The 144179-nt window shown below is 36.9% G+C and overlaps 2 protein-coding genes across 8 annotated transcripts; one reads left to right on the top strand and one right to left on the bottom strand.

Moving 5' to 3' along the window:
• Positions 1 to 16045: 16045 nt before the first annotated feature.
• LOC134527174 (syntaxin-18) lies at positions 16046 to 42253 on the top strand. The gene is made up of 2 exons (XM_063359579.1): positions 16046 to 16221; positions 41203 to 42253. Exon 2 carries the CDS (start codon positions 41224 to 41226, stop codon positions 42208 to 42210), a length of 987 nt encoding a protein of 328 aa, XP_063215649.1. The 5' UTR covers positions 16046 to 16221; positions 41203 to 41223; the 3' UTR covers positions 42211 to 42253.
• A 33867-nt stretch (positions 42254 to 76120) lies between these two features.
• LOC134527177 (leucine-rich repeat protein 1-like) lies at positions 76121 to 142600 on the bottom strand. Of its 7 annotated transcripts, XM_063359582.1 has the most exons (7): positions 140672 to 142520; positions 139443 to 140269; positions 137970 to 138263; positions 118289 to 118519; positions 92408 to 92520; positions 83104 to 83289; positions 76121 to 76609 (listed from the first exon to the last, which is right to left on the bottom strand). In XM_063359582.1, the coding sequence occupies exons 2-7, from the start codon at positions 139458 to 139460 to the stop codon at positions 76381 to 76383; spliced, it is 1071 nt and encodes a 356-aa protein (XP_063215652.1). In that variant the 5' UTR covers positions 139461 to 140269; positions 140672 to 142520; the 3' UTR covers positions 76121 to 76380. The 7 variants fall into 7 exon arrangements, with proteins under 7 accessions (XP_063215652.1, XP_063215651.1, XP_063215653.1 ...); XM_063359581.1 differs by lacking the exon at positions 139443 to 140269 and having other exon boundaries at positions 142125 to 142600; XM_063359583.1 differs by having other exon boundaries at positions 139443 to 142537.
• Between the last annotated feature and the right edge of the window lie 1579 nt (positions 142601 to 144179).

The raw sequence follows: 144179 nt of genomic DNA, 5'->3' as shown, positions 1-144179 counted from the left end.
TCCTTTTTACTAAATGTAATAAGTATTTTTTTAAATAAGATTTAAACGGATGTTTGAATTGTTTATGCACAGTTGGTCATTAACGGTTAATGGCGTGTTTTTGGTATGTTATTGGCGTTGTTCTGTATTCTGTGGTTCTGGACTAGTTTGGTAAGTTTAGATTTGTAACGGCTATGTACTATTTAATGCAGTTTTGTTTGTTATGTTTAGAATGATGAAGTGTATTTTATGTTGTGGATTCGCGAATCCCATGTTGTATACATAACCTCCATAGACACTTCACGTGCGGCCGTTTTCGAATATAAAATGTTGGGCTCGTGTACACAAAAGTTCCCGTCACTTTTTGTGAATAATATATTGAGGACTTATTTTGTTAGTTTTTAAAAGCATTTGCAGGTGTATTGTAGAATACGATACCAAACAAACAAAGGTTAAGTTAGGTTGGGTACGTTACGTTGCGTGTTGTTACGTAGGAAATCGGAATAATGCATGTTTATGATTCCTGTTGCAGTGGTAAATGGTTATAGGTAAAAAATAGCGGCAGTGGCTCACTTTAACCTACTGAAATGATACTTTGAAGTTCAGATGTGCTACCATTAAAAAATCCCATTGCAGTATCAATACAAGAATTGTGGGTAATATTAAGGTAAATATGTAGATTAGCTGTATTTCCTTAAAAAAAACACAACTTTACTCTCCAGTTTTACAAAAACGGCGATATCTCCTAAATATTTGGAATTTCTTATCTCCGCCGCCTTTAATGAAAAGAGGAAGTTAAGGAGCACAAAATGACACTATTTTGGGATTTTTAATATTTTTTTAACAGATATAGTTTATCTCCAGTTTTACCGTTTTTTAATGTACCTCGGTACTGTAAATTCATATAAACTATTATTCTTATGATGTCACACATTTATTTGTAATATAGGTAAAAGTTTCGTATTGCGTATCCAAGGAGATCACTTGATCCTGAGGAGACAATCCTGTAAATATTGATGCTGTGGTACATGATGCTTGCTGTTGTGATTTAGCACGTTTTGTTAGGTTAGTACAGCTGCATTAAATATACTTGAATAACATGCCATCATAATGAAGGTATCTCCTTGGATACACAATACGAAACTTTTACCGTAATATTAATATTGTGATCATGATGTACAGAATGAATTGTACGGAATTACTTTTACATGCTGACTAAAAACGGCGTATTATCGCTGAAGGTAATTGGAGGAAATCACTTACAAGGAAGTGTCACAAATTTGTTCAAAAGAATGTTGACAAATCAACTGGCTACAGAGTACAGTTGGTGGGGAGCAAAAGGGAAGAAAAATTTCAGAAAATTGGAACTTTCACATGTTGTTATGAGTGAGTAGCCAGTATTAATTAGGTTAGCCAAAAAAAAATTCAATTAGTTAAAAAATTAATAATTGCAGTGTCTTAGTCAAGTATAAACAGATGTATATTTGTGTACAGCTGAGGAACAATTTCATGTGTAGCTTGATTTTGCTGCCATGGGAATTATTGTTGTGCAGTAAATTATGAAGCAAGCGAGAGTGGGTATTATCAGAAGATTTCAATTACAGTTATCAGTCTATTTTTGCCACTCCTTTTGGATCTCTTCCTTCTCTGCCACGTCCAAGAATGGTAAATCTTTCCGAAGTTTTTAGATATGCTAAACCCCTTGTAATTTCTATTTTTTCTTTGGCCATTCACATACTGAGTAAATTTATCTGCATTTATAATTATTGTAATAGTGAGTTTAGAAAATTTGTCATAATGCATCCCGTGTGATATCAGGCCTTTAAATATAATATAAAAGCAACAAAATACCAAAATAAATGTTTGTAGTATAGGCACTGATTCCCTGTAACAAAACAATATTTATTTCATGTGGAACTCATTCACCTTCAAAAATTTGTTTCAGGGGTGGTTAGTTTCCATTATCCGTCTGCTACTGAGACTGAAGTGTCCATCATTATTTCTAATTGGTTAAAACATGCGAAGAAGAGATGTAGCTAGTGTTGTAAATGAAAAAAAAAGCATGTGTTTTTTTCCCTCAAAAATAAATGTTTTTTTTAGAAAAAAACTTTGTCCTTAGTTTTTTTCCTCCCACTTTTCAGGTTTTTTTTTTATTATTTTATGTACTGTAGCTCATACTTTACAGTTAATCTCTGTTGTGAAAAAAAACTTTTTTTGTTTTTTGTAAAATAAAACAGGTTTTTTATAGAAAAAAAAGCATTTTTTTATAAACTCTACATGTAGCACTCTTAATAAGTAAGTATATTTTTGTTTAGTGTTTATTTGTGATATGGGCCACCAGTCATCATTATAAGTTCAGGGTACCTATTAACTGGGAAACCGGTCGGTCAAATATTATTTAAAAATTATGGCTTGGGCTTGTACCCTCAAATACGTGTCGTTAGAAAAATTGTTAAATGTCAACATGCTGCCAATTTTTGATATTTTGAATTATATTAATTTGTTTTCAACTGCTTTGAATACTATGTAAATAATATCCACTTGTAATTTTTTTTCTGCCTATAAGCAGTTTTAAGTGATTTTGAGTTGTAATTTGTAAAAAAAAAAAAAAATAAAAAATAAACGTTATATTTGTGAAAATATTTAATTATCATGTTACATTCTCTTCACATTTTTTAAGGTTACTTAGCACCCAATTTTTTCAATTAATTTGTGTCATGGAGTGATCTAATAGTACTTTAAGTTTCAGTGTGAAATTTTTTTTTTGACGTTTGCCAATTTAATTGAAATGGTATTTAATAAAAAAAAACCACACATTTTGCAATTACTGATGCTTACAGCTGACTAAATATGGAAAATGTAATTAAATGCAACTGTATTGGGTATGGGGGGGGGGGGGGGGTTAAAATCAGTGTATAACTATTTTAAATGAGTATCAATTTTGAGATGTCATTCTTAGGCACTGTAAGAACACTTACAATATGTGCTTTTTAAGCAATTTTAATGCCTCAGTGTAGAGAATATCACTGGCAGGAAGAAAAATATTTTTTTCCCTGAGAAAATTGGTATGTTTGTACATACCTGTAGAATCAACCTCTACCAACTGATATTGAATCCATGTTCCCATGGCCACGTAGATTCTACGACTTCCGATAGACATAGCATCAACGTCGCCTAGCCGACGTGGTATCCACGGCCTCAACCAAACGTACAATCAACCTCCACCAACTGACATTAAATTCACGTCCACATGGCCACGTAGATTCTACGACTTCCAATAGACATAGCATCAACGTCGCCTAGCCGACGTGGTATCCACGTCCTCCGATCGACGTAGAATTAACGTCCATCTGGCGACGTCGCCTGTCTCGGACATTTCGATGTTCTTTCTACGTTGATAAAACGTTGAATATACGTGTAATAGATGATGATTTAACGTCAGCAGGTTTCCTAAACAACGTATATTTCACGTTTTTTCTACTTCACTGTGCTGTATGGGAAGATACAAAAACTACACAATTACACGCAACTAAGTCTGAAAGTCACTTAATAAACGTGGCACAGGTTTACAAAAGAAATGTCGCACGGAGGTGCGTTACGCAAGTTTATGAATGTTACGTGGAGAGACGCGTTGCACAAGTTTACAAAAGAAATGTTACACGAGGATGCGTTACACAAGTTTATGAATGTTACGTGGAGAGGCGCGTTGCACAAGTTTACAAAGAATGTTACAAAGTCACTAATTATTCCGTATTATCGTGTCCCTAGGCGTTTCTGAGCCTGGCTGCTCAACGAGGGGTGAGGGTGATTGGAGGCGGCCAATCCCGTAAATCTGCGTATCGAGGCGGTGCTCGCGTCCACGGCAGTGGAGCGCGGACCGCAGCTAAATTCGCTCAAAAGTTCCCTTACGGGGAGTGTCAGTACCGGAGCGACTGAGTTTAACCAAAGTTCTGTCCTCGGGAGATGGCCCGTACCGGATAATGAACCTACCCCGCGGACCAAGTGTGGTGCAGGGGGGGTTTTTAGATTTATGCGGCCGGATTAGGTCCTGGACCGAAAAAACTGGACCGGGTACACACGGAGAGATTATTAAAAAGGAGTTTTAAGAATGACTATATTTACCTGAAATGAACTCGGTGTGGACAAAGGATGATGTGTCTCCGTGGGACGTGCGTCCGCCCCGGTCCACAAGTCGCGTTGTACTGGCGTCATGTCATGGCGTCCGGCCGAGGCTCGGTGGCCCTCGCGCCAGGGTTGACCTCATTACGTTAGTTTCTGATATGATATGTTAATAAGAGAATTTAATGATGTTAAATTCTTACATTAATTATAAAGGCTGAATCAAGGTCATTCGTCCCATCTACGAATTGAAGTTATTATATTTAAGAATTATTATATTTAAATTTTACGTCACACCAGCGACTGTTCGTCTCTTGCCGGATTGCTCTGGTGGTGGTAATGACGCAACACAAGGTTTGAATAATTATGTCATAAGGTCTGATTGACTAATTCAGTCAGAAGGCCGCCAGGGGAACACTCACACGCGTATTGCCGTAGTTACACACGTGAGTGCCCGGGCACTCCTACGTCGCACTTCCGTTAACCAACTTCAAATAAATATACGTAACACTGATTAATAATCTATGTTTGTTTTTTAACGTGGTTGGTTGTGATGTCGGTCTGTTTATTTTGGGGGGGCCGGGTTCTACCTTGGTTGCTGGTGGCTCGCCTGACTCGGGTGGGCCATGGCTAGGGGCGCGTTCCGTTAGCAGGGTTGAATACTGACGGTTGCAGGTCGGGCTTTAGGGTGGCCTTCGGTCGGACGACGTCAAACGCCCCCCCCCCCCCCCCCCCCCCCCTTGAGAAGCCCGACCTTGCGCCGCTAGTGACCCCGCTACGTGGGGGCGCCCCTAGCTTCGGCAGCAGCTCCAGCCAGGTGGTGTTCGCGGCGGCCGCAGCTGGTAGGGCCTGCGTGCTGTGTCCAGGTCGTCCCACGTCGAACAGCCGGGTGTCGGTTCGTCGATGTTTTCCGGCAGCTGGTAGGGCCCGCGCTCTGGACCTGGGTGGTCCCGCGTCGGAGGTCCGGGGTGGGTCGGCAGCTGGTAGGGCCTGCGTACTGGTCTCAGGTTGTCCCACGTCAATCACCCGGGTGCTGGCCTGTTGGCGTTGTCCCTCGGCGTCTGCTACGGCGTGGCTGGGTACACACTCCTCTCCCGTTCCGGTACGCCGGGCGGGTTTGGAGTAGAGGCCTCCTCGTTCTCGTCGTCCAGTTCCATCACCATGGGGGTGGTGTCGGCGTGGTCGTCCTGCTGTTGTGCCCTAAGCACCTCCCCGGACTCGTTCACGGGGGGTGACAGTTGCTCCTAGTGTGGCTGCGGTGTTTCGCAGCGTGCGGTGGTGCGGTGGTGGCCAGGGTGCCGGCCTGTTGGGGCGGCGGCGACCTAGGTCAGGTGGCTCTCGGCAGGTGGGCAGAAAGCGCGGGCGGCGCTCGGCACGGCCCGGCTCAGCCTTGCCGACATGCGGGCGTTTCGTGGCCCGTCGTGCCAGACGGATGACAGGTGTCAAAGTCTGAGTGACGGTCACGTACGGTGGTGGGGCGGTCGGGTGTCCAGGTGCCGTGGCGTCGACCTGCATTGCGTCAGGCAGATGCAGGGAGCTCAGGCGACCTGGTAGCCGCGGTGACGTCACGGTGTGGTGGCGCGGTGGCTTTGAGGGCTTGAGTGCGCGTCGCCTCGGCAGCTGCTGTGGCAGGCTCTCCGAGGGGCGGCGTCGTGGCGCCTCTGGCGGCATGAGTGCGCGTCGCCTCGGCAGCTGCTGTGGCAGGCTGTCCGAGGGGCGGCGTCGTGGCGCCTCTGGCGGCTTAAGTGCGCGTCGCCTCAGCAGCTGCTGTGGCAGGCTGTCCGAGGGGCGGCGTCGTGGCGCCTCTTGAGGGCAAAGTGCGCGTCGCCTCGGCAGCTGCTGTGGCAGGCTGTCCGAGGGGCGGCGTCGTGGCGCCTCTGGCGGCTTGAGTGCGCGTCGCCTCGGCAGCTGCTGAGGCAGGCTGTCCGAGGGGCGGCGTCGTGGCGCCTCTGGCGGTTTGAGTGCGCGTCGCCTCGGCAGCTGCTGTGGCAGGCTGTCCGAGGGGCGGCGTCGTGGCGCCTCTGGCGGCTTGAGTGCGCGTCGCCTCGGCAGCTGCTGTGGCAGGCCGGCCGAGGGGCGGCGTCGTGGCGCCTCTTGAGGGCAGAGTGCGCGTCGCCTCGGTGGCTGCTGTGGCAGGCCGGCCGAGGGGCGGCGTCGTGGCGCCTCTTGAGGGCAGAGTGCGCGTCGCCTCGGTGGCTGCTGTGGCAGGCCGGCCGAGGGGTGGCGTCGTGGCGCCTCTTGAGGGCAGAGTGCGGGTCGCCTCGGTGGCTGCTGTGGCAGGCCGGCCGAGGGGCGGCGTCGTGGCGCCTCTGGCGGCTTGAGTGCGCGTCGCCTAGGAGGCCGCTGTGGCAGGCCGGCCGAGGGGTGACGTCGTGGCGCCTCTTGAGGGCAGAGTGCGCGTCGCCTCGGTGGCTGCTGTGGCAGGCCGGACGAGGGGCGGCGTTGTGGCGCCTCTTGAGGGCAGAGTGCGCGTCGCCTCAGTGGCTGCTGTGGCAGGCCGGCCGAGGGGCGGCGTCGTGGCGCCTCTTGAGTTTTTGATGTTGCTTCAGGCGGTGACGACGACGGCATCAGCGTCGTGCGCGTCTGTCTCGTTTTGGTGGGCTCAATCCACTGTGCCTCGAAACCAGGCGGGCACCGCGGGGCGAATCCCGGTGGCGGGGCTTCGCACAGGCGTCTTGGCGTCGTGGCCCTGGGCGTTTCGTTTTCCAGCGTCCCTTTTGAGACCGCGTACTCGTGTGGCAGTGACGATGGCTGCATGACGTTGAAGCCAGGCGGTGGCGACGGTGTGGCGCGACGTGTCGGTGTCGTGTCTGGTGGCGTCCCGGATGAGGCGTGTGTCGGAGACGACACGGGTTGCGTCGGAACAGTCCTTCGCGGCACTGTGAAAGTGGTCAGGTGCGGTGGCGAGGCCATCCCGGCGTCGTGAGGTGTCTCCGACACAAGGCGGGTTCGGGACGTCGTGGCAGACTGCGGTGGGACGGTCGGCGTCGTGCGTCGTTCGGTCGGCTTTGGCGGGTCAAGCGTCGTCATAGTCATGTTGAGTGGCGTCAGGTCTGTGAGGGGTGTTGAGGCTGGTGGCTTTGGGCCCGGAGGCGGAGGGAGCAGGATTGGCGGCGAGAGGGTGACGAGCGTCGGCGTCGGGACGGAAGGCATCCTTGGTGAGGCGTAGTGCGTCGGCGTGAGTGGCGTCAGATCGATGAAGCGTGGTCTCGCTGGTGACGGTGTTTCCAGACTTGGGTCGGGAGGCGTCAGGTCTACAAGGGACGCCGAGGTTGGTGGCTCCGGGACCGGAGGCGGTGGGAGCGGGGTTGCTGGCGTCAGGAAGCCGAGCGTCGGCGTCGGGACGGTGGGTGGCGGGCACATTGTACGTGACGGTGCGGATGTCGTCGGGACGTGCGTTCGTGGTACATCATGTGTCGGCGTGAGTGGTGTCTGGATGTCGTGGATCGTCACGGCGTATCGTAGGGGAGGAATCGTTAGCGTCGCTGCCGAATACTGCACCTGGGTGGCTCGTTCTGCGGTACATCGCGCACACGTGAATGTGAAGGACTCGTGCCTCAAAGTCCCTTCACTCTCGTTGGTGCAGCTACGATGCCATAGGCGGTCACATTGGTCGCAGTGGTAGCCCCCGCTACTTCCTCCGGGACACGACCGGTTCCCACACATCGTCACTCCATATAGTCGGTACTCTTGGCAATAGCCGCACTCGTACCCCGTGGCGGTCCTGCCGTACAAGTCCCAACTCGGGCAGGGGTGGTAACACCCGATGCATTTGTCCGCATACATCTCTACGCACTTGTTCCTGTCATCGTGCGTGTTTAGCGGTGTTGGTCTGTGCTTCTCGCTCGTGGCTCTGTGTGCGTGGGGCAGGTCTGTGCGCGGGGGTCGCGCTCGCCGGCTGGGCAGGTGCCCGGACAGCCGCACAAAACGGAGGCCGAGAGTGGCCGCGGCGGAGGTGGTGCGCAGATCGTTGTGCGCAGCGACGGCCGAGAGCGCCCGGACAGCCGCACAAAGCGGAGGTCGAAAACTGTCCGCGTTGGGGAGGGGGTGCGGATGAGCGTGCGAGGCAACGGGCGAGGGCGCCCGGACACTCGCACAAAGCGGAGGCCGATGATGGCCGCTGCGGAGAGGGGGGTCGGGCTGTGACGTAGGCTTCTGCGTCGCGGATGGTGCTGGAGTGCCGAGCGGGGTGGGGGGGGTGGGTTGAAGCCCCTTTGTCCGCTTGCTTCGTCGCGCCGGCCTGTCTGACCCTAATTACTTTTGCCTGTGCAAAATGGCCGTCCCGTGTCCGTGCTGTGGCTTGGCGTGGCCGGAAAAAAAAAATTATGATTTAATAATGGCTCAAATTTTCCGTGTTTCCGTGAGAGTTCTTGTAATTTTGTGTAGAGAAAATCTTGATTTTTCTATCTTCGCCCCACGCAGCGGGCGCCAAATGCCGTCGTCCGGGATCTCGGGCTCGAGTCCCGGTGCGGTTCCTAGCAGGAGTGGCTGTTGCAAATGTAATGAGTCCGGGTGTGCGCCAGACTAGCTCTGGTGCTAGTCGGTAGTTGGTTCGATTGCCCTGCGTGGCCCACTAGGACCGTCGGTGGTGTTGCGTGGGTTTAAGGAATTCCCTACTCGGCGGTGGTTGGGGATAGCAGGTTTAAAGAAGCATACGCTGAAATGAGGTAATAAATGACGTGCGTCATTTATTCAGTCGACGGTGGCTTTGGTGTAACTTTGTTGGCTACACGCCACGTCGTACAACAGGTGACGTCACAAGATACAAAAACTACACAATTACACGCAACTTAATCTGAAAGTCACTTAATAAACGTGGCACAGGTTTACAAAAGAAATGTCGCACGGAGGTGCGTTACGCAAGTTTATGAATGTTACGTGGAGAGACGCGTTGCACAAGTTTACAAAAGAAATGTTACACGAGGATGCGTTGATTGACTAATTCAGGCAGAAGGCTGCCAGGGGAACACTCACACGCGTATTGCCGTAGTTACACACGTGTGTGCCCGGGCACTCCTACGTCGCACTTCCGTTAACCAACTTCAAATAAATATACGTAACACTGATTAATAATCTATGTTTGTTTTTTAACGTGGTTGGTTGTGATGTCGGTCTGTTTATTTTGGGGGGGGGGGGGGGGGGCGTGTTCTACCTTGGTTGCTGGTGGCTCGCCTGACTCGGGTGGGCCATGGCTAGGGGCACGTTCCGTTAGCGGGGTTGAATACTGGCGGTTGCAGGTTGGGCTTTAGGGTGGCCTTCGGTCGGACGTCAGGTTGGTTAAATTAGGTTAGTAACATCCAACCGTTCAATTTATTTTACAGAATTTTTAATTGGCGCTATCCTAAGCTAACCAAATGTAAATTCCACTGTACTTAGAATCAATGTACGTATCTTGTTACTAACCTAACAAATTTCACTGTATTTTTAATCCAGGTAACCCAATCTCAATATTACAGATTTGTAATAAATAATCCTAACCTATTCACATGTTAAACATGATAAACTACTTGCAGTATCAAACAACCCTCATAGAGAATAATAATTTATACATGTTAGGAAGTAAAAAACACTTTAGGAATTTATAATTTTTCCTGCAATACCCCAACTTATATTAAGTGCACTCACCTGAATGTAATTCAGCTCTGGTAACAATTATTTCAAAATGTTTTTACTTAAATGCGGTTAACTGCTACACACCACCAGAAAACATTTATTATGATTTTATAAGTTGTGCGCTCATGAACATAACATGAAATCTCCACACGCTACCTAAAATTTAAAAAAAATAAGCCTATAGTGTACAAAATTTTTTATAAGAAATGATTACTTTCCAAGAATAAAAGCAATGTTAACTTGTAAACGGACAAAACTAATCTCTTAACAAATCAAACAGAAATAGCTCAATAACTTACCTGAAAATCTCATAATTAGTATCAAGGCAATATTAGTGTACATATGTTTCACTCTTAAAAAATATAAAATAACATTAGTCAACAATTCTTTGTCAATAATGCAATGTTTGTTTTGAACGTAAAGATAAAAAAAAAAACCGAACATTTAAGAACCAGCCCGAAGGGCATGTCGATCTAAGGGGGTGAATCTTCGGCTGTCCGTGGAAGTTGACTGAGATCGCAGGGACAGCCTAAGTTTCACCCCCATAGATCGACATGCACGAACAGTTCCGAAGTACGTCGCTCGATCGGGTAACTTCGGTAGTAGAAAAGCGCGGGCTATAGCTACAGCTTTTGAACGTGAACAATGATATCGTTTTTTGATCTAGCAAGAGATAAATTGCAAAATTGTACCAAAAGTGATAAAGATAACACTATTCCGGGATATGTAGACAGTGAAATCGGTTATAACAATTTCTTTGATGCCTTAAAAAGTGCAGGTTACTCGTTCTCAGTCAGAAGTAGTGCAGCACAGGAGCAATTCAAAATATTAGATTCAATTTTCTGTAGAAGACGAAGCAAGCAACATTAAAATGTTTATCTTGCTTGCTTCAAATCCTCAACCCTTATATCTGTCAATGAAGGAAATTAATTTAGCTTTCAGCTTGGTGACCTCTAGATCATTACAAAAAAATGAAGGGCTATAAAATGCTAATGATATGACAGAATGGGTGGGTGAAGTAACGTAAGAACTCTGAGAAAACCAACTAACCACTGCAATGTTTGCTATGTTCCCCACTATCAAAAGATCCATTAATGACCCTGCTGAGAATCAAACCCAGAGCACTTAAACACAGAGACCTAATGTTTGCCTCTAATGAACACATTTATAAGACCACAAACCTAATGCTTATTACCTTTTCCACCATTAATTTAATTACCTTACCTTTACAGATCGTGAGCAGCAGGTAATGACCAGTGTACTGAATGAAGTCTTTGAGATTAAGGGCTTCTTATGTGTAGGAATGTTTGCAATTTTTGAAACAGCCCTTTTCGGAATTTTATTATTCTACTACTGTTAAAAGTCTCTTCTCTACAAATTTGCTTTGTTCTATGTTACTAATTATTATTAATGTAGGGCATCCTCCATCCATTGCATACCTTTAGTGAACATAATAACATATTATATTTTATTATATTTTTATTCTCCTCGCTGGTTCTGTATGTTCAACTACAGCTGATTCAGTTGTGTCTTTATATTTTTAATTATTTATTTGTTTATTTATTTCCATTGTTTTCCATGGCAAACAATACAAAACTTCAATGCCGTTAATCCAAAAATTGGAAGTAAATCATATTTTAAAGGTTTGCTATCTAACAAATCATTAGGTATTTAAAAATTTATTGTAATTTTTAAATTCAAGAAAAGTTTTCTGATGTATGTTCTGAGAAAAAGAAACATTACTGTAACACCAAAAATGAAGTATATTGTTACTGATATCATTTGTGTTTGATATAATTAATTATTAGTGTTAAAAGTGCATTTGCAGTGCTAATTTCTGATCCCGTTCACATACAGGCATAAGTGTGATAACTAAAATGAAGTATGACGATTTAAGAGTTAAATGTTATGTTTAATCTCTTTCCCTAACTGTTTGATGAATATTTTAAGTGCAAATGTGCAGTTTGTAGTTCTTATGTTAGATCTAATTCATATTATACAGGCTAACGTGCATTGTTTTATGAAGAATAGTGTTGTAACAAACTGTCAGATTAAATTGTTTTGTTCCAAAATAGAGCAATGCTCTTTGGAACATTGCAGAAAATAAAATTTCAAGAATTACAAAGTCTAGCACAAATATTAATGTAAACCAGCTCCAAGACTTAAGTTGTAAATGTGAAATTAGGCCTATGTGATTACAATCTTATGGCATTAAAGGTCTAGTAAGCCTACCTACATTTGTATTTTAAATAATCCAAGTTCATAAACATTTAAAGAAATTGCTGCAAATATTTCAGTTCAATGAACTGATTCAAATAAAAAATTATAGGTTGAAAGATAATCTAGTAATGAAGCCAATAGTATTATTAATTAAAATCTTGTCTGTAATCTCAGAAGTCAGAGAAGTTGAACCTTCATGCAAAACCCAGAGCTGGTAGGCAATAATTTTTTTAATTTATTAATCATTTTCGGATTTTTTTTTTTATCAAAGATTGATTAATTTACATTGATTGATACCAAACATATACAAGAACTTCAGAATACAGATTTTCCTTCATATTGAAATATTGTTATTTAAAAAAAATTATTTTCTTTTATTGATAATACACTTATTGGAATTGGCTCTAGAATATAATAGTGAATACGTAATCTGTAGGCCTACTTGTCTATGATTTGTTTGTTTTTTATGTAAGTGTATATAGTAGTGTTTTTTTTTAATGGTTGTTGGCTAGTGTTATGTATGTATGTGCACTATATGCAAATGGTAGTTCTGATAGTATATGTTCATAATAACTAATATACTGATATCAGACTAGCTCAAAATTGGTCTGTATTGTACATATATGAATACTTTATAAGATATGTATTGAAATATTATTTGAGTTAAGGAAAATTGTTACTGTAGAGTGTAGATGTTTGATTGATTATTATATTGAAAAAAAAATTCCTTCTGACAACCATTAATTTTTACTGCTTTTTATTAATCTTCATAAAAATTCACAAGTTACCATGGTTACCATCTTCCAGCCACAAAACAAATATTATCAGTGATTTTAAAATACATCAATAAATATTATCAGTGATTTTAAAATACATCAAATAAACTCTCTCGCTGCATTCACGAAATCATTGCTTATTTACATTGGCCAGCCAAAGAGTAGATAAAAAAAAAAGCTGTTCTCCACAAGCCTGAAACAAAAAAGAAATCAAAGTTAAATGATTTATATTGTACTAAAGAGAAATGAAACTGATAAATAAATGTATCAAAGAAAAAAGTTATGCATACCAGAATGATAAATTAATTTCAAAACCATTTTAGTTAGAAATTTGATACATTAAATATTTTGGTAAATTCTCATTTATGTACTACAATTAACATTTTTCTTTGTCCTTTCAAATAGATATTTTTTCCAAATACTTTTTGACAAAAACTCATTTATGTGAAAAAAAATTATATGAAAAACATAATTCTATTGCTCTTGTGCCCATTATTGCAGAAAAACTAGGTATTTAACAATCCAAGTAACTACACAATTTTAGAAGTTTGTTTCTCAGGGCCTCAAGTGATGTAATTGCTTGTTATTAGCTTAAGCAAATCTAGGCTTTGACTCAAGCAAAATGTTTACAAGTTGAATTAATTTCACGTAATGCATGTCACATAAGCAGTTAATTTTTTTTTTTTTTTTAAGTATCTAACCAAAGTCTTCGGGGAGAGTATTTGTAGGTAGGTTACCAACATTTGTAAGATTCTATATATATCCTATATGTTCATATTTTAGTCGTATCAACAAAATGCCTACACAAGAATATATGTCAGCATGTTATTTTGCAGCAGTCGATGGCATTACTTCATAGTACAGTTGTGAAATCACTACAAAATGTGTCGGATGTATATTGCAATGATTTACAATTATTATCGGTAATCGCATAAATGCAGAGTTCAGAGGGTGTTAGAAAATTAAAATATACCACACATTGTTCTTTTTTTGTTTCTAATAATATTAGTTTATATTCCTAAAAAGATGGATTCAGAAATTTCCTAGAGTAACAACTTTTCCACACAAACCAAATTTGATAAATAGTAATTCTTAGTACTATGTACTTCGCCAAATAAATTATTTTTAAAGTCTAGGTAAACTTACCTAAAGAATAATTGCTTACACCATTTTACAGTAGTTATGAAGTTACCTTTCCCTAACCATTTTCATGATTTAACAGCACTTATGTAACTAACCTAACCAAGTATTGCAACTGTGAACTACAGTATAACCCTGTAATTGTTTTCAAGTGAGCATGCGGAAAAAAACATAAGCAGTCGATGGAAATTTAGCCATTCCAGTGTTTTAACGTTTTACCAATGGATTCATTAAGAAAATATAATGTTAAAAACCATTGATCAGTACCCTTGATGCTTGAATTTGCTTAACCAATCCAACAATTATACAACTTCGTTGTGCATCAATAAAGTAAATCAATCATCAATACAGTAAACGTCTTCGATTATACTGCGCTAATTCCCAAATATATTTTTAAAAAATTGAAATAAATTGTTTAACAGTAGTTTAATGTTAAAGTAGGTAAGTATAAACAATACAAAATTTGTAAAATCATGTGAATGGTTGGTTAGCTAAATTTAAAAAAAGTAATTTTCTTTTGCTGCTGCTTATCCATAAATTAAATTATAAAATTTTGAAAATACCGTTTCAGACACAAAAAACCTTCCTCTATTAAAACTGTAAACAGCTTTTCTTAATTCCTACTGGTTTTCAAGAAATCACATTTTGCAGGTCACGCTAGATAGCTTATGCAGTGAAGCAGCTGTTACCATTTTCCCCTCTAATTGCATAGCAGATCCTGTGGTTTTCCATATATATATATAAGAATGTATATATTTTTTATTTGAATATTATAACCTAATGAAACGTAAATAATAGTTTTAAAAAAAGTTACAAGTCTCTAATGTGTATCCAAACCAAAACGCCAACCCTTGACAGGGATTTTTTATAGCAGTATGGAGGCGCAAAGCGCAGATTAGTTACCTGCAATAGCACGTAACCTGACGTATAAAAGGAATCATTTGTTACAAAATGAAAATTTATTTTATATGTCAGGTTATGTGTTGTCTCACGTAAAAAATCAGAATTTTGCACCTATAAACTGCTAAAAAATATCGCTCTCAAGGACTGATGCTTTGGGTTTGGAATGCACAATAAGGAGTCACATAACTTTTTTAATGTGTTAATTTACATTACTGTATTGCAATATCCAAATAAAAAATAGACAATTTGTGTATGAAAAACAACAAGATCTGCAACTCAATTAAAGAACAACATGGTGACAGGCCCTTTACTGCACAGGTAATGTAATGTAACCTATAAACAGTGATTTCTCAAAAACCAGTCTGAATTTAAAAAAAACTTTTTTCAGAGTAAATACAGGTACATATTTAAAGTTTAAAAAAAAAGTGTCCAAAGTTTATTTTGCATACAAAAAGCAGCAACGTGAGATAATAACCTAAAAAATCACTGTAAAATGTATATTGGTTGGTTAGATTAGGTTAGTAACATCCAACCGTTCAATTGATTTTACAGAATTTTTAATTGGTGATATCCCAAGCTAACCAAATGTAAATTCCACTGTACTTAGAATCACTGTACGTATAATGTTACTAACCTAACAAATTTCACTGTATTTTTAATCCAGCTAACCCAAGGGCAGTATCTCAATATTACAGATTTGTAATAAATAATCCTAACCTATCCACATGTTAAACATGATAAACTACTTGCAGTATCAAACAACCCTCATAGAGAATAATAATTTTAAACATGTCAGGAAGTAAAAAACACTTTAGGAATTTATAATTTTTCCTGCAATACCCCAAATTATATTAAGTGCACTCACCTCAAAGTAATTCAGCTCTGGTAACAATTATTTTAAAATATTTTTACTTAAATGCGGTTAACTGCTACACACCACCGGAAAACATTTCTTATGATTTTATACGTTGTGCGCTCATGAACATAAGATGAAATCTCCACACGCTACCTAAAATTTAAAAAGATAAGCCTATAGTGTACAAAAATTTATATAAGAAATGATTACTTGCCAAGAATAACACAAGCAATGTTAACTTGTAAACGGACAAAACTAATCTAACAAATCAAACAGAAATAGCTCAATAACTTACCTGAAAATCTCATAATTAGTAACAAGGAAATATTTGTGTACATGTGTTTTACTCTTAAAAAAATATAAAATAACATTAGTCAACAATTTTTTGATCAATATTGCAATGTTTGTTTTGAATGTACAGATAAAAAAAAAAAAAACCGAACATGTACGAACCAGCCCGAAGGGCATGTCGATCTATGGGGGTGAAACTTAGGCTGTCCGAGATCGCAGCGGAATGAACAGCGATATTACAACATGTGTTATTAAACTGACATCGATAGTTCATTTTATATAGTCTTTGGTTCATTTACATGATTAGGTCACATATAGTAAAAGGTTAGTTATTCATTCATTTTCATTAATGATGTGTTTCACACGTAGTTAGTTTTACGTCATGAATTTCTGATTGTAATTTATTTTTTGTATATATAATTTTAACTGCAAATGTTATGTTCGAATACCGTACATCTGTAAAAAAAAAAAAAAAAAAGTGAATATATAACTAAGATCTATGAAGGGTAGACGTACAGTAGCGTTTCTGAATGTGGATTTTGTTTATTGCATACATAATATCATTTCTAAGGCCCTGCTACAATGCGACAGCCCTGAGTTATGCTGCTGGGTCATGTTCCCAGTTTTGACATACGATTGGGCAGCGTCACTAGTGACGTAACTTCGTCCTGTTGTGTTGCCGCGGTTGAAATGACCAACTTTAATTTAAGGCCTGCAGATTGTGAGACCAGCAAGGATCACTTTATTTGTCATCTTTTGTCACGTCCGCCAATAAGATTCGAATTGGTTGTGCAGAGGCGCATGGAAAGATATATTTATGAGTCATGGAGGTTAAATATTCTTAAATAAATTTCTTAAAAATAATATACTGCAAATGAATAAAGTGTAGTCTGTATATGACATGATACTGAAAGTAGAATTCAAGCAGGGCTTCCAAGTTTAATTTTAAGTTAAATATGAACTGAACAAACCATACAAAGCAGTATCATGGGAAGTGAGCAATCTGGAGGGGGGGTAAGCTGCTCCCTTCTCTTTTCAAAGTGGAAAAACAAGGAGCTAGGAGCTGTTGTTAGAAAACTTGTAAATGATCCATCACAAACTATTATTGGCAATATCTTTTTGGAAATATTTGATGTTTTATTTTGTTATTTATTATTAAAAGAGGCTGAATAAAAAAAATCCCCCCCCCCCCCAAATACCCTTATTTTTTCAACTGGATATCCCCTTGGGTCATTAGGTACGAAATACTGAGGATAAGTTAGATTCGTATCTGAAAAATTACCTGATCGTACCATAATTATCGTACACACCTTAGAAACCCAGAAATTTGTTCGTGCAACAACAGCCTAAGACAATTCCTTAAATTGATGTGTATAAAATAGGAACAAAAATTATATATGCATGTTCATGAACTTAGACGTGTTAATAAAATGTTTGCAAGTCAGATCTTTAAAATAAATAAAAATAAAAATGTTTAATTAGGATAAAAAATATTCGAAACTGAAATTCGAATTTGAAAACAAGTGTAATTTTGATACATAAATATTAAAATAGACAATGATGCAACATTCTGCATGGTGCAAACGTTTAAGGAGACCATTGGGTACACCACACAACCTTCATAACTGGGGGAAATGGCACCATTTTTTACTACGAGCTCCCCTTTGTGTTGATTGTGTTTATTTTCATCACACTTGGCAATAAAGAAAGTAATAACAATTAAACTAGACAATGGTGCAACATTTGGCTTGGTGCAAACGTTTAAGGAAAACCATGGGTACACCACACTATCTTCAGAACTGGGGGATATGACACACAAAGTTATATAACGAAAAGACTATTGAAAATGCGATTATCAAAATCAGAAAGGGCATGTCTTACAGGAAAGCCTCCCAAAAATTGGCATTCCTACCACAGTCTTACACAGAAATGTTAAATGTGAGGTAAAAAAACAGGGTGGATAATGCACTTTATCAGAAGACTTTGAAAAAAAGCTAATGTGTTGCATTATTACTTGTGCAGATTGGGGTTACCTACTAAGTGAATTTGATGTTCGCTGTTTCGTGAAACATCATCTGGACAAATGTGGAAGATCAGTGAAGAAGTTTCGAAACAATTTACCTGGCACTGATTGGACAAAACTTTTCATGAAAAGGCACAAGGATCAAATGACTCCAAGAGTTGCTCAAAATATCAAAAGGAACAGATCAGCAGTTACAAACCATTTAAATGTACCACCACACCTAATTGTGAACTATGATGAAACTAACCTTTGCGACGATCCTGGGAAGAAAAAAATTTTGTGTCGTAGAGGTTGCAAATACCCAGAAAGGGTTACGAACACCTCAAAATCGTCAACATCAGTAGTTTTTGTTGCAGCTGCAGATGGAACAGTGCTTCCACCATATGTAATTTATAAAGCACAGCATTTGTATGACACATGGACAAGTGGTGGGCCAAAAGAAACAAGATTTAACAGGACTGATTCTGGTTGGATGAATGCAGCAACCTTTCTAGACTGGATTATGACTATTTGTATTCCCTATTTCAGGCAATTTGATGGAAATAAAGTTCCAATTGGGGATAATCTTTCATCTCATTTGAGTCCTGAGGTGGTAAAACAGTGTGAAAACAACAACATTGCATTTGTTTTTCTACCACCGAATTCTACCCACCTATGCCAGCCTCTTGATGTGACTGTATACAGGCCACTAAAGCAAGCTTGGAGAAGTGTATTGGAATCGTGGAAGTTAGGAGCTGGATCCAAAAAAGCATCTGGCGACAAACAATATCTTCCCATCTTGCTACGACAGGTTTGTGTGAAACTTCATGAAAACAGGAAGTTCGGCGAAAATGTAAAATCTGGTTATCGTCAGACTGGAATTTTTACAATTAATCGAAATAAGGTTTTGTCCAAATTACCTGGGGGTTGTACTGGTAGTACAACAGATGAGGATGACAGTACAGTAGTAGCTGACAGTTTAACTGACTTTCTCCGTACAAAGTGTTATGGAAATTGTGATTCTAAGTCTACCAACAGACTCCAAAGTAAGAAGAGACTGCAAGTTGCACCTGGATGAAGCACAAAGACTGCTGATTTCCAGGTATCAAATGAAGACTGTGATGTAAGTGCGCGTGTACATGGATCTGAAAGAGTGGATCCCTCCGAGTCAGTGAACACATTTACTCAAATCACGCCAGTCATTCACTCTGTCAGAACTTCACAACACAAATCTCAAACAGGACAGCCAGTTGTTCCTAGAAGAGGCGTAAGTGCGTCGCACGTTCAAGACTCAAATGAAGATGGGGATACCTACCAGTTTATCTGCTGATTTGTCGACTAATTGTATAGCACCCCCCCGTTTTAGAAGACTCAAATTGATCAAACCTAACGACTTCAATTTAACGTGTTATGTGATGGTAAATTTTGGTCAGAAGTGTAAGAAGTCATAACTCTAGGGAAGACTTATGAAGCCACATTTATGAGGGAGTCTAGTAAAGTTAAAGAGGTCTTTCTTTTTCCTGATGTTGATGACAAAAGTGTGTTTGACATAGAACAGGTGATATGTAATCTTCCCCATCCTAAATTTTTGCGTAGGGGATGAATGCAGTTTGATGTTGATCTGTCACTCATGTAGGGCTTTGTCATGTTGATGCAAACATTACGAGCCTAATTATGTTATACTGATTTAAAATGTTGTGCTTCAAGTGTTAATATAGGATGTATGGTAGATTAATAGTTCCTCATGAAAAGTTGAATGTTCATTAGTGTTTCCAAAGACATAAACATACATTATTATTGTCATGTTCTAATGTGTATTTTTGTATTTTTGTTCTATAAAGTTCTATGGAACATTTCTTCATATTTTAAAGATTCATTTGGTGTTCTTTACTGTTCTTTTCACCCGTATGAAAGGTTTGTACACGAACACTGGTTGCATACTTGCCAACTTGTACGATAGCATTCAGAGACGTGTATATGCAAGAGTTTCCGTATATTATCAAGTCTCATAAAGGTAATACGTATGCCTTCTGTAAGGTTTGTCGTTGCGATGTAAACATTGCACACGGCCAGGGCCGGTCCTAGGTATAAGCAAGCTACGCGGCCGCGTAGGGCGCTGATCAAAGGGGGGCGCCGAGCCGCCGAAGTCAGCAAACCCCGGCCTTGTCCATGGTACACATTAGTACAGTAGAACCTCTCATATCCGACCATGACGGGACCGGGCCATGGTCGGAACGGCCAAAAGGTCGGATGTCCGTAGGAGGAAAAAAACGCCTTTCCCAGCTATACCGTATGTACAGTAATACAACTGTATTTGTAAAGATGTTGCTGTATACATTTAAAACATTTATTTTTGTTAAATTATAAATTAGAAGATGAATACAATGTAAGCATATCTTATTTAAAGAATTCAGTAATTGATTTTTTGTTTAATTTTTGTCAAACTTGATTTTGCGGAAGTGTCCCTCCACTCTTTTTGCCCACGATACATTACGTCACGTTAAAAAAAATCATAGAACAGTACAAGATTATAGTACGAGCACATTCTACGCCAACATTCACGGCTTAACTTACAAGTTTGCGACACTGAAACATGTAGATGCGTAATTTTTTTTCAAGTCTGAACAGGCTCGCCAACCACGGAGACTAGGTCGGATATCCGGAGGAGTCGGTTGTGGGAAGGCCGGATATGAGGGGTTCTACTGTACCTAGTTTACGTGACCCGGCCGGGAATTGAATCCGGATCGCCTTGGTGGAAGGCGATCGATCTAACCGCTCGGCCGCCGCGGCCCCAAATATAAAATAATAAGCACTAATATCAAAGAGAAGAGAATATTTGTTAATAAACAAGCAATTTCTTCATGGCATTACTTATTTTTTCTTGTTTAGTTTGCACATTCTCGTGACATACTGCGAAGGTGTTTATCATTAACTTATGTACCATGCCCTCTAAAGTGTGACGTTTCTTCGGAACGAATTTGATGGGCCCAACTTCACATCACGCAAGACGCATGACGCAGCAGAGCACTGTAGAGCAGACGATATCTCTGTTTCTCACACACGCCGCCAGGCGCCATACCCCTTTTCCAACGCGTCTGTTAGGTAATATGAACTCGTCCATAAATAATACCTCGGCACAGCAGGGTGGAATAGGATGATATTGACGTGAAATGGAAATGCCATTTCCGAATTAGTTGTGTCAACGGAGTTGTACGAATTGGTTGTTTGAAGGTTATATTTTATTTTGTTGCCTATAAACTAATAATGCTGTGCAGCTGTGGTTTTCGTGTTGTTGTCCTTGTAATTATTTTTAATCAACATAATGTCGAGTAGTAAAAAAACATCTGGGTCATTTAACCGCAAAAGGAAATTACAACATGCGAAAGAAGATGAGAAGCAATCGAAAGCTTTAAAGAGATTTTTTTCGGCTTCAACTTCCGTAAAGGAATTGGACAAACAAATTTTAGCATTTTTGAGCATTTTTTGTGCCATGTGGAAACCACTCCCTTAATTTAGTGGTTAACGATGCCGCTCTGTCTTGCCCTACTGCAGTTGACTGTTTTAGCATTATTCAAGAAGTTTTTAATTTCTTCTCATATTCAACTCACCGATGGAGTATTTTGATGAAACACACGCCAAATCTTACTGTAAAAGCTCTCTGCATCACTCGATGGGAGAGTAGGATTGAGGCCTTATTGCCTCTAAGATATAATATTGAGGAAATATACGATGCTGTGTATGAAGCCTCTCAAGACCAGAAACTCGATGCATTTGGCAGAAACGCTCCTTTAGGATTTGCAAGAAAACTGCAAAGTTTCAAGTTTCTGTGTTGTTTAGTAACTTGGTATGAGATTCTGTTCAAAATAAACATGGTAAGTAAGGTCTTGCAAAAGGTTATAACTGACCTGCAAAGCTCAATGGATCTCATCAAAAGTGTACGTGATATAAACGGAGTTGAACTGTTTGACGAGCTACTAATTTTTGGACTTATGCTGCCGTCTGAAAGTTCTCCAGCTAAAGCGTTGTCGTTCATAACCAAAAATGGTTATATGGACACTTTCCCAAATATTTTTGTTGCGCTGAGAATTATTCTGACTCTTCCGGTTTCAGTGGTCAGTGGTGAAAGAAGTTTTTCTAAGTTAAAACTGATAAAAACTTATTTCAGATCAACTTTGTCTCAAGAGCATTTTAGTGGGCTGGCAATAATGGCCATTGCAAATGAGTTCCTTAGTGAAATGAACACCGATTTCATACTCAATGAATACGCAAAAACGAAAGCTAGAAAAATCTCTTTTTAATGATTTTTTTTTAAAATTTGCCATACGTTCTTATAATGTGAGTGTAGTTATATTCATTTACATTCCCTATTTTATGTACAGTTATAACATAGGTGCGTTTTTTATTCTTGTAAAAATTGATGCAAGTTAGTAAATTATTTATCTAATATGATTTAATTTAATAAAGTAGTGAGTTTATAAATAATATTACAGAAAACCACGTGGTACTGCTTCGTATACCAAAATTATCAAAAGCGCTTTTAATAAAGTTATCATTTTCTATTTTTTAAAATTTTTTTTTTTGCCAAATTGTTGTTCGCTTACACTTGAAAAAAGTGTAGGGCCGGCCCTGCACACGGCGGAAAAAACGACATTATAAATCACGGCAAAACCACCAAACACAACAATAACATGAAAAGTGGCGAAGAAAATACGAAAATTCAGAATTATTTACATAGTGAAAACTGAGAGCGTGGACAATGCCGTCATTAGAAGTGAGTGTTTGTTCACACATTTCATTGTGGAACATAACCTGCCGCTTAGTGTGGCCGACCACACCGGGCCTTTATTTAGGAAAATTTTTCCTTCATCCGACGTCGCGAAGAAATATAGCTGTGGCAGAACAAAAACATCTGCTATTGTTAAAGAAATGTCTGCAAATGCTACAGAGGATATTGTGATGCATTTGCAAAATGGCCCTTTTTGTTTGTCAACCAATGGGAGTAATGATTCCGATTCCAAACTGTTTCCAGTAGGGGTCTGCGAGCAGAGGATTTTCACTTCGAGTCGAGCTTGAGCAAGTTTGCTAAAATACTCGCGAGTATCGAGTCGAGTTCGAGTTTTTTTATTTTTTAAGTTTATTGCACATAAATTTACTGTGATGGAGTAATAAAATGTGAGAACTTTTGAGAAAAATATGGAAATAAAAAAAGAAACCATTATCATTGTTAGCCTACTAAATAGCTAGGCCGACATTAGAGGTCTGCGAGCCTAAGAATTTTACTTCGAGCCGAGCTCAAGCTCAAGCTTTTGTGGTACAGTTACACTTTTGGGAAATTATTTTTACCTTAAACTTAGTATAATGTTTGAATAAAGTATTAAAATGAAGTGGGCTTATTAATTTTGGGTAACTATTTACAGAGTGCATTTACATTTTGCACTGCTAGGAAAAAAAAAATTTTTGCCATTGAATCTAACCTGCTTCCATTGGTTCATTAGTAACTGATATCATCCAACTAAAATAACTACAGTTTACAAGTACATATATGTTTGTGTAAATGTAACATATCTTTGGAATAATTTCATCCTTGTAAATTTTTCTGGAGTCCTTACTGAGCTTCAACAAACTTGGCACCAAAAATCATGTTGTTGTAAAAGTACATCTACATTGTTTCAACATTTCCACTTTTCGGCACAAAAATTCTGAGAGATTGTCATAGAGTATTAAATTCTGTTCTTTAATCTATCATGCAGAAAAATAATTTGTTCTGCACGTTCAGGAGTTAAATTAGCTCTACGATTGGAGATGGTGTTTACAGCAGAAGAGAAGCGTCTCTCGCTGGCAACCTGTGTGGCTGGAATGCTTTAGTAAAATTGCTTAACCTCAAAATTAGTGTCATAAAATCTGTAACTTGTCATTAAAGTTTAATCAATTGAAAGTAATAAAAATAGAAGCATTTTACTTACCTAATTCAAAGTCTTTTTCAATATCCTGAAGTCTGAAATATGTTTACTCATGTCATCAAATGTAGTGCTGTACCTTTGAATATATATACTGTATAGAAGTCGCGAGTGGATAGGATTTACTCTACGTTTTTCAGAAGCTTATGATGAGCAGCTTGGGAACTTCACCGCTGCAGTGCGCTGCCGTAACGCCCTGTATCGTCTTAGTTGTTATTTACACGTTAGAGCGCAGTGCTGTCGCCCGCTGTCATTCCCCGCACCCCCCATCCATCATTCACTGCAGCTCAAAGTCGTTCAACAGGAGGGGGAAGGGGTGTTTGAAGAGTTCGAGACTTGTCCGCTAGGGACCACCACAAGTCGATGCCCTAGAGATGGTGGCGATTGCGGCGGTGAATTAACCAACTACCTCAAAACCGTATTAGAAGTTTTAACCTGGGCTGGCGACTTCTATACAGTATATATATTCAAAGGCTGTACTGAAGAAGCCGATTTTGCCAACATTTAGTTGAATCGGCATTTCTGCCGACTTCCGATACGCTTGTTAATTTTCGGCCGATATTGAAAAACGAAAGAGACTGCCATAACCTAAAAATCCACGAGTACCCTTTTCACTTTTCGTAGTAGTACTGCATTCTTTCAGATCGCATTATTTCTTAGCAATATTTGCCAACCGTACATATCAAAATTTAACATCCTTTTTTCTTTCAATAATGTTCTTTAAAATTGAGGACCTGGGTGCAATAGTGGGCTAATCAACATTAAAATGAAAATGAGTAATGGATGTTTAAAGTTTAAGTTGTGTTAAAGATATAATTTATTTTACATACTAACAAAACTTTGTGAGCTTACAGGCATATGTATCCTTTAACTTGCTAAACAATGAAATCACATATTTATACAATGATAACACAAAAAAAATTATTATATCCAATAATTTAAATGTATAGACAATGAAATTCGTTGTCCATTATGAGCATCAGTGGGCTAACCCACATTTGTATTACAATAGGGTAGTGTGTTTGTAAAACAAGCATACAGTTTTTTTTTAAAAATCAAGCAATATGTGGTATTCTTAATGTGCAACAATAATAATATTACATACTTAAATGTACAACTGTAACAAGCAGTGAAATTTCAATCTCGAAACATATTTTCAATGAGTTACACAGGGGTAAAAAATAATCAGTAAACATTGCTAAGAATCATTAAGGAAAATAACTTTGTCCACAAGAGTCAAAACTAGTGTCTCTTTAAATTAAGATATTCAGTCAGTGTAGTCAATGATGTCATTTTCACTGTCTTCTTCACTAGGTAATGACATAGGCTGTGTAGACACCAGACTGTTATAGTACGCATGATGCACAGGTGGTATGTAGCAGAGTAAAGAAAGCAGATCACGATATTTGGCTGGCTTCATAGGAACATTGTGCTGGTATTTCTGGGGCAGTGTCATTCCAGCCAACACTTTATTTAAGATGCTGCTTTGGCAGGACGACCACGGGCACCTGTGGTTATATCAACATACCTTGTCGTTTCCAATTCGGAATAGCTTCGCTTTATTCCAAACTGTGTTGGATGTTTTTTGTTGAAAATCAACTGACTGAGTTGTCTTAGTTCCACTTTGTCTCCATCCACTGTTGTACGTTTTTTAAGTTTGTTTGCCAAACATTGAAATGGCAGAAAATCATTCCGCTGCATTTTATAAACTATGAAAGGATTTCTTCGTCTTGCTTTTTCAATCACATCAATCCAATCGTCCGGTGTGTAAACATATTGTCATCTTTGTTTCTCTGCTTCAATCAGACCAAAGTCCCGGTCACATGGCATGTATGTGTGTCCTGTACAAGGAAGTGATGTCGGATTGTGTCAAACGGTCATTGTGTATTAGGGACATCAGATAAGTTATGGCAGTAAAATTTTTATTCTGGCCGACACAGGAGTCAGAATATAGCACAAGATGCCGAACAGTGTTTGGAAGGCGATCTATAAATTTCTTCACACATGACATTATTTCATCTGCTCCTCTTCGTGCTTCATTTTCTGCCCAAAGAAACATGTAACTAGAGTCATTGTGCATTACATGGATTCCAAGGTTGAAACACCAAAGTTGTAGTTTGTAGAACACTACACTTGTCCGTAACAATGGGGTGGGTAAAGATTGTTGCAAATCAAAACATACTACCAATGTTGTTGCATCTTTTTTTGCATTTAATGTGTCTGCACGTAACATGTCTATAGCTTTGTTAGCTTTTGCAAGATGCAATGTTTTCTCATTTCCTGCACTTTTTTTATCTGCACCTTCTGAACTGTTAATCTTCATTTGCAATCTATCACAGACAGCACAAGTGTCTGTTTTTGGTACACCGAAAGACAGATTGAAGTAATGATTGAAAACATACCTGTAACAATATTCTGTCACAGGTTGCCTGTCTGCTTCCACCTCTTCAATCTTGTACATTTCATAGTCTTGTTATATTGAGCTCTGAAGGAAGATATTGCCGATCAGGATTTTTGTTTCGGAAATAGTGGCTTGGTTGTTTCGGAATCTTGTTAATATGTTCCTTAATAAGGTTAAGATCATCATCTGATATCTTATTTGGCCGGGTGCTATGAGCCCCTCTTCCACCAGTACCTAACATTTTATGTTTTCTTTTTCTTATCGAGAGCACGACATAGCCTAACATTAGAAATTCCATGAATGGATAGAAATGCCTTCTTTCATACAACTTTATCACACCCATGTACACTAACATGGAAAATCATTGTATTGTTTATCCAACTCACTTCTTTACGAATGTATTTACGTTTTTTGGCTAAAACAGTTACACTTGCACTAATGTGAACATTTTGCACAGAAAGGTCCCTCATATTCCAAAAAGCTGTATGTATGTCTTTACAGGTTTCTTGTCCCAAACCATGCATGCATTGTGAGATGCAAACACAAAGAGGGCCAACCTTTTTATTCCTAACAACTTTGCCTCCTTTTCCAATACACCAATCCCTCGCATAGCACGTCTTCAATTAATGCGAATTCAGTTAGCACGATGTAAATTTTACTGACCTAGTCTCGAATAGCACGTCTGTAAATTTCAGTTAGCACGAAATCGCCACAGGCTAAAAAAAATCTCGGAAACGACGCGACGTCAGGTATGGAATTTGAGGGGGGAAGAGTGGTTTGGAATGCGAGGGGAAAGAGATGCGCACGCAGATAAACAAACACCGGGCCGTACTGTTGATGCCCGGCCGCAGACCAGGCCCTACCGTTGATGCCCGGCTGCAGACCAGGCCGTACCGTACAGAAACCAAAGCAGATGAAATTGGACACGTTTTTTTAAAAAAAAGCAAGATGATAGTGTTAATTTCACCCCAGAAAATATTTAACTAACTTTTATGTTTTGTATATGTACATATTGTACATACAGTAAACTCCTGGTATATCGCGCCCCGATTGATCGCAGAATCGGGTATATCGCGGGTCAAACCATGTCCCCCAGTCAGAAATGAATAATAATAATGGAATAAATGGTTGACAGCCAATTAGGATAATTTTGCGTTGTAACTAACAAATTACGCATCGGGCAGAAAAAAGCCTAGGCGTAGAAAATGTCCGCAGTAAAATTCTAAACAAGATATCTCCGTACATTATTCCTCTATCTTGTAGGGTTTTCAAATTATGGTCCAATCCAGCCCAGTCATATTTTCTGAAACACTAGTTCTTAACGTCGCTTTATCTCACAAATGAAGCATCGGACAGGGGACCTGATAAAGCCCACCATCCAGCGACATTGTCCAGCGCTGGGTAGGGAGAGGCTAGCCGAGAACATGGAGAGAAGTAGAGATTAGAGCGGGCAGAAACACGACGAGGGGGAGTGGGGGAGGGAATGTGTTCACGCAGCACACAGGCAGAGCATGAGTCACTTGACTGAGCAGCGTCGCTGCGTACAAGGCAAAATCAGGTAGTTCGGTGTTTAAAATTCCACTCCAGAATCTTAATTGGTACTTTACTGGACATCTGTATATAAATGTTTTGTTACAACTTAAACCTACAGACGTAATATTATTGGGTAATTCATTGTATTATACAAGTTCATCTTTTTACTTTGGTATAATGTTTTAACATTAAATAGTAAAGTAAATCGGCTAGCGTATTTTTAATCTTTGCCCAGGAATTCCCAGTGGTCCAATATTTACGTGAACCATACTGTACCACTTTTGCCGTGAGGTAGTACACAAGTCCCGGTGATGTTTATGTGTAGCGGTCTCCCGACCTTTAACAGAGGCTGGGGAATATAACACTTGCCGATCCGAGCCACACACACTCAGCAACTCGACACAGCGTTTGGTGAAATAAGTAAAGACAAAGTTTAACACGGTTTTTAATACGGCGTCACTGATTGCGCTAAAATTAAATTGGCGCAATTTTTGTTTCCCACATGTGACCATTTATAATTTACTGTAAGCATGGATAATAAAGTTTAACCACTTGACACGATAGACGATTCTTTATTTTTTATTGTACGAATGCTAGAATCGTTTTTTTCCTGTATCTGCGGCCTGCTTCTACAAAAGACAAGCTATCTGTAAGTAAATCTAGAATTTTTATTTTGTCAATCAAACTCGGTACTTTGCGATTCATATTCGGTTCGAAGTATCACTACGGCCTTTCTTTTTAGAAGACTTTGACCACAGAATCGTGTGTAACCGCACACACTGCACTTACTTTGTTACGGACACTGACGAAGCAGATACTGTGGCTAACACCACGAGACTGGCAGCAGCAGCTTGTGTGCCGCACGTGTGTATGGCGGCGTGTGGCGCGCTCGTAGGCCGTGCGACAAACTGTGCGCGGCATGCGGAAAAATAAAAACAATTCAACATTTAATATTTATTATTTTTATTTTTTCACCCGTGTTTAGTGGAAACTGCGGATGCAAAGTCCGCACAAAGGCGGGCCGTCTATACTGTGCGTGCTTGCCGACCTATTAGAACACAGGCGGTGTTTTATGCCTTTTGACCTTGGTCACATCGAAACATCGCGGTTATGCAACAACGCGGGTAAAAGTTATGTCCCCCGACAACCGCGTTAAATAGGGAGTGTACCCGTATTTTAATGTTATGTTTGTGCTCTAGGGAAAATCTAAATCTGTTTATCTGTTAACTGATTTGTTTACATAGCCGCTTTTATAAGAGGTGTGCATAACAAATTAAATGTTTACATATGGCTGTGTGTTTTAAAGTTATATTAAACCGGTTCTTAATTTCATAAAAGTGTTTTAATTTTGTTAAGTTTTAAACGTAATAACAAAGGATCCAGCTGCTTGCAACAGCAGGCAGACAGACGCGCGCGCGTGTTGAAGGTCACGCCTGGGCGGGCAAGCCAACCTGCTGACTGACGGTAAATATGTTACCACTTATCTCCCGTTACACTGTGCCATGTTTTCTTTATCTAACGCATTCGGTGGTAGGCTTAAAAAGATAAATGATATGACATATGCATTTTCAAGTATTTATATTATGTAAAGATTACTTCCCTACACATCTTGGAACACATTAAATAATTTAGCCTTATATTTATGGGGACTAATGCTTCAGAATACGCGATTTCGATTAACACGAACATTTTTAGGAACGAATTAGTCGTGCTAAGTGAGGGATTGGTGTATACTCTTCTCCCTTGTTTCTTTTCTGTTTGCTAATAGAACGTTTCCAAGATGCAGGGTTCTTTTTCTTTCTTCTAGGATTGACAGTACTTTGATTACACGTATTATTAACAGACACATCATCTCCATCATTATTACTGCTACCTTCACTAATAATATAGCTTGAATCACTACCACTGTGTGGATTATATTCGCTCCCACTGTCTTGCAATAAACTTTCAGTTTCATCTTCAGAAGACATTTTGTGTAGGTTAGGTATATAAAACAACTCACAATGGTACACAACACGGAACTGAAAATAATAGCATGTTTAAGTCATAGAGTGAATATACTTAGAATTAGTATTCTTGCTAACTGCATAATAACCTTTGTTTGAGTTGCAACACTTCCCTGCTTCTCTGCCTTATTTTTTGTTGAAACTATTTAAGGAAGGTTATGTTGACTATTTTCTTTTAAAAAGTGGATATTAATAAAACATTTTTTAATGAAGTTTAAATGTAACTGCGATATAGACAAGACGGTTTTTTTGTTCACTTTGTGGTTGAAGACATATTAAAGTATGATATAATTCTTTTTTTCAAACAGTGAACTTACTCTAACCTATATTATGCGAAGCTCAATAGCCATTCAAGAGAAACTGGCCTTCTGTGTGTAGGCAATAGTGGGCTTAGCCACACGTACAGTGGGTTAGCCCACTATTCCCCAAAATCATAAGGCAGTTTCGTTTTGTGCATTATAGAACGTTAATGGTAAACTCTAGCTAGATGACTGCAGGTTAGCCCACTTTGCAGCAAAACAGAGGGCACCACAAGCATAACATTAGCTACATAAACTAAATATTTTCATTTTTGTGGGTTAGCCCACTATTGCACCCAGGTCCTCAATTGTAATATGTTATAAATAAATACATTACCATCACGGTAAATATACATCTCGTTTGTTACGGTAACTATAGTGCACATGTGGTAGCTATCATGCTTCTGTAGTAATTATGGTATCTACAAAGAATCTATAGTTCTTTTTATGGTAATTATCTTAAGATAACTATTGGGTTTGTACTGCACTTATGGTACATCATTCATATTTCTTCGTAAGTTGTTGCACATTTGTCTTTTCTTCATATTTGCGTGTGCCATTACTATTTATATTTTAGACAGGAACTTTCAGAAAAATTTTAAACGGGACTTTATATTACACATTTAATGGCGTAAATACTGAGAACCCGGACAATTTAAACGCTTTATACGGAAAAACCTACCATGCGGGACCTTGTAAGCGAGTTTTACTGTATTTTTTCTCCGTAAATAGTAAAACACCGTCACAATGCTTTCCGGCCAAATAACATGCTGCTGTTGAAGCTCGAAATTTTCGAGCCTAACAATATTTTGGAGCCGAGCTCGATTTTCGAGTACTTGCAGACCTCTAGTAAATATGTTTTCTTTGCGATCTTGGTATCTTATATGTAAACAATAAACATAACCTTTGCAAGTGGAGGGGGAAAAAACTCGACTTGTTTTTTCGAGTTTTGATTTCGAGTTCGAGTTTTACACAAAAACTTGACTCGACTCGTTAAATTCGAGTACTCGCAGATGACTAGTATCCAGTGGTGGTTACGTTTTTTGACGAAAATGTGCAAAAAATGGTCTCGTGCATTCTTTCATTGCCTAATTTACAAGGCGATGCAACAGGTCGTAATATCGGCAGTTTGATCCTGGAAGAATTGGAACGTCTTAAAGTGCCCATAAAAAACATGGTATCATTTTCTGCAGACAATGCTGCAGTTATGCTTGGACATAAAAATGGTGTGGCAGCTGTTTTAAAAAATGCTCAGGAGGGACTTATTGTAATGGGATGTTTCTGCCATTTGATTAATTTGGTTGCAGAAAAGGGGTCAAGTTGCTTGCCATTAAAAATTGATGAAATTTTAATAGACATTTATTATTATCTTGAGAAAAGCAGCAAACGAAAAGAAAGTCTGGCAGAATTTCAAAATCTACACATTAAAGATGCTAAGAAGATTTTGAAACATGTTTGTACCAGGTGGTTGTCATTGGGTAGAAGTCTGGCTAGATTTGTAGATCAGTGGGAACCTTTGTTGAGTTTCTTCAAGAAAGAAGTCAGTCATCAGAAACCACAGTGTTCGTCACTGACATCTTACAGGATTCCGAAAGAGAGTAACAAATCTGGAGAGAGGGTAGGCATGATTCAGAAACCATCAGGTTCTTCACTCTTGCCCAAAGAGAACTTCACATCAGTAGGTAAGTCAGATGTTCTTTCACCATCGTGTTCTTCCTCACCTTCAAGCATGGCAACCAAACCGTCTAGAACAAAAGAATCTTTTACTTTTGAAAGAAAACAGTCAAGTAAAAGAAAAGCAGATGGTGATCCTAAGGTCTCTTACAAGAAAATGGCTGGTGCAGTCTTGTCAGTAAGTGATTCTGACCTTATTTTGAAAAGTAAAAGGCCAAATTTAAGTCGTGAAGAAAAGCTGTTTTTATTTCTCTCAATGCCACTGAATAGAGCTTTCCGCTTGTTTTTGTTGCATGTGATACCCACATTTGAAAAAGTAAACATAATGCTCCAGGCATCAGAACCGCAAATTCACATTTTGCGACACATGCTCTGTGACTTGTTGAAAGAGATATTATCTAAGTTTGTTAAGCCTGCTGCTATCAAGAATGTGGATATTCTTGAAGTTAGCTATCATGCTGTTGAAAATCAGAGGCAAGACTCTGATATGGTTATTGGCTTTCAGACTTCACAAACTGTAAGTGAATTAAAAGGATCTGACAAAAAATTGTTTTATGAATCTGTGAAAAAGTATTTCATCACTGCATGTGACTATATTGTTAACAAGTTTCCTCTGAAGAACGAAGTTTTGATGAAAGCAAGTGCTGCCAACATTGAGGTCATTGATAATGTCAGTTTCTCTGATGTTGAGTACTTCCTGAAATTGTTTCCTGTAATGTTACCACTTAAAGATAATGAAACAAGGAGCATGGCCATGGATGAACTTCACAAACAGTTCATTTACCTTCAGCTGGAAGATCTTTCTTGTTTAACACAGAGTGCCAATATTGTGGAAAAATGGGTCAATGTCTCAAATATGAAAAGCATAACTGGGGAACCGAAATTTGATAGACTATCTAGAGTAATGTTTTCCATACTCACAATCCTTCACAGTAATGCAGAGTGCGAGAGGGTGTTTAGTTTGGTCAAGAAAAACAGGACCCAGTTCAGATCCCAGTTGTCAAATAACTCTCTTGAAAGCATTTCTGTAATTAAATCCAGACAAGTGAGTTTTTGCTATGATCAGAATTTTTCTGAGAAATTTCTTCAAAAAGCTAAGAAAGCAACTGCAGCATCACTGAAGCATTTTCCTTAAGAAAAAAAAGCTAGTTCGAAAGTGTTGTAAATAAGTTTGTAGGCCTATATTTAATTACATACCTAGATAAGAACATGAATTGAGTGCAGCTGATGATGGGTGCAATATTGTGTAAACTTATATATCAGATGTGTGTGAAATATGAAATTTACAATATTACAATTCAGATTTTTAGGTAATTTAATAGCTGTATGTACTTTTTTGTTAGATAGTATAAAATATACAGTCTTTGGTTATTTGTTATGTTTAATCGTGGAGTAACCAAATTGCTGTGTTTGGTTTACGCTATAATTAATCATTTAAAATTTCTACTGGATTGGGAATTTCAAAAGTTGGCAAGTATGTAGTTGAAAATGTTTAGTTTTCCCATTCACTCCAAAATATGGGTTGACGAGGAACAGTAATAAATAATTAATTATGAAATAATTTATGAAGTGTACTGTCAATACTATTTATATTATTCAACTTAAACTAAAGACTAGTTGTTTACTATTTATTACAATCTGGTGTGATTTACAGTTTGGAAGTTATTAAAACTGAAAGTTGAAAAATCTTCCTATTCACCCCATTTTATGGTATCTATATAAAAGTCGGAATTATATAATGTTTTAGTGGGGCACTGATAAAAACTGGTACCATAATCCCCAGTTCTGAAGGTTGTGTGGTGTACCCAAGGGTCTCCTTAAACGTTTTCACCAAGCCGAATGTTGCACCATTGTCTAGTTTAATTGTTATTAATTTATTTATTGACAAGTCTGATCAAAATAAACACAATCACCACAAAGGGGGGCTAGTGGTAAAAAATGGTGCCATATCCCCCAGTTTTGTAGGTTGTGTGGTGTACCCAAGGGTCTCCTTAAAAGTTTGCACCGAGCCGAATGTTGCACTATTGTCTAGTTTATTTGTTATTAATTTTTTTATTGACAAGTCTGATCAAAATAAACACAATCACCACAAAAGGGGGTTCGCGGTAAAAAATGGTGCCATATCCCCCTGTTCTGAAGTTTGTGTGGTGTACCCAAGGGTCTTTTTAAACGTTTGCTCCAAGCAAAATGTTGCACCATTGTCTAGTTTAATTTTTATTTATTTACAAGTCTGATCAAAATAAACACAATCACCACAAAAGGGGGTTCGTGGTAATAAATGGTGCCATATCCCCCTGTTCTGAAGTTTGTGTGGTGTACCCAAGGGTCTCCTGAAACGTTTGCACCTAGCCGAATGTTGCACCATTGTCTATTTTAATTGTTATTAATTTTTTTATAGACAAGTCTGATCAAAATAAACACAATCACCACAAAGGGGGGCTCGTGGTAAAAAAATGGTGCTATATCCTTCAGTTCTGAAGGTTGTGTGGTGTACCCAAGGGTCTCCTTAAACGTTTGCTCCAAGCCGAATGTTGCATCATTGTCTATTTTAATATTAATATATCAACATTACGCTTGTTTTCAAATTCGAATTTCAGTTTCGAATATTTTTTATCCTAATTAACATTTATATTTTTATTTAATTTTGAAGATCTGACTTGCAAACATTTTATTAACACATCTAAGTTCATGAAGATGCATATATAATTTTTTTTCCTATTTTATACACATCATTTTAAGGAATTGTCTTAGGCTGTTGTTGCACGAACGAATTTCTGGGTTTAAAGGTGTGTACGATAATTATGGTACGATCCGGTAATATTCCAGATTCGAATCAAACTTATCCTCAGTGTACGAAATCAACACACTAAAAAAAAAAATGTACATGACCACCTCAGAATTTGATGAAATTTGGTATGAAGGTTGTCCTAATACAAATTAAGAAAAATATCTTTTTTTTTTTTTTTTTTTAAATATCTCAAACAATTTCAAAATTACGGCTATGTAAAGTTTCCCAAAATCCACCAAAAAAAGTAACAGACATATTTGGAAATCACCATAACTTTTCTCCTAATTGAATTAGATACATGGCAGTGGTGTCATTTTACTCAGTTTTAAATGCTCTTCTTTTGATGTACAACACAACACACTTTGTTATTAACTTCTTAACTCTATTTGTTGATGTAGAAAACTTTTCTTTGATGTTTTGTAAAACTGACTCATCTAGATTCTCATCATCACTAGATGAATCTTCAGCTGCTACTTTCTTTGTAGGATAATGTTCAGAGTGAATTTTCTTAACTTTAATAGGAGAGAGACTTTTAGTTCAACTATTAAAGTATTTAATTGTTCAATTACAATTTTTGGATCTAAAGAAAAGGATGGGTCATGTGGCTGACCTGTATTCCTCACTAGTTTTGATTGGAGAACAAGACAGGCCAGAGGGGCCAGGTGTATTAGTATTGTCAACCTTTAAATTTACAATTTCTTTCCTACAAAAATAACAAATTTTGGCTTCTTTAGGTATTTCAGGATATAAACTTAACATCCGAGATGTTACATTTCTCAGTCTGTTTTTATCCCTAATTGTATGATTAGTTATGTTTTGGCAGGGTAAAACAATGTAATTTTATGAATTCCTTTTTGCTTTCCATTATCTGTTTAAACAACTTTTTAAACTTTAGAAAAAGACCATCTCACTAACATCATTTAGGCCTAGCTTATTGTATTTTCATTGTGTTTTTCAAAGAGCTTCAATAAATGTTTATCAAGTACCTAGTACTTACAAAATAATATTCTTGTATACACTCACTAAATATAAAAATACTTTGAAGGAATTAATAGAAGTTATATTTTAACTTATTTGAGCACAAAAGATTGTTTACTCTTAAACACCTACATTATGTACTGACATCCTACTCAAACCAACTGCAGATGCAGACTAAACAATATAAGTCAGTCAGAAGATAGAACTGAGGGTGAGCCTGTCTCAACTTGATTGTGAGGCTCTTGTTAGCTCATGAAACAATCAACAGACCTACCCACTATTAGTACCTTTCATGTCACAACTTGAAGAATCATCTAGAACAGACTGCTGATAATTATTGATGAGTGTATCCTTACATTTTCAAATAAAATGCATTATAAAGTAAATTATAAAAACTATTTCCAACTTAACTAAAAAAAATATTATTTTGTAAATAACTTAATTGTTGTCCTAAGTACATAATTTATTATGATAATAATCACCATTGCAAATAAAAAAAGTGAAGTTAGGATACATAGTATTAATTTGAAACAAAAACTTATAAAACACTTTTTTTTTTAAATTATTATTTAACTATGAACCCGTTAGCCTCCCACTTTGAAATTTTAAGAATCATTTACCAAAAGTATAAACTATTTGTAGGAATTTTTTAAAAATTTTCAAAAGTGCAATTTTTGAGGAAATCAAAATTTTGAATTTAATTTCTAAAAAACACTTTTTATAACAAAGTATGTTGTGTTGTACATCAAACGAAAGAACATTTAAAGCTGAGTAAAATGATACCACTCCCATCTCTCTAGCTCAATTAGGAGAGAAGCTATGGTGATCTCAAAATATGTTGGTTATTTTTTTTTGGCTGATTTTGGGAAACTTTACATAGCAGTAATTTTGAAACCGTTTGCGATATTTGAAAAAAATTGGCATTTTTGTTAATCTCTATGAGGTCAACCTTCATACCATATTTAATCAAATTCTGAGGTGGTCAGGTTTATATCCTGTGTTGATTTGATATTTTGAATGACCCCCTTGCAACCATTTGTAGCCTACATCTTGTTTACAACTGAACACTGGAGAAGTGTAGCTCACATGAACAGCCTACTCACTCTCATGCAATGTCCAAAGGACATGAGGGCATGTCTCTTGATGTAGGTGGGGCATTTCAGATTTACATAAATAGACATTTCACACAAACCAATTTAACAAAAAAAATTCTTTTAATCTTGAAATAATTGGTTTGATGTTATTGGTAAAAGGCTTAAGAACATAGAAAAGCTGCCAGCATCACACATTTTCCCTTTAAATGTGATTTGACAACAAAAATCTGCACACATGAAACAAAAAATCTCCCCTCTCTGTTACCAATTAAAAAAATAAAACATTCCCCACAATAATAATACTACAAACAATTTACACGCATAATGTTACTTTAGTAGTTTTTTTAAACTAATGTAAACAATTTTTAATTTTTTAAAATTAAAATTTAAAGAAAAACATCGTATATACCTCTGTTGCTAAATGTAACAAAATTATCTCAAACAATTACCTTAGTCTTGTGTTTCTTAATTTTACCAAAACCCACATGATGTATAGTTACAAGATATTAAACATTAATTTAATACATTTAAATCTTAGCATTATAACATCCTTTTTTAAATAAACACAAAAACCTTTCTGGTAACAGAGTAGAACAATCGTAACACAGGGGAACACACTAAAATACTGGCTCTATTACATCATATATTGTCACTGTGCAACTTATGGCTTTTCAACAACATCGATTCGGGTTTCAAATTCATAATATATTCGTACGCCTTACAATTTTTAAACTTGATGTATTCAAAATACCCAATACCTGACTATAATTTACATATGAAACATCATTATTTTGTATTTTGAACAACTTTCCACTACCACCAACACTTTTATGTCTCCATTGTCTACACTAGTTTGAGCTACTGCAATGTACTTGTATTTTATGGGTTTTCTTTTACCACCAAGCAGCTCTACAAGCAAGTACTGACCTTTTTTAATGCTAGACAGGTGACGATTCTGAAACACTGGGGATTCCAACACAACATTTTCAAGTTGCACATCTATTTCTTCATGATCAGATTGTTCATTTGCTTCCACTTCTTCACTTGAACTATCATAAACCTCACAATATTTGAGTTTTTGTTTAGTCTTTGCTACACCTAATTCAGAACCACTGGTACGTTTCAACTTTTTGATCTGTGTTAATGAAGTGCTGTGGGTGTTCACACCAAAACATTGGCAAAATCCTTTAACTTCTCATTTATGGCAATTACAACTCACGTCTCGATAATGCAATACTCCTTTTTCTTTAGCAATCAGTTGGTACATTTTCATTGTACCTGCCATGACTGGTATGTTTGAAGGAAGTGCCACTTTGATACAATCAATATCTTCTTTCGTAACCATGAAGAGTTTTATTTGTGTCTCCTTTTGAACAAGTTCAAAGAAGTCCTGCTCATTCTGAATGTCCTGTCTGTTTGCTACAATTCTATCAGCAATACGCTTTAAAGTACCCCCGATCCCATCAGCTGCTCCCCTGCCATGACCTGACTCAAAGTAGGACCAAGTTCCCACACTAAATCCATATTCAAATATTTTATGACTGAAGAGATAAAAATTTTGCTTCTGTCTATATTGAGTACATGGTCCATCAGAAATAAATCATATGGTATTCACACCTTCAAAGTCAGTCTTGATAACTTTAACAAATGGGGATAAGTGTGCCCAAATAGCACTTGGTCCATGATTATATGGAGCAAAATGATACTGGGTTTTGTTTACTCTTGGGTCCATTACATCCAATGTACAAAACTCCTGTGTGGAGTGTAATCTGATTTCTGGAGGCACCCAAATGATGACCCTGTACTTCTTCAGCCAGTTTACGGCTATAATTTTTGCTGAAATCAATGTGAAGTGCAGCTTCGTTGGGATGAAGATTGTCTAGACATGTTCTGTAAGCATGATACTGTTGCTGGATGTTGTAAATGTGCCTTTTGAATCACACTATTTCTTCACAGAACTTTATTTCCTGAAAGGTTATATTATCCGTCTTCTTTTCTTTTATAATTTTTTTTTTTTTACTTTAGTTAGCTTTTTTGGCAGTATTGAGGAGTTGGTTTTTTTCTCATATTTGTCTTCTTTTCTGACCCATTCATTCCACTGAACTTCCACCCTATCAGTATAGGTAAATGTGATTTTTTTTGTTCTTGCAATGAGCTCATTCGTTGTACATACAGTCCTTTGATTTTGAGTTACAGACAGTAAACCAAACTACTTAGATAATTGGTACTACAAGCACCTATGGCTTTGAGGACTGAAGCTTTGTAGGTCATGTTGCTAACACACACACATATATCTTGATTGTCAACCAAAGGTGCTGTAATATAGAACGGTCTGTACTGCGTAAATTTAGTATATGATACCATTCCTATCTCTCTCAGATACTTCTTGTGCAAAGACTTCCTTGTGTTTTTTGCTTATGTTTCGTTAGGGTTTCCTTTTAGCCTGCGCTTGCTCTGCTTACATCATCCCTGTTGTAAAATTTCTGGATACGTATAATACTGTTTGCCACATGTTTCACTTTGGTTTTTGTTTTCTGGATCCTTCCCACTAACCCGAGACACTCAAACCCCACTTCTCTCATTACTTTATACTTTTCCAGCAATTTAGATGAAATTACACGTTTCAGTGTATTTTTTACACAATAACTTTTAGCTAAATTATACTTCTCTTTCATTGACTCGGATAAGCAATGGTATTTAAATAATGCTCTGGATACAAGCTTTGAGCCTGGTGAAACAACACCAGGTAAACATTTCTCCATGAATTGTTTTGTTTTAGAATTTGGTGTCAATTTACTGGTCTTACCAACTTGTGTTGGCGGAATTTTTTGCCCTGTAGCATTTCTTCCTATATTTTTCATTGCTTCTTTTTAATTTTTCAACCTCAGCTTTCAGTTTCAAATTTTCTTTGTACAATTTGCACCTAACTCGCCTCCTTTTCTTTCGTCCTCTTATTTGGTAGCTTCTTTCTGTGTTCTCTTGAACTGTTGAAATTGTAGATTCGGTTGGTGTACTGATGATTGAAGCGCGAGTCTTCCTTTCTGCTTTAGACGCTCACCATTTTTTCCGCTGTGCTCTTCTCTCACGCTCCGACATATCTTGCACCAGACATTTCTTGGCATGGTAGTGATCGCGATCTTTATGCTTGTTTTTTCTCGTTTTTTCTTTGTCTTTTTTCCTCCGCTTCCTGTAAAGTCGCTGTTTCGCTGCTGGAGTCAGTGGTATCTTCTGAAACATTTTCATATTTATAATACACATTTTAAAAGACTGGCGTTTGTTGCTTTTTTTTTTGTCATTTAACAAGTATAAAACATCATAGGCCCTATGTTTTCTCTATTAAAAATTTTGGATTTATTAAGCTGGTGTATTTTAGATTACAAAATACAATATTCCTATCATATGCCTACTTAAGAATAAATTGAATATTTTCAGTGAGTTTGTTAAGTATATGTGACTAAAGTATCCATTAAAAAAATAATTTGAAGGCAGGAATACCAGGTAATAATAAACCACAGACTTACAAATGTATAACAGATCCTTTTCGTTTTGGAATCAACACTGACAACATTATTAGTCCACTCTGTTACTATGTAGCCACTCTGTTACCTTATTAGTGGTAACAGGGGAAAAGTAACAGAAGGGAATATTCAGACTAAAAATTTGCTCACACTTTTAAGGTTAATATTACAAACATTAATATACTCTCAAAATAATTTAACCATTCTGTTTATTAAAACAATACATGAAGAAAATAAAAAAGATTGGTTATTTCACTTTATACTATGGTAACATTGTGGATATGGAAATAATGCATCTTACCTAACTTGCAGTTTGAAGTTGCCAACTCATTTTACTAAACAGTATAATAAACAAAATGGCTACCAAGACAAGCAAGATGTACCAAAAAAATAACCGTCTGATAGAGTAGCCAACCATACATATTAAATTTATGAAAAATTTGCTGCAACAGATTGGAAGTAACTGAGGGGAAATATTACAGGGACAATTTTAAATTGGTGATGATAATGTAAACAATTTAAAAAAAATTAATTCCTTTCAGAAATTATATTTTAATATCATGTTTCTACAACAAGAATATCAGATTTTATATAAAAGTTTTTGCATTGTTATAAGAAGGTTTTCATTGATGTCACCAATGTGCTGGGACATGACTTTTGTAGGGGTGGATCAGCCTTCTCAACTTCATTAAAAAAAATGTATCATATTTATATAGATAAAAAGTAGATTATGTTGTAGAGTATCTCCAAATATATCTGTAGTAATTAACATGACATTATTTAGGCAAACCTACAGATGTAAAAAAAAAATGATTTAATGGGACATGGTATGTACACTTTTATTTGAAATGACCCAGGTGTGTGGTGGCTGTCACACACAGGGACATTTAATTACAATTTTTAACATTTGTTTCCAGGAATATATTTCTTGGGTGTTTTAATAACTTACTAAACTCTCACTCCTGCAAGTTTGTTTCTTCTTGAAACATCCAGTAGGATTGTTTTTCTTGTAATTAATTTGTATTGTTGATTTATAACCTTTGTTTGTTTTCCAGATTAACAAGAATTTATTAAACATGGATATTACAACATTGTTCAGAGCGTGTGTCAAAACAATACGAACGAGAAATAAAGCTTTTGGTTTGAATGGTGAAGTGGAGAAGACCAGACTGTTCAAATCACATACAAAAAGAACAGAGTTCATGTTGAAAGCAAAAGAAGTATTAGGACAGATAACACGATTAAGGGATTTCATTTTTGAGCATAGAAAAGCTTACTTGAACTTTGCGAGTCATTTATCCGATGTACCTCAAATGTCAGATGTTGAACGTGACAAAATAGATTCTGGAGCTCAGCGAATCATGAACACTTGCTCTCACCTGATTAAAGTATTCAAGAAAGAAAGTGATAGGTTGGTTGAACCACCACAGTTAAAGGAGCATCACAAAGCTGTGATTGAGTTGGTCGAAAGTTATTTGAAGACAGTTTGTAAACTTTACTCAGAGCAAAGAGCTATTAGGGTCAAACGTGCCGTGGAAATGCAAAAACTTGCCAAACTGGAGCCGAGCGACATAAAATTAGGCAAAGATTCTTCGTCCGCAAGGATTTCAAAAACCTCAACTGAAAACAAGGAAAATGAAGATCCTGATGGAAGTGTTTTGAAAGATCCTAAAAAATTAAAAGAAAGAAATGAAGATAGTAATCTTTCTCATAACTTATCAGAGGATGAGCAGTTATCAGCTGAAGAGCTGCAGATGTTTGAGTCAGAAAATGCACAGTTGTACAATGAGCTCAATAGTTTGTCTGATGAAGTGAAACAGATTGAAAGTAAAGTGGTTCGTATAGCTGAATTACAGGAAATTTTCACTGAAAAAGTGTTGGAGCAAGAGGTAGATATAGACAGAATTTCAATGACAGTAATTGGATCTACAGAAAATGTGAAGGATGCAAATGAACAGATTAGGCAAGCAATTCAGCGAAATGCAGGGTTACGTGCTTGGGTCTTGTTCTTTCTCCTCATCATGTCCTTCACATTATTGTTTTTGGATTGGTATAATGACTGAGGCTTGTTTGTGCTGTCTTTTGAATTAAATTAAGTTACTCAAATTGTGGTTCATGTATTCTTAAATGCATTTTACATTGCTTGGTTACCAAAAATAATTTTAAAGAAGGCTTGCTATAATTGCTTTCTCTAACTGCATTCTGTACATATATTTTGCATGGCCAATGTTTGTTAATGAATTCACTGTAAACTGATACACCTGATTTGAAAAATTTTACTGCAAATAACACTCTCAGATTGCAGTTGGCAGTGTAATAGGGTTTTATGTGCTCTTTTGCCTTTACATTATTTATGCTGCAGCATTTTACTAGTTACAGCAAGCACTATTTCAAAAAATACCCAAAAAATGTAAAACAAATAATTATATTATTAATGTAAAAGTACCCTGCATCTGATGCTATCTTCAAATCTTTAAAACTCTTTTTACTATATATGTATTAACTCGCTTTCTTGTATGTCTGTTAAGGCCTTATTTGTGTAAAAACTTTTAAGTGGTTTTGATATTTCTATTAAGTTGGATAGCTGTGGATATACAAATTTGTTCCCAAGGACCCACTATAGTCTAGAAGGCCTTATCACCTAAAGCCTCTGTGCATTATTGTTTACTCTAAGCTCTTAAGCTAACATTAAAAGATACTGCAATTTTTTAAAAATTAAATATATATTTTAGAATAAAACTAAGATACATATGTGCATAAAAGAATGTCCCAGTTTTCATTGCTTATTACAACAGTTTAATATTTAGACTATTTACAACAAATCATACCAAATTTAAGATAAATTAACCTAGTTTTTATGACAAATGTTCAATATGTGCACCTTTACTTATACAGCACACATTCAACCTAAAGTCCAATTCTTTCCACATTTCGTTAACAAGTCCAAAGTAATGGAAACAATAGCCTCTTCATTTCTGTCTGTGAACTCGAAAATCATTGGGTAACGGCGGAAAGTAGACATGATTTTTTATAAAATCCCAAAGGAAAAAAAAAATCACGTGGCCTTATGTCAGGTGAACGTGGAAGCCAGTGAAAAAGAGCTCTGTTGTCTCTACCATTACGACCAATCCAACGGTCAGGGACTTTGACATTCAACCACATTTGTATAAAGAGATTCCAATGAGAAGGGGCTTCATCCTGTTGTCAAATAAAGTTTACAAGTTCACCCTCTACCAATTGGGGAGAAAGCCATTCTTTCAACATAGGTGGCGCTGCAAGCGACAAAATAACAAAGCAGTTCTCGCCCATGCGCATATCTAAAACTGTTTGAGTTACTCTTTAATTGTTGACCTTGAACCAACACTACAATGCTTACAGTTGATAATATTAAAATTTATAACCGGAACATTCTTTTATGGACATGTTGTACTTCTCTCAATTTTCTATTTTTTTTTCAGTGAGATAAATATGTTTATAAACTTACACCATAAAAAGTCAACCATATCAATTTTGTTTACTTTTTAAAGTTAGAATTTGTGATTAAAGTGAGACAGATATTCAAGAGGCTGGGTGTGGATTAGCATTATCAGGAATGGATTTTAGGCCATCAGGACACAAGTGTTTTTAAAACATGTTCTTTACCAATCATCCGATTGTGTCTTAACTCCATTGTGTAAGGATATGTTAGATGTATTGCTAATTGTAATTACAATGTAATGTACTGTGATATGGGAAGCATGCAAAAGATACTGTGGGTATTGGTAAGCTATATAAAAGGAAAAACAAATATTCTAAAACAAGCTACAGTAAAAGCCTCAATGGTAAGCCATTACCCTTGCAGCGAGAAGTAACAGCGATGGTGTTTGTTGACTTGCATATGAGATGCAAGTTAAACGATTTTAAGGTTAGGAACAGTTCCATTAAAGCATATTTAGTTGTGACTTTATTACATTGCTGTATCATTATTCAGTCACAGAGTCTAACTAAGCAATGGTTTTTTGAAATGTGTAAATTTTTTAACTTATCATTAAAGTTATAATTACTGCACTAATTTTTGCAATACCTGGGGAGGGCATGGGTTCAATGCCGGCTCCGGAGGTGTTTTCCAGAACTTGGTTTTCTATCCCCACTTTAAATGGATGAATTAAGACACTCAACTACACTCAACTGTTTTGAATTTATTGTAACTAAAATTAAATTAAATAAATACCCAGTGTTCAATATTGATATAAAGATCGGTATAAAATTAATTATTTCTTTCTTATAAATTTTACAATCATAATTCACTGTCATATCACAGGTGTTTGTTTATAATGTCTAGGATTCTTCAATGTATTAAATTAAAACAGCAAGCATCATTTACCACAGGATCATTGTATACAGGATCAAGATACATTATGTAACATAAACATATAATTGTGACCTAACATTCTACTATGTTTTACATTACTACACAGCTATGCAGAAACCTACCAAATTTCTCAGGTTAATAAATATTGTAGAAAAAACCAATCTTCAATATTCAGCATGAAATTTTACATATAATTTTATAAAAAACACTCCTGAAACAAATGAAGTAAGATCATTATTTAATCTCCAACCTAGTTCCTCGCTAATAATAGCTTTAAAGAATCGTGGCCGCAAGCCCATAGCCAGGATTGTGTGAAGACTGAGTCCAGAATCACCATACATAATTTTTATGATCAAGTTTGCTTTATAATTGAATTTTAAAATAAATATTGATTGTCACACTTAAATCTCAGGAAATAGACTTTTAGAACTCCAACGTACACACATAGAAATTTAAGTAATAACTTTACTTGATAAAAGGAAACTGAACATTTATATATTTTGGTGTTTATTTGTCTAACATACTTCGTTATTATTGGTTATTTGATGATTAGGCTAAAAAAAGTCAAAGTATGTATGCAAAGCAGCATTAAATATAGATTACTTGGAAAAACAATTCCTGCTGCTTCTGTGTATAAGGATTATTGGGCTGTAATGGTAAGGAAATACATTATTGCAGCCCACTAAGGATTACAATAATCTTTCTGTAAACTTATGTATCTATGTTGTCTTTGCTTGTGTTTCTTTTGTTTTAAATCCTAGAAGTGAGGGGTCCGAACCCCTCGGGCCTCCCCCGTGGCTGCCACAAGTCACCAGGTCGTCGGCACGCAAAACAATATGTCAACATTGCAACGAAAACGTATGCGAATAGACATTTGTGCCTTCTCTGGTTTGAAATAGTTTAAAACTTGGCCCCTCGACACGAAATTTAACATAGAATATTCATTAATAATAATGCCCAGCATGATAAATTAATGAAAATGCATTTTAAAATACATTTTGTGGACACAATAACACTAGTTTCTACACTCGGTGCTAGAATACACTGGCGGCGGGTTAAAGTTGTTTTCCAACACTACTCACAGAGCACACTCTTTTTATCTTGTGAAAATATCATTGCGTGTGCATGCATGTCGTAAAAATTCACTCATTTTTTCATGATGTGCGCCTAAAGAAGTATAACTTCTATTATAACAAAGTACTAAAATATAGTTTTACTATTATAAAGTTTTATTTTTTAATACCTATGCGAATACTAGGGTTCTGCGAATATTTGTAATTTCCGAATTCAAGTTCGAATTTTTTAATATTTGATTTGTCAATTCGAATCGAATTCATTTTACAATTATTCGATGTGACAAATCTGGCCCGGATACACACTAATATAAAACATCCCCCCCCCCCCCCCCCATGTTTAAAAGAAATGAAAATGGATGATTACATCTTCCACTTACAAAAATTATACAGCGAAACCCCTTATTTACGTTACCGTTATTTAAGTTTTCCCATTATTTGAATCATTATATTTCTGTCCCGTTTTAACCTCATTTGATGTAATGCAATAAATTCCCGTCGTTTACAACGCGCCTATTGCTAGATGCAGTTTACGCCATTCGTTCTGATAAAACTGCTTACTAACTTAATTAATCCTATTACAAAGTAATCTGATGTGTAAATCGTGTTTTAAAGAAGTTTTTAAAAGTTATAACCTTCATCTTTAACGTCTTGGGAGTCACTTTATATCGCTTATAAAAACGTAAGCAGTGCCAGTTTGGTTGTGTTGATTCCTGTATTCCTGTATAGAGCACGCGCACGTAGTCGAAGATTGATATTGATAGCTCGCAGACTGCATGCACGCGCGCGCTCTGTCAGGAACTGAATTAACCCGCACAATCATTATGCGTATAGTTACAAATCAAGTTCTTGTTACAGGTTTCTTTTTTTTTTACGTTGAATAAAATGGTTTTATTGCATCACTCATTATTTTAAATTATTTGGCGTGCTTTCGCAAAGTCTACTTTTTAAACAAACGTACTTTCCATGAATAGGTTTTGTTTTCATGGATTACTTTACATTTTTTTTGCATAATAGTAGCACCCACTGTCTCACTTCTAATTTTTAAACTTGATTTTAGAATAAAATGTGCAATGCTTAAGCGATAAAAATGGTAAATTTATTATTTTTCTTTTGTACAACTTCCTTATGCTGTGATATTTTTATTAATATTTTTATCCTTGAAAGTCAAACATGCTAAATAAGGTAAGCTGTGATACGTTAAGGTGGTACGGTATGTTAAAATTTTTTAATGATCTGTGTTATTTCAATAAATATTCTCAAATTCGATTCGAAAAAAATTCTAAACGCGTGAATTTTTTTGAAATTTGATTCGAACTGAAAAATCACAATTCGCAGATGTCTAGCAAATACATAGGATGTAGTCCTTCCTAGTATGAAATATTCAATCCAATGGACTGAGCTATCTATTTATAATACTATAGCAATAAGATAAACAAATAAAATGTTCATATATTTTCTTGAAATAACATTTGTATAATGAAGTAACTTTTAATTAAAAAAGTAACACAATTTTCCCCTAATGAGTTTTGAACCACATTAATTTAGGTCTTCTAGCGGCTACGCTACCAAGCTTGCTGAGATTTCATAAGGAGTGAGGGCAAATAAATTTCTGCTACAGTTCCACACAGTTAGCTACCCTCGTCCCTGTTTCCCGACTAGGCAGTTTGTACATAAATCAATGCATCTCCAACCAAATGCAGGGAGTGGGCAAAAGTAAATAGCAGACAAACTGAAATAAGGCTTTGCAATTAGCAGTGACATATGAAATCAAATTAAAAGGCAATAAATTGTTTAAATTTATGAAATTTATTTTACCAAGTGCAAATGCGTGCACAAATATATGAACATGGATAATCAATAAGAATTTGCAGGTAAAAATACAACAAAGTTTAAAAATAATACTAGCAAAATGAGAAGTGCAAAATGATTATTATTTATTTGTTTATTTGATTTGTTACATGCCACACCAACAGCACAAGGCTCCAACGGTGGGCACAACATGTAAGACATGTAAAAAAAACAAATACAGTAACAGAACAAAAATAAGAACAAAACAATAAATTATAAGAACAACAAATAGTAGGACAAAAACAAAGACAAGACAACATAACATACAAATATCCATATGAGTGCTTAACTTCTAAAAAGTACTTAAAATAACAAAAATGTTTCATGAGAGTAATAAATGTATAAGTACAGAACATATAATATTATGTGGATAAATACAGTTAGTATCCTTAGATTAATACATCTGGTATTAAATAATTTAGGTAATAACATTAGAGCATAAAGATAATTAATCTTTGGATGCCGAAAGAATAATTTTTTTAACAAGTTTTTTCTCTTTGGTAGGTTGTAAGTGATTAACATACATATTAAAATTGTTAACAAGTCTATATATAATATCATTTGTATTTAAAAGTGTGCACAAAAAAGGTGGGTTACGACTATTAAAAGAAGGAATTTTAATGCCAGTAACATCAAATATATGAGGACATATAAGATTACCATAATAACAATGGAAGACAAAAATGGCATCTAAGATCTTTCTTCTAGTTGATAATGAACCAAGGAGGGAATTTAAATCTATGTTATTGATGGTATTTAATTTTTTGTTAATATAGTCAGATACTTTAGATTGAATCCTGTCAAGCTTTTCAATATCAGTGTTATTGATGCTATTCCATATAATAGAACCATATTCAAGTTTTGATCTTATTAGAGCTGTATAGAGGGAGAGAATAGAGTCAATATTGGAGGTGTTAAAGGTGATAAATTTAATTAGACCAAGTATTTTGTTAGATACCGAGATAATGTTTTCAATGTGAAGATGAAAAAATAGTTTTTGATCCAGTAAAATTCCTAGGTCTTTGACATGTTGAGATTTTTTAATAGGTGAGTTATCAAGTTTGTATTCATATTGCAATGGGTAGGTTTTTCTAGAGAAGGTAATGATAGCAGTTTTTTACATGTTTAGATTGACCAAATTATTTGTGCACCAATTTGCAATTTCTGTAATATCACATTGTAGTAGATAGCTGTCATGATATGAAGAGATTTTTCTATATATCTTTAAGTCATCTGCAAAAAGAGTGCCAACTGAGTTCTTTAATCCAGATATTATATCATCAATGTAGATATTGAAAAGTAAAGGAGATAGTGTGCCACCTTGCGGGACGCCAGAAGGAGTTGGGTGGAGATCTGAACTTATATTCTGTACTGAAACATAAAAGTTTCTGTTATTTAAATAGCTTGTTAACCATGATAAATATTTATCACTTAGCCCAATTTTGGAACATTTGCTTAGTAGTATTTGATGATTAACAGTGTCGAAAGCTTTAGCTAAATCAAAGTAACAAACATCTACTTGACCACGTGTGATGACTTCTTAATAAATAGGATTAAGAAAGGAGACTAAGTTTGTCATGGTTGTTTTACCTGTTCTGAACCCATGCTGTGAATCAGACAATCTATTATTTACGTTAAACGCTAAGTGTTTAAATATTATTTTGGCAAATCCATTTAACAGGGATATAGGCCTATAATTTGAAACAATAGAAGTTTTGCCCTTTTTGTGTACAGGAATAACCTTGGCAATTTTCCATTTATCAGGGTAGATGCTATTTAGAATACTGAAATGATATATATGCTGTAAGAGAGGAGCAAGGATTAAGGAGCAACCTTTGATGATAAAATTTGGTATGTTATCAGGTCCTGTGGACAATGTAGATTTTATGGTTTTTATACTCCATAGGACTAAACTAATTGAGATATTAGACATTGGAATATTGTATGAACAACAAGGAGATATGTTTTGGTTATTTGTGTTATTTGTAGTAACATAGACACTTGAAAAATATTCAGCAAAGGAATTCGCAATTAAATAATTATTATCCGTAATTGAGTTATTAATTTTAATTGAGGGATGCTGACTATAACCCTTTCTCATTATTTTAACATAATTCCAAAATTTTTTAGGGTTTTGCTTAATTTTATTGTTAATATTACAAAGCCAGTTTGTTTTATCCCTACACATAAGTGATTTAGTTTCCTTACGGTAATCTGAGAATAATAAATAGTAAAAAGGATTCAGATTTCATTTATATAATTTATGATAGTGCGATTTCTTCTTAAGAGATTTTATTAGTTGGTTGGAATACCATAGGTAATATTTTTTAGCCTTCTTAATAGTAGTAGGTACAAATAAATCTATAAGATCATTCATTGTACACGTTAAGTAGTCAACCATTGTATTTATATTTTTAGAATTGTATAAAATTGACCAGTCATGGTCCCTAAGAGCAATAAAAAGGCAGAGATAGTCACCAATCTTATAGTTTTTATATGAAGACGATGTATTATCGTTTATTGACATATCAAAATGGAAGTTTATCTCTAATGCAGGATGAAAGCTATCTTCTTTAACTAGTGGTTCCAGAGCTTTGCTAACCAGACATGATTCAATATTAGTGAGACATAGGTCCAAGAGTTGGGCCGAAGGTTGAGTTTGATTAAGCTGAATTAAACCTCTTGCTGATACAAAGTTGATTAATGATCTGGCTTTCGACTTAATATTTGAATGAACTATATTTTGGGTATGCAATTGAGGCCAGTCAATGCCTGGAACATTAAAATCACCAATTATTAATAAAGAGACATCAGAATTCACAAACTTATCTTCAAGGGCTTCAAAGTATGAAGTGTAAGCTGAAGGAGTTGTTTGAGGGGGAATATAGATATTCCCAATGATTAAAGGTTTATCATGTGTTTTTATATTTATCCAGACAGCTTCTATTCCTGGATAGTCATATTCATGCGTAGATGTTACATTTTTGAATTTATGTTTATTAACAGCAGTCAGGACACCACCACCTCTACTCTTCAAAGTTAATACAGGGTCCCTATCAGATCTGTAAATAAGGTAATTATTGTTGAAATAATGAGAATTCAGACTATTATCTGTGAACCAAGTTTCATTTAGACATACTAAATCATCACTACGTGAGATGTTTTCAAAAAATTCAATTGCTTTGGTTCTCAAGCCTCTTACATTCTGATAAAATAAAATAAACTCCTCATTTTTAAGTTTCACACTGAACTAGTGAGAAGCCCCTCCAGGCGCTAAGACAGAAGTAGGAGCAGATGTAGGCTTAGAAATAGCAGTAGAATTAGTTGCGATGTTGCAGGTAGAGGTGTTTAGTTCCTCGGTAGTGGATGAGTTGCTCAAGATTTGTTCTGGGTGTAATTTACCATAGAAGGGGCTTATTAGGCAGCCGCTGGGCCAAAACACAATGTTATTAATTCGACTGAAGTCCTCTTCTAAAACCTGAACATGGAAGGAGGCATATGAATTGAATTTAGTTTTCATCTTCGTTACTTTAATATGATCTAAGTTCAGTTCACTTGAAATGTATTCTACAATTTCTTGTTCTTGTACACTTGGGTCGAAACGAGTCACAAAAAGAGCTTTCATTCTTTTGGGTGCTGGTTTGGGTAACATTTTAAGTGTAGAAATGTTACGAATCCCAATTTTCATAGGAGTTTTCTTCATTTCCGTTGAACGTTTAATGTCACTGGTATCTCTTGTGTTGGACTTGCGCCTGTGTTCGACTAACGTGAATGGTGTACTGTCGACACGTTCTTTGTCATCGTGTCTCATGACGCAGCGGGATTCCTGCTGACTGGTAAGTAGGTCACGCGGCTGGCTGCGATTTACCGTGTCCCGTTGAGAAATTACACGTTCCGCTGTCTTGTGAGTGGAAGAATTCTTTATTACTTAACTATAAGTTGCATTATGGTCTTTACCTGATGATAAATGTTCCTTTATTTGTATCATTTCTTGCTTAATTTTGACAGTTTCTTCTCTGGAATCAAGGAGTAGCATTTTTAACACGAGGTTCTCACTTTTTAGTTCATCAACTTTGACACTTAGAGAATTCACTAGATTATATAGAGCTTCCATATTTATTTGATCTGACTTTAATGGTTCGATACGCAGCTCATACTTAGGTTTATCACATGATCCCGTCGCATTAGTAGGAGTTTTTTTCTTGGGTGATCGAAACATACTCGGATGAGTTAGATCGTGATTAGAAGTACACACATCATTTAGGGTTGAGGGGAACCCCAAGAAGTCAGACTGATTAAGTAGCGAATTATTAATACTGATTTTGTCACAAAACAACAGATATACACGGAGCGCGATCGCACACACACGACCGTCCGCTTTGAACACACGGCGGCGCGTGATCCATTTTGATATAAACAAATAACTATAAATGTAAAACTTTTCAATATTTATAAATACAAATAATTTTACTATTATGTTTGTAGTAAGGGTCCTGGGGGCACAGATAAGCAAAAAGTCTATGTTTGAATTCAGTAAACGTGAGATTCATTTTTTATTAAGCTGGCCAGAAAAAGGAAATTTATAAACAGTTTCTCACAAAACATCGTGTAATCCATACACCATCCTGCATTATGCTGTAAAGTTCTAAGATTCAAGTAAAAAATGTTCAAATGCAGTGACGTCACTCTGTATGCATTTAAAAAAAGTCAAAATGGCAAACACACAGGCGAGTTGTGGCGCGAAGGGCAGGCAAGTTTTTACATGATGATCCACTTACTTGTAGTCCAGTGTCGTCAGCATGGCGTAGAGCAGAGCATACTTACGAACCGTAGCACGGCACATCTTCTTACGACCTCACACTTTACGATCCTTGATTTGCATGCGACTAGACCCATGGCAAAGTCAACCTGGCCCTCACTCAACTGCATCACAGTAGACAGGAGAAAGTACACATGCCATTCAGTGAATAGCCAATGCAGTAGCACTATAAATTCTCGTGCACTCAAGAATTCGTAAACCATTGTTCCGCTCCAAAGTCTTTATTAGATATATTGTGTGGACTAAAAAGGGCATGCCCACTCAAGTGATTCACTTGCGCCTTGGAAACTCTGTGGGCAGAGCGCGATGAGTCCAGTCTGACGCGCATGACTCGACCCACAGTTCCAGTTTCTCCAGCCTGCCACCTCCGTGCACGGGCGCTAGTGTCGCACGTCACACGAAGAACACTTGTATCAAAAGTTTCACAAGTGAAATAAATAATCAAACAGTAATTGGCACCCTACACAGATACTTAAGAAACTAAGAAGCTAATAAAAATATGAATCTTTCAGCACCTACCGATGCTGCAGCCAACCCTGGGTAAACAAAAGTGGTGAAGTAAAATACTAATGGTAAAATAAATTAAATAAAAATTGCCAACCAAAGTTTTTTTATATAAAATTAAGGTAAACTAAAATATGTTAAAATTAACACAACAGAAAAAACAATGGAGAAAAATAAGCCAGTGGCATGACAATACCACAGAAGAATTGGCAGTATAAAATTTTAATGCCAGTGTTACTGAAGTTTTTAAAAACTTCAGATTACTTTTTACTATGACTTATTTTAATTTACCATAAATATATTCCAGGGTAGTTTCACTATCAAAAAGTTTCATTTGGCACACCAATACATTTGGTATGTCTTCTGTTTATTAAAGTGACTATAGAGTTTATGATACATGTGGGTCCACCATGATCTTATGAAAATTTTGTTGCATGGTGCGTGCACATCATAAAAATTCACGCATCATTTTTTCATAATGCGCCTAAAGAAGTATAACTTCTAAAAATAGTCATATGTTAGAATAAGCTGAAAATAGCTTATCTGTTTCATAAATGCTTGCTTATTATATTAACATTTAGTCAACTGGATTGTATATAAGCTAGTGGGTCTGATATCACAAGTAAGTGGCGAGAGAGCTTTTGCATGGGAGGCTGTTGAAGGTGGTAGCTCTGAGGCCTGCCATCTAGCGGACATCGCTGGAAGATCTTACAAAACTCTCTGTCGCGCTCTCCACAGTTTTCCTTATAGGCCAGTCAAAAAGAGGCAAAGTAAACACTTTTTACCAGCAGACCTGAAAACTTGATAAAAGGGTAATTCGAGGACGCTGAATCGAATGGTGTTAATTTTTTTGAAATTGGACGTGAAGTTTTTGGAGAAAAGGGTTAAAAATTGGTTTGACTCAGTTTTTCTCAGAATCTAGGCATTTAAGCGAAAAAAGTTTCAAACAAAAGTTGTGGAGAATCAAAAAATACATTACAAAAGTTCCCAGGTCCATCTTCGTATTTGTAAACATGAGCGAGAAATATAGGGGAGAAAGTATTAAAGCGTAATTGTAAAAGTGGGGCTAGTGTGCGGGCGAGCGTACGTGTGAAATAAACACAAACTAAGGGTCTTCGGCAATTCTTGGGCCTCTATGTCATGACTAGCCAGTGCGAGTGACAGACGGAACCATTTGACCTCTCTTTTTTATTATCTCACGCGTTAGCGAGTATTTTCAGTCTTTGGCCATCAGGTGTCGAGCGTTTTATATATATATATATATATATATATATAGAGGCATATAAGCGCGCCGTTTTTAAATCGAATTTGATGCTTATGGCACGTTTTCTTATTTATTTTTAAAAATAGTTAACCATAAATATATAAAAATACAACAATATTTAATTTTAACAGAAACTAATAGTTTACGAAACCATTATTCTTCAGCCAAGAGTAAAAATAATAAAATAATTTTGTGCCTGGACATTAAATTATTTAAAAATAATTAATTGATAATAATTTATGCCTCACAAAAATTTATTTGTTCATCAAATTGAATGAGAATTATTTTTAAGATGAAATTGAAAATTTAAATATTATTTCTATTAAATTATGCATTTTATAAAATTTTATGTATAGATTTTTGCCTTATAAAATATTTATTTGTGTATCAAATTGAATACATATTTGCAAAAGAAGAATTTTATGTCCATACATAAAATTAATTCAAAACATACAGTAAAGGATACTAAAAACCTGGAATTGATTTTTTGTCTGGATATAATTTTAGTTCATTTTTATTATGGTATAAGAAAACATTAATGCCTTTTTTCAGCTTCAAAGTCGTTAAATTTGCAGGAAAAAAATTTAATGGGCCACAAAATAATTGTAATTTAAATTCGATGAATTAAAATTATACTACGACTGCGTGCTATTTCAAATTAAAATTTAAATACCACAATTATAATAATTCAACTAATTGAAATAAATTTTATATCGCACAGATTTTGTATTGGGCCCACACAAAATATTCATTGCCAATTGCATAATTAAAATATTTAAAATCAAATTAACTCACGAAATTCTGTCCAGAAATTAAAATTCTGTACAAAATTATAATTCTAATAAAATTATATACATAATTTTAATTCTCACATTACAATTCGGGGCATTCAGATGTGTTTATAACTTTAATTTGAGAATTAAAATTATTGAAAATATTTTAAATAAAAAAACGTGATAGTCCTATGAACAAGGTGACCGATCAAAAACGGGGCGCTCCAGATTTGTGTATCGAATTGTGTGCGTTTCGTGTATAAATTGTTATTACTGTTGTAATTGTTACAATTTTTTTTCTTTTTTTGTAGAATTGTCTATTGAGCGGTAGGACGATTCAGAGCAGAAAATTTGTTTCAACGTTATATATCTCGGTTTGCAAACGTCTTGTGCTGTGTGAGTTTTGTATGCTGCATCCACACACTTCTAATGTTTTTTTTTATTCCAAAAACTATATCTAGGGAAGTTCAATATACACATATATTATTTTCATATACAATTATAATTGTAATCGAAAGAACTCGGTTATATTAGATACACTTAGAATTTCTATAAATTTTCGGTTATTGATTAATTAATTATTGTTTAATAATTTATTATTATTCTTTATTAATAATTCTGTTTCAATTAGTATTTCTTTATTAATGGTTAATAAATTCAAGAAATTAATTTTTTATCATTTAATAATTGTTAATCAATTAACTATTGATTAATAATTATTGTTTAATAATATGTTGTCAGTTTATTAAATTTAAGTACTAAACATTATTATTTAATAATTGTTAATCAATTTATTATTGAATAATATATTAATGTTTAAAAATTTATTATTTTAATATAATTATAATAAATTAAAATTATATTAAAATTTTTGGTTGTAAGGAATGAATTTTTCATTGCAAATCTTGCACGAAGTTGAACGTTCTATGAGCTTTTTTTTGTTAATATTTTGGGAACGTGGATACATTTTGCTACGCTTTTATTTTACACGTGGTCGACACGTGGTTCTCAAAACAATTGCTGTATGCACATGTTTTTATATTGTAGGAGGGATCTTTATATATTCTGTTATGTCTACAATATTCTAGTTTAGACATTTTATTATTCCTTTTTCTTTTATTTTAGAAATCTTAAAGTTTCCAAAAAAAACTTTTAAAGATATGTTGAAATGTTTGGGTAAATCTTTTTTTAATGTATAAGCAAACTTATTAAGCGGACATTTAGATACAGTTGTGCTTATCTAAGCGGGTATAGTTTGAAACTCTTAAAATATTACGTCTTAATTCTATTCCGTGTAAACAGTAATAGAAAAAACATTAAAAATAATAATTAAAAATATATTAAGGAAAGACTTGCCCAAAATTAGTAAATGCTTTCAACAAAAATAAAAGTACAACGTTAATTGTTTGAACTCTAAGATAACTATAATCAAACTCTAATGAGTTATAATTAACAAAATTTTAGTAACAGTTGATGACTGACTACAAATTTTCAAATAATAAGAGATGAGATATTTAAAATTATAAATAAATAATTATTAATTATTAAACAATTTTGGTTTCAGAAACTATTAGTTTCTATTAAAATGAAATATAGTTGTATTTTATTTATTTATGGTTCACTATTTTTGAAAATAAATAAGAAAATGATGAGCCATAAGCATCACGATTCGATTTTAAAACGGCGCGCTTATATGCCGATATATATAGATACGTACTAGCTTTTACCCGTGGCTTCGCTCGCGTTATGTCCTTAAATAAGTATCAAAGATCATTGCAAAGAAAATAAAATAATATGGTAATTTTTTTTTATTGCGTGACTGGAATCATCAGTATTTTAAATTCTAACATCCGATTTAGCTTAAAAAACTGAAAACATGCTTTATTAAAATATGTTTTACTATTACAAAAAAAAAATTTTAATCCTAACATTTTAAAAAGTTCAAAGTATTAACGTAGAATAAAAAAAAATAATTAATTAATATTCTGCCCCAATTGTGTGATCCGAAGCCTCGTTCTATTACATAGTCGAGGAGCATCTAGATTTCGTATAAGCGTAACTTTTACATTTAGTTTCATTTGAAGTTTATGTGAGGGTACACCCGAAAGTTCAAGTAAATTTAAAAACTCCGCAGGATAAGGTATTCATGATTGTATCTATTGACAAATACTTCTTCATTTCCCCTTGCACCTCTTTTAAAATATAAGTGTAGATTTTATTAACAATATAAATTTTTTAGCGCCAATACATATTGCTCTTGCGTACAACCACCGATCACATTCAAATTTTGCTTCAAGTCTGGGAAAACTTGAGTAATTAGATCCACATTTTTTCCACTAAATTACAAAATTCTCTTGAAAGTAAAATATAACTTTCAGCAAAATGTCCAAACAATAATCACTGAAGAAAATAGACACCTAACCTCAAAAATTTAAAAAGTTTAAGTATTGGTTGAAAAATAAAATTAAATAGTAAATTGACCGCCAGTATTATATTAATAAATTGGCAAATTATTTAATTTACTCTTATTGAAATCCCAGATGGCGTTAAATTTCATTCAAATTACTCAAATTCGCAGTCGGACGATCATACATACAAATATCAATTTTTTTGCCCATTGGAAAAAATATTGTTTTTTTTTTTTTAATATAAAAAGTGTCTTATGTCCTTTACTATACCCTTGAAAATATGCGCAATAAATTTCATTATGATCGTTTGAGTAGTTTCTGCGTGAAAGCATAACAAACAAACAAACAAACAAACTCACATTTATTATAATAATTAGTAAAAATAAGGATATAGAACGCTCGACACTCGACGGCCAAAGACAATAAATACTCGCTAATGCGTGAGACAATAGAAAGAGAGAACAAACAGTTTCGTCTCACTCGCACTGGCTAGTCATAACGGAGAGGCCCGAGAATAGCCGAAGACCGTTTGTGTTTAGTTCTCACGTACGCTTGATAGCACACTAGCCCCACTTTTACAATTATGCTTTACTACTTTCTCTCCAATATTTCTCGCTCATGTTTACAAATACAAAGATGGACCTGGGAACCTTTTTAATGTATTTTTTGATTCTCCACAACTTTCGTTTGAAACTTTTTTCGCTTAAACGCCTAAATTCTGAGAAAAACTGAGTCAAACCAATTTTTAACCCTTTTCTCCAAAAACTTCACGTCCAATTTAAAAAAAAATAACACCATTCGATTCAGCATCCTCAAATTACCCTTATATCAAGTTTTCAGGTCTGCTGGTAAAAAGTGCTTAATTTGCCTCTTGTTGACTGGCCTATTAGGAGCGGACAGAGGGAAGCAAGCCACAAAGAGAAGCATTCTCCCCCACCCCGTCTGTAATCCTCGCAGCCTGCAGCTATAAAGCGATAACCGGCCCAAACCAGGCTTTCTTGCGTTTGGCCCCCGCAAGAAACAGTAGACCTAAAAATGCACAATTTGTGAAAAATATTATATAGGTTAATTTTTGCCCTGCGGTAGAGTCGACTATGCTTAATAACATACCAAAAGTTTACCGCTGTAGACCTTGTTATATCACTAAAAACATGCATTCAAGTCCTAGATGACAGCTACTTAGAGCAGTCGATTTAAATGCTTTCCATTTACGCTGTAGACTTTCCATAAATTTACCAAAAAAATCTAAAAATGTTATTTTAATAATTTGTGTTAAACAATCTTCCAATTATTAATACCTATTTAAAGTAAAATTTAAGTCAAATAATTTATGCAATAAGTTTTTTTTTTTCAGTCAAGGACATAAAAGCACAATTCTCATGTAAATTAAGGTTTCAATGTAATAATCCCTTCAATGAAAGTTGTGGCTTATTTATTGAACTTTAAAGTGACATATTTTTCAAGAGGCTAGCTTAATTGATTGAATTGCTAGAGCATTCCAACTGTAGCAATGTAGTATAAGTACTGCGACAGTGCTACAACCGCAAGGACTGGGGTGACTTTCGCTCCCATGAAATTGACGGTTTCTAATCTCTGGAAAATTTTTCCTGAACTGAAATTTAGTACAGTGGTAATAACATTTTCTAGTAACACGTGAAAGGTTTACCTTCGCAAACCTTGTGTGTCACACTGAAAATGTGCAGTTCAGTCCTAAATAATAGTTTCTTGCAGTACTCCACAATAATGCAATCTGCAAACATTATTATTGTAGAAATTCAGTACCTCCAACCAAAAAAATTGAAAATAATTATAGTACACGACAAAATTGAAATTGGTTTCAATATGTTTTACTAAATATGCAAAATATTCGTATTAGGAAAAAGAATTTTACTGAAATTCACAGTGAACGAAAATATAGATTACATAAACATGAAAGGCCTGATGTGAAAATCACTTAAGCAAACTTTGTTGCATATTTCTTAAGCTTTAAAATGGTGAATCTGTTAAAGAATCTACAATAATCACCAGAGCGGTCAGATCGTCGCAGAGTGTGCGTTGCTGGGGGTTATGCCAGTTGTGTGGGTTGGGGCTTTTTAATCCCAGGAAACAAAGATGTGACTGACTAGGTCAAAAATCACTAGTAAATTGCTTCAATTAAGTATTGTTAGTAGATTTAAAGAGGTTTAATTTTTATTATATTACACCATAATAACAATATTCCTTAAGGTAGGAAGTACACACGAGTCATTCCATATCAAATCAACCAATGAAAAATTAATTTAGAAACTTCATGTTTCAGATTTATATGATTTTTTGTATTTTGATAATAAGAACTTAATACATTATAAATCCATTTTTTTAAATTTATATCTTGAGTAGTTTTTTCGTATTAAATTTTTAAAAAATGCCAAACTAGCCAATTTTAGCAATGTTTTGGATCACACAAAGACCTGTATATTTCCAACGAATGGTGCTAGAAGGCTGTTAGACAGCTCATTTTAAATGTAATTGAATGGGCTTCAATTTGATATGTAACTTGACCAATGTCAAAAAAAAAATATATTTTTAATTGTTTTCAAAATTTTTAATATTGAATTTCTAAAAAACACCATTTTCAATTTTTTTTAAAAAAAAGTATGTTATTCCTACATATATCGGTTAGACTTGTGCCAAATTTCAAGGTGGAGAATCGATGGGATCATGAGTAAATAAAAATGAGACGTTTAGTAGATGCTTAAGGGGGCATGGTATATAAATAAATGTGTTAAGCGTCAGTTGGACGTTATAGGTTTTTGGAAGACAACATTGAAAAACTGCAAAACAACAATCCTACATAATGTTATTTGTTAACTTTATTAGCAGACGTCCCAAAATGACAATTCTCTAGCGTTGTTTCTTCCGCAGCAATTAAATGTTCGAAATTACCGAGGCAGAATTTTTGGCTTCAAGTAACCTTCAGTTTTTAATTAATGCATTTAGCTCTTGTTTAGATACCATGCCGCCTTAAGAAATAGTTACAGCAAGGAAGAGTACCATAATTTTACTTCAAATTTTGACTTAGTAAAGTAGGTATTCAAATTTTATTGTTATAGACTAAACATTTTTTACAAAATATAAAACACGGATAACAAATCTTACCTTACATTCATCCAGTGTTCTTTGATTAAACATTTGATCAATATGATATTACAAAGCACTTGATCTTGCTGAACAGATGTAGCCTAAATTCAAAGCACATTATCTTGCTGAAAGGATGTAGCCTAAGTTATAACTGACAAAACATATAATTGCTTATGAAAAAATCTGTTTAGTATATATTTAATTATTTACATTTTTCACTTAGGTTGTGGCATACTTTGTTCAAGCAGCATTTCTCTACAATCTCTTCTTTAGTGAGTGTATAAGTTCTCCCAGTTGCTGTACAAGGTTCAACCTTTTTAAGAAGATCTTCAGTTCTAATGTCTAGTATATCGGCTCGTGGTGCTGGATAAAACAAAAGGAAGCAGCAGGTCCTTTAGGATGTAAAAAACTGACTTTAACTTCATTATTCTCATTATTTTTTGCCAATATACATGCAAGCCACCAAAAGTTATCGTATTTCACAGTACAAACCCAGATTCTACATCTTCCAACATTGGCGACATGCCTTCTGGTGATACAGGAGCTTCTATTTTTTTCTGTGTACTTAAAGAATACAGCTTTGATTCCATTTGTGATTCAGATATAGGTATTATAGCATGGATTTTGTGTGTTCCTTTGACAGTCTTTGTGCCCTCAAAACGTTTTGACAATCTTTTTTGGTTCTCATTATGGTCATCAATGGTGCAGTACTTAAATTTTATTCCTGAAATGTTACTTCTTGCAAAAACATACAGCTGCAGTGGTGTCATGATTTGTTCATTATATGGTCTCTGTAAACTAGCTTTAGTTGCAAGTCTTTTCACAGTGCCTCCAAGACCATCGCAAGCACTTTTCCCATGTGATGTGGCAAAGAAATGCCACTCAGCTTGGATTCCAAAATCTTTTTTGTGTAGACAGAGATTTAAAAAATTTTTTCGGTTTGTGTATTGACCTGCGCACCCATCTGAGAAGTAAATAATTTTTTTCAAATCAACAATAGTTTCTTTTAACACAGCTATCTGATTTGTTTGGAAGAGGTTGAATGCTACAGTATTGTGGATTAAACATTCAGAAATGATGACATAATTTAGGTGTTTTACTGCACCACTATCTTTGTAGTAAACTACAAAGGGATGAAGTGTTGCTTGGCTGTTAGTCCAATGGTAAGACTGCACTTCATCCTGTAGTACAAAAGAATAATTTTCAGCGAAGTCACACGTAACAAGGACTTCTCCTTCTTTCAAGTTTGATTTGGTTTCATTATAAAACTGCTTCTGCACAAGAGAAAATGAATGAGTGGGTTTTCAATTTTAACAAGGCTCCAATGAACTCTTCTATAAATTCATCTTTATCTTTGATGAGTGTCTCTAATGTGGATCTGTCTACAGACAACCATTGTTTGTATGTTATATGATCAACCATTTCATCTTCAAACTTAAGGATCAGAAAATTTTTCAGTTTTTCTGTCCCAGGGCATTCTTTACAAATACTGAAATAACAATCAGGTGATGGAGGATTACACATGATTTTGTACAAGCAGTTCTGGTAATTTTGCAATGTTTCTTCATCTCCATCTAATACAAAGTTGTTCATTTTGGACGCAGTCATCATCAACTTGACATTTTGATGAATAAGGCATACACAAACTGTATGGGTTCCACTCTTCCCGGCTAAAATGCAGTTTTGTGGCCTCAACTCACAAAATTTTGAAAAGCCAATACAATTTGTTGGGTATTCCCCTTTAAACACATTATACATTTCATTAAGATTTATCAAAATCAGCTGCTTTTGCAGGTGAGTTTTTTGTTCTCCGTCCTTCCGAACTGCAACAACATCTTTCTTTCCAGGCATTATCCTGCTGATATCATCCCTATTATAAAAATTGGTGACAAGCTGAACTGTTTCTGGATTTAATGCTTTCCCTGGTTTAGGGTTGGGGCTTGAGAGACAACCTTTTTCTTTCACTAGTTTCTTCACGGCTCTAGCCACATAATCGCTAACTCCAAACTCATTTACAATTCTTTTTCGAGTCCAGCTTTGAGGCAATACTGATAGAAGCATCATTTTTTCACTTCTACTAGTGAGTTGAGGAAACTTTAGTTTTAACTGACTAATAATCTCAGATTCATCCTTTTGATTTTGTGATTTTTCAGTATAACATTCTGTTTGAGGCCCAATTAACGTCTTCTCAAATGTTGCTTTAACTTGTTCAAGTTTTTGTTTAGTGTAAGAATGACTTTTAAGTTTCTGTTTCTTGATCGGGGATTCTCCTACCAGCTCCAGTGATTTATTTAAAAACTCTAATGATGAATCAGTATCTATATAATTACTGTCTTGTTTACTACTACTATCTGACATTACAACGTCCTGATCATTACTGCTTTCATGGTTTGAGTCTTAACATTTTTTAAACTGCTTGTTCAGTTTTATTCTACACCCATCACAAATTTTCATTCCTTCCACAACATCTTCAAATCCCAAGGAACACATCCAATTAGTTACATTTCTTAGCTTACCTGACTGATTATGTCCTTTTTGTTTGAAAGGATTACAACACTTCACTGAAAACACTACCCAATTTATCTTTTCATCTTGATTAGTCATGGCGAAATAAAACACAACACAGACTGCAACCACTAAACCTAACCTAACATAACCTAAAAAGTACTTTTAGTGAAATGGACAAACTCAGCCACTCTTAGAGGAGTTTTGGAATAAAGAATAACTTTTATATCACTTTACAAGGCCAGGAATAAATTGACTCAGTATTTTAAAACTGCAAAATTGCATACCTACTCTAAAGTAAGGTAAAGTAAAACAAATATAGGCTACACAAGTCATGATTAAACAAAAGAGCCTCATTAAATATCCAGTTATATAGGTAGATAAAGAACATTGTTGTGCAGCAGCATGGAAATCAGTGCAGCCACGAATTTAAACACAAATTTCCATTGTTAGTCATTTAAAAAATGTTACTGGCCTTACCTGAGTATTTAGCAGTCTTAGCACAGTCAACATTTTTTCTAAATTTTATTTACTCATGATCCCATCGATTCTCCACCTTGAAATTTGGCACAAATTTAACCAATATATGTAGGAATAACATACTTTTTTTAAAAAAATAATCGAAAATGATGTTTTTCAGATATTCAATATTAAAATTTTTGAAAACAATTAAAAATATTTTTTTTTGAAGTTGGTCATGTTACATATCAAATTGAAGCCCATTCAATGACCTATAAAATTAGATGTCAAACAGTCTTCTAGCACCATTGGTTGGACACCTACTAGTATTTGAGTGATCCAAAACATTGCTAAAATTGGCTATTTTTGCAATTTTCAAAAATTTATACAAAAAAAAAACTACTCGAAAAAAAAAATAGATTTATAATGTATTTAGTTGATATTACTAATATTCAAAACAACATGAAAATCTAAGGTGTAGAGGTTAAGGCCTCTGGTTGATTTCATATGGAATGACCCACACACGAGAACTAAGAGTTTTTTTTGTAAGTGACCATGTGGACAGGATAAATTACAATCAACTACGTTTACAAAGTAATAGAAACATTCACTTATTTGTTTGTATTGGTTCTGATTTAAGTAGTTAGTTTTTTAAATCATGTTTTTTAATTTTGAATATAGCTATTTATTCTTGATAATGTACATACTGAAAACATATTCTAATATGATATGCTCCATTCGCAATGTGATGTCATATGTCTAATCATTAAAGAGTATGTGACTTTATATCTCATTAGTGATCCCGTTTTCCTATTCCAAACAGTTACCAGACAAATTTAAAAAAAATCCTTTATTTTGGCTTTATGAGAAGGGATGACTAATTATTGTATGTATAATTATTAAATTTTAATATTAAGGTGTTCTGTTAACCATTTCTAAGAAACAAGTTCAATGCAATTTTATGGAGCCATATCAAAAATCCTTCACAAGAGAAAAGTGATCAAAAATTATCTTACTAGTGTTAATTTAACTCAAATACAAATTTAATACATTAACTTCTGAACTTGGACATCAGGGTCACGTGTAACACATGTCGTGCAGGTTTGATGCAATCAGAGCACCGCCACAGGACCGTACACACTACAATCCAAATCACTGTGCTAGAGTCTTTACACAGAAAAAAAAATATTTTGTACTTCTAAAAACAATTCCTTTGGAAACCAATTTTCAAAACATAGTTTGTAATACTACAAGAAAAATATTGTCACGTTCCAGAATTTTTAGTATAGCCGCCTTTAAATTTCTGTCTTGGTGCAGACTGGTTGTGTGTTGCCACAGCTGAACGGTGGCACAACTCTGTGACACGAGTGCGTGGCAAGCCTGGGAAGTGGTTGTGCTGGCATCGCACATACCGATGTGTAGCGTGAGCCTGACCACTCGTCCGTTGCTGCCTCGTGCTGACGTTTCTGGGTCGCTCTATGGTGAAACAGGGGGCACTGTCCCTCTCAGCGCGAGCGACTTGGGGTCAACTCAGCTAGTTAGTACCCTGATAGCAAAATTAGGGGCCGGTTGCACCGAAACCTCTGGAAAGTAGGAGGGGTGGACGTGTTTTTTTAAGCTCGAGTTAGTGAGCTCGGTGCTCCTGGGTGAGCTGAGTGTTTAAAGGTAAAATGGCAAGTTAAATCTACAATGAGAACAGAAGCAGGGAAGCCCCAGAATGTACATGGAGATCCAGTTATTGTAAGTTTAAGTTTTTATCTAAGACTCACTTGATAGTAACTTAGTAATTAAGTATTTTGTTTTAAGAATCTTTAAGTGCCTAGTTTAGGGATGTCTACTTCATTAGAGTTCTGATACTCCCTTAATCACAACTGGTCCCGTTATTGAGAATGTAATGATTGTTGACACCTAAAGTAATTATTTCGGAAACTGAAACGTATAAGACTGTTATTGTTCATCTTTTAGTCTCGATAGAAAATGTGATTATTGGAAATAATTTAATGGATGGCTATAAGATGATTTTTATTCTCAAGTCACATAATGTCTGTCAAGTTCCACAGTTCGCACTCCTCACTGGAGCTATGCTCAAGAGTGGTTCGCCCCTTACTCGCACCTGTCCACACTCATACAGTCTCGCGCCACTCAGTTGTCGCACTCAATCTCGTCGCGCCACTCTCAATGGCTCTCACCCTCTTCTCCGATGTCGCACTTCCCTTCAATCGCGGAACTCTCCGAACTCTGGGAACTGCCACGGAACTCGTCGCAAGACTCCTGCAGAGGCCAGTGTCGCTGCTTGAGTACCTGTGGCGCCCTTCTCGAACCAACGAGAGAGGCTGTGATGAGTCGCGTCATCCTGTTCCGACGTGACCCCCAAAACATCGAGAATGGAGACGCTTATTCACACCATTCCACGCGGCGGCCTCTGTAAGCCCGAAATTCCCAGGCCGCTAAAGGTGATAATAGTCAGAGGCAGGATGATGCGCAGGGAGTGGAGGGGGAAGGGGGTAGCGAGGCCCCTAATCCAGCCAGGCAAGCATTGCATGCCTTGCGTCAATGGATGACGCGTGACGATAGTGGCATTGCGTGGCCGCCAGCCTGATCCAAACTTGGCATTACAGTCTGGCCTCTTGCCTTCGTAACAGTATGTTGTTAAGCATAGGCAACTCTTAACACTGTAGAAAATTTCAACTTCGGACAAATTTTACACAGTTTTGTGCCTCTTATGGCCTTTTGTTTCCTGGACTATTGTGTTCAGCCTGCACAGGAAAAGAAAACCTATAAATGCACAACCTATGAAAAAATGTTCACAGCTGAATTTTTTCATTGTGGTAGAGTCAACAAAGGGTTAATAGCATTCCGTAGGTTTACCATCGTACACATGGTGCATCACACAGAAAAAGTATAGTCAAGTCATAAATGATGGCATCTTACAGTGTTCCATTAAAATTATTCTTATTAATGCAGTTACTACAGTAAACTCTAGGTAAATAAAACCAAAATATTTTAACAAATGGAGTCAGGACTGCGACACGCGCCAGGTTCAGAGTTGGTTGGTGGACCTGCACAGCCACTGGCGTCAAGCGCCGTGTCACATGCTGTACACTGACGTAAGGCATGCCACGCGTGCCTGGCCGCACTTTAAGTGTCGCTACCCCCACTTTCCTCTTCTACTCCCCAAACATCGTCCTTGCCAAGCGCTATTATCTATTGCTGAGCGAACTTGGGAATTCAGTGGGTCACTGTGCAGTGGCGCAAATAAGCGCAGCCTTTCTCAATGTTTTGGGCGCTGGGATGGCCCAGAATGACGCGACTCGTCACAGCCACTCTCGTCATTTCAAGAAAAGCACCTCAAGTACTTAAACAACGATGCTGGCCTCCGCGGCAGTTCTGCGAGGAGTTCTGCAACGAGGGCCATGATACAGTCAAACCTCTCTGAAACGACCCCTCACGGTTCCCAGGAATAGGGTCGTAATAGAGGGGGGGTCGTAATAGATGTTTTCCGAAATTTTCAGTTCATTTCAACCCCCCCCCCCCCCCTTCCCGCACCCCTACTCGCCAAGAAACCAGCCATACAATGGCAGGATGCTGTCGCTCACAATGCTAGACGGCTTTGCTTTAAACCCACTTCAACCTTCATGACAAGTCCCTAGCCCTACAGGCCACCTCTAAAGAAAATATATCAAAAGACAGTTTATTTTTACTGGTTAGTTTACATGTACGTATTCTGCTTGCCGTAGTTAAATACACTAGAACCCCGATGTCACGAACCCCGGATTTAACGAAGCAGTGATTTTACGAATATATTCTTGAGAACCGTCAAAAAATTGGACATATTGACCAAAATGTTAAAATCAGAAAAGAAAAAAAAGAAAAAAACGAAATGAAAGATCATTAAAATCTGATATTTTAACACACAGCGTATTTTTGTGCCGGCTTTAATACTTCCAATAATGTTCATGTAAGAATAACAAAAGAATAATGGGACATTTTTTAAAAATATGGCAGCGGTAGGTTCTGCAACGCGAGTGGGCGCACACTAAGGTCGCCCGGCTGGCTGGCGGCAGCGGCTTCATGACGCATAAGCTCACCCCTCCCTCCCCTCGTTCACATTCTTTAAGGCTAGCTCGTCCCTCCCAGACACACAAACCATCTAGTGTCCTCCCTTGTAACACCCCAACTTCGCTTCCTTTGAAAAACCTTCAGTGAGAAAATGCTCATTTCACCCTCCCTTCTCCCGTAAAATTGGGCTATTATGAATGGTGTACTAAAGCAGTGAGGGAGGGGTCAAAATATGTCACTTTTCACACCAAGTTCGAGTTCAGTCATCTCTGGCAAGGAATTTACAAGCTTGCAAACTTAAATATAAATGTATTTTAATAGCAAGGGTCCTATGAAAAGGAATATACCGAATAAAATCAAGCTGCTGTCACCAAACAAAGCATAAAACGGCCCGATGCGTGGTCGCTTCGTTATTGCTCGCGCGAGAGGCGAGACGTGGAATGTTAGAAGAAAGATAAATGCGGGGGGAGACAGACGGCAGCCAGTGTGTTTCCTGCTTGGGAAATAAGTGGCGTAGCCTTTTTTTTTATGCTGGGTGAAGCGACCTTTTTCTATCAACCAACGGGAAAAGATAATTGCTTGAGCTGTCAAAATAAACATCGCTGCGGCAGTTAAAACAAGTCGAGGCGGGCGTGCATCCAGTCGGTCGCTGTGTATTGTCAACCGATAGTAATGAAAATCACGAGAAATCCAGCATGTAGCTTTGCCGTAACAGCGTACCACACTAGACACTCGCAAAAAGCTAAACGTAAACACGTTGCCACAAAAACCTTTATCTGCACCCTGCCGGCAAAGGGACGTGGAAGGGGGGTTGTCAAGCGCTGACAGCGGTCGACAGGAAGTAGTATCTATTTTTAGATATGCGCTGCCTACGGCAGTAGATATAGCACTCGGCAAGAGAAACGCAGTAACACGATACTCACCACAAGAAACTTATTTTCTGTCCGATTTTCTTCGGATTTTCGGCAATTTTTTCACGGTTCCTCGAAATCGGGTTGTAATAGAGAGGTGGTCGCAATAAATGGGGTCACAAAAAAAAGGTTTTACTGTAGTTTCCAGCAAGTCCTGCGACAGCTCTGGAGTTCCGAGAGTTCCGCGAGCTAACAAGAGGAAACCCCCCCCCACCCTCCTGAGTGTGGTGCGGTGCGGAGTTTGACTAGATCGTGAGAGTGCGGTGGTGCGAGACTGTGTGTGTGGACAGGCTCGAGGTAAGTGGCGAACCACTGTTGAGTCTAGCTCCAGTGAGGAGTGCAATCTGCGGAACTTGACAGACATTGAGTGTCTTGAAAATAAACATTTTTAAGTGCCAGTGATTTGTAATCAGACATTTTTAAGTACAATTATTTATTATTATTGTAAATATTAGTAATCAAAACTGTGAAAAAACCTAATTGGGCTATCCCTTACGAACCCAGATCTACCCACATAAGTCGTAACATCTTTTTTGTCAGAAGTGGGATAGTCCTAATTAAATAATTTACGAATAACTAATTGAGAATTAGAAAAAAAAAATTAGAATTGATATATTTGGTATTAAAATTAGTGTTAGCTCATAGGTCAAATAACTCTGTAGAACGTAGGACAGTAGTGATAGTGACAAAAAGTAGTGTATGTGGACAAGAAATATGGCTGCCGACAAGTTTAAGAATGTAATGGCCTTTCTAGTCGAGTTGAAAAATTATATGAGTGAAATGAAGAAGGGCCAGGAAGAAATGAAGAATGAAATGAAGAATTGCCAAGAAGAGATGAAGAATGCCATTAAGACCGAGATCGAAGACATGAAGAACCAAGAGGAGATGAAGAGGGGTCAGGAAGATATGCGTAATGAACTCGTTCCTGCTGAAAATGAATTAAAGAAGAAGATGGATGAAACCAGTATTCAGTTGGAAGGGAGTGCAGTGTTTGAAGCAACGTCCAGCAGAACAAGAAGAATTGACGGCGCAACAGCTAGCTCAACTCGAACAGGCCAATGAACAGTAAGTAGCAGATGTAACTGAAGAGTGCCTTCGAATGATAAAGAAAACCACATCTGTTACGAAACAGAGTAGTTCTTTCAGAGATGTGAAGGTGGAAGGTGCTACTGGTCATCCCAAATTCAAGCCACCCACTTTTGATGGCCAATCGTCATGGGTGGACTATAGGCGACAGTTCGAGGCAGCTGCTGAAGTGAATGGTTGGGATGAGGAAGAAAAGGCTACGACACTTGTTTTGGCCCTGCGAGGATCTCCACTAGAGCTGCTGCAGACCATACCAGTTACAGACCAGAAAGACAATGGAATATTAGTAGAGGTCCTTAAGCTGAGGTATAGCCACTGAAACATGGGCGAGATGTATAGAACAGCCCTGAAGACATGTCAACAGAGATCCTCAGAAATCCTTCAAGAATTCGAAGCCGACATTGAGTGACTTGTGAACCTTGCCTACCCAGAAGAAACAACAGCCAGCAGCTAGCCAGCTGCTTTTATAGTCGGCTGAGAGATGCGGAGGTTCAGCAAACTCTTTATTTTGCAAGACACCAGAAGAGCTGTGAGGTCTTGGTTCATGTCCTGGAAAACGAGGCAGCTCGCAGTACCTCAAGAAACACAAGATTCAGGATGAGGAGGGCTAGACTGGAGCCCTACAATGGAGCAAATGCCAGAAACACCACTAATGAAGTAGATATTCTCAGGGCATTGAAGAAGCTGCTGAATGACACTCCAGGTAACCAAATCAGAAGAGCAGGAGAAAACCCACGGTGCTTCGTCTGTAATGAACCAGGACACATCCAGTGGGACTATCCGACACGCAGGAAGACATAGCAGTAGGAAGAGAAGCAGGTAGATCAACAGGGAAACTAGCAATAGCTGGTGTGAGGGGGCGCATGCCAGCTCTACAGGGAATGGTAGCCCCTAGGGTGTTTCCTGTATCTGTATTTCATAGAAGCCATGACAATGTGTTGCTTAATGGATGGATCAATGGCAGACAGTGTTTACTTACTGTTGACACAGGGGCAGCAGCATCTAGTTCGCACAGACATTTTTAAGTAGGCAAAAGTTGAAGAGAACACCCATTCCATACAGACTCAATACAGCCAACTGAGACACTTCATCTGTGCATGGAAAGCTGGATTTGGAGGTAAGGATGGGAAATTTGACATTATAACAGACCTTTCTTGTTGCTGATATCACCGAAAAGGTAATTTTAGGAGTGGATATCATGAACTGATACAAATTCATTATTAATATGGAAGGGGCAGGTACTGCGTATTAAAGAAAAAACCTAATTGGGCTATCACTTATGACCCAGTTCTCCCCACGTAAGTCGTATCATTATTATAGAAGTGATTTTGTACACAACCATGTTAAAAATATCTCAAAGCTTTACTTAAAAAATAAAATATAAATTGATTAAGTTATTTTGCCTCAGTCATTGAAATAAAAAATATGATTTATTTAAAAACAAAGGAACAAATGTCAAAATCATCCGAATAAGTGGTTAAAGTGAAACTTCTTTGCTGAGGAGGCTACATCATTTTCGAGTGTTACATAAATTCTGATCGCATGAGGGGAATAGTTAGGTACATGGTGGGGGAACACTAGCATAATTAAACGCTTGCGTACTAGCATTTTATTTTTTTTTAATCTACGACCTATGCCAAAGAGAATTATGTTTCCTATACTTAAGAATATAATAAACAAAAAGTTTCACCTCTGCCATGCATAGACTCCACCCACACATTTTTTTCTCTATTGTTTTAGTTTTAAGACGGTATATTTACAAATAGTCTGGTGTAATTATTTGGATGCTAAAGTGGTCCAAGAATTGCCAAATGCACCATATGTAGAAAATAATAAATGACAAATGCTCTCAAAATTCCAAACTCCACACAAACATAATAAAATGATTTCTACAGGAAAATCATAGGAAACAATTTTGAAGAAGTACACATAAATTAAAAATCATTACGATAAATAAAATAAAATAGTTTCAACTTGTGATGAATATTAGAAGTTTGTTTTGCTTAGATTTGTCCATTCCATTTGTTCGTACCTACTTTGGGGTTTGGGTGGTCTGATAATTGATACACTCCATCTCTTTTTTGTTGGTAGCCCTTCATATAAAAAAGTCAGAAAACTAACAGTTTTCTGTTACTATAAAATATTTTGTTGAAATGCACTGTATTATGTTTTTTTAGTGGAAAACTAATTTTTTATTGACTATGAATACCTATCAATAATTATCTTCATTGAATTAAAGACCATCCAAACTTCAAAAATTTGTAGCTTTCTAGAATGTATAAATTGCATACAACAAAGAAACTTATATTTGTTTTAATTTTTGATGATATATTTGCTTTTAAGAAAGAAATGAGAAGGCTTAATTGCATGTTTCGTGGGAGTCCAGATGACTACCTATAGTTATCAAAGAAAATATGTTAACCAATGCAATATATCGGCCTTATTTAATTATTGTAAGCAGATGCAAAAAACAAGTGTGATTTATTTACATCACATGAGAATACCAATAATGGATATGTTTTTCGTAATTGTAATATGTACCTACACACAAGCCCTATGAAAATCGTTAGTTCTTTGTTTTTCATTTCGCATCTTAACCAGGATATAACTTATGTAGTATATTACAAAACGACCTAACATAAGGGGTAGATAGTATGAGTCTAAAACTTTTATTAAAAATGTTATCATTAAAGTTGGTATTAACACATTATGAATATGTTATTTTTTAAAATTACATTTCTTTTGGGTCATTCTTTTAAGTCTTCAAAACAAAATATGTATTATTGACAAATTTCATACTGGAAGCCTACTTTTCTCTTATAATAACATGCCTCATCTGCAATGAGAAGTGCTGTGCTCAATACTTACAGTATGTCACTTTAACCTTAACAGTGATGCTGTATTCACAATTCAGACACTTTTCTAAATAAAAATTTAAAATCCTTCTCAAGACAGCAATTAGAAGTAAAGCTGACTTGGAATAATTTGTATGTGTTTGCAATAGAAATAATTATATTTTGCATTTTCAGTGTTCCTTTTGAAAAACTTAAACAAATTGTTAAAATACCATTGATATGACTTAGTCAAAACTCCACTGGAGGAAAGGGGATTAATAAAGTCCTACTTACGTGAATATAATTAAATTTACCCAGTCAGATAAACTCTACACTTTTGCAGCAATCCCTAAACAAATAAAATCGAAATTACAGTGTTTTCTCGCATAAACGTCGCACATTTTATACTAAAATAAAATTGAAAACTAGGGGTGCTACGATTATGCGGAATTTTTTTTTTTTGTTAGGTAGAGTTATTCATAAAAACAAAACCCGTTCATGGAAAATACGTTAAATTAAAAAAAGGTGGAGTATACAAGAGCACGCCAAAGAATTTATATTAATAATTCATGCAACAAAAACCTTTCTTCAACTTTAAATAGAAAAACAAAATCTGTGACCCGAACGCAAGCCACTTGAAACTGTGATGTGAACTAACGCGTAACTATCGTCGTAGTATGTACACACCACGAAAGAGTGCGGGCTATCAAATGTAGTTAACTCGGCACTTGACAGATAGCACGCGTTGCATGAATGGGCGAGACACCGATATTCGACTACGTGCGTGGGCTCTATACGGGAAGCAACATAACCAAACATGAATGATGCCAACTAGCGCTGGCTACATTTTTATTAGCGGTACACCGCGGTGACGCAGACAAACAGATAAAGGTTATAACGTTTAAAAACACCTTTAAAAGAAAAATTACACGTCAGACAACTTCGTATTTCCATTAATTAAATAAGTAAGTGGTAATGTCTGAATAAATATAATATTTCTACTTAAAAAATACATAGTTTTATACGAAAAAGATGCCTACACAAAGAGCACGGAATCTAATAGCGTGACCAAAAACATTATACAACGTTTATGCAAGAATTTTTTTTATCCAAATTTTGATGCCCTAAACTATGGGTGCGATGATTATACGCGTGTGACGGTTATGCGATCAAACAGGGTATTAGATATTAGGTATTGAAGGTCACATGTAACCAATTTTGCACAATCTTACTGTGGTCCAAGCTCCCGCAGTACGTTTCACTTGGCAATGCCCGGGCCGCTTTAGTGATACAACTAATTAAGGTTGACTATAATTATTAAACATACCATCATAAAGCTTAAAGACTAAAGGGAAAAAAAATCATCCAGGTTATTTTGAAGTGGTTTTTTTTTTGTAAATTGTATATTTATTTCAGTGGCAGGGGCAAAACATTTTTTTCTACAACTTAATTTATTTTTAAAATAAACTTTGAAATGTTTTTAACATGGTTGTGTACATCATTTTTATAATATTTTGGATTTGTTTACCTAGAGTTTATGTAGTAACTGCATAAATAAAAGCATTTTAATGGAAAGCTATAAGATGCCGTCATCCAGAACTTAATTGTACTTTTTCTGTGTGATGCATTGAATAAACAATGGTAGAACTTCGGTATGTTGTTTAGGCACAGCCGAATCTACCGCTGTGCAAAAATTAAGTTTTAGACAAATTTTTGAACAAGTATTTGCTTTGTTTCCGGAGCCAGAGCATCACTGTTGAGTTTTCCTCTGCTAACTCGCAGACAAAAACTAGTTGAATTACTATGCTAAGTACAAGACGTGATGAATCAGTAAAGCTATTCCAAACATACTGTTTTACTTACCGAGTGTGTGTTTTTGAGCTTCAAAATATCCCCCCCCCCCCCTTTGGCGAAATATCTTTAATCTCCCGCAGGGCAGCCAAAAGAAACTAAGGCTTGAGGCCAAATAATTTTGTCAGTTCCCTTCCCCATGACTCAGCGTACAGCTTTTGAACCCCACAATAGAAAAAAAAACTGTAAACATGATATGTGTGTATCACATAACTTGTAAGGTTTCCAATGAATTATATTACAATAGACTTGTCTTTCAGATGACAGATTGTAACATATTTGATTTATAAATGAAACATGATTGCAATTAAACTTGCCAATGAATATCATGGTATTTCCTAACAGCTTATTTAATAAAATTAAAAATACATTAAATTGATGATTACAGATAATCACCCCTCTCATGTTCGAAGATTTAACTACAAAAGTTTTACCACTAAATTGTTTATAGTTTTTGAGTAATTTTGAATACTAAACATTCTAGTAAATTAACAATAACTTGAGATACAAATTTTAAAAACTAATAAATTATACACCAGAAAGGTTCAATATTCTCTATCAGCTGAATCACTAGTAAATATATTGTTTTGTTGACTATGATGCTGGTGCACGGTGCACTCTTCTCTAAGTGGCCAAGTAGAAAGAGACTTCAAGCTTTGGTCAGAAAAAAAATAATCCATTTTCTTGGTTATAGCACTATAGGAAAATATGTCTTATGCACTAAAAGTTATTTTCTAAAAAGTATCCTAAAAAGTATCCATTAAAATTTATTTAATACTATTTGATAATTAGGTTTAGTACACAATGTTAAGTACTAAAAAACAATGTGAAATAACTATAAAGGAGTGAGACCACAAAATATTGTATTATGTATTCTACAGTTATTACTGTGGAAATTAGTGATTGTAGCATTTCACAAAAAAAAAACAGGGGGGGGGGGGGGGGGGGTTGGTCTGTAAAGTCGGTTTGCGGACGATAATTTTACGTGATAACGTCATATGAAAATATTGATGAAAAGTTGCATACTTTTTAATTTTCAAATATTATTTACAGTTTTTGCAAATTTAATTTAAATACAGTAAGTCCTCTATTTACGTCGTACCGATTTACGTTCTTTTCGGATTAACGTCGCTAATGTTTGAGTACTCATGTTTCAATTTAAGTTGTCGCCGATTCACAATAACGTCGTTTACAATGACCGTAAATCTTTATTTTAACCAAAACACAGTATATAATTCTTTGTTTCCTTCAGTAGTTAATTTATGCTATGTAGCGTAAGCTACATGTTCACCGCCTTATCTTATCATACATCATGAGGGACGCTTCCTGCTCTTACTTACAGAATGTACTATATATCTGTTTTTATATTTCAATCAATAAAGGTAATAAAGCAGCTGGTTAAATAACCATTCTATAAAGCTGAGAAGTACTAGTTGGACTCGTTTCCCACGCTGTCGGTTGTCATTTGCTGATAAAATTGCCCGTTGTCATGTCTGTATGCCAGCGCTTCCGGCCGACCTTGGGCCGTGGCCGGCCGGTGGCATGAAACATGGCTCATTTTGCGTTGTTTCTATTTACGTCGCGGTTTTCAGGAACGTAACCCCGACGTAAACCGAGGACTTACTGTAATTTGTTAAATATAATCACGAACAATTAGTTATATAAATAAACTGAAATAAAATCTTATATTATAGGAGATTTTCTCGCATGGTGGTTGGCCGGTTCTTGCACGCTCGGCTCAGGCGGAACGTGACAATGAGTCAAGCTTTTTTGTGCGTGCAGCCAGCGTTCATCGATTTATAAGACGTTATCATGTCAAAAAAGTCCAAACAGGAGAATTATTATAAGCACATAACAATTCATTGGTCCCATTTTTGTTGTTTGTTTTTACTGCTATGTCACTAACTATTCAGATTCACACTTAAAGTAAATGTTGAATACTTGGGATCATTTCACAGCTACCATCCCAACTGAAAATTACAATGGTCCAACCTATAACCTATTTCCAAATAATTATTACTGATGTCTGAAAAACAAAAATTTTACAAAATTAACCACTTGGAAAAACCAGAGAACTAAAAATTGACACTTATTTGGCAAATACATGTGGGTCAAATTTTTTTATTAAACATTGTCCACTCAAAAAAAGACAATAAAAAAATTATGTTAAGTCCTGCAGCATCTTCCTTGGATCAGCCAATCTGCAAGTGTACACAAAGAACTCTACATGCCCTGCAGTAAATCCTTAATCAGCAACAGCAGTTAGTCTCATTTTGCACGCGCACCATTACATCAGCTTGCACTCCTCGTGAAGACTAGTATCTTCAGCCGACAATGTTAGTCGGAACAAATGGTCCAACGAGCGTCACTCCCCGATCTCGAAGAGTTCTTCACCTGTGTAACACTTGCTGGAGCAAGTGTGAACCTCGAGTGGTACGAGAGACTCCCCCCGCACAGTAGGTATGTGATCCAGTTTAAAGGTGAGAAAGCACCTGCAGTAGGCCCTGAAGACTGCTGTGCCGCACCAGCAGTAGCCAGCGCCATTCAGAAACCTCACTATGCTCACAGGCACGTTTGCAGCAGAGTATGGCAACCTGCAAGCATTCAAAACAATCTCACTGGCCTTTCAACCAACTCATGAATAAAAATGCATTTACGGTGAAATGTCTATGGTTCGGCACACTCTGCAATGCCTGCACCAATCGAGCCGCTCTGTTCAGGTTTTCTCTGGTGGGTTTCGACTGTTGCCCTTCACTACCAAGTCACAGAACTGCGCTGCCAGTGCCAGAGTTCATCTCTACTGTCTGTTTTCACTACAATACAGTGTTTCCTGTTTTTGTCAGGTAGCTGGTCACAGTTGGTAGCTCCGTTAAAACTATACTGATGTCCGATAATCCGGAAAAATTTGCTATTCCAGCAAGACCAATTCTGAATATGCTAAATTAATACCCTCCTACTGTATTAATGCTCATGATTTTTTTTATGGAGTTGATAGTTCAAATATTTTACATAGTGCAAACAAGTGAAAAATAATCAATTTGCAAACACACGCAAACAAAAAATGTATCTTAAATAGTTGTGTTTCAGTATTTGATAAATATTAACTATTAATATTGCCATTAAATGAAAATACATAAAGTTATTGTTGCAATGTAACATTAAAACTATCAAAAAACTTTTGCCCCTCATTATTAGAATACAATTATCATAATTGAGAATATTTTAATTTGAATTAAAACATATGTTTGGTGTTCAAAAATAGTGATGACCCAAGTTTGTGAAGATCTAAAGCATTTGATAACCTAATGCTTATAGTAAACTATTTAAAAGATTTCAAAAATAAGGCACAAAAGCCATAAATATAATACAAACTTTAACCTGACAATTAGCAAAGTTGTATTCTAGGTCCTTACGATAACTAAACTTTTACGTTCAAAAACTGTTACTTTTCTTTATCAAACCCGTAGTTCCTTATCATAAGCGTCAAAAATACTATAGTAGTTTCCGACACTTGAGAAGAAGTCAAGTTTTTCAAAATTAATAATAGAAATATAAAATACATAAATATGTTAAACCACTTGTTCTTGAGTATGGCTATATAGATAAGTCTGGCAAAATTCTATCTTTTGCCTTGGCATGACTCGTCGGCTAAATGAAGACAACGGCACTAGTAGTAGGTTATCCAAGTCTTATTATGTTAGATAAGAGATATGGATAATTGAATATTAATATTACTTGTAATTCCAACTATATTTTTCAACTGCATTTACAGATAATTAATTTACTTTTAATTGGATGCTTTGTAGGTGATAAAACCTTACCAATGCTTAATAATTTTTCAGCATTTTTTCAAATGCAGTTGTTATGGCTCAACATCTTGAAGCTTTTAATTATTATTTTTTTTTGGTTCCTATGGACACAGCTAAACAGCAAAATGGCGAGCTGTAATATCAGAACAGAATTTTATAATTTTACAGCAACCATATGTGGAAGTGGAAAATGTTTTAAAGTCTCAGTAACTAGAAGAAAAAAGGAGGAAAAAAAAAAGGGCTCTAAATTTGAACATATATTGATACGCCCCTCGTGCCCTAATATTATATAATTTTAATTTAATAAAAAAAGGCCTAGGAAACAGCTGAGCAAAATAATAAAGAAAAATACAAGTATACCAGAGGTGGCACGAGGTGGTGAACAAGACAATTTGATACTCCCTGCACACAAGCAACTTGGGAGCTAGTGAATCGTTTAAATAGATATAGGTAAATGATAAATAAATAAACACTACATAAGTAGATTGGTCTATAGGTTTCCTGGTTTATTTAAAAAGGTAAATTAAATCTGTTTTTCCTTGGTTTTGGTTTCACAATAACAGATATTAACAAGTTCCTAAAAGGAGGGCTGGCCCGATATGATTAACACACGTAATACTATACTTTTAACAACAAAAATGACATTTTATAGCAGGTTAGGTTCGTCCACTCATTACTATAACAATTTCACATATTCTTATTTAATAAGCGCTGTATGGCACTGCTCGCTGGTATTTATTTAAATAATTTCTTTTGTTGGATGTAGTAAGAAGTTATATTTTAAAATATCACCCGGGACTTCAAAGTTGGACATCTGGCCGGGAGGAAGCTCTTCTTAAAGAGACTTGAAGCTGGGGATTCTGGAGAACATTATGGGTGCAATTTCGGCGCCCAAATGTTGGACCCTGTCTGAAACACAAGCCAAATTCCAACGAATTAGACCTGCTTCCAGACAGTCAAACACAGTCGGCGCGAAAAGGCCAACAAACGGGAATTCGGGAAGGAAAAAGAGACTGGAGTACTGACCAAACCGGGTGTAGCTCCTGGATTCAGAAAATGTCTCGCGCAGACATCCGAAAGGCGCGGACCGAGAATTGCGCGGATGACGCGGCAGAAATCCTCAATTAGGAAGACAAAAACATTAATAAACTTTAAACTAAAACATGACTTGATTTCTAATTACTACGACTGACTGGCTACTACTGAATTTTTAAGCTGGGATTACATCCCTTAACACAGCTGACTTCATTCCTTATTCGAAAGAGTTAGTCGTTTCCTCAAAAAAGCCTCTTAACAGAGGGGACGCCGAGATGACGCGGTAAGTAGCCAAGTCAGAGTGCCGCGATGGCGGACAAAACTCCTAATTAAAATGGGCGGTCGGCCCTACGGAAAAAGAGGGGAAAGTCGGCTCTGGGCCGAAAACTTCCGGAGGTGACCGAGGTGGTCGTAACTACGACTTCAGTTGTTTGCGCCGAAGGGCGACCACTGCGCTCTCTACCGGCGGGCACAGAAAGCTACATAGAATTGACTTTTACAGGACGCGAGCTGAAAGCATAGGGCCCTATGGGGCAACCGGTGCTGCTCTCTTGGGGCCTCAAGGGGAAGGAAAGAAGGAGGTTAGCAAAGTCGCCACTAGGTGTCGCGGGCGTCAGCTCCACTCGCTGGTGACAAGAGCAGAAGTAACAGTTTCTGCCACTAGATGTCGTGGGTGGTCCATCTTTGCACATATTTTTTCTATGGCAAATCGTCCTTGAAGTCGGCCACCGCCTGGCGAGGTTCAAGTCAGGTCAATGATCCTGGGCTAAATTCTGAGAACTGAGGGGGGGGGGGGGGGGAGGGGGGTGGACAAAAAACGCAACGAGGCTGGGAACGAGCCTCCTAACGTGACTTTCTAGGAGTGAACCAAAGACGTATGCGTGACGGTAAGCGCTGTTCTACGCTCGTCTCTGAGAAGAGGTAACAACTCATCCAGAGCTGTTGTATGCAGTTTTAGTCATGCAGGGAAATAATGTTACAGGCTGGGAACGTGACTGTAAGCGGGAGAAATGTCAAACGGGCTGCCAACTACGTCTTAGACTTGCAAAAGATCAGATTGGTCCCTGAGAAAATGGTGCCTTGTGCTACTGGCACAAAGTTTAACTAAGTAGCGTACACCAGCCTAACAAAGTGTAAATCACCCCTTTTGTAACCAAATTATATATAAAATAAAATTTCCAAAAATAAATTAAAATTTTAACAATAAAAAAACGTGCCGAAATACATAATTTCCCGCACAATATCAAGTTATGTTTCAACTGCATTACGCCGCGGCTAGTGATGGGGCTGGTCAGCCTGCGGGAGGAACGCAATGCAGGTAGCGCCCGTCCCTTTGCGGTAATCCGATTAGCGCGTTGTCTCTCCACTTCCCTCGAGGGTTCAGCAAGTTTCCATGGCCCCGTCTGCGTAAAGTGGCATAACTAAGCACAACTGTTCTCAGAGCTTTGCGTATTAAGTCGGGGATTCTGTTAACGCGACACTTCGACAGTATAACGAAATCTTTCCAGGGCAGGACTGAAGGTATACAATCAGGGCAAATAATCCACGAGAGCAGGTGAAATAAAGAGGGAAAGCGACATCTACTGTCTGTGTGCGCAGATCGGAGCACAGAAGACTGAAGCATCCGGGACAGTGTTGTGTGTGCAGCAGACGAGTGAGAAATGAGAAGCAGTGCGTTAAAACCATGGTGCACAGTAAGATATGAGCAGTAGAGAGATCCACTGTCGAACGAAGCTCCAGTGGGAAGAGGAAAAAGTGGACTTACGAAGGTGTGATTCATTTTTGGACACATTGAGATAGTTCTAATTTAAGAGATATTGTAATTATTAGTTAATAAATATTTATTAATTGGGCTATCCTTTCTAACACACGTAATAATACATTTAAAATTCCAAAATGACATTCGGGGCTCAAAATTAAACTTGAAAATGACATAATATACAAAATAGCATTATTCAAGGAAAAAAATACATTAATTACATTGCTTAAAATATATTTTATAGATTTTAATGAAATCTCCAGAATTTAAATGTTATTATTAGTTTCACATTCTCACCCCCTTAACCTTAACAAAGGAGAATACTTGCACTACAAATATTTTAGTCATACTATACTTAGGTTTCTTAAACTTCTTAAATACAGCATGAAAATGTACACCAAATTTTAAGACTGTATTTACTTGGTATAGTTACACGTTTACCAGAAAACAAAGCAACATTCCTGACAGTGTTTCAGAATTTGCACAATGTCTGGTTTTTAAGCCTTTTGAATATGTTCTTAGTCATAGTCAGTAATAGTAGTGTGTTTACCTTTTAAATGTAGCTTCATATCTAAGTAAATCTTGCTATATATAAAAATTTATTTGTTTTTAAAAATCTTAGCTTTTTATTTACAAACTGTGGCAGTTCTTTGACTTGCTAATGTTCTCAACATTGTTCACATTAGTGTGTGGTAGACAGGACATGCTGATAATGCACCTACATCAGAACTATTCCCTTGTATTACTGAAATTTTTTAATGTAACATAGTATTTAAGTTAACTTCAATTTCATCTTTGATTTGATTCAAACTGGAAAAAAAAATGGTCTTTGCACACAACTGTTTTTCATTACTATCATAGAAAAACTCAACACTTAATTTAAAGTTAGATCCATGTACACCTACAATAAATATCAATTAATGCAATAAACTAAATAGGAGTGATACCACAATTTTTTACTCTAGATCATAGACTGTGTGTTGTGCTGATGCTGGGGAGTAGTCAAAAGGTTTTTATTCTTTTTGAATGGATTAAAATTTGTAATGCTATTGGGCTGCAACAATCAAGTGGTTGCAAAAGTTATTTACAGAAAATATAATTGTATATTCATTAATAAAACTAAAAGAAAGAAAATAGTGTGCTAAGATGTACTAAACGATAAATTCACAAATAAATGAGTATACTGAATGATATAACTTAAAGTTCAGTGACAGAAAAGAAAGTAAGACCAATCAAGAAGTATTAAACTAATTCTTAAAAAAAAAAAAAAAAAATGTCTGAGAAGCACATTTCCATGTATGCCAAATGTCAAAGGAGGCTGTTCGCTGAGTAAGAGGGCCTTTTTTTTTATAAAGTTTACCAACGGCATATGAAGGTATTATTTCTTATGGTTTGGTAATGAATTTTATTCAAAAGAATAAGTACTGAGCATCACAGTGATCTAAATACACAAACATAATGTTTTGATGAACACTTTATCTGTACCATTCATGGCCAGTTTTCTGTTAACAGTAATGTATGGTGAGAAATGATTACAGTTACTACTGGTAAACTCTTGTCTGCAGTTGCTAGACATGTACACTCCAATAAAAGTTTCAGTTAAAGATCTTTTAGAAGAAACATCATAATGTTAAAATTAAAAATTAAGTTATCAAGAGGCCTCGAAGATAACACATTAGTTACTAGAAATTTCTTGACACTTTAACTTATCCAATGCACTTACTAACAATATTTTTTCAAATAAAAAAAATTGGTTGTCTGTTATCAGATCGGTAAAATATTAACTATCGGAACCTGTAAAAGAACTGGGTTTTTCAGTATCAGGTCATCACCAGAGGAAAATTTAGAAAGTTAACACTCATATATAGGGAACAAAAATTGTAAAACCAAACTTACTAATGCAATAGCAAGATTAACTTATATTTATGAAGTAAATTTTAAATGTGGACTCATTATGACTATTGCATGTAACAGTATAATCAAGCATCCTTTTAAATATACCGAAAAAAGGCTGTTGTCCAAGTTCTAAAGCTTTACCACAAATTTTGCTTTTAAAAATTTTGTACAAAGAATATTGCTCTCTCTTTCTCCCACTTGATGTATACATAGCATAAATGAACCACAAATTTAACATTTAAATACACTTAGTAGAATCTTACTCTGATACACATAAATTGTGCAACTGCACCCTAATTTTAAAGAAACCCTTAGAAATATGACCAAAATAGTTGTAGTACAAAGATTCCCCTTTGTTAATAGTGTTCTATTTCCCTAAAAACAAGTGCCTGGTAAAGCCCTTACAACGACGTTAAATTTAGCTTTTAATGTATTCTGCTGTAAGAAACATCTTCGAACTCTTTTAATATTCCCGAAGACGAAGTCAAAGGAAATTAGTCTTCAATGGAATTCCACTTTCTGGTTTCGCATACCCTTAATAATTTGTGAACACTTCACCAAATTAGAATAAGCAATTTTCTTACATTACCTGAATTTCAGAACATTTGTTGCAGACAAGTGGATTAAAGAAGGCACCACACAGTTGTATTTTCTTTTTTTCCGCTGATGTAACTGATGAAGAAATTTGTTTTCTGATACATCAATTTCAAGAAGTTTCATATGCCTTATGGTGCAAGGCAAAGACTGCAAGTTGTTGTGGGATACATCCAAGAACCTAATGAAGAAAAAATACACACACTTCACATTTTAAACAAAAAACTACTTAACTGTTTACAAATAACAGAATCTTCCAGTTATTTAAGTTCAGATTATGAATGCATAATTGCTACACAAGATAAAAAAAAAAAAAAGTTATATCATGCACAGTGTAACATTGTCTTCTGTTATTGATTCTAAAATGTTATTTAATAAAATAAAATTTGGAAATTAAGAGGCCTTCAAATCAAAAATGTGAAATATTATTAGAAATCAAATTTATGATCTCTATTTATATATAATAAAAAAAAAAGCAAAATTAATCCTACAAAAAACATTTTGACAATTATTGTGAGCAATCTTGAACACATAATCCTTTCCTAGGCAAAATACAACGTTGCTTGAATTGTTTAATATTTAAGTGAGAAATTTGTAATCAGGCTTATAAAAGGTTTTAGGAAATATGCAGATATGTGTGCGTGTTGTCTCTCTCTCTATATATATTATAGGTGTGTGGGTGTGTGTGTGTGTGTGTATATATATAAAATAGGTATATACACACACATATACATACATACACACACATATATCTGTGTATGTGTGCAAATATTCGTAAACACAATAGTTGCAAAAGCAACTAAAATACTACTATTTGCATTAGATCAAATATGAAAAAATACAATTTGTGAATACATACAAGCACATCTGTTAGGTTTTAGTGGTTCGAAGCGATTCTTTTCCACCAAATTTAAATCTTGTCATTTCTAATCTAACAATATATTAATTTATTATAACGTGTACTACAAATCATGTAAAGAGTTTATTCTGAGAAATTGAAATTAAAATTAATCGTCTTAAATAATTCAACATGCCGCGGTAGCTTGACGGTAGTTAATACACACAATGCCAATTTCCAAATAAAACAGAACGTTAGTGGGAATGCCAACATCTACTGGTTTATTTATGAACACTGATATCATTTATAAAATGTTAAAATAAATATTCAAAGCATTTGATTGGTATAACCTTCTCTGTATTTCTTTTGACTTTAACAGTTAATAACAGAATTTTGTCTTTTACAGATTTTTGAGGTTAAAATGAAATTAATTTCCCATTTCTGCATTACATTTTTGTTTAACCATTTTGTATTTTAGTAACCAAATGGAACAACAATAACAAAGTCTTAATCTTTCATGTTATATTCATAATAAAAATTAGTACATGGTTTGCTGCATGTAAAAATTGCTATTAACTGAACCACAGCTTTTTTTATTTAGTAGTTTTGTTGAACACAGAAAAAATCTATGTAAACTCGCTACTGCAAATGGGTTGGACATAAACCATATCTGTGCTGGGTGCTGTGTAGGCCAAATCTCGGTTGTTCTCGTTAAAAACGTAAAAATTGAGATATATATAGTGTATATTTTTTAATGAAGTTTATTTTCATTAAATGGATACCGGGCAAAGTGGTGGTGAGTTCGAAATATGACAAATCAAATATATCTAAAAAATATAATAGTGGAATCTTATATTTATTAACCAGCACCAAGCAAACTACAGAATGTTAAACTTACCACTTATGTACTGACAACTCCAAAAAGTAGCCTATTTTAAATTAAACTTTACATATTTTATAATTAAAAATTATTACAAAGTTACTATTTAATTTATTTTACTTTTTCAATTCCCTATTCACTTGAAGTATCCTATCACACAGGGGGTCATTTCGGGTTAAGTTAGATTTGTTGTAATGTCTAGGGCACCACCACACGTGTTTCTGGGCATGTGGACCCGGCTACTCCTGCCTCTGGGTCGTGATGCCGCCAGTGTGTAGCGATGCTCGTACCCTGAATTTACAATAAAAAACTACATCCACTATAAGCGGTGGACATGCTATATTTATATTAAAAGGTAAATTAATTAGGCTCTTGAAGGTGGCCCACACATCTTAGTCTACCTAACTATTCCTATTTCATGAATTTATTCACGATAGATGTCTGTTCTTCCTTCACATAATTTTGCACAGTCAAAAAGTCGTAGCGGGGTTGGAGAGAGGTTATTTCCGTGATTCACTTGTCCTAGGTACTTTGGTCCATCTCGGGTTCGTCTTCATTGAGTTCCTCGACCATCATCTGAAATGTGGAGTCTGCTAGAGAGTAATGTAGAGGCCACCTCAATGGTTCGTCCTGTGGCCACTCTGAGTTGGTTCCACCATCGCCAGTTTCCCAAATAAGCGGGGTGTGTCCAGGTTCGTCTCTTGCCCAGTCTGTTCCTGTGCCGGGCTGTAACTTGCGGAAAGGAGTTGTCTCGTCTGCCCACTAGAGGAACAGTTGTTTCCGGTGGAATGTCTGTGTTGGCTCTTGAACGGGTGACATATTTTTCACGTCTGGGAACCCCCCGAAACTCGAGGTCCATGTCCCCTAACAGGGTTGATGTGGCTTGCTGCGCTCCGGGTCATACGCCTTCCCAGCACGGGGTCATGGGCTCGTGCCCGTCGTGTGACAATTGACTGTCCTCTTCCTTGGGTGCTAATCTCACCATATCCCGGTGATATTTCGTCATCCGTCCCATCAGCAGCCTGACTTCCACAGCCGTGTTCCCCAGCAACTTAATGACTGGGACTGGGCCGGCCCATTGAGGCCAATCCGGCACAGATGGCCGCCATGTTTCTGATCCGCTCCACGGGATTTATTTCCACGTGCTTTGGATCCCGACACTCGACTCTGAATTGTCAGGGTAAGGAGAGGCTATACCATTGTACTAACGAGGCTGGTGACTCGCCTGTGACTATGTTTACCCTCTAGCTTAAACAGTAAAAAATGTCGGACGTGCCTGTCCCACTGGGTGTGGTCATCCTCGAGTCACAATCTGAGCTGGATCTTAATTTTTTGATTTCGTCTCTCAGTGAGATTTGCCCTGGGATGGTATATTGGCAGGGTGTGTGGCATGACTTGCCATTTCATGCAGAATGTGGCCTACGTGTGACCCGAAAACTGGGTCGCGTTATCCAACAGTAATAATCTCGGAAATCCCCACCAGGGAAAGAACTTGGTTTCCAGTGCCTGTGCTACTGTTCTCAACCAACAGTTTGACAAGGGTTACATTTTTACCCATCAGGAAAAACAATCGGTTACCACAAGCAAAAGTCATTTTCCCTGTGACAAACACGGGTATGGTGCCATTGGGTCGAATGTGACAGTGTAAAATGTTTTGGTTGTTGGTGTGGGACCTGCTGCTCCTTTCTGTCTGGGCATGGAGTCTTGCGACGTTGACAGTGCTGTCAACCCTTGCACTACGTATGATCTCGTTTATGCATGGCCCGTGTGGTTTCATTCGTGTTGGGATGGACGGCAAGTTTGTTGACAAACATCAGCTGGAAAATCTGTTCGCACATCTGTTGTGGTGCGATTGTCAGCCTGCAAGTGTCCGTCAACAACTCTTCTGTAATCCTCGCATTCCGCATTCCACTTCTGCGCCTGCCTGTACTAACTCCCTCATGCTTGTGTCAATCCGCAGTGTGTTCCGCAAAAACTCGTCCAAGTTGACCAGGTCGTCCAGCTCTGTGCCGGGGGGAAGGGTAGATATTAACTTCCACGTTAATATTGTATAGCTCCGTTGCTACACGTGTACGTGGTCTGGTCCGCTGGTGGGGGGAAGCAACTTGTCCCAATCAGCAACGTCTCTAGCCATTAGTCGTGCCGGGGTTTCGTGACAATTCGTCAGTTTTTTCCCCGGGAACATGTTCATGTAGTAACATCACCCAAAGCGTCAGTTTTGAATGGCGCCCCTGCATCGTTGCCAGCCATTTCATGCACTGACTGTCAATTTGCAGTACAAAACGCTGTCCCTCTAGGTGTGGTAGGTATTGCTGCAATGCCCAGACCACGCCTAAACACTCACATTCATTAATGCTACAGCGCTGCTCGACATTACCAAACCTGGTGATGGCGCCGATCCCTCCCTGGCTCAAATCAGTTTGGACGATAAGTTGTCAGTTTGGGTCAAGTCGGGCTAACGTGACATTGTCGTAAACAGCTTTTTAGTTGCATGGACATATATAACGCAGAGCTGATCCATTTAAACTGTCTTTTCGACGACAACAGCTCTGTCATAGGTGCAGATACAATTGAGAATTCTGGGATAAAGGTGCAGAGCCAGCTGGCCAGTCTGAGAATGTGCTGTAGTTGTTTTCTCATGCATGGCGGTGGTTTGTGTAGGATTGTACCCAGGTGTTTCTCTGTCTGACCATTTCCCCCTGCGCTTACTACCAAACCCAAGAAGTCCAACTCAGTGGTACCAATGTGACACTTTTTGCCATTGTATATTAACCCATGGGTCCCGAGCCTCTCCAGAACTAATGCCAGGTGGTGGGCATGATCCTACCACGTTTGTGACCAGATTATATTATCTAGATAAGCCGCAGCGGAATTCCCTACATAGTCTCCTAACACGCCATGGGCATTGCACAAAATTGAAACCTGCGTCCGTCTAGTATTGTGAATGCGGTCTTAAGTCTGTCCTCTTGGCGGATAAGCACCTGCCAGTATCCTCTCAAAGTCAAGTGATAAAAAGATTTTGGCATTTTCCAGTCCGGCAAAAGTGTTGGCAATGTTCAACACAGGTGGTGGGGCGATTATAGTTAGTTTGCTTATAGGCTTTAAATTTACACAAAAATGTAAGCTACCATCTTTCTTTTCTGCAAGAACAATTTGAAAATTTTACAGGCTTACTGTGGGTTCTATTATTCCATCACATAACATTTCGCGGACTTGCGCCAAGATTGTTTGTTTACCCGCATGTCTGTAACTGCCAGGGGGGTGAATATAGGCTCGTATGGGTAAGTTGGCGTTGCATGCTCCGGCCCTTCAGGGCGTCAACTGTGGCAAACACATGGCTCTGTTGGTAGAGACAACACTGTATCGCTGCACGGTGCTCATGCGGAACAGTGGAACAGCTGGTCAAGACTAACCTTGTTTGGCAGCGGGGGTGTGGGTTGACCGATGCCATGGAGCATCCTCCGGCCCTGAGTGCTGACGTGGCGCCCCCCCCCCCCCCCGACCTCACATTGATTAGGAGTCCTGGTCATGGACTCTGATGTGCAGCACCGCGACGCCCTGTGTGTTGCAGGCGTCTCCTGCGGTGGCCAGCTGAAGTTGGCTTTCTTGAGCCACCAAGTGGTCTTTCTCGACAAGTCGTGCTGCAAGCAGTTATGGCTTGCGGCCGTGTCAACCAAGGCCTTGACCGCAAGTCTGTTTACAATCAATGACACTCAGATAAGATATCCCTATGCAGCACTCACGTTACCCAGGATGGGGCTTGTCAATGTCTGTAAGTTGTCATCGTTCGGGTTCGGTGCAGGGGAGGGTTTGTGGTCTACCGTACCGCCCCCTACGGCCCGTTTCCCGCCGATTCATCTCTGGCGCCTTCGTGGCGGAACTGGTTCCGTACCGGGCAGTGCATGTGCCAGTGATACACAGCTCCTGGGCAAGTCTAGCACCTGGGTGGTGGCCCCTCCCCAATGGCTCGATTCCTCCAGGCGGGGGTTGCTCAGCTCTCCCCCTGCAGGTTGGCGGTGTGTCAGTGGGTTATATGGCACTATCACCCCTGGACCAACAGATTTCTTGTTCTTGGCACGGCGCTTCGTCATGGGGCTCAACCGGGACGCTTACACCGTTTTTAAGTCTTGCTGGAATGCGCGTGTGCAACTATTGAAACTCTTCCTTGGTCTTTGCGTCCTATGACGTAGGTGCAGGAGCAATTCTGGCCGCATTGCTTCCACCACATGTTCAGAGATGTTCCCTGGGTCGCTAGTTGGGAACAATCACCGTTGTGGGTGCACTTTCTGTATCATAAATAGCCTCCGCTGTCCCTGTGAGCCCCAGCTCCAAACAAAAGAGTTCCGTGCGCACGTTCATCTCAGCGCAAGTGTCTGCGAAACGTTTTTAGAACTTCTGAGCGAAATCGACCCATGGCATGTCGAACTCGCCGAGAACCGTCTACCATGTCTTGGCGTCTTCCTTCAGGGAGCAGTCTATGTGCTCAGTTCACTCGGCATCCGAAACTACATAGCGCCCCAATCGCTCCTCACACTCACTCAAGAAATTCCCTGGGTCCTAACAGTTTCTTCCTACAAGCTCCGGCAACTCGATTAGTCCGATGGGGTTCGCACTGACACACTTTACAACGGCAATGTGATTTGCGGCGGCACTGCTGCTACCGCGGCACTACTGCACTAGATCTGGCTACGTGTCTCGGACGCGTACACTTAGTGCAGTCGTAGTCATTCTGGTTAAAGAGAATCTCGGCCTTAATTAAAGTTAGTTGGTGTTAGTTCCTTCGCACCCGACATGGCGGTGAATGGTGGCGGAACCGGTATCAGAATTCGGTTTCCTCACTCGCGACGCGTTATGTGGCCACACACACACTGTCTGCCTGTTGTTTACGCATCCGTATCTGTGTGCATGCTGTGTTCACGTGACCAAAACAATGGTAGGTTGCCTCACTGCTGCACTCCGATGAAAAACCACACAACTCATGCGCTAAGGAATCATGTGACAGTTTATTCGCTGCCTCATCACACGCTCTTGGGCACCATTTGCTATTGCACAGGGGGTTGTTTCGGGTTAAGTTAGATGTTTTATTATGTCTAGGGTGCCACCACATGTTTCTGGGCATGTGGACCAGGCTACTCCTGCCTTAGGGCTGTGATGCCGCCAGTGTGTAACGAAGCTCATACCCCCAATTTAGAATAAAACACTACATTCACTCTCAGTGGTGTACACGCCATATTTATATTAAAAGGTAAATTAAGCTCTTGAAGGTGGCCCACTACTCAGTCTACCAAAGTCATTGCACATGGTCACGCTCATGAAAGAAACAACTACATATTCCTATTTCATGAATTCATTCACGACATACATTCATTCTCCCTCCACATAATTTTACACAGTTAAAGAGCCGGTGGCACGAATAGTTTAAGAGTAGATCCAGGACACCGCATGTTCTGGACAGAATTAGAGTTCATAGGACATGACAAACGAATAAAAATAATGTTTACGTAAAGCAGTTTACTACTCGAGGTAAGCCCTGACGTTACGTTAATGTGATTTATATAATATAAGTGAACAGATGGACGTGGATCAGCAAATTGCAAAGTTGAAAACGACGGGTGAGTGGAGCTCCTTAGCTGGGTAGCGGCGGCAACACACTGGGCTCCTCTTAGCACGCCCTAGAGGCAGGTCACCTGCGCATTTACGGCCGATGTTCGTTCCAAACATTTGGAAAAGCAGGCCACCGGGAAAAGAAATGACTACACACAAACCTTACTTACACTTAGCCCAATGACTGCAAATAATAATAGTGATTAAGGGGGTGCCTCCCATTTCTGGCCAAAATTTTATATTTACAGTAATTACATTTAAACTTGTAGACTTTTTCAGTTGTTTAACTTGCACAAAAAAATAAAAAAATATATACAGCGCATACTTTTTGCATAATTAGCTGCCAAAGTTACATTTTTAACGTTTATGGGTTGTATAATAATGAGAATTTAATTTATTGCAGAACTGAAACTTTTTAGGTTTAACTGCAATGCCACAGGCTACTTCAAGAAGAGGTTTAAATTTCTTTGAGAAATTATTAATTAATTTTACCTGGCATTTCGAAATTCTCAAATTTGTTACGATTTTGACAGCCAAGAAACATGAAATGAGTTTTCGTGATAGAAATGCAAACCATATCATGAAGTAGCCAATGGCATTGCAGTTAAACTTAAAAACTTTCAGTTCTGCAATAAATTAAATTCTCCTTATTTGTACAACCCAAAAATGTTAATAATATAACTTTGGCAGCTAATTATGCAAAAAGTATGCGCTGTATATATTTTCAATTTCTTGAAAGTTAAACAATTGAAAAAAATCTAAAAGTTGATCAGTGATTAATATAAATATAAAATCATGACCTGAAACTATTTAAAACAAACAAAATATTAATTAATGCTCACTTTGGGACTGTTCGGCAATGTTTGGGTCCAGGAATTTTTATTACATTATAGTTAAAAGTAACCGTCTTGAAGTGATCACTCCGTTCGCTAAAACACAAAACACTAGGGAAAAATAAAACCATTAACATATCAATTTATTTACTTAATTTACGGGAACTTTTGAATACAAAATTTGTAGCGAAATATTTTTAAATTTCTGTTAAAAATATATATTTTGGACATAATTATAGAAAATAAATAGTCTTTAAAAGCATCAGAAATATGAAATGGCTACAAAATGCAGCTGTTTTGTTTACTGCAGTCAAGCCTGATTAAAATTTTATTCAATAATCACCAAAATCTCTGCTATGTTACAAAGATCAAAAACTAAGTAAATCTGAAAATTGCTGAAAAAGAACACGCAACCATTTTTCACCTTTAAAATTCAATTTTTATTGCAATACCATCACTCAGCAACCGTAGATGATAGTATTCATCCAAATACCAGCAGCAGGTTCCCCAACCTTTGAGCATGACAAAACTTACGGTATTAAGCATTGCCACGTGGTGTTGTCAAGATGTAACTAAGCTTTTTCAGCACTTATTTTAAGAAAAAACTGTGCACAAATTATTACGGTGAATACTGTATTAAGTAAAACATCATAGAGCATTCCAGCTACTGTGATCACTTTTGAATTCTTGCCAAGTGTTTTCTTCCAGTCTAGATGTTAAATTAACTTGTTCTGAAATGTTGTCAGCTGGAATACGTGCAAGACGGGATATCATCTTTTGTGTAACTGCTGACAGGAATGACTATCACATGTTGATTACAAAATCTAATTCATATAAGCTGGAATGCTATATACCTGGTAAAAATTTTCATGTAGCTACTAGCAGGGGCACAACAACAGGGGGGAGCAGGGTATTTTGCCACCCCTCTGAAACCTTGAAGTGGGGGCAAACGGGGGCAAAGAAAGTGTTGTGTAATCAATTTTTAGATAATAAAACTGCTTAAATAGCACCATTTTCCACCTTCAAATACAAATTTTCAATTGATGATTCTTTATAAAAAGGTATATTGCCGCCCCCCCCCTTTGGAAATTTAGTTGTTGCGCCCCTGGCTACTAGGATGTTTTTGAGCTTAAAGTATACAAACCTAAGCTTTGACAGTCTTGATATCAGAAATGACAAGTGAGTCAACTGGTTATCACTCACTTTCAACGTGACCAAGGAGACCAGGTTGTAGATTTCTTCTGGCAGTGCACTCAGCTACAGGTTAGACAGAAAAGCATTTTTGTAAGTCTGCGAAACTTGAATACTTACAGAAGATGGCTAAGACCGTTGAGAGGGAAAGATGGAAGAGCAGGTGAAAAAGGAAGGAGGGGGGATCCGAGCACCAGGAAAGAAAGGGGGAGAGGGCCTGGTTATGTTTTGAAATATTTTTTAATGTGTGTTTACCCTGATAGTAGGACTGTTGCTAATCAAATACCTTTGATAACCTTACAAGTTATATGAAGTGCATAGATGTCATTTGCAGTTACCATGGAAATATTTAGTCAAAATTTTTTTTTAAATTGCATGTGATGTCACCAGAGGTTGTCGGGGTGTTAGAGAGACGTTAAATAAGAAGGGCGCCACAGTGTCTAGGGGGCACGGACCCAGATGAGACTCTTAACTCTGGGTGTGATGTCGCCCGTGTGGGGACATGACTCGACCCCCTTACACTGCGTACAGCAGACCTGCCAACATTAAAATTAAAAAAATTATGAGGTCCTCGATAAAAATTTTTAGGCCCACAAATACATGTCAGATATAAAAAAATTGGTTGTCTGTAAAGTCGGTTTACGGACGATAGTTTAACGTGACGTCATGACAAAACATTGATGAAATGTTTGCATACTTTATGAATAAAATTGAATCATTTTTATTTTAATAATAAAAAAATAAATACTTGAAATTATACTAGTAATCAGATTTTTAAAATGCAAGAATATTTAACCTTTATTGCCGAAATTGTTGTTGTAATAAGCCAAGAAAACCACATTAACTTTTCACTTCACATTATAAACAGTCGAGTGGAAGAGAGATAGATGCGGCGCAAGCGTACAATGAGCGTAAAGAGACACAGCATAACGGAACAAAGTGCGTAACGGGACACAGCATAACGGAACAATGTGCGTAATGGGACACAGCATAACGGAACAATGTGCATAACGGGACACTTTTTCGTGCGTGCAGCCGGCGTTCATCGATTTATTAGACATTGTCACGTCAACAACAAATGAGAATCTTTAAATTTAAGTGACATACCTGTACATATGTTACATGGTCTCTACTTCAAAATTAATTTCAACAAATTATAGGTTGCAGATTTTGCAGCCTTCAAAAATTTTTCATTGAAGAGTTGTTCATAACACACGCCCTCTTGTGCAGATTTTACTTTTCGCAAGGTTTCAAGAGATTTTTCCGACAATGACGATCTGAATTGGATTTTTGTCTTCTTTACCTGGCTAAAGATCCTCTCACACTCGGCGTTACTATGAGGAATGGATAAAATACTGCAAAAGTTGAGCTAACTTGTCATACTTCAAACTCCCATCTGTAGTCTTCATCTGTCCAATCAATGACCACTTAGAGTCAATTCTTTGCTGCTTCAATATTTCCTCAGGAATATCTTCTATTTGAAATGAAGAAAATTGTGACTGCAAAACATCAATTGCAGCATCTATATCTTGTCCTTCCATAATAATAATATTTGGAAATTTATCAACAAAATATCTTGCACTAGAAAATGATGCATGGCTTATGGTTTCAATGCTGTGCTACTTCTGCATGAGCTAGAAATGTACTTTTTAATAAATTTGTGTACTATGTAGTTACATGCAGCCACATAATACTGCCTAATTGAACTGTAAAACAATTTGCCCTGTTCAACACTCAAGCGACCCACAATTTTGAATGCCGCACTACCAATAATCAAAACTTTATCCATTTTTTGATTATCACGAGTGTGATAGTCAATCTCCAAAGGAGAAGTAGATGATTTTACTACATCAGCACACCCAAATTTTGACATCAAGTTTCCCAACAGGTCGTAAAGTGTGGATTTCAGTTTCTGAATCTGCGGTTCTTGCGACTGTAGTGGTACATTGGTCTTGTCGAACATAGGGATTACATTTAAGAGAAACGTGCAAAATGCCATGTTTAAATCACTAGATAAAAACATGAATAGCCTCTCTTCTCTAGTAAGTTGGGATGACATAGGTCTACCTTTTTCTGCTGATACCTGAGGAACTGATGTTTTCATTTTAGGTTTATTTTCTTTGAGCTGGTCACATCCATTTTAGAACTGCGCTTCTTTGAACTGTCAGGTTTAGAAGCTATTTTACTGAAAAAAGTAAACTTTTTTTTTTTTATCATTTGAAGACACTGCATGGCTACTGTTTGTACTACTACTACTTTCTGTGTTTGTGGCACTGGACAAAACTGTGAGGTTACTTTGACTACCTTGTTGAGATGGAATTAATCATTCACCTATTTTTGAAACTAATTAGGGGTATTTGTAGCTCTGAAGTGTGCTCCTGCTTTCATCTGCAAATTCAGGCTGACATTCTACCAAAAAAAAAACTAGTTAATGGCTGCCATTTTTCTACCAACCTTGTCAAGCATTTTCCTAACGAAAGCCATCGTGTACACACATGTTTGAGGTAGGGATGGGTCGGTACCGGTTCTCGGTTCTCGGTTCCTACGGTTCTCAGCATTTTAACCGGCACCGAGAACCGCAGCTAAAATGTCGGTGCCGGTACCGGTACCGGCAGTATAGCAAAACCCTTTACGAAAATAGTCCTTCACTATAACTTAACTGCAGCATGAAATGGCTCAACTCACGTCCAATCCACATATGAATTATTTTTTTGGACTTCCGCGGAATAATATTCATCTCTAACTATAAAATAAATAACACGTGAAAATATTTAATGTTCTCGCCACATCTGTAAACAAAGTACGTTTTACAATCAAAACATAACAGTTGAAGGTGCCATAGATGTAGTTCATAGAGGTGTGCAACTCTATGACGTGCCTCAGCAGAGATGTGAGAACAGAAAGACGCCATGTTTGTTTCAATTTGTTTTTAAAAATAGGCAGTTAATTGAGTCGTTGACACGTAAGTAATGGTGACTAGTGTATTGCAAATTCCACAGAATATTTGTTTAATAGAATTAATGATTGATTAAAAATTTTCCGTAATAATTTTCGGCATTTTTTTGTGCAGTGCTTGGGAATGTAAGTTCACTGCATCTGCAGCCATCTAGTGTAATGGCTAGTAACTTTCTCTTTTAGACAAACGGGATTTTTTTGAAGGGGAATTTACAAAATGCTTGTTGACGCTTGTAAAGTATAATTATTCTGGCCAAACAGAGCAAATTGTGTAAGAAATGGCATTAGAAGTGTGGCAGTAATTTACTGTTGACTGTGCTTACAAACTGAATTTAATGTAGGCAATAAGTTTGATGGACAATTTAATATTTTAATTCCTTGAAAGTTCACCATCACTGTATTTATTTCCATTATTGTAACATTTTCTTTTTATTCCTATGTTTTAAAGGAGGGTTTAATTAATATAGTAAATTTTAGTTTTATTAAGGTTGGTGTGTTCTGTAGCTTGAAAACTATACTAAACCTTTTAATTTTCTTTGATAGCCTCTTTAAAGACTGAATCATTATGCCAATGCATTTCTTTGTAAGCATACAATAAAAAAACTTTTTGAGGACAGAACAATACAAACAAATTATTATTTTCAGTGTTATAAACAGTAAATTGTTGAAGATGTAAGTCTGGACACATGCTTTTTAGTGCTTTTTTGTAGCCAAAACAATAAATAGTTTATTACTTAAAACACCTCATAAATAATGTGTGAATAATATTTATTTTATTTTTTTAAGTCAGAACCGAGGAACCGAGAACCGAGAACCGATTTTTAAGAACCGGTACCGAACCGAGAACCAGGAAAAAACAGGAATTGACCCATCACTAGTTTGAGGACTTTCCTAGTGTCTACGTCATGCAGCATCTGAGATTCTTTTAGCTTTTCTTTCCTATTTACACTCTTTTCCAAATAGTAAAATATATCAATCAAAATGTCATTCACTTTAGATGGAAGACAAGCAGCAGCTTTTTCAGCACATAAATTTATCAAATGGCTGAACAACCAACAGCAATCAAATTTTCCATTTTACTTTTCATAACAGCAGCCACACCACTTTTATGTCCCATCATCACTGGCGCATTGTCAGCGCTTAGCGCCAAACAGTTTGAAAACGGGATGTTGTTTTCTTTTAAGGTATCAAGTAAAAGATTACCAATATTTACTCCTGTTGAGTTGCCTTTGAGAACTGGTACTGCCAAGAGCCTATTTTGAATTTCGAGCTTGTCTTTACTGTGGAAAGTAACCACAATGGGGTAAAGTTTGCAATCACTTTCATTACTACCATCGGTTGCGAAAGAAAATGGTGTATTACATAACACAGATACAAGTTTCTCATGCGAGCTTTGATCCATTTGTCCCAATATTGCTGCAGATTTGAACCTCGCACAGCAGTATTTTTTGGCAATGTTACTATTGGGAAACATCTTTCTAAAAAGTGGCCCTGCATGATCACTACACGACAGCGCTAAATTATGTTCAACTAAAAAAGATGTAAAATCACATTCTGCTCGTGTAACACTATTATCACTGTTCACAGAAAAATTTAGTTTTTTATAATACACTTCACGTGTTCATTGTGTTTTTTTGGAGCGACATGTTTCACAATGTCTCGTCTTCCACTATGCGAGATAGAAAAATCAGCACGGCACACGCTACAAAATGTGAAATTGCTTCCTTTACGTGACTCGAGTATTGATGGAAACTCGTTACTGTAAGCTTTCATAAAACTTGTTTTGTAACTTTTACAAACAGTTCTATCAGACATGTTCACGTTGCTCTAGACAAACAAACACTGCCGCCATTTGCCAAACAACAAAGGGAGCAGCGCAAGACGAAAATAAACATTCAACTTCGACACCAACTACTCACTTACTATCGACTATCGAACACGGCGAGAGCATGGTATGTGGCTTGGCTGCACCAAACAGCACGGCCCGGCTCAGCCAAAGAGCATGAGCTCGGCACGGCCCGGCCGGAGGCGAAACGTAGCCGTGGAAAATATCAGCAACAGGTTCAAATATAACAATACTGTTACAGTTAACACAAATAAATCATAGTATTTACATAGCTGAACCTCAAAATAAATGCAACCTTAAAATCTTATTCACAGTTGCATTGCCACTAATATTCCCCCTTGCTGATGCAATATAATTATGTATTTAAAAAAAACTCGGGGCCCCGAAAAATTGTGAGGAAACAATATTTTGGCGTGAGGGCGTGAGATGGACCCTAAAATCGTGAGCCTCACGCCAAAATCGTGAGAGTTGGCAGGTCTGCTACAGAATAGTTGACCTGGGCCTGCTCTCAGCGACAGGCACGCTATGTATTAACGCCGTTGGGCTCTTATGGCATCCCACACGCCAACCTGAAGTACACATGTGATCAAACGAAGAGACAGGTTCGGTAACGCTGTGATATATTGTAGACTACACGGTACAATTCCCGCTTGAGCGCGTTACATACAGAACCTTAAATATGTTAACACTGATTAAAAGCCTTGCGGCGCGATCGGTTTACGGGCTGTCCGGGGCCACCACGTGGTCTGACATTACGTTCGTGGTGATGTCTGAACTCCTTACGGATTACAATGCTATTAATGAAACAGCCGACCCCCGAGGTAGGCTCCGAGGATGGCGAAAGCGATTAATAATAATTACACAGAACAGAATTACCGGGTCAGTATAGCGAAGTGTAAGTCCTCGCAGTGTAGAGCACGTCCTACCTCAGGTGGTGATGCAAAGTGACTCTGCGAGCGATGGCCTCCAGGGTGACAGGACAATTGTGTTGCGCGCCAAGACAGATAGCATCGTTATTCCGAACCATATCGCGCCATGGCATATTTAATAAAACCAATTAAATCACCAAACACCTTTTTACATTTTACCCAGGTGGTCCATGAACCACAATCACATAATAATTAAGTTAAAAAACGAAAGAATTAAATAAAGTTACCGTAACTGGATGCGCAGACTTGCCAACTTTTGAAACCCTCAATTAGTAAAGTGCATAAAAAATAATATAACACGCGTAAACTGCTCACGGCAATTGAAAAATTAATAAACTTTCATGATATCACATTTTTTTCTAGTAATCGAAATTATGCAATCGTTTTAACATACATTAACATTGGAGACCAACAATCATGCTCATTATTTACCATTATGGAAACATTTTTGCTTAGTATCACATCAAAGAAAAAACTTTGTTCCTTGAGGTACCCTACAAATCAACTGAGTGTACCTTTGTTACAATATACACTGATATCATTTAACTTCCATGCTCCATATAAACAAAGGATTTTATTAGAACTACTTGCCAGAAAAAAATTAACTTTTTTTAATACAGTAAACAAAGTTCCTAATTTGTAATGAATTAAATATAGGATATATCTGATATGTATAAATACACTCACCAATTGAGTCAGGAATGTTTTCTTCAGATATGACTGAGTAAGTATAAGTAAGCACAAATAAACAAAAGTATAAAAAATATATACAATAGAACAAATTACGTGGTTCGCTGGCCTTCGACCAATAATATAACTCAATTACCGCACTCGCTTCCACAGAAACAACACATGGCAACAGCTTTCACAAACCATACAATAAAATATTTAAGGCGGATGGAAAATACATGTTTTAATAAACGTCACGTACTTAAAATTCGTAAAAAATGCAGACATCCTCGTACAATCGTAAAACGGACGTGATTTTCGTACATTTTACAAAAAAAATCGTAAAGGCTGGCAAGTCTGGGATGGCCTTCAGCAAGTCTGAGTCTGTAGCTGCCCTTTAGCATTTCTGCTGAAAGGAAAACAAATGAATAAAGTATTTTGCCCTGAAACTTACATACACAACACTAGGGATAATTAAAAAAATACAATAATAATAATTAAATAGAAATTAGGAGGGAATGAGGCACTGGCTCGACTCTGCCTCTTGCCGGGCGTACACACACGCACACGTCGGCCGCGGGAGATTCGAATGAACGGGGCGGAAGGAGAGGGGTAGGAGGGTGGTAACATATCGAGCTCTTGGGAGTGTAGCCCCAGTCGATGTCACATGGTTTGAAAAGTAGATAGTTAGGTGATAAGGAGAAGGCACAACAAAATTGTTTGTCCCCAGGCCCTGTGCTTTTCTCAACGGCCCTGAATATAACAGAACTTTCTATGATGTAACGTAAGCAGTGGTGGAGAGAAGGCGAATGATACCTTTCCATCTAAGATTTGGCTATTTTTTTGTTACAACTACATTGAAGCATCTCTAATACGGCATGTTTTACCATGGCCATGCTGGATAAGGAATTCAAACGTCAATGTAAGTTATTTTTAACAGGAATACCAAATGTGAAATGTTACCTGCAAAAGACAGGAAACACTATTGAAATAAAAATCTACAGTAATGATAAACTTTGAGAAAACTAAAAATGCCGGTGACCGAGTTCAACAGAAAAAAATCAGAACTGAGATGCATGCCAGATAACAGAAAGTACCGAACCATAGAATGCCGGATTAGACATTACACTGTAATAAACATCCTCATTATTGGCATATAAAGGCATTATTAATATCCTTCCAACCTTTATTAATTGTATTAATTGTTCACTTTAAGTATTAAGTTGTTCACCTACAGACCAGACCATAACACAAAGGACCTCAAAAGATGCAGTTCTCCATCCCAGCATGAGGGCACGTTTGAGAAGCAGTCCAGTTCAACTAGCATTTCGCCAGTCACTCCTACACCCGTTAGGAAGCAACACTGTGATCAAGACCCACTGTCTGTCAGCGAAAAACTGACCACACTGCTCTAGTGCCCTTTGGGTTAAACAAGCATTAACCTTTCTCACGTGCTGATCTACGCAATCAGACTATGATATCGCAGTGTAGAAGCAAAACACCTATATTATACCCTTGTCTTTCACTTATTGTTATATGACATTACATCGAATGTACAATTAAGGAAACATACTTTTGAATTTTTTTTTGTCCGCGACAAGGTAGATAGAGAAAAGGGACTGGGAAGAAATTGTCAGTGATCATTGCATCACTAATAATAAAAAATGCCGTGTAAAGATATTCAAGAGAATTGCTGAAAATATTTAATATTTTTCAAACATACAATAGCCTTTGCACTTACAATGCTTATGCAATGTTTGAAACAAGCAAGTAATTTTCGACTATGCTATTTCATAATGAGCAATAATAATAATAATTTTTAATAACTAAAAAGTATTAATAGGTGGTTCTTTTATGTAAGGATCGAAATGGAATTAATATCTCTTGCTTGTAAACTTAATGTCAAATGTTGGCTTAGTAACAGTTTTGTTGACCTTTATGGTCTGATCAAAGGTAAGTGAACTATAAAGGCAATATTTACACTTTATAGAAATTAATATTTAATTTCCTTTAATATTTATTTTGTTTAATTACATTTTCTTCCGAATGTTTATATTTGTACTCTATGATTAATTCAGAATGTAAATTTCTTCGGTTATCATTTTATCTATGTATTACTCTATGTTATTTTAATTTTAAATACTGTCAAGGCTAATATAGCAGTACTTTTTGAAACAACTAGTAATTTAAAGATGAACACGTCAGTAATGGTTAGTAATTTTACTATTTTTTGTTTTAACAACAAACTAAAGAAAATCGTTTACTAGTGACAGGGAAAATATTTTTTTAGAACGAATTGAGACTTGATTAAAGCAACAGCTAGAACACAACTATTTTGACATTGATTTATAATTGAATATTTATAGAAGATTATAAATGGTTATTAATGCCAATATTACTGAGTTTTGAAGAAAATAATAATTTTAATCGACGAAGATAATAATCAGACATCAATATTTTAAATAATTACTTAAGAAGAGAAGTCGATAAAATCCGTGTTTAAGAGATCGCCAAATGACTTTAATTTGCTTTGAAACTACGAAGATTAAATGCCGTTTATAACTCCGAAGAAAGAAGAATCCAGTTGAAGATGGAAAAGTCGCAGTGCGAGCCCGGGAAGGATGAACGTCGTGCAGTCCAGCCCAGTCGCCGCCCATAATCTGAAGGATGGAGTCGTGACAGCGCGTATTCCTGCCGCACGCTAGAGGACGGAGGAGCAACACCAATATCGCAGTCCTGGATGAGTCGAACCAAGGAGTCTCCGAGAACCTACACGTCTCGTGGGTATCCTGCAGCAAGGTTTGGTCCCTTAACCCATCACTCGAAGACTCGCTGAATATAGAAGCACCCGAGCTAATTACAATTTAAACAAGACAAACATTTTCACAGAACTAGAATCTGTTATATTATTTTTAATATTCTTTGTAAAGAACACCGATTAACTTGTTCATCTTTAGATTTACAAATCAAATTCCGGAATCGCGATCCAGAGCTAGATAGTATTAGCTAGTATAGATGGAATTTGATATTGGAATAACGTATTGCTATTTTGGTTGACTGGTACTGCAAATTACGTACCCAGTAGTCCAAGCTCTACCGGACTGAAGTTAGTTGAAATAAATAACATCCAAATAATTAACATTTTGATAGTAAAGATAATTCACTCAAGTAAAAGAATTGTTGGATGCTTTGAAGTTGAGAGTAATAACAAATTCCATCTGTAGTTTAAAATAAATTAGTTTAAGTTAAGTTTTTTCTATTAAGTGTGATTTTGTGCATGTCAAAGTGTATTGTCACCGTCGTCACAAACATTACACACAAATATAAACCGTACATTTCAATTTTTTTTTACATTTTATTCCAAGGTGTAGTCACGATATTAGTATTTAACATACTTTTGTCACACTTTACCTTGACTTTCAGACACAAGCTTCTTGATACAATTCTTAAAACTGAGAGAGGTAGGCTAGAGAAACCGAGATCATTAAAGACATTAAATCATTTCAATATTTAAACTAGATGACTCCACATTTTTTGGCGCCCAAAGTTGAAGCTCGAGTAATGGTAAACTTGCAGTTAACACTATGACAGCAGAAGAAAATAGGACAACGTACTTCCTCAGAAGAAACAAGGATAATATCGGTAGCAGTTCTAGTTCAGACGTAGCTGACGAAGTGAGGTTATTGACCGAAGAAATGGAAGCGAGCACTAGTTCATGAATTCCTAAAGAGGTGAACACATTGAATGATCATCAGCCGTGACAGGAGGAAGAAATAGCATCCGAGGTAAAAGAATCTCAAACCACTACCATAGAGCAATTGTTCAAATTCTTGCAGCAAGAGAAAATTAAGGAGAAAGAGGAACGCGTGCATAAAGAACAAGAACGCGAACGTAAAGAACAGGAACGTGAGTGTAAGGAGAAACAAGAACGCGAACATGAAACAGGAACGCGAACGTGAGAAACAGGAACGCGAACGTGAGAGTAAAGAACAAGAACGCGAGCGTAAGAAAAAACAAGAACGCGAACATGAGAAACAGGAACGCGAACGTAAAGAACAAGAACGCGAACGTAAGGAGAAACAAGAACGTGAACGTGAGAAACAGGAACGTGAACGTGAGAAACAGGAACGTAAAGAACAAGAACGTGAACGTAAGGAGAAACAAGAACGCGAACGTGAGAAACAGGAAGGTGAGCGTAAAGAACAAGAACAGAGTAATAGGTTAGATAATATTGCCAAAATTTTAAATACTGCTTTAAATAAGATTGCAGCAGAAACCGATCAAATTCGAGCAGAAGTAACACAAACACAACAACAAATGGAACAAAACTTTTCTGTAGTGGAAACACAATTAGAAACAGTAGGGACTGGGGAAGAAATTGTCAGTGATCATTGCATCACTAATAATAAAAAATGCCGTGTCAAGATATTCAAGAGAATTGCTGAAAATATTTAATATTTTTTAAACATACAATAGCCTTTGCACTTACAATGCTTATGCAATGTTTGAAACAAGCAAGTAATTTTCGACTATGCTATTTCGTAATGAGCAATAATAATAATAATTTTTAATAACTAAAAAAGTATTAATAGGTGGTTCTTTTATGTAAGGATTGAAATGGAATTAATATCTCTTGCTTGTAAACTTTATGTCAAATGTTGGTTTAAAAACAGTTTTGTTGGCCTTTACGGTCTGATCAAAGGTAAGTGAACTATAAAGGCAATATTTACACTTTATAGAAAGTAAATATTTAATTTCCTTTAATATTTATTTTGTTTAGTTACATTTTATTCTGTATGTTTATATTGCCATATTATAATGCCATACCTCGCATACAAGATAACATTAATGAAACTTTACATGAACATCAAAATAAATGTAAGGAAAATACAGTTGTAATCATTCAAAAGGAACTGGATCAGTTACAAAAGAATCTGGAAGGTAAAGTAAATAGGGTAGAACTTAGGATAAGTGACGTAAAAAAGGAAATGGGACAGCACACTAATGAACTACGTATTAGCAACAAGGAAACTGTTAGTGTAGCTAGTTCTACAGATATTAATACTGAACAAAACACCTCCAATAAAAATATTTTACCAATGACCACTTAACCAATTTTAACATTACACCACCCTGCCAGAAAATGGTTAGATAATGTGCCAACTTATACTGGAAAGAGTACAGAAAATCCAAAAAGATTTTTGAAACAATTTGAAAAATATTGTATGCTATTTAATCTTTCAGATGTAGAGAAGTTTAAATGTGTTAGTCATTGTTTAAAAAACACTGCGTATTTTTGGTTGGAATTACTCAGAGACACCGTCACCAATTTTAGTAATTTCGAGAACTTATTCTTGCAGCAATTTTGGAATACAAGGATTCAAAGTAATCTCAGGATTCAACTACACTCAGAGAAATTCGAGAACAAGAAATTTCAAAATTTAGAATCCCATATCAGTGATATTGTCGCGGGTTGAAATTTTGCAGGGTTGTTGAAATCAAATTTAGGGACTTTACTGACGGGACTCTGGGCTGGCTGCTCTGTTCACTCGTCAGCGCAAGTGGCGTGACCATGTAATTGGGGCACGGGGCCGGCGCGGCGCACTGCAGGCTTGCAGAATTTTGTTTGTTTGTTTGTTCGGCCGCGCGCTGGCGCAGCCACGGGCCGCAGTTACTGGGGCGCGCTGTCGTAACAAGCCGCGCGGTGTGGCCTGCACGTCGGGGTAGAGGGGGGTAGCCTTCCCAGATGTTCTAGTTAGTTGTTTAGTAAATTTGGCTTCAATAACGAGCGATTTGTTATGCTAGGCGCGGCAGGGCGCGCGAATTTAAGCGCAAGTGAGTGGTAACTCGGGGCTCACTCAGGCGGAGGCTATGCGTCTCCCCTGTGGCCACGAGTTGTTTAGTTAGGTCGTTCGTAATGTAGGAATTCAGGCTCACTCTGGCGGAAGCTATGGCCGACGCCAGAGGCCACGAGTAGTTTAGTTCGTAATGTAGTTTAAGTTTAGATCGTCATGTAATCGTCTTCAAGCACTCGGGTGGAGGCTATGGCCCTCGTCAGGGGTCACTAGTCAGAGTTTTTAAAAATGTAATGTTCGTTCGGGATTTCAAGGGCAGGAGAGGCCCCTACGTTTATTTTTAAAGTAATCAATCAAGAGGTGCTTATCGGAAAATGTGAGTATGGAATTATCTTTGTTTTAATTTTAAGTATTAATTATGATTTGATGTATTCGGAAGGACTAGGGAAGAGTTTAGTGAAGTTCTCTCTTTCTCTCTTGTAAGGTCGTTAAACAGTTAAGGAAGTAATGAAGAGATTATTGTTTTAAATTGTAATCCCGCTATTTAAATGTTCTTCAAGACTGATTTTACTTTATTTGACTTTAAGAATAAAATCATTTTAATTTAGTATTATGTTATTTTGCAAAATCTCCTTAGTTCAGCTCTCACCAGACATCCTGTACGGGATGACGAACCTATGATCCTAGGTACAGTAAAGTATTTTATGAAGTTAAGACTAGTTGAAGCCAGCATGCGAGTTGTTTCTATGTAAAGAGCTACGATTCTCTCCCCCCTCTGAAAGGGACACGTGACAGAAATGGTGGAGGCGCCGGGTAGTTTCTATTTCTGGAGAGAGAGAGAGATTTTTATGTTTATTATTAAGTGTAGTTTCAAATGATAGAAGGTTAATAAGAGATTACTTGAGGAGAGGATTACGGAATTTTAGTCTAAGTGGAGGAAGTCGTTGAGATATTTTTTGACGTAACAGATGTTTATTTGAGGATACTTGTAAGGATAAAGTTTATAGTGATAAGTGGTTTGAAGTCGTTGAGTTTATCGGGGATTATTACGTGAGGAGAATACATTATAATTTAAATGCTTATTAGAGATAATGCAAGTGGTTTAATTTAAGTGAAATTAATTTTAAGTTTGTAGGTTAAGAGAATTATAATTTAAAATAAAGTTTTTTTTCGTAAATAGGATTTATTTTCAAGTGAAGTTTGTTTTGTTGTCGTGCGCGTAGGAGACGAGACGTACGAATTAAATCAGCCGAGGGAAAAGATAAACGTTATTAAGGAATTAAAGAGAAAACGAGAGTTTATTTAAAAGAGAGTTAAAGAATTTATAGTGATGTTTTGTTTTAATAAGAAAAATGTTGAGTTGTTTCAGAACGACACGTCAGTGGACGTGGCAGAATGAACACGTGACGGGGAGGTGCTGAGACCTAGCGGAGAACGGAAGAACCGACAAGCAATGGTTGGCGAACCTGGCGGAATGCGGTGACGTCACGGGCTCGTACAGACACGTGGACGGCCGTGACATTGTTTTGATCAGCTGTACGGTAACTTAGCGATAAGAAAATAGACTATTATTTAATAATTTAAATTTAAGAGTGTTTAAGAGAAGAGGAACTTTCAGTATGTAAGTAATTTATTTTTAGAAGTGTATGATGTATAGGCTATAAGTGTTACGTTGTAAGTTGTTTATGTTTTTGTTAGTTAAATTCTACCTTTGTTTAAAAAATAATTTTTGGGGATTTGTAAACAGTTAGTAAGGAGGTACACTATAAAATGGATAAGCATTGAGAAAAGTGGGAAGGATAGTTTTTGTGTGTAGAGGGAATTTACTCCAAGGGAACAGAGAGACAAAATTAATGTTTTCTTTAGGGCGAGGGACCCTAAGGTGAGGTGTTGTGTCCCTGGGAAGTAGGGATTGTAGAGCAGACCCATAGGAGATGGGCTGACTACGGAATTAAGGGTCAGGAGAACCCTGAGAGTTGTGAGTAGTTTGGGGCAGGAGTTCCCCATGTTAGTACCGAAGTGGCTATCCCGTATGGGATAGGGTACCATTTCAATGAATTTTGCTGTTGTGTAGTAGGCCTATAGCAGATAGGCACTACAGTGAAATTTTTGGTTATTTTGTGAGGTAAATTCCCTAGGTTAAGTAAGATTGGATTCAGTTAGGAAGGAAGGAAATGAGAAACATTGCTGAAGAGAGTTAGTGTACTTGCCTAAGTTTCAAATTGAATTTTACTAAATTAATTCATGAGAAAGTTTTTTTATAAATAATAATGGAAGGGAGCTAATTGAATAAATTTTTTTTGAGTAAGGTGTTTTAAGTAATGAAATAAAATAATGTGAAGTAATTTGAATAATTGGGGAGGAGTTTCTTTAAGAGTTTAGATAATTGTTATTGAATTTATTGAGATATTCAGCCAGTGAAGTTTGAGTGTGAGAGATACAGTGAGATTTTAAGGAAATTGATTGTTTAATAATTAGGAAGAATGAGATTTTATAATTAAGAGTTTGTAAGCATGGTTAAATTTATGACATGATATTTGGTGACAGTTTACAGTTATTAAGGAGACAGAGTAATCTATTTTATTTTAATGGTTTGAAGATAAGATTATGAATTTTTTTTAAGTTTCTTTGGCATGTTTGAATAATTTTTTTTGATTTTAAGAAATTACAGAGAAAGTTTTAATTGATTTACATTAGTTTGGAAGTATGGAGGTTTAATGTTCGATTAGCCCTAACTTGATGGTCGGATCCCAAAAGAATGCCGTAAAACCGATAGCCAATTGAGAGGAATGCGGTAGGCGCTTGTGTAGAGAGGGGTTGTGGGAAAACTCCTTGGGACTGATGGCAGATCAGGGGCCCTAAATAGTGTGTGATGCTGTAAAACCAGTGCAGAGAAAGCCTGGTATGCTTAAATTTTATTGTTGGGCACAGGTTAGGTAAACCTGGGGTTCCATGGGATTTAGTCATGTTAGCTGCTGTGGGACATTTGAATTTCCAGGCTCCATAGTAAAATAAATGTTAATTTTTGTTTTCTTTAAAATAAATTTGTTTTTAATTTTTTGTTTGATAATTTTGATTTGGAACAGTGAATACAAACCCCGAGGAATAAGAGTTGTCATGATGAGGAGAAGGTGGTAGTCCTAAAAGGGTACAGGCACCACAGAGGTGATGTGCATTGCATAATTTAACTATGAGGAAACTTGAGAAATTTGAAATGTTGTTGTTGGGTTGGACACCCATAAGAAAGAGTATAGGCAGAATTTTTATTATGAGATGTCTAATTTAATTGAAAAGAAGAAAGTTTAAAGATGCAAATTATTATTGTAATAATTGAAAGAGATTAAGAGGTAGAGAGAAATAGGTAATAATTTGTTAGTAAGTACTAAAGTTTACATATAGAAATTTAGTAACTAAGAATTAATAATAAGTTAATTCTAGTGTAAAAGTTTTTTTTTTAAGTTTGTTAAGTTAGAAGTCATAAGTAAATTTTTTGAGAGAGAATGTCTTTGATAGGAAATAGTGGAAACTTATGGGAATTTTAGGGTAACATAAATAATGTAGGTAATGAATAATAAATAGGTGGTAGGTCTTAAGTTAAGATTAACATTTGAAGAAGAATTTAATTGAGAAGGAAAATAAGTAGGCCTAAATGAAAAAAAAAAGAGTATTTTATGGTAAATAAATTTTTTTTAAATAATAAACAATAAATAACAATGTTGTTTCAGGGTAATGTGTACTAATAATACAATTTTTTCTAGGACCAAAGAACAGGAATTATGTAATTTAAATTAACATGTATTTGAAACTGTTACAGATTCCTTAAGATGAGCTGAGCAGCAGTCCAGTTTACAAGATGGCAAGAGTTCGAGAGACAAGATGCAAGATTTCAGAAACAAGAACCAAGACTGAAGATTCAAGAGAAGAGAAAGCTGGCAGCCATGGACTTACAAGTGAAGATTTATAAGGTCATGTAAAATTCTATTTTTTTGTGGAAGACAGCCACTGTAGTTTTTTTTGTTATAAACATTCTAGGTTATAGTAATGTAATGGAACTAGTGTGTTGTGGTTGCTGTCAAAGAGAACTAATACCTTAAGTTTAATTTTAAAATTAATTTTCTTTATTAACAGAGGGATTAGGAGTTTTATTAAACCTTGTTTAGTTTGGAATTTTAACAGTTCGAGTTCACAGTTCTGATAGGTAGGTCAGATGATTTTACTGATTTTTATGATTTGTTTTTGAGTTGATTTTAAGTGTTGTGGAGTAGATTCAATGAAAGGGTTCTGAAAACTTAAATTATTTCAAGCTAAGAAATAGTAAATTTAATTGTAACTCGAAGGACACCAGAATTAAATTTTTTTTGAATTATTAATGTTTGAAAATTTTATACTCTACAAGAAAGGTTATAAACCAACTGATCGGATAGAACAAGGATGCAGTAAATCACAGTTTCAGTTAGAATTATTGATTTGCTTTTGAGGTTATGAAGGAAAAGTAGCTATAATTTAAAAGTTTGAATAAAATTTTTTTTTTTAATTTGTTTAAAATAGAAAATTTAAAAGTTAATTAGTCGTGATCTAGGTGGGTGATGGGGTGGGAATTGGCCACTCTTTTTCCCTATAACCTCCCTAACATGGCCTTCTATTACATCTAACAGAAAAAAAAGAAGAAGAAAAAGAATACTTATTATTAGTTAGAATGTTTTTTCATGAAGATACCTGATAAACTTTTTTTTTATTGTTTGGAAGAATAGAAGCAAGGTTAATCAGATATTTTTACTTGGAAGAAGAAGAAGATAAAGCTGTTTTATGGCTCGACAAGCCAGAGAGTGGTGTTTCCCCTCTGAGCTTCTATTGACTTCGTTGTTTTACTCTCATGGGATAGCTGGTTCGGCACCATGGAGAGAGATTGGTGGGCATTGTGGTTGCCCCCAGAAGAAAAGAAGAGTAGAAGAGGTTATGGGTGGGTCATGTGAAGGGACCTTCAACCCAGTTACTTTGTGGGGACTATTTGCTGTATAGAGAAGATCAAGACTCAAGAGTTAGGGAAAATCATTGGAGGTCATGTTTCCCTTCCTTAAGTTTTTCCTATCAAATTATTTTCCTGATTAGTTTATGCTAAGGGTGGGATACTTTATGTTAGCAGTTGAATTAATTAATTTTATTTATTTTTTTTTGTTTTGTGTGTATGCATCCTTGACCATCGATTGCAGTTTGGATGTTAGTTATGTAGTTGTAAGGCGTGTTGGTAATGCCTGTTGATGATGTTTCAGAATTGTAATCTGTTCGTGATGAGGATGGCACAACTCCGAAGCAGATGTGGGGAGATGATGTGAGCTGCCCTGGAAGCCAGTCCAGTAGCTGTTGGAGTTTATTGGTGTTTGCTGATGGCCAGCCCAGGGAGCTACTCTTCTCGACAACACTGACTTCGAGGAGTTGCACCAACCTTCACGAGATAAGAATTTAATTACTTTGAAACACTGATAATTTTGTAAGAACACTTAAATTTTTTAAAGAAAGAAAGAAGTATTGTGATGAATGGAAACTAGAAAAAAAAAAAATAATTATCAAGAATTTGCTCATTGTTTAAGGAATACTGAGAAACTAAGTAAATTAATTTAATTTGTAAAGAGAGCTTCACTAAAAAACAATTTTTTTTTAGTATTGAGAACTCGAGCCTCTGAAGGTTCCTGTGAGAACAAACCAGATAAAAGTTTTACAATTTTTTTTTTTATGAATACTTGATGTTTTAAATAAATCTTGTGCAGAAACTAGGTGTATGTTCAGAAATTAAGGAAATAAGACAAATTATTATTTTTGTGAAATGAGGAATTTATAGTTATGGTTTGATGGAAAAAGACAATTTGTAATTTTGAGGTAGCTCGATGGGGCTCGAGCTCTGTGAGGGGAGGGTTATGTCGCGGGTTGAAATTTTGCAGGGTTGTTGAAATCAAATTTAGGGACTTTACTGACGGGACTCTGGGCTGGCTGCTCTGTTCACTCGTCAGCGCAAGTAGCGTGACCATGCAATTGGGGCACGGGGCCGGCGCGGCACGCTGCGGGCTTGCAGAATTTTGTTTGTTTGTTTGTTCGGCCGCGCGCTGGTGCAGCCACGGGCCGCAGTTACTGGGGCGTGCTGTCGTAACAAGCCGCGCGGTGTGGCCTGCACGTCGGGGTAGAGGGGGGTAGCCTTCCCAGATGTTCTAGTTAGTTGTTTAGTAAATTTGGCTTCAATAACGAGCGATTTGTTATGCTAGGCGCGGCAGGGCGCGCGAATTTAAGCGCAAGTGAGTGGTAACTCGGGGCTCACTCAGGCGGAGACTATGCGTCTCCCCTGTGGCCACGAGTTGTTTAGTTAGGTCGTTCGTAATGTAGGAATTCAGGCTCACTCTGGCGGAAGCTATGGCCGACGCCAGAGGCCACGAGTAGTTTAGTTCGTAATGTAGTTTAAGTTTAGATCGTCATGTAATCGTCTTCAAGCACTCGGGTGGAGGCTATGGCCCTCGTCAGGGGTCACTAGTCAGAGTTTTTAAAAATGTAATGTTCGTTCGGGATTTCAAGGGCAGGAGAGGCCCCTACGTTAGTTTTTAAAGTAATCAATCAAGAGGTGCTTATCGGAAAATGTGAGTATGGAATTATCTTTGTTTTAATTTTAAGTATTAATTATGATTTGATGTATTCGGAAGGACTAGGGAAGAGTTTAGTGAAGTTCTCTCTTTCTCTCTTGTAAGGTCGTTCAACAGTTAAGGAAGTAATGAAGAGATTATTGTTTTAAATTGTAATCCCGCTATTTAAATGTTCTTCAAGACTGATTTTACTTTATTTGACTTTAAGAATAAAATCATTTTAATTTAGTACAGTACACTCCCTATTTAACGCGGTTGTCGGGGGACATAACTTTTACCCGCGTTGTTGCATAACCGCGATGTTTCGATGTGACCAAGGTCAAAAGGCATAAAACACCGCCTGTGTACTAATAGGTCGGCAAGCACGCACAGTATAGACGGCCCGCATTTGTGCGGACTTTGCATCCGCAGTTTCCACTAAACACGGGTGAAAAAATAAAAATAATAAATTTTAAAGATAAATATTAAATGTTGAATTGTTTTTATTTTTCCGCGTGCCGCGCACAGTTTGTCGCACGGCCTACGAGCGCGCCACACGCCGCCATACACACGTGCGGCACACAAGCTGCTGCTGCCAGTCTCGTGGTGTTAGCCACAGTATCTGCTTCGTCAGTGTCCGTAACAAAGTAAGTGCAGTGTGTGCGGTTACACACGATTCTGTGGTCAAAGTCTTCTAAAAAGAAAGGCCGTAGTGATACTTCGAACCGAATATGAATCGCAAAGTACCGAGTTTGATTGACAAAATAAAAATTCTAGATTTACTTACAGATAGCTTGTCTTTTGTAGAAGCAGGCCGCAGATACAGGAAAAAAACGATTCTAGCATTTGTACAATAAAAAATAAAGAATCGTCTATCGTGTCAAGCGGTTAAACTTTATTGTCCATGCTTACAGTAAATTATAAATGGTCACATGTGGGAAACAAAAATTGCGCCAATTTAATTTTAGCGCAATCAGTGACGCCGTATTAAAAACCGTGTTAAACTTTGTCTTTACTTATTTCACCAAACGCTGTGTCGAGTTGCTGAGTGTGTGTGGCTCCGATCGGCAAGTGTTATATTCCCCAGCCTCTGTTTAAAGGTCGGGAGACTGCTACACATAAACATTTCCGGGACTTGTTTACTACCTCACGGCAAAAGTGGTACAGTATGGTTCACGTAAATATTGGACCACTGGGAATTCCTGGGCAAAGATTAAAAATACGCTAGCCAATTTACTTTACTATTTAATGTTAAAACATTATACCGAAGTAAAAAGATGAACTTGTATAATACAATGAATTACCCAATAATATTACGTCTGTAGGTTTAAGTTGTAACAAAACATTTATATACAGATGTCCAGTAAAGTACCAATTAAGATTCTGGAGTGGAATTTTAAACACCGGACTACCTGATTTTGCCTTGTACGCAGGGACGCTGCTCAGTCAAGTGACTCATGCTCTGCCTGTGTGCTGCTAGAACACATTCCCTCCCCCACTCCCCCTCTAGTTTCTGCCCGCTCTAATCTCTACCTCTCTCCATGTTCTCGGCTTCTCGGCTAGCCTCTCCCTACCCAGCGCTTGCTGACAACCAAGCCTATCCAACATCAATCCCCAGCCGAGTCACGCTGGATAATGTCGCTGGAAGGTGGGCTTTATCAGGTCCCCTGTCCGATGCTTCATTTGTGAGATAAAGCGACGTTAAAAACTAGTCTTTCAGAAAATATCACTGGGCTGGATTGGACCATAATTTGAAAACCCTACAAGATAGAGGAATAATGTACGGAGATATCTTGTTTAGAATTTTACTGCGGACATTTTCTACGCCTAGGCTTTTTTCTGCCCGATGCTTAGTTTGTTAGTTACAACGCAAAATTATCCTAATCGGCTGTCAACCATTTATTCCATTATTATTATTCATATCTGACTGGGGGACATGGTTTGACCCGCGATATACCCGATTCCGCGATCAATCGGGGCGCGATATACCGGGAGTTTACTGTATTATGTTATTTTGCAAAATCTCCTTAGTTCAGCTCTCACCAGACATCCTGTACGGGATGACGAACCTATGATCCTAGGTACAGTAAAGTATTTTATGAAGTTAAGACTAGTTGAAGCCAGCAAGCGAGTTGTTTCTATGTAAAGAGCTACGATTCTCTCCCCCCTCTGAAAGGGACACGTGACAATATGTATGAACGAACCAGATATTTAGATTGTAATATGGAAGATGAGGAATTCATTGCCATGATACTATCTCAGTTACCGTTAAAATATCAGTTGCAATTGACAGGACGTCAGTATAACGGAATAGTGGACTTTAAAGAACAACTGTTAACCTACGATAGACTGGAAAACTTAGATCGCTCTCACAATCAAAAAGAATTTAGCGAACGTAAGAACGCAAGTCAGTCGACAGTTATATCAGAATTGGAGAAATAGGAAAGATGACCAGAACCACGGACCTAAACCACCGCAAGTTAATTCGTTACACGTTAAATACTCTAATGATAACTGGAACAATAAGAGTTATCAGGGTCGACGTCGTTATAACTATTACTGGAATCGACGAAGATATGAAAATCAAAACGGAAAGAGACAAGATAGCCGAGAACCGTAACGACAAGATAATCCACGTCAGGAAGGGGCAGTTTGGTTTAAATCCAAACAATTACATTCAGAACACGCAGATATCCAATTTATAAGTTCTGCGGAAACAGCACCTAATTCATATAGAGTCAATGCTAGAACTTTTATACCATCGCAGAGGGATGAGTTTGCGAGTGTAAACTATAATATTAAACAAGGAGGAAATGCACATTATTCTATTCCACCGAGGGAAGAGAGTAATAACACAAAATGGACGCAGAGACCAGCAAATGGAGGAACCGAAGTAATACAAGGAGAAACGCAGGCGTTTTCGTCACCTCAGAATAACAAAACTTTATTGACAACATGGCTACCAAATCAAAGAAAAGGTTTTGTCGGTAATGTGGAAAACTGAGTAGGAATGACGAAAAACAGCTCCGTACATCATTCCTTAATAAAGAAATGAAAGGGGCTAACACTACGTCTAATATTCATGCTAGTAGTATAACTACAAAGAGAATTAATACCATATTATTCAAAGAAAATGAAAGAGAGTTTTTACTTAGCGAACCAAGTGAAAGCACCGAACATTGCAAAGCAGCTTTATGTCTGGAAATCACACTTTCAGTGAATGGAGTTAAAACACCCATATTATTAGACAGTGGCGCGGAAATATCGTGTATCAGTGAAGATTGCGTCAATATGATAGAATCTACTGGAGTCAAATTACCACTAATGCCTGTACCCAGTTTAAAAATTTTAGGAGTAACTTCTAGGGCTAGTCCCATTATAAACAAACAAACCTTATTAGAGATAGAAGGATTGGGAAATAAAAAACATGTACCTGTATTAATTGTCAAAGGGTTAGCCAGACCTATTATTTTAGGAGTAGATTTCCATACCGCAAGTAAAGTAATACTGGATTTCAGCGGAGGAATAGTTACGGCCATGGAGGAAATAGAAAACCCAACGGCTACTGAAATTTCCAACGAAGAGCAGATGGAAGTATATGTAATAAGAAAGAATACAGATGAAATGAGTAAAGACAAACTAACATCGGCGGACAGGATTAGTAAGAACCAACAGAAAACCTCGAGAAACATGAATTTTAAATGTGGAGATCTCGTTCTCAAAGAACAAACCCTATTAGTCAGTTTTGGAGATTTGTCACAAAGAAATTATTTCTAATTTTCGAAGGACCTTATGTTGTCACGAAAATAATTAGAAACAATTGTTATGAAATCTCGGATAGAGTTACTAATCAAGTTGTAGGTTGCTACAATATCACACAGCTCAGGGAATATTACACACCCAAACCTGCCAACATTCAAATTTAAAAAATCATGAGGTCCTCGATAAAAATTTTCAGGCCCATAAATACAAGTTGGAAATAAAAAACAACAAATGAGAATGTTTAAATTTAAGTGACATACCTGTACGTATGTTACATGGTCTCTGCTTCAAAATTTATTTAAACAAATTATAGGTTGCAGATTTAATTTAGTTGAACATAATTTAGCGCTGTCGTGTAGTGATCATGCAGGGCCGCAACTAAAAAAGATGTAAAATAACATTCTGCTCGTGTAACACTATTATCACTGTTCACAGAAAAATTAATTTTTTTATTGGAAGCAATACACTTCACGTGTTAGTTGTTTTTTTTGTAGCGACATGTTTCACAATGTCTCCTCTTCCACTATGCGAGATAGAAAAATCAGCACGGCACATGCTACAAAACGCAAAATTGCTTCCTTTATGTGACTCGAGTATTGATGGAAACTCGTTGCTGTAAGCTTTCGTAAAACTTGTTTTGTAACTTTTACAAACAAAATCTTGGGGCCCCGAAAAATCGTGAGGAAACACTATTTTGGCGTGAGGGCGTGAGATGGACCTTAAAATCGTGAGCCTCACACCAAAATCGTGAGAGTTGCCAGGTCTGCACACCTGTTGTACCGTAAATTCCTGTAAATATGTTAATACATCACAGACGTTTACAATGCACTATTTGTTGATAATTATATTTTTCTTGTAAATATTAACGTATAGCTTTATCATTTGTTATGTTCAGATTATTGTTTCGTATGTGGACATGAACGAACTAATTGGTGATTAGGTTTCGACAGTATCGAACATTTGATAGCCGAAAGTGAAAGGACACTTCAAGTAAAGTCGTGAGAAATGTCATCATGTCTATATGAATAATTGCCATTATGAACATTTCTGAAAGGGGCAATTCTATAAAGGCAATATTTACACTTTATAAAAAGTAAATATTTTATTTCCTTTAATATTTATTTTGTTAATTACATTTTATTCTGTATGTTTATATTTGTACTCTATCATTAATTCAGACTGTAAAATTTCTTTGGTTACTGTTTTGTCTATGTATTACTCTATGTTATTTTAATTTTAAATACTGTCAAGGCTAATATAGCAGTACTTTTTGAAACAACTAGTAATTTAAAGATGAACACGTCAGTAATGGTTAGTAATTTTACTATTTTTTGTTTTAACAACAAACTAAAGAAAATCGTTTACTAGTGACAGGGAAAATATTTTTTTAGAACGAATTGAGACTTGATTAAAGCAACAGCTAGAACGCAACTATTTTGACATTGATTTATAATTGAATATTTATAGAAGATTATAAATGGTTATTAATGCCAATATTACTGAGTTTTGAAGAAAATAATAATTTTAATCGACGAAGATAATAATCAGACATCAATATTTTAAATAATTACTTAAGAAGAGAAGTCGATAAAATCAGTGTTTAAGAGATCGCCAAATGACTTTAATTTGCTTTGAAACTACGAACATTAAATGCCGTTTATAACTCCGAAGAAAGAAGAATCCAGTTGAAGATGGAAAAGTCGCAGTGCGAGCCCGGGAAGGATGAACGTCGTGCAGTCCAGCCCAGTCGCCGCCCATAATCTGAAGGATGGAGTCGTGACAGCGCGTATTCCTGCCGCACGCTAGAGGACGGAGGAGCAACACCAATATCGCAGTCCTGGATGAGTCGAACCAAGGAGTCTCCGAGAACCTACACGTCTCGTGGGTATCCTGCAGCAAGGTTTGGTCCCTTAACCCATCACTCGAAGACTCGCTGAATATAGAAGCACCCGAGCTAATTACAATTTAAACAAGACGAACATTTTCACAGAACTAGAATCTGTTATATTATTTTTAATATTCTTTGTAAAGAACACCGATTAACTTGTTCATCTTTAGATTTACAAATCAAATTCCGGAATCGCGATCCAGAGCTAGATAGTATTAGCTAGTATAGATGGAATTTGATATTGGAATAACGTATTGCTATTTTGGTTGACTGGTACTGCAAATTACGTACCCAGTAGTCCAAGCTCTACCGGACTGAAGTTAGTTGAAATAAATAACATCCAAATAATTAACATTTTGATAGTAAAGATAATTCACTCAAGTGAAAGAATTGTTAGATGCTTTGAAGTTGAGAGTAATAACAAATTCCATCTGTAGTTTAAAATAAATTAGTTTAAGTTAAGTTTTTTCTATTAAGTGTGATTTTGTGTATGTCAAAGTGTATTGTCACCGTCGTCACAAGCATTACACACAAATATAAACCGTACATTTGAATTTGTTTACACTTTATTGCAAGGTGTAGTCACGATATTAGTATTTAACATACTTTTGACACACTTTACCTTGACTTTCAGACACAAGCTTCTTGATACAATTCTTAAAACTGAGAGAGGTAGGCTAGAGAAACCGAAATCATTAAAGACATTAAATAATTTCAATATTTATACTAGCTGACTCCACAGAACTAATAAAATCCTGTTTAAAGAAAAGACTACTTTAAGAGAGTTTCAAATATAACATTATTATTTTCAACTTGTTTGCATAACTTGTATCTTAAATTTCAGAATATATAATTAATTTTATTATCTGAACTGCTGTTCTGTATTATCATACTTCTGTATCTAAAATCTAAAAAATTAGTCTAAATGAAAATCTAATATAGATGACATTACAAATAATAATAATATTAAAAATATTATTAAAATTGCTATACCAAAACAGTATTTCAATATTTTAAATACTGAATTGTAACACTTGAATGTTGTTTGTTTCAAAGTTCTATATCACACTATTATGCATAAAGAAACGGGTGAAAATCTGTAGGATTCCGGCTGCAAGATAATGTTTATTGTTCCCATTTTAAAGTTATGTTTATGCAAGTCCAAGCGGTCTCCGGAGCCTTCTGATTCCAGGCCGCTACACCCCCCCCCCCCCCCCCCCACGAAGCACAAAGGCTTAAAGAACGGGACCTCCAAGACAATAGTGGGCTTGAAACTAACGACTAAAGTCATGCCAAAATGATGGTATCAAACCCATGACACTTGCATAAGTGAACATGGTCACCGTGATGCAACACAGAAACACGATGAGAATGATGTGACAGTGAACCTTGTTGCTGCAGAGGTCCAGCTGGCACAGGCTCCGTGGCAGCTGGTGTCCGCGCAGCCAGGCTCCGTCGCCTGTTCCCAGGTTGTTGTGTGCCAACGCGAGTGTGTGGAGCCTGGAGAGGGGCGCGAGGGACGGCAGCGAGGTCAGTCTGTTGTCGCTCAGGTCCAGCACCTCCAGTCTCCGCAGCAGGAGGATCCTCTCGTCAAAGCGAGACTGGCTTATGCCACAGATCTGACAGCATGATGGACACAGTCGTGTTGAAGTTAAACCACTATCACGGTTATGAAAGTACATACAGTAAAAAGGTGACACAGTGGGAAGATAATGGACTCTCATTCCAATACCTGCCCAGCCATCCTAATACATATTTTACATGGTTTCTCAAAATCTCTAATAGGCAAATGCCGGGATGGCTTCCAACTATAGGCAACAACAGATTCTTCTTCCAGTTTCCTTTAACTTTGTAGTTTAATGTATCCATCTCCAATGCTGTAGAGAAGAGTTTGTCCAAACAAAATATAAAAAGGTTAATGAAAAACTAAAATTAAAACTTTGCTACTGCCGTATTTACCCACAGAAGAGTCGTTTCTGCGTATGGATCACATCTATAATTTTGGGCAATAAAATCCAACATTTTAACCGTAAGGGTCACCCTCCGTTATAGGTTGCAGCATTAATCTGTCTCCAGTAAAATGCAAGTGAAATCTTTATGGTCCGTGTCTCAGCTTATTGCCACATAAGAAACATGGCACTGGTTTTTCATCTCACCTCTTTTCATCCTTTATTGCCCAAATTTTTTTCCTTACCTTACTAAAACTAAATGTATTTGTTTGGAAGGGGTCTGGGTTAGAGAAGACAACCTCTTTATGCCTAATCATGCCCCAAGTATACTATTTTTTATACTCATGTTTCCCTTCTCATCTATTGTTTTTTTTATTATCCGTCCTTCCCCAAGAGAGAAATGACGTCCGCTGCTCAATTTTTTTAGTTAGTTCCTTCCTCTTTATATATATTACCTGAATGACTGAGCTTTGCTCGGTGATTTTTTTTTGGTAAATAGTGTTTTTTAGAAATTATATTTAAATTTGAATTACATACTGATGAAATAAGAATAATATTTTTTGATCTTACCGACATAATAATAAGCATTTTTTCAAAGATAGTTTAAAAAATTTTAAGTGAACACATGAGTTAAAAAGACAAATAATATAAGTAAACAATTGATTTTTTTGGTCTAACCTCAAACCAAACACTCATTGGCTTAGTGTTGCTTAACAACGCCATCTACTGGAGTAGCTTTAGTGTTGTTGTGTCGTTTAAGCAGTAAGTTGGTCCCAATTAAAAAATAAATAAATACTATTATTACTTGCCAATAGATGTCAGGAAGTCATTTATGTTTAATTTGATTATCGATAAAGATTATCATTGAAAACACGGATAAAACAACATTTTCTAAAAATGAATCCTAGCTAGATCAATTTATCGCCCCCGAAACCTCCTGCATACTAAATTTCATGAAAATCGTTGGAGCCGTTTCCGAGATTCAGATTATATACAGGTTAATTATAAAGTCCTTGAAACATTTCAAAAAATCGGTACAGTGAAATGGCTAAGAATTATGTAACAAATTATATACCTAGTGAAAGAAAATCTCAAATTTTTTTTCCCACTAGTTATAAATGTTCTGTGTGTCCACCTTGCGTCACATGACACACATCTAATCGATAGTCCAATTCTGCCCATACCCGACCCAGAATATCAGGAGAGATGGTAAGAGCAGCTGCTATGATGCGGTGTCTCAATTCGTCAAGGTTCTGTGGTAGAGATGGAACATAAACACTAAATCGCAAGGTGTCAAGTCCGGTGATCGTGGTGGCCACGGGAGTAGCACTTGGTCAGCGGCCGCCCCACGGCCCATCCAGCGATGTGGCAACGTCTCATTCAGATAATCTCGTACCACATTGTGGTAATGAGGTGGAGCACCATCTTGTTGGAAGATGAAGTCCCTGCTATCAGCTTCAAGTTGTGGCATAAGCCACAATTGCAGCATGTCGAGGTAGGTGATAACAGTGACAGTTCTCTCAGCAAAGAAGAAGGGGCCATAAACTGTCTTGTTGACATGGCACAGAACACTTTAACTTTTGGCGAATCTCGGACTTCGAGAATTGAAGGTGGATTCTCTGTCCCCCATATGCGTGTGTTGTGTCGGTTGACTCTTCCTGAGAGATGAAAAGTGGCTTCATCACTGAAGATTAATCTGCTTGCAAAATCATCGTCTTCAAGACAGTTCTGCATGGCAATGCAGAACTGCAGTCGGAGCAATTTGTCATAGTGGCTGATGGCTTGCAGAAGCTGCAATTTGTACGGCTTCACTCTAAATCGCTTACGAAGAATTTTCCATACTGTTGGCTGAGGGATGTTCAATTCTGCACTAGCCCGATAAGTTCACTTCTTAGGACTCCGCACCATCACGTCCCGTACACAATCCACTGTCTGTTGTAACACGCCTGGCCGACCCGAATGTTTTGCATCACAAACAGCAGTCTTCCTCGAATTTCTTGTACCACTTCATTATGCTATTGTAAACTGGTGGTGTTGTAGCGTGCACGCACGCACGCACGCACGCACGCACCCACCCACCCACCCACCCCCACACACACCCACACACACACAAGAATTGCTTGTTTAAAGATATAAGATATATATAAACCTTGTTTTGCAGTTGTCATGGAATGTTGCAGCAAAAATCGTGGGATATCTTACGCCAAAAACTATGTTTGGCTACAGTTGCATCACAAAAACCTGTCGAGATAGACATGATAGTCGTACAGTGTCAGTTAATGGACATTTATAACGATGAGAGAGGGAGGGCGTACCATAAACACTGCTGCATGGCCACATGCTCACACATGCATGCACACTCACTCACTCACACATGCATGCACACATCCCTCCTCCTTCACAGACTATGGCTTCTTCTTTAAGATTTCCCCTTCTTGCTGAGCACCAGCCAGGCGGCAAACAACCATGCACTTATCAGCTGCGGCTGTAGCCACGCTACAAGCGGCACACACATCTTAACATCATAATGTTTAATACGCACTGCTAAGCTATTTTATTTCAACAATTTATTTGGTAATTTTCTTATGTTGCAGCTTTTACGGAAATTAATAATAAAATTCAGAAAATAGTTATTTCAAAAACTAGAAACATTCCTGAATTTACCTTGAAAAGTCATTATGTTCTGAGAAGTCACTGTTTATAGCTTATATTAATACCTATTCATTGATGCAGCAGTTGCCATTTTTATTTGATATTCTTATAAATGGAGAATCACCACAGAATCAGTAAACCTAATATTGAAAACAGTCCATTCCAAGGTTGCGTTTGGGCATGTTTGGTACAAGTATTACAAATTTGTTACATAGTGAGAATGGTCGTTTCGATTAGGTTAGCTAAATTAAAAATCCTTCAATATATTGTGGATGGATAGTTAGGTTAGTATAGCTACATTAAAAATTCTGTAAAATTATTTTTAATGTTTGCTTAGGAATTACAACGTAGCGTAGCAACCAGTTCACACAAGTCCATTCAGACGCCCAAATAGTTCCCAAGTTAACAGAATATTTATGAAGTTCGCCGCTTGCACAAGCAATTCAGTAGGACATTTTTAAGGATAAATTTGCGCATGAAAGATGTCCATGTCATAGTTCATTTTTATTTGATGATTATAGAATATGATTGGATGATTGGTTTATTGGACGACAATGACTACGACGACAACGATTTAAACAACTTATTTAAACTTATTTAAAGCTACTTAAAGAATACTTTAAAAAAAGTGTGGACAGTTGATCAGGTTAGTATAGCTACATCGTAAATTGGTAATTCCTAAGCAACCAAAAAAATATTTTACAGTATTTTTAAAAAAGCTATAATAACCTAACTAACCGTTTGTAATAAACCTGTGTTCCCGTAGACTTAGTAGGTACTTAAAAAAAAAGGCTAGAACGTACGGGCTATAGCATACGTCAAGAAGACATTTGAACAGTGAACAGAGGCAGAACACAGGTAATATACAAATAATTTAGGTGTTAACACCCCAAAAGGTTGGTGGGTATTAAGGTGGTTCATAATATATAAAAATATAAATAAAACACTGAAATCGGGTTACTTCTAGATTATTTTAATAGTTAACTTATTTTATTTTGAACAAGCCAGATTTATCATAGTGTAGTAGTTAATACTTTTGGTCACCACTTTGATGACTTACGAACTAATGACAATAAAAATTTTTATAAAAATTTACAGGTTCAATAAACTCTAAATTTAGTACATTAAATTATAATTTAATTGAATTTTACTACACACAGGCCGGCCGCGGATACTTCGACAATTACTTTACAGATTACATTAATTTTAAAGCAAGTTGCACAAACAAGGTTTCAAAGTAATAAAATCAAAAATAAACAACTTTCCATTATTTTGGATTGACAAGTACTTTTCATTAGTATATTTTATACTTTTTTTCTTTAAATGGTAGTTGAATAGTTCGGAAATTGTTCGTAGATAATTTAAAACTTTAAGATTTCTTACATTGTGTCTTCCAAACATAGACTTAGCTGCATGCGAAGTGCTGACATCCGAACGGCAAAGCGTGACGGGGCGGATAGCGAACTAAAGTTGACAGCACAATGCTGGGAATTTAGATGGCCGTAATCAGGAACTCGGTGCGGGTAGATGTGGTTGTCTACCAATCACCGGGGATGGAAAACTCCACAAATTGTGGGGTAGGTGGGTGGTCTATCCATGTGATGGTAGACGACCACTAGCACTGTTGCACGCACTTAATTCACCAGAAAAACATTAACACTGACGTCGACCAGGGCTACGCCCTCCCTTATCCCGATGTGTCACGTCGCAACTGACCCCCCTCTATTCAAACCTCCCGCCCCGTGTGTGTGTGTGTGTGTGTTGGGCGCCCGGCAAGAGGCGGTGCTAGAGTCGGTGCGACGACCCCTTTCTTTTATTAAAATAAACATAATGTATAAACCTTTTTATGTAATAAAATATCCCTAATTGTCACGCCTCAAGTTTTAGTAAGTAAGGACGGCGCAGCGCCCCATGGGGGCATCCGCATAACTACCCGCCAATAGTTTTTAAACTTTAATAAGAAATAACACCATAACTAAAGGTTGTTAATTATAAATGAGTGTACTTAAATTATGTTTGTTTTTTTAAATAATATTTGTTTGATTAAGTATGTTACCGGACGGCTGCCCGGTAACAAAGCGGGAACTTAACCCTTCCCGGCGGCCATGATGCTCTGGTCTCGTCAGTCTGTTTCCGTTCGCCGCCTGGAGTAGGAGCGGCCCGCGCACCTCGTCGACTTACTTCTCTTTTGTTCAGTGATCCATTAGTTTCCGTCGCATCTTTAAATAAATCTAAAACCTTTTAACTTCTTCGAGGCCTGCTCCAGGTGGTAGACTCTTTCGCCTAAATATTTGTTTTCCGTTTACGGATATTTCGTACGCGTAATACGTGATTGACTCTCGAGGCCAGGCCACGCTGTGACCTGGTCAGCCTATAAACTGATTATCACCCGCAACGGTGTTTTTTAGTACTTTACGTAAAACTCTTTTAACATTTTTGTAACGTGCCTTGTAATAATTCGCCTGTGCAAGTTCGCTGGTAATAAAATCACTAGCTCAGAATGTGTGGTTCAGTGGTCACGTTTATAATTCCCTGAGTTCCGAGGCGTGTGGGACGCCTCAAGAGCCCATGAACACGACGCACGAGGGGGAAGATTAGCCTAGCCTCACACGGGTCACGTCACGGCCCTGAGCCGAGAGTTCGTAGCCGGGTCCACGTGTCCTTCCACGTGGTGGCGCCCAAATTACTCCTTTTCGTCCATCCGAAGACCCCACACCCGTACGACAACACTAATATGATGTAGTCTAAACTTTAAAATTGTAAGGGGGTTTTCCCCTGGTCGTCGCGACTACATCCTATAATCTTTGATGTCCGACTTCTCAGGAGGAGAGACGCGGTCGCGGTAGAAGTAGCGCGGCAGATGTAGGATGCTCTCTGTACCACAGTTGATTGACGACTCTCTCTACTTGAGAGAGTTCCTTAGTTCCTGCATGGGCTCGAAACCGAAAAGTGGGGAGGGGGGAAGAGAGAAACAGTGTGGGCGGAGCTAAGTGGGCCATGGGAGGAAAAGTGCCTTGGGATTGGTTAGGGCTCATGGGTGTCATAGTGCCACAAGAAAAAAATCTAAAACTCTCTATGGCAGCGCCATCTTTAGTTGGCACGGGCGCCAAGAGATAGCGCACCGAGCGGTGGTGTTGCTGTATGCCGTCTAAGGCAAAGGGGGATTGGAAGGTGGTGCTCACTGGCCGGAGAAACTGACATTAGCAAGCTTAGTTTCGGTTGTGCTCGAGAGATTGCGCACAAGCCTCGTGCGTGGAGCGCAAGCATAGGCGTGGCTTGTTCCTAAATGAGAGGAGGGGTTGACATGGTTCCTGGAAGCATAGCAGAAAACCTAAGAGGGTCAGGGGTGGCGGGGAAGTTCTTGTTTTATGCCGAGACCAGCACATCCGCTTTGCTCGCCATGGCCTTGAGCCTAGGAAAGCGAGCTAGGCTCGCCTGACGAGGCAGGTACCCCTGCGTGAGAAACAAGGTGGAAGGCACGTTAGGCAGGGAGAGTTATCATGCCTGTTCCTGCATGCAGACAAGATAAAATTGACTCGGCTAGCCTACGCTGCATGTAAGCGTCTGCATGTCTCTGCTGAGACGTTGTGACACGCTAAGACCCACTAGTAAAGTTTAAATATGTATAGCCCTGGGTGGTATAGCTGAGAAAACAAATTTTGATGAGGTCCTCTAGCTTATGGGAAAGCAAAAATATTTTAATAAATAAAAGTTGAAAAATTGAGCCAAGAAATTACTGATTTTCGGCTCACGTTTACAATGTTTTCAAGTATTATTAATGTAGCCAGCCTAACCTATAAGACCATAATAAACATTTGACTTATGAACTCCAAAACATTAACACATGGATCCACATGGGAAAGGGTCAATCCATAAGAAGTTGTCAAAAAAATAAAAATTATTGGTAGCTTCAATAATTTAAAAAACATTGATATATTATGCCTCGTTAACATTATGTATTGACAGTTTAAAACTGGCACAATAAAATTTTTATTCTCACTGGTTTGATTATGGCAGCTATTTTGTTGCCATGGTGCATGACCATTTTTACATTTACAATGGTTTACCTACATTGCCATATCTTAGCTTTGGTAGGTCATAGCATGATGAAACAAAATCTGAGGTGATGAGCACATTATATACTACAATTCTGATCATAAACCATCTTTCTAAAATCACTCAATCTTACCAACTTTGAAGGTTGAACTTCTGCCTCACAATTGCAAAAATTTGCATTTTCATAATATTTTTTCAGAATAAAGGCAGTATGTGTTGGGCTTCAAAATATTTTGGGAAGTACTTATGTAATAGAAGTGTAAATACAAATTATTTGGAGAGTGAGACTTTGTGACTTTTTTTACAAGCTTGTAAAAATGAGTTTTTTCATATGTTTGCTTACTTTACGGCTTAATATCTCTGGTAGGCAGTTATCTAAAAATCTGAAATTTCGCACACAATTAAGTACTCCATGGTACATAACTCCTATTAAAATTTTGACTTTGAGATTCAACTGGTTCATAAGTTACAGCCTGTTGCAAACTCGTAAAAAATTTATTTATTTGCATAAATAAAAGCAATTCTAATAAATGTATATTTTTTATTAATTAAATTTAATATAATGCTGTAAGTATTGTACTAAGTCATAAAAAGTATGATTAAATATTACATTAAAGTTTGATGTCAAAACAAATAAACACTATGTACAAAATATGAAGCACAATAGTCCATTTATATCACATTACTAGATAGACAATATGTTTGTTTGATATTACAAATGATTTACGATCTTAATTTGTTCACCATATCTTATTTTCTATGTTTGTTAAACAGCATTGAAATTTCATCACATAATGATGCTGGAATATTGTGTGAACGTCTAGTTACTGTGGATAGTTCGATGGACTGAGCTTTCTCAACAAATTCTTAAGAGGCACCCACTCTCTGTCTGCACATGACATCTTAAATGACGTTTAAGTCCAGCTGGGTTGTAAAATTTTACGTAAATGTCATTAGTAGAGACCTGAAATTGGCGGTGTTATTTTTGGCCAAAAGCGGTATTATTTTTGCCAAAAAGCGGTGTAAAAAAGCGGTGTTATTTTTTTATCTGTATAATTAAACTAAATAGTTTTAACTGTATAGGCTTAATATTTGCTACGTAATTAATTTTCTTTGGCATAGCTTATAATTATCCTAATTTAAACAACTCTTTACATTTGCTTAAACCAAAAATAAATAACAATGAAAACATTAAATTTCCAGTTGTACATAAAAATTGCTCACCACTGACTGTGAAACTTCCATACAGAAATTTTTTAGTCACTTGGTTGCTTAATGCATTGTTCAGTACATAACATAAGAAATTAAAGAACTGTTCATCATATGTAGAACCACAAAAACATTTCATTTCACTATTGAACACTATGTGTTAATAATTTCCTTGTAAAAATTTTACACACACATTAGCTTAACATAACTGTTGCATAAAATTCTTAAAAAAAAAAAAAAAATATATCAATCATCAAAGGAGAGCATTGTAAACACTTCAATATTCTCTTCTTTTAAGTTCTGCCGTCTATCTGAAACAACAATATTGTAGTGACTCAACAACCTCTCACTCTCAACATTATTTGTAGGCATCCATATTGATTTAAGCACAGCTGCTGTTGACAGTCAGTTGTCAGTGCAGTGAGAATTTTCACTACATCAACAACTTCACCAGCTCTGCACAGTGACTCTGCTGCTTCTTTTAGAGACTGGTACCCTTTAAAAAGGTCAACACTGTCTATCATCTTCAGGTCAGCAATGGATTTTAGTTGTGTAACTATGTTTTCAGTTTTGTTAAGCAGAATGTTCTTAGGGTTGAAAAGCTGGTTCAATGACCTGTAAACATGTGCACAAGGATCACTGTTCATGAGTGTCTGCAGTTTGTTCATGCACAGTGTTGTGGCTTTTTGGCAGTTGTGCTTCACATGTGCAATGTCAGTGGTGTTCAAATTTTTGAGGACACTACTGTTTTCGAACGTATTGGAAAATATACCCTTTGCTGCACAGTCCAAACCTTTTTGTATATTTTCCAGATCCCCATACAGAGTATGTGATGTAGGGTACTTAGACCCTTCAAGTTTCGTTAGCAGATCCATTATTTCAGAAGCATGCTGCTGTACAAAAATACACTGTGCTAAAATTACGGATACTTCTTTGTCTGAAAGCATGATCAGATACTTAATTCCTGCATTGTTAGTTTCCTGAAAGTCACTATTTCTGAAAAAGTTAATGATTTCCAAAAAATATTCAGCCAGGTAGAACACTGCACGAAACCATGAATTCCAACGAGTATTGACTGGCATTGGAAACAATTTATCTGGTTTCACAGTTTCTTCTCGCAAATATTGCAAATATTGGTGTTTCCTCTTGCGAGTGTTTAAAAAGGCAGACTTTACCTTCACGACATCGTTTATCTCAACAAGTTCACATGACAACACATTTCCTACTAGGGCAACTTTGTGGGCCCAGCACTGAATATGGAGTACGTGATCTCCATACACAACTTGCAAGCTGTTGACACACTTTGTCATGTAGCGAGCTGAGTCTGTAACCAAACCTCTGATGTTCTTGTATGAAATTGCATACTTATTTACACATTCTGAAATAACTTGTGCACATGTGGTCGCATCCGCTTTTGCAAGAAAATTAACTGAAGCTACTACTACCTGAGGTTCGCCTACTGGTTCTTGGAGCACTAGAAAGAGTACCACAAAAACACATCTTCCCTGACTATCTGTAGTCTCATCCGAATAGATAAAAATTAGTTTATCTTTAACAATTTCCATCACGTTTTCAAAGTGGTATTCAGCAAGTTTAGGAACATACTTTTCCCTCAGTGTTTTGACACAAGGCATGTCTCCAGAACCTGCCACAAATTCATTTAACCATGCCCTTATGTTAGGATCATCCAATTTTTGAAGAGGTATGTTAGCTTTAGCGAAGGCCTCTGTTGTCCTCAGTGCCAAATGTTCGACGTCTGCTTTTTTACGTTTAGCACTACCAAAGCACTCTGCAACAGAGCTCTGAATTTTTTTATCAGCACACCCATCATCATATTTTTTTCTTTTAGTTATGTGTTTTTCGCTCTTAGTGTGCTTTATCACGGTGTCTTTTCTCTCAAATGCGACTTTACAATTACAAAATTTGCACATTAACGTCGCCGTATCGGGTGCATATAGCCCGTCGCTTTTGAAATCGTCGGCACGTTGCCGCGCACTTGCAGCATTTTTCGGCATATTGTTCCACAAACTAAAGTTATTTTATTTTAATGTTCCCATGCAGCAATAAAATACGATACATTAAACGAAAGAAGTGGCAATGTATGGTTGTACGGTGTTTATCTTATACTTCAGCTGGAATCGCGTTAGAAACACATAGCATTGATCCTTACGGCAGACGTGCGCATGACTGCCAGTGCCGGTTGTTTGTGAAATAAAAGCTGATTCTTCCCAGCATGCAATCTTTTGTGGCGTCACAAATCGTTTATTCCATAACTGCGTTGTGTGAGAACAAGATTTTAATTCGTTTATTTCGTAATTCTATTTCATGGCAAAATTAAATCACGAAGTCATTATTGTGCAATAGTTTTATTAATATAATCGTAAAAAAAATTCATGTACGGACCTGGATCGGGAAATACGGTCAAAATGACATTTTCGTACGGACATTTCTTGCTGAAGGGTTGGCCAAGCTGGTTCCGCTTGCTCACAACTTGCCGCCTCCTTCCAGCCATTACATCAACAGTATCGCTCATGTATGACGTGGAGTTGTGGTTGCGTACATTATGTTTATTTTGTGTTGTGGTCACATCTTAGCAGCAATATATTTCGTTCTTCCATACATACATGTAAAGTATGTGATTTTCGAAACGTAAACAGTGGCAGGCTACCGCTAAGGTTGGTTAGTTTTAGTTCTGACAATGGCGATGCCGGCGAACTCAAGATGAAACCAAGTTTGTTACCGTACCTTTCTTAAAATTTCGCGTGTATACAGAAAACTAGACGAAATCGTATTATTTTGCGAAAATCAATGAAATTCGCGTTATTTTTCGCGTTATCGCGATCGCGAAAATTTCAGGTCTCTAGTCATTAGTCACAAAATTAACTTCCTCAACGACTTCTAGCCACCACTGTTCATCATACACACAGGCAACAATGTCATTGTTCCGAAGATTCAGGGGAACAGACTTGGTTGAAACTGGAAGATCCTCCTCATACTCTTCTAATTTGGATGATGCATACATCTCATTATAATCTCAGCGAGTGAAACAAAGCGGTGAAATTTCCGTGTTCCTGGGAGCCGTTGGCAGTTGTTAAACCTAGGTTTGAGCTTTTCTTGTTAAGCAGCAATTTCCTCTCCTTTAAAACAAACAAACAAACACACGTTCGCTTGCACATGCACACACACACACACACACACACACACACACACACCCACACCCCCACACACACCCCCACACACACACACCTTTAATTGTCTGTGTACAGTACATAAACATATCTTCAGGGGAAAGAATGTGAAAGACTCGCCTTTGTTACTTCCCTTTTGGTTGTTCCTCCGACAACATCACAGGCATTTTTTCTTAAGGCCGAAATCATTCTTATGGTGACAGACATTCATAAAATTCCTTTTATTTTTATACTAACTTTATGATCCATCTGAGAAGTAAATTATATAATGAACCCAAGGAACAGAATCTTTTAAGTGTTTCATAAGATGAGATTTAAATGTATGTACTGTTGTGTTATGGTCCAATGATCACTGATTACACAAACACATTGGGTTAGAAGCTTATCGTTTTCTTTGTAATAATATACAAAGGGATGAACAGTTGCTTGGCGATTTACCCAGTGGTAGCTCTGAATCTCTTCTTGGATAACGAATGTAAAGTTTTCTACGAAGCCTGCAAGAACAATGCACCCTGTTTCCATAATTTTCTCCTTCTCTCTCAGGTATCGACTTTGAATCTTTGATATAAAATGATCAGTTGTAAGTGAATCAAGTTTTTCAATAAGGGACTGAAAGAATTCTTTTTTTGGCTGAATAACAGTTATCATTTCAGCTCTATCTGTTATGGTCAATTGTTGAAAAATTATGTTGTCTGGAATAGCATCACTTTCTTCAAATTCATTAAACAGAGATACTGTCATGGGAGCAAGTGAGAACAACAATGTGCAGAGGTTGGCAATGAAAGGAAGTGGGTAATATTGGAGTGCAGGTAATGTAGTAATGGCAACGGACAGATAATAAAGGAATCTATTCTAAGTAATCCCTAGTGTTATTTAATACCATTACATGGCGCAGTCGGTAAAGTAACATCGTCATGGACACGTTGGTGAAGCCATCAAGAAGCTTCGGCGTGACGGGGATGTCGCCAGCAACTGGCTTCAATGGAAAAAAAATTCTAATACTACCACGAGGCAATTGGTGGGGAGAATATTTCACTGAACAGACAAATAGCTCTTTTGATCAATTCCATGGGCTATAATGCAGATGATATTTATGAAACTTTTCAATTTGCCGATGATGAAGTACGTAATAATTTATCTACAGTGCTCACCAAGTTTGATACTTATTTTCTACCGAGACGTAACCTCACATTTGAGCGTTATGTTTTCTTTACCTGCTCGCAACGGTAAGGCCAATCATTCAACGGTTATGTTGCGGAGTAGCGGAAGAAATCTCTAAATTGTGAGTTTGGTCTAATGCGGGATGATCTGATCTCATGAAGGATCGTATTGTGTGCGGCATTCGGGATAACAATTTGAATCAGCGTCTACTGAAAGAACACAGCCTCACACCGTTTCAAACAATTGATGTGGGTAGAACTACAAAAGTGACAACGAAACGCCTTGCAAAGTTTCAAGAGGAGTCTGCAGCAGTACAAGAAGTCAAGCTTAATCGGAAAATGTCACATACACTCCAGCGTGGTAAAAAGGATGATTCAGAAAGTCTGGCATGCCCAGCTTATGGTGTAAAGTGTGATTTATGCAGCGGAAATAATCACTTTGCTAGGATGTGCCGCTCAAAGAAAAAGGTAAGGGGTTTTGTGAAAGTTCTGCATCATACTCATCTTCATCATCGGAAGACGGTATGATTGTTGCTGAGGTTAAGTGCACAAAACCGGTACCCTCTACATCTTCAACACGTAAGTCAGTGGATTTGTGTGTTTAGTCTGTATCCCATGTCGGATCTGAATCAGAATGGACAGCACAGGTGGACCCTGGTGCCCAGACCAATTTAATTCCGCAGGACATGTTCGAAAGATTAAAAATTAGTCATAAACATTTGCTTTCCTCAAATGTGAGATTGGTTAACTATCTACGAGATAAGATATCTTTTCATGGCAGGTGTTATTTGAAGTGTACCTACAATGGGTAGGATGTGGTTGAAAAAAAAAACATACATCCGCCATTCTAGGTTTATCAGCATGTGTTGTGTTAGACTTGGTACGGAAAGTTGATTCTGTTGAAGCAAAAGCTAAGGATGCAAGGCTCACAGAACTGGTTGCTAAATATCCTCAGTGTTTTCGAGGCATAGGGGAACTACCTGGAGCTTACAAAATGGTGCTAAAAAGTGATGCAACACCTTTCATCCATGCTCCTTGTAAAGTTCCAGTTGCACTCAGAGAACCTCTAAAGAAAGAATTGGATAGATTAGTCAAGGAAAAAATTGTTTTATAAAGTAAATGGGCGCACAGAATGGGTAAATTTTCTTGTTATTATGCACAAACTTGACAATAGTTTTCAGGATTTAAATCAGGCTTTGATGAGGGAACATTTTCCTTTACTGACACTGGAGCAGGTTACATCCCAGATGACAGCGCAAAGTTTTTTTAGTGTCCTGGATGCCTCACAGGGATTTTGGCAGGTGCGGCTGAGTCAGGACAGCACAGACTACTGCACTTTTAACACACCATGGGGCAGGTACAAGTTTTTGTGCATGCCTTATGGTATATGTTCTGCTCTAGAGATCTTTCATCGCAGGTTTGGGGAAGTCTTTGAAGGGCGCCTGGGGTGCTTACATATGCTGACGATATTATATGTTGGGGCAGTACAGAACAGGAACACCATCAGAGACTTAAGGTTCTGATGGAAAGAGCAGCAAAACATGGGGTAAAGTTCAACAACAATAAATGTAAAATAGGGGTTAAACACGTTCATTACATGGGCATGTGCTTACAGAGAATGGTATTGCTTCTGATCATAACAAAATATCAGCTATTAAATACATTGATACCCCATGCTGCAGTAAAGATGTGGAGCAATTTCTAGGTATGGTAAGCTACCTTTCAAAATCTGTTCCCAATTTTTCAGACGTCACAGCTCCTTTCAGGATTCTGTTAAACAAGGACGTGCAGTAGCATAGGGAACAGGAACAGGTTGCCACTTTTGAAAAACTTAAAGAGTTGTTGCGCAACAGTCCCGTTTTAGCACATTATGATGTTAGTAAGCCTGTTATATTGTCAGCTGATGCATCTCAAAATGGGTTGGGTGCAGTTTTACTTCAGGATGGTCATCCCATTGTGTATGCATCTAAGTCTCTTACTGTCACTGAAAGACACTATGCCCAAATACAAAAAGAAATGCTCGCAATAGTTTTCAGAGCAGAGCATTTTCACCATTATATTTATAACAAGCAGGTCACGGTTGAAACAGATCATAAACCACTGGTAATCATTTTTAAGAAACATTTGGTGGACAGAGAAAATCTCAGCTATGCTTATGGTCTTGTTTTAAAGGGCAATGCTAACGTTATTCCTAGTGCATAAGAAAACAGCTCCTTCATTGCATTCATGCTGCTCATCAAGGTACAGATAAATGCATACAACGGGCACCTGGTATGGTTTTCTGGCCGGGTATGACATCTGAGATTGTCCATCTTGTGAGCAATTGTGATGTGTGTAATAAATACCAAAATTTAATTCTTCCTCACCCAGTCCCTGATCATCCATAAAAAAGGTAGGAATTGATGGTTTTTTTTACACGATAAGCCATATTTGCTGGTAGTGGATTACTATTCCAAATGGATTGAGCTGAAAAAACTGAGAAATCAAACCAGTAGCTGTTTTATCAAATATTTGAAAACCCTGTTTGCAGGTTTGGTATTACAGCAGTGCTCATATCTGATGGTGACAGTAATTTCACTTCTGAAGAATTTCAAAAGTTTGCTAGGGACTGGAACTTCTAGCATGTCACTTTTAGTCCCCATTACTCACAATCTAATGGCATGTCAGAGCACTACATCCAAAATATGAAGAAGAAAAAAAAACCTTAAGAAGAACACAGAAGTTAAGAAGGATTTAAAGTTGGTTCTTCTAGAGATTTGACACTCCAACTGATAGTGGGTTTTCTCCAGCTCAGTTGCTAATGGGGAGGAGGCTTAGGTCATTCCTTCTGGTTGTACCAGCTCTCTTGAACCCCTCACGAAAGAAATGCTACTATGATAAACAGGCAAGTAGCCGTGAAGACAAACGAATGTCAGATGCTGTTAAGAGTACAAACATCCAAAGGGTGAGTACAGGAAGCCACAATTATCAGACCAGCTGATCATCCAAGATCATACGTGATCAAAATGCAGACTGGCAAAATTGTGGAGCGGTCAGCAAATGTACTACCACTGATAAGTCCAATGGTCAGCAAGATGTGTTAAATGATGATTCAGATATAGGATATCTTGAGTAAAAACAGTTACCAGTCACTAACCCCACTAGCCATGAAAACAATGCATCTAGCGCAACTGCGAGTTTGTTAAAAGATGGTTTTCGTGGTTTTACAGAACAGGAGTGTCAGGGGAATATGAGGGCTAAAAATGCGGCTGGGAACAGTTTAGGGAGCAACATGCTTACCAGTTAAAATGAACCCACACTAAAAACCAGATATGGCAGATCCATTATACCATCCAAGTGGTATAGCAATGCTGATTTTGTACAGTCACCAGTTAAATAACGTGAATCTTGGAGCACATGTGTCAAAAATCACTTATGTTTAGACTAACATAGTATACCAACTTTTTGTGGTATTATCATAAATGTATGGGTATATCTAGATTTATTAGTATATTGTCAACTTGCAATGTTAATTGGTAATTCTGTTTGGTATTGACAGTGAAATAGGTACTGTTGTATAAACACTATTGACAATGCAACATGACAGGAACTGTAACTTGTATTTTAATTAAGTTACTGTTTTTCATTGTCAACAAGTGATGTAATGTATTTTAATGTTAATGAAAAAAGGAGATGTCATGGGAGCAAGTGGAAACTACAATGTGCAGAGGTTGGCAATTAATGGAAGTGGGTAACATTGGAGTGCAGGTAATGTAGTAATGGTGACGGACAGATAATAAAGGAATCTAAGTAATCCTTAGTGTTATTTAATTCCATTACAGATACTAGGGCTTAATTTCCTGGACATTCAACACATTTGCCCATCATACAGTTATAACTATTCATATCACAAACGAGTATGGTAAAAAGGACTTTGTAGTCTTTCATAAGCTTTGCACCATCCACCATTAGCTTAACATTCTGATGATAAGTACAAACACAAACATTGTGTATTCCCGTTGATCCAACTGTGACACACCACTTAGGTCTGAGTTCTATGAATTTTGATATTCCAATTTTACAGTTTGGAAGTTTATCTTTAAATTCCACAAACAATTCATTCAAAATGCACAGCACCAGCCTCTTCTGCTTTTGACATTTCATGTATTTTCACAGATAAACAGTCTTTTTTTCCGGGACAAAGATAACTGTATTCATCACTTTCATAGAATTCACGGACTGTAGTAACCACCTGTGATTGAATACCAATAACCCTTTTTCTTTCCCAACTCGGGTAGAATTCACTGATTTTTCACTAGGTCTCTTGTCAGTTTAACCAAACGCTCTGATACATTGAACTCTTCAGCTATTCTTTGTCGACCCCATGAATTTGGAAGCAAACTAATTATTTTCACTTGCACTTCTTTTTCTGCAACAGCACACTTTTCCTTAAGTTTCATGATTAAATCTTCAAACTCTTCTACAGGGTGATTGAATACCAATAACCCTTTTTCTTTCCCAACTCGGGTAGAATTCCCTGATCTTTCACTAGATCTCTTGTCAGTTTTACCAAACGCTCTGATACAATGAACTCTTCAGCTATTCTTTGTCGACCCCATGAATTTGGAAGCAAACTAATTATTTTCACTTGCACTTCTTTTTCTGCAACAGCACACTTTTCCTTAAGTTTCATGATTAAATCTTTAAACTCTTCTACAGGCTCTACACTTACTACTCTGTTTTCCATCACTTCATCAAAAGATTCCTCAAGATTTCTTTTCAACACATTTGAAACTTTACCAATCCTGTCAGCTATTGCTTATAGTCTTTTATGTACACCCAATTTCCTTATTTTAGATACTGGCGAAACCCCTAACTGAGTACATACATTGTCCACTTTTTACAAATTTTCACTCACAGGAATAAAGTCTTCCCATTTGTCCCCTGTTCCATCATTTGCTAAAGGTAGAAAAAAAAATTTGTAGTACGTAGGACACAAGGACTTACCAGGGACAAGCAGTAAATTGTAGTTTGTTTCTTTATGCATATGTTCAGGAAGTATTTCCCTCAGTCCTTTTCTGATTGCCTTTTTATGCATTTGTAAAGGACCACTGCAATTACGGGCAAATATATTACTTAATCTCATGATACTTACATATAGACTTAAAATCACTAGAAAAACTGATAAAATATTAGCTGTTGCTGTTCTAAACTGAACTCACTGAATTTCTTTAGTTCCTGTTTCCTTTAGTTTAGTTCCATAAACACATTTGTGGCATAGTTGATTTGTTAAATGTCCTATTGAACACACTTTCTCCATACTGAAAAACAAAAACCATGCATTGAAACACAAACCACCTTTCCTATTCCAGAGCTGCTGGCAGACTAACAAGCAAACCATACCAGAGCAAGTCCGTGCCTGTTGAGACCTGCGCACTTCAAACACTTGGCAAACATCTCAGGCATACTTTTAAATGTTCTTAGTTCAGGAACGCTTTTCAATTACATAATAAATTCCATTTTTAAGATATTTGCATTTAAAAAAATTATTTATTAATATTTTCATTGTTACAAACAAAATGCAATTTTACAACAGTTTGGCAAGCCTTTAACTATGAACAAGTTTAATCTCAGTCAAAATTTTAACAGGAGTTACGTACCATGGAGTACTTAATTGTGTGCAAATTTTAAATTTTTGTTAACTGCCCACCAGAGGTATTAAGCCATAAAGTAAGCAAACATATGAAAAAAACTCATTTTTACAAGCTTGTAAAAAAAAAGTAGCGAAGTCTCACACTCCAAATAATTTGTGTTTACACTACTATTACATAAGTACTTCCAAAAATATTTTGAGGCCCTACACATACTGCCTTCATTCTGAAAAAATATTATGAAAATGCAAATTTTTGCAATTGTGAGGCAAAAGTTTAACCTTCAAAGTTGGTAAGATTGAGTGATTTTAGAAAGATGGTTTATGATCAGAATTTTAGTATATAATGTGCTTTATCACCTCAGATTTTGTTTCATCATGCTATGACCTACCAAAGCTAAGATATGGCAATGTAGGTAAACCATTGTAAATGAAAAAAATTGTTGTGTGCCATGGCAACAAAATGGCTGCCATAATCAAACCAGTGAGAATAAACATTTTATTGTGCCAGTTTTAAACTGTCAATACATAATGTTATAAAGGCACAAATTATCAAATTTTCTTAAAATGGTCTAGCAACCAGTGCTGCACCACTTGATATGTATTGACCCAAAAGACAAAAATTGTGGCGCAAAGGTATTGTAATATAAACAATACACTGAAATTTCTCAGAAACCAGTAGGAATTCAGAAATGCTGTTTTCAGGGTAAACAGAGGAATATCTTGAGTGTTTGAAAAAAGTATTTTACGAATATCATTATTTTATTAACAGATCAGCCACGACATGAGAATATTACCCAAATTCAATTTTGTTTACCCAAGAATGAAAACAATTTGCATAAGTATTGTGGTACATGTTATTAAACAAAAAATGGTTATAAACGGTGCGAACCATACACAGGTAAAACAAGAATAGGTATAAAAATTAACTTCTAAATATGGATAATACTAGTAGCCTAAATTCAACACACCATTTTATATCTTAAGAAATACTTTCCACAGTATTTGCACAACAATACTGCTAAGACAACGATTATCAATGAATTTTTACATTAATTACTTTAATGAATCGAAACATGCACGGATTAGAAGTATACATGCAGACAGACTAGGTAGGCCAACCACGCGAGGTTTTCCATGAAACTGGCACAAAAATAGTCATAAACTCTGTTGCATAATAACATGGACACAAATAAGGAACTCAAAATGAAATCTAAAAACTCTACCTTTAGTGTCTCCAGTGTGCGTGGGAATCCTTCCAGCACGGGATAGTCTTGCTTCTGTGCCACAACCATCCTGGAAATGGGCTTCTTGACTGTCCGCGTGGAGAATGGCACACACTGTGACAGCTGGGTATTGGCGGCAGGGCTTTGCTGTTGCGCAAGCCTCACTGTCTTCACAAAGTTCTGCAGCATCAACACGTCTCCCTTGATGTACAGATCGTGGGGCGGCTCTTTGAACCTGATGGTTATGGTGCCCTGCTTTATGAACCGCATCAGGATGTCGTCTATCTGCGAAACCTGAACAAAGGAAATCAGCATAATATAAAAACAAAATTAGTACAATATCTCTGAGCAATATGTTTGATAAGGCTTATTTTAAACCTTTACAAATCTTCCCGTAATCAACAAGTTTCAACAAAAACTGTACTTAAAAAACTAACCTAATTAAAAAAAAAAAGAATTATTATAACACATCATTTCAATGCCCGAATCTACAGGATTTAATACAGAAATTTTCTCGCATCGCTACTCTTCAGTAAATAAAATAATAAAATTTGTTTTTCTAACTATAAATGGGTTCCTGGGCCATTCCATGCACACGGGTGTGACATTTGAATGATATTTTTCAAGCAAAAACAATATTTGTATGTATTATATATAACTAAATGTGTTCCAGGCATATATGCAAAAACACTGCAGTTAATAGGCTAATTGACTGCATTTTCATTTGTTAAAAAAAATTTATACAATTTTATTTATGTTACGGGTGTGACATATTTTGGACACCACAGTACAAAATTACATGTTTATGTTGAATTCTCTGTGAAATCTGAAAGGACTTTTGCCAAATCTAACCATATATAGCCAATAAAATGAACGTAGATAATTATTCCTGTGCCAATTTGTATGAAGATGTTCCTTTCTTTTTACAATAAATTATATTGTGTCGTTACAGGTTTGACATCATATGTTACGGGTGTGACATCATCTGTTACAGGTGTGAGACTGTACATCAACATGGCTGTCACTTTTGTAGACAGATTTGAATTACACTAAATCACTTACGTCATACCAACTTCTTATATTAAACATTGTACATAATACAATGTAACAAATTTACAACAATTTTTAATGCAAAACACTTCTAGCCTATTTTAGTATGGTGTAAAATGTGTACTAGAAAAAGTCTAACTTTATACAGGATTTTAAGAAACTACATTATCTCACACTAGTATAGGGTAACTCTTAAACAATTTTTTTTAAATTTCACTCCAGAATTGCATCTTAACAAACATGTTACGATTCAATTACGTCAATATCCTTTTGAAATTCATAGTACACTCTGTTACCGACTACCTTTAATACTGGTTCTGGAAGATACTTCAAAATTTGTTTAATAAAAACAAAACACTTGTCTTTTTCATTAATTTTGAATATTCTTTTATTGTCTTTATAATTAAGTTTTAAAAACAGTACCTTAATCTTCCTCACCATCAGGCTTACTTTGGCACATCCCTACAAATTTGTATGTTCTCTTCTTTCCCTCATATTCTACTAAAACACATTGTCCTGGTTTGAGATGATTTGTTGAAACTGAAAGGATGGGTTCATCGTCACTGAAATCACTTGATTCTGTTTCTGCATAAATGTCATTGTATGATACTTTTTCCTTCGTCATGCTGCATTTCTCTAACGTGGAGAAAGATGTGCGGCTCACTAAGAGACAGAACTTGTTGTTCAGTGGTTTAAAACAATGTTTTGACTGAAGTCCAGGTACAGCATGTGCATTGTTCCATCGGACCATTAACATCCCTTTGAATTTGTGAATTTCTTCCATGTTTACAAAAATGCATTTTATTCCTGAAATGATTTCCGAAGCACAATCGAAAGACTCTTTCGCATTAATAAACCATCCTACGGCGGGACTTCACCTCATTCCACACTTTATATTTGACCATTCCTCCTACACCATCCACTGCCCCTTTGCCATGAGAAGTGGCAAAAAAATGCCACTCCCCAATGAGCCCAAAATCAATTTTCTAAGAAGAAACATAAATTAAATAAATTGTGTCTTTTTTCTCTTTCAACTCCTTCCTGTGCTTCCTCTGGCGTTCCGAGTCCTTCAAACGTTTTAATTTCAATTGTCTTCTGTTATTAGGCCTACACAAGATATCCATATTTGTCTTTCGTCTTGTCTTATCTCGCTCTTGTTCTTTACTTAGGTGCTCCTTCCATTTATCTGGATTAGCTTTCAATCTCTCTCTCCACTTACGTACATGTTCTTTGCTGTCCTGTACCTTCATCTGTAAAAAGTAATAATAAATATACATGCAAACAAAAATTCACAGCTAATATACATGGCTAATAAAACAAAACTAATTGTTACCTGTAGTCCTGACACATTCCAAAATGATTTACTTTTAAAAGCATGATTTAATACCTTAAACGAAAATAAAATTTTATATTTGTGTTACGGGTGTGACACTTTTTAATATTAATCTTTACTTAGTTAATCAAAATATAGCCAGTTAAGGGATGGTCACATTAAACATTGTCATATATAACCTTTCATTCACATAATGAAAACATGTTCAATTCTTTATTTAACCAAGCATGTCAACTTTTATCAATTTTTTTGTTACGGGTGTGACAGATATGTATGTATACAGTTACTAAGTAACCAAATTCATGACAGATTAACTTACCTACAGAATGGATATGTTGATGTTTCTTTACTGCAAGGTTAGCACTGTAAACACTACCTAGTGAATGTTACAAACAGCCTTTTTGGAGGGAAGATTTAAGCATGCCAACTTAGCATATCTCTACAAAAAATTTATCTCTGTGTACATGGTTTCCTTTAACGTTTTAATATAATAACCTAAAAACAAACAATTGTTACCGTACTTCTGTACCAAAAATGTTAAATACAATAATTCAGTATCCTAAACAAACCACAAAAAGTGCTATACAATAATTTTTAATTTTTTGGATATATGTCCAGTTTCGCATGGAATGGCCCTCCTCTATTTACCGTATAAACAGCTTTTCTCAATTCCTACTTGTTTCTGAGAAATTGACGTTTGTAGGTCATGATAGACTGCCTATGCAGTGAAGCAGCCATCACCATGTTGTGCTTTAATTGAGTTGTTGATACTGTGGTTTTCCATATATGTAAGAACGTGTATTCTGCATTTGTAAATTGTGATGCAATAGAATGTAAATAATAAATTTAAAAAAAAACATTTACATGACTCCCTAATGTGCATCCAAACCTAAGCATCAATCCTTGACAGAGAATTTTTTAGCAGTATGGAGATGCGAATCACCGACTAGTTACGTGTGATTACACATACGTTTAATATACGCAATGACAATTCCTTTTATAGGTCAGGTTACGTGCTTTCGCAAATAACAAGTCGGTGCTTCGTGCCTCCAAAATGCTAAAAAAAATTCCTGCCAAGGATTGACACTAGGATACATATGTACTATAGGAAAATTTGTAATTTTTAAAATTTTATTATTTACATTACATTACAATATCCAAATCACAAATATACACATTCTAATTTATTCAAAACTAAAAAATCGGCAATGCAATAAAAGCACAACGTGGAGACAGATGCTTCACTTCATAGGCTATTGGATCTACAAATGGTTTTTTCTCAGAAACCAGTAAGTACGAAAAGCTGTTTAGAGGGAAAATAGAGGAACGCCTTTAGTGTTCGAAAAACGTACTTTCCGAATGTTATTTTATTTAAGGAAAAGCCGCGACGGTAGAATTTTACCTTGAATTAGGTGCTTTTGCCAGCAAAACTCATTTCAAGAAAACCACACAACAGGTGGGCCCATAAAAACAAATCGTGTTAATTTTTGGTAAGGAATAACCAATTAAAAATGTAGAGAACCTTTCTTAACCAATGTTTTACGTGACCTTACTTAACCTAACCAAAATTTAACAGGTTCAAGGATAAACTTAGATATGTGATGCGGAACAATTACATGTTTCAATGTTCATTATCATAATCATTATTAAATGGCGAACTAAAAAAATCCCTTTGCGCATTTTTTCTTTATTTTTACGGATGCGTCTTTCTCACACACAATTGTCCACAGCTCCTATGTAACTTAATAAAATAAGTAATTTTCAATATTCACCAAGTATTTAGTCCCGAATTTGTTTTGGGCATTCTGCAGTAAAATGAACACTTTGCCGTTTTTTCCTGGCTCCTTGGAAACAGTAAGAGAAGAAGTTCGTTTTTTAATTGTATTGCACATATCGTACTGCGGTAGTAACCTATTTGCCACACTAACTGCAACCACTATTTTCATTATTACACTGATCTAAAACAATAAATTCTGCAACATAACTAAAATAACACAAACATCATTTACGACACAAACCTAATTACATTCCAATAGTATACGTTAATGAACGAAATAGCGGAACCGCCAAAAATCTAGAGTACAAAAATCAGTTTCCCTCATTATTAGTAGAGCTGTAGCAAACCGTATGTATTCGTTACTGAGTAACGGGTGCGGCATCTAGTAACGAGTAACGAAAAGTTACACACGGCTGGAACGCTGGATTTCGTTACTCGCATCTTTCGTATGTTTCACGCATGCGCGCGCGTATTCGTTACAAAGAACGATGTTTGTTTATTAATAAAAGTATAATTTGGAAATTCGACGTCCAAGTTTTTTACTGTTTATTAAAGGTATTGTGTGTGTAGACAAAGTTTTAGATTCAAACAGAAACAACGTAAGAAAGTATTTTTTACAAATTATAAATATGTATGTTTTTGTTTTTTATAATCGCGTATTTTCACGTTTTATGTTCTTATCTTAAAATAGATAATATAATAAAGCCGCTCTAATGAGAGTTAATTGTTTCTTGGTTAACAAAAGCTGTTAACTATCAAATATTTTTAATTGTTTATATTCGATTTATTTTTATTTACGCGACGTCATACTGTACGCGTACGAAATACGACTCGATTCGATGCTGTTACATAACATAGCATGTGCCATGTCATGCGGTATCAGAAGTAACGAGTAACGATACGAAAGTAACGAGTACTAATTGTTATAGTAACGAATACATACTGGTACACATTTTTTCGTTACTTTTACACCTCTAATTATTAGGGATGCAAACGATACATCGATGTTTTGAAAACATCGATGTATCGTTCATGAAACATCGATGTTAGCATCGATGTTTTGAAGACTGATACATCGCCGATGCATCGACGAAAAGGTCCAAAAATATCGACATCGTTCATCATTAAAATTGCCATAGTTTTTTATAATATTTTGGCTATCATTTCATGAATATTTATTGAATATATAAAAAAAAATTACGATACGACATTTAGTTTTTAAGATACAATTTTTTAACTGTCTATACTTACTTTAAAAACCTACATTTTTAAGTAGGTAGGTACCGGTATCATAAATGTTGTAAATACTGAACTATTTGGTTGATTTCAGTATAAATTTTTCCCAGTACTTTAAGATGTGTAAAGTCATTTGGAAAAAATAAATACCGTTAAAAAAATTTGTTTACATAAGAATTTTCTTTAAAATTTTGACAAATATAGGGGAAAAGCAGCGAGACTTTATGGACAATTTCATAGCTTGTTGTACATACAAGCTATTGATTGGTACTGATACGGTCTCGCTAGCTATATCGAGAAAATTAATGTTACATTTTAAACCTGCACATACACTTCATGCTTTTTTCCTATTATTTTTTTTTAATTAAAAGTAAATTGTGAAAAAAAAAATAGTTATTTTTAAAATGATTTTGGACTTCTTAAAATACTGGAAAAAAAATATAAGGATACCAACCAAAATGGTTTAGCATTTACCTACTTTTATTTATACTTAAAAATGTAAGTTTTATAAGTATCGAAAATTTAAAAAAAAGTTTCTTGAAAACTAAATGTCGTATCGCAATGGTTTTTGGATAAATAGATCTCTTATGATCTGTACTATTTACAATATATTCATGAAATGATAACTAAAAACATAAAAAAAACAAGGGTAATTTTATTTTAAGTAAGCCTGTGTCTTAAGGCTGCAGTCTGCCCGGGCACACACACGGTGCGCAGAGCTTCAGGAAAAACCAACGTGATTTGAAAACTACTTAAGATATCCGAGTGGGGTCTGTTTACAAATAACATTTAAATGTTCGCTGAATGCCGAAAT

Source organism: Bacillus rossius, chromosome 1 (assembly GCF_032445375.1).
Source record: "Bacillus rossius redtenbacheri isolate Brsri chromosome 1, Brsri_v3, whole genome shotgun sequence".
Taxonomy (NCBI): Eukaryota; Metazoa; Arthropoda; class Insecta; order Phasmatodea; family Bacillidae; genus Bacillus; species Bacillus rossius.
The sequence above is the reverse complement of the archived record's forward strand: the minus strand, read 5'-3'. Positions and strand labels throughout refer to the sequence as shown.

Excerpts from the sequence above, each read along its gene's own strand:
- LOC134527174 (XM_063359579.1), top strand. The coding sequence starts at position 41,224 with ATGGATATTACAACATTGTTCAGAGCGTGTGTCAAAACAATACGAACG.
- LOC134527177 (XM_063359581.1), bottom strand. The coding sequence starts at position 142,298 with ATGAAAATAGTGGTTGCAGTTAGTGTGGCAAATAGGTTACTACCGCAG. Across the intron at positions 118,520-137,969 it reads GCACACTGGAGACACTAAAG|ATCTGTGGCATAAGCCAGTC; the intron begins GTAGAGTTTTTA and ends TCATGCTGTCAG. Across the intron at positions 92,521-118,288 it reads TGGACCTCTGCAGCAACAAG|CTGAGTGCACTGCCAGAAGA; the intron begins GTTCACTGTCAC and ends TCTAACCTGTAG.